Below are 144,179 nucleotides of genomic sequence, written 5' to 3' on the forward strand. Positions count from 1 at the left end.
GCAGTGGACACCCGAAGGGAGGAAGCGCCTAATTATCAACCCGGACAGAAGATGTGGCTCTCAACAAGAGACATCCAATTACGTCTCCCCTGCAGGAAGCTCAGCCCCAGATACATCGGCCTGTTCCTCATCTCCCATCTCATCAACCCGGTTACAGTGCAACTCCAACTCCCATCACACTACAAAATTCACCCCACATTCCATGTATCTTTACTAAAACCTTATGTCTCACCTGTCTCTCCTTCTCCCTCCACTGAGTCCAGTGATGCGGTAGATCCCCCTCTCCCTCCGGTGGTCGAGGACGACTCTGTCTATATGGTGAAGGAGATACTGAGGCCCCGGCGTCGTGGTGGTTGCCTCAAGTATTTAGTCGACTGGGAGGGGTATGGTCTGGAAGAAAGGTCGTGGGTCCCTTGTGATGACATCTTGGACCCCAACCTCCTCATGGACTTCCACACCCGTCACCCAGAACACTCCTCTCCGCGTGCTAGAGGCCGTCCGCTGCGACGCCAAAGACCTCTGTCCTCAGGAGCGGACCGTGGAGGGGATTGGTTCTGTCACAGGCACGCTGGACCGGACCCCTCACCAGCGCACTCACTCTCCCAAATACTGATTGAGTTCACCTGCACCTCATTAGTTTCTTTCCTCCACTCCCCTATTTAAGAGCACTCTCTCCACTTCTTCCCCGTCTGGTCTCGTTTTGACACCGACTCCTAGCTACGTTCATATACGTTAGCCTTAGCCTTCAAGCTACATTGATACCGCTATTCAGCCCCAACTGCTATCTTCCCTTCCTCATCACGCTTACTGATCTCCCCACCTCCACTCACCTCCGTGCACGGTGACTTCACCTCCATTCCGCTTCAGCTTCCAGATCCAATCTTCTACAGCTGAGTATTCTCCTCTCCCCTTTCTCCACCCATATTCCTCAATTAATAAACACACCCCTTCCGGGGTTTAATCCTGCCTTTGTCTGTTCATCTCTGGTGTTTTGTGACAATTACAAGCAATATTATTAATTTAATTCAACAATTGATAATTTATTGGTGCCGAAACCCGGGATCTTCTGGTGTGGGAAGACTGATGTGAGTCCGAAACCTGAGCTATGACCGCAGCTACTACGGACTACAGATTGCCGGCATCAAAAACAGACAGGTAAGCGCAGACACCTGTTATATTCAAAGTCTGTGTTAAATCTGGATCTGTGGTCTGAGTAGAGCGGCCCTGGGGAAGGCACAGGCAGTTGGTCTCATGCCAAGAACTAGAGGGTGGAAGTGAAAATAGAAGGGGAAAAAAAAGGACAGAAAAAAAGAGGCAGATGGGAATGGGCTTGAAGTTTTATGGTTAAATAAGTGAATAATTGTGTACAAGAAAATTCCTGCTGGATTAGGCAGGTGGTACAAGAGAAAATTCCTGCAGGTGGAAATATTTGTCCTTAGATACCACTGTTGTATATGGAAAACAGGTCTGCATGGTAGGGATGCTTGGTGAGTCACTGCGGAAAACAGTATATTTCATTTTCGGGAATGCAGGGTGGGACCCGACGTTGGAGAGTCACTGCAGGAAATAGTATATTTAGGTTTCAGGTGCAGGGTGGGACCCAACAAAATGTGTTAAAAGTGTTAATGTGTTATTAATGTGATTTGTGAATTGTTGAAATATGCCTTTGTTGAGAATGCGTTGTTAATGGAGGAAGAGTTGCTGTTAGCAGCGGTGGTTGTTGTGTGTTTGGGAATTAAATGTGTTAGGAGAAATAGAAGTAGAAGTAGTGGTGTGAATAATTAGATGGTTGATGTGAATACTGTGATGAGCAGAAACGGTGACAGAAAAAAAAGAGAGGTAAAAAGAAGAAAAAAAAGTAAAATTGGTAAGTACACTCACACACTCACACATAGACACACGTGCATATATATATATATATATATATATATATATATATATATATATATACAGTATATACAGGGGAAAACCCCATCACATAGCGGAGAGAGACTTGAGGTGAGAAGATTAAAGAAGGGAAAGGTTAGGGAGAGTAGCAGCGGTATGTGTCTGTGGTGGATTGTGTGTATGGGGTGTTTGGGATGGTGTTTGGGATTGAGTAGAGGTTCGGGGGAAAAAAAAAGTATTGTGTGCATATACAGGGGTTGGACAATGAAACTGAAACACTGGCCAATTTAGTGTTGGAGGTTTCATGGCTAAATTTGACCAGCCTGGTGGCCAATCTTCATTGATTGCACATTCCACCAGTAAGAGCAGAGTGTGAAGGTTTAATTAGCAGAGTAATAGCACAGTTTTGCTTAAAATATTGCAATGCACACAACATTATGGGAGACATATCAGAGTTCAAAAGAGGACAAATTGTTGGTGCACGTCTCGCTGGCGCATCTGTGACTAAGACAGCAAGTCTTTGTGATGTATCAAGAGCCAAGGTATCCAGGGTAATGTCAGCATACCACCAAGAAGGATGAACCACATCCAACAGGAGTAACTGTGGACGCAAGAGGAAGCTGTCTGAAAGGGATGTCCGGGTGCTAACCCGGATTGTATCCAAAAAACATAAAACCACAGCTGCCCAACTCACTGCAGAATTAAATGTGCACCTCAACTCTCCTGTTTCCACCAAAACTGTCCGTCGGGAGCTCCACAGGGTCAACGTACATGGCCGGGCAGCTATAGCCAAACCTTTGGTCACTCGTGCCAATGCCAAACGTCGGTTTCAATGGTGCCAGCAGCGAAAATCTTGGGCTGTGGACAATGTGAAACATGCATTGTTCTCTGATGAGTCCACCTTCACTGTCTTTCCCACATCCGGGAGAGTTACGGTGTGGAGAAGCCCCAAAGATGCGTACCACCCAGACTGTTGCATGCCCAGAGTGAAGCATGGGGGTGGATCAGTGATGGTTTGGGCTGCAATATCATGGCATTCCCTAGGCCCAATACTTGTGATAGATGGGCGTGTCACTTCCAAGGACTACTGAACCATTCTGGAGGACCATGTGCACCCAATGGTTCAAACATTGTATCCTGAAGGCGGTGCCATGTATCAGGATGATAATGCACCGATACACACAGCAAGACTGGTGACAGAGTGGTTTGATGAACATGAAAGTGAAGTTGAACATGTTTTGGAGGAGTGAGTCAGGAAACGTTTTCCTCCACCAGCAACACGTAGTGACCTGGCCACTATTCTGCAAGAAGAATGGCTCAAAATCTCTCTGGCCACTGTGCAGGACTTGTATCTGTCATTCCCAAGATGAATTGATGCTGTATTGGCCGCAAAAGGAGGCTCTACACCATACTAATGAATTATTGTGGTCTAAAACCAGGCGTTTCAGTTTCATTGTCCAACCCCTGTATATGATAGGTGTCGGAGTTATGAGTTGATGCATTTGTGTTGCATTTATTAATAATATAGTAATTTATGAGTTGATATAACTAATATATTTCAGTTTAGTTTAGTAACTAAGTGCAGACATGTTTTTCTGAGCTCCGTCAAGCTGACCTACAATTTCGCTAAGTTTTCTAGATTTCTATCCTAGAGCATAACTTTTATAATATCTTCATTAGCTGATAGTGTCACATAACATTCTCATTCCAAACGCTTTTTAAATCACTAGTTTTATTTGTTTTCCTGAACACCCGCTTACAGCTGGTTAGCCCACTAGCATGCTAACCTGTTAGCCCGGCTATTAGCACACTAACCCACTAGCCCGGCTATCTCGAGTCTGTTTAGATTTTACATTTTTCACCAATTATCTCTGTTATTCTACTTCATTTTAACACTATGTCGGTTGTGGGTTTGCCTTTGAGTGCAGGTGAGGATTCCTTCGAGCTGCACTCAGTGGATGTGGAGCTAGAGGTCATGGAGAAGCAGATCCGTGACCTTCAGGTGAAGCTAGCCCAGCTGTGACAGCGGAGAGCCACGCTGGAATCATCCCGGGCTGACACGCACCTGTCCCAGGTAAATCCGCGGTGTGATACGATCACTCCCACAACCTCAACACCACGTGTTTCTCTGCCCAGGCCCAGCGCAGCTAGGAGGCAGCCCGCCCAGGTTTCGTTCACTCCGGCGCCAGGGTACCACGGAGCCTGGATGCAGCAGCGAAAGACACGCGCCTTGCCCCGGCCGAGGACCTCTCCCCCTCCGCCGCCACCCATCTTCAAGATCTCAACCCGCAACCGCTTCGCTCCCCATCGCGAGGCAGCGTGCGACGCGGTGATCATCGGAGACTCCATCGTCCGGCACGTCCGTGCTACCACGGCTAAAGGTAAGGTGCGCACTCGTTGTTTTCCTGGTGCTCGTGTTCTTGATGTCACTGCACAGGTACCCGCGATCCTCACCAAGAGCATCAGAGCTGTGGTCCTCCATGCTGGCATGAACAACATCAGGCTGAGGCAGATGGAGATCCTGAAGAGGGACTTCAGGAACCTGGTGGAGAAGGTTTGCACCACATCACCCCCGACGAGGATCATCGTGTCAGGACCACTTCCCACGTTCCAGCGAGGAATCGAAAGGTTCAGGAGGCTATTTGCATTTAATGAATGGTTACAGTCTTGGTGTCAAGAACAGAATATACCATTTGTTGATAAATGGAATGTTTTCTGGGAGCGTCCTAGGCTCTACCGTTACGATGGCCTGCACCCAAGCAGAGCTGGAGCAGCAGTCCGCTCAGACAACATATCCAGGACACTGTGCACCATCTGACTGGTAAGTCATTCCTCAGATTACATCTGTAATAGCTACTGTTCAACTCGCCAGACTAATACAAATTCACACATAGCTCATCATATAGAAACTGTGTCTGTTCCCTGATTAGTGAGATTAAAGGATAAATTTGTTAATGACTCAAAATAATCTTATCACAGTTAAACCTGAAAAAGGCCAAATAAGTAAAGATAAACAATTTCTTAAGTTTGGGCTCCTCAACATTAGATCCCTTGCACCAAAAGCACTTTTTATTAATGAAATGATCTCAGATTATAGTTGACGCACTCTGTCTTACTGAAACCTGGCTTAGACCAAATGAATACATTGGCCTAAATGAGTCTACTCTATCAGGATATTCATATAAGCATGAGCCCCGTCAGATAGGTTGTGGTGGTGGTGTTGCAACCATCTATAATAATTCTCTTACCATTACTCAGAAAACAGGACCCAGGTTTAACTCATTTGAAGTGCTTGTCCTTAATGTTGCACTCTCAGACAGGCATAAAAAATCCCTACTCTATCTTGCCCTGGCCACCGTGTACAGACCCCCAGGGCCCTACGGTGATTTTCTTAATGAGTTTTCACATCTACTCTCAGATCTTTTGATCAGTTTTGACAAAGTGTTAATTGTAGGAGACTTTAACATTCATGTAGATGATGCTAACGATGCATTAGGACTTGCATTTATAGATTTACTAAATTCCTTTGGGGTTAAACAAAAGATTAATAGACCAACTCATCGTTTTAATCATACACTAGACCTAGTTATATCACATGGGACTGATGCATCTTGTCTAAGACACATTTTAAATGAAACAAGATAGTGATCTGAGATAGCTTCCGACTGTGGAAGAGTGACTATGTTTTCTATATTTAAGCTGAATGTAAAAATGAGATCCAGCGTGTGACCTCCATTATGAGTGGGTCCTATTACATTTTGATTAACACCTGATGAATCTAAGATGGATACAACTGCTGTTCTCAGAGGGTCTTCTGGCTCATCAAAATGAATATTGAAGTCTCCAACTATTAATGCTTTGTCTAAAGAAACAACAAAGTTTGAAATAAATTCACTGAGGAATTCAGAATATGGCCCTGGGGGTCTGTAAATAACAATTAGTGGAATTGACTCTGTGAACTTATTATTAGTACTTGCATACGTTAGGTTAGTATAAAGAACTTCAAATGTGTTGAACTGATGTCTGGGTTTTAGTTTGGCGCCTAGCTTATTATCATGGATAACTGCGACACCTCCTCCCCTGCCTGTTAGACGTGGTTGGTGCATATAGCTAAAACCAGGCGGACAAGCTTCATTTAATGCTATGTACTCGTTTTGTTTAATCCATGTTTCTGTTAAGCAAAGAACACTGAACTCCCGATCAGTAACAGTTCATTAATTATAAGTGTTTTAGTTGACAGAGGTCTTATATTTAACAGTCCTAACGTCAGATCAAAGGTGCTGGCTGTGCATTCACTATGATCTAGTTTTATGTTAATCATGTTACTAAAACAAATTTTCTGATTTCTGTTAAAACATTTTTGTTTGGCTTGGGGAATAGACACAGTCTCAATGTTATGAACCCTGAGTGACGACTCATTGCAGCTAGCAGACAGTCGGATTAACCTGCTTGTCTGCTCCCTGGCCCTGGCCCTGGATTGTCACCGATTAACTAGATCTGCTCTAAGACTATGTGCTATGCTGCAAGAAATGAGAGCAGCACCCTCCCGAGTGGGATGGACACTGTCCCGTCCTAACAGGCCAGCCTTGCCCTCAAAAGAGCTCCAATTATCTATGAAGCTCACATTGTTTTCGGAGCACCACCTGGACATCCAGCAGTTCAGCGACCATAACCTGCTGTAAGCTACATCGCCACGCCGCATTGGGATGGGGCCAGAGCATACTACAGCATCGGACATCGCTTTCGCTAATTTACACACCTCTACAACATTACTCTTAGTAACCTCAGACTGACAAAGGTGTATATCATTAGCTCCTACATGGAAAACTATCTTCGAGAACCTGTGCTTGCCTAGGACCCTAAGATTACCTGCAATGTCTGGTACCCTGGCTCCTGGAATACACCTAACCTGTGCTTCTGGAGCCCCTAAAGGCCTAGCTAATTTCACATGCCTTAAAATGGAGTCTCCTATACCCAGAGCTCTTTCAGGTTTCTCAGCGGGTTCTTCACTGAGGAGAGCAAACCTGTTGGACATGTGAAGCGGAGAGGAGTGGTGCTCCCATGGGCGAGCCTTAGCGTTAGCCTTGGCTTTGCGACTATGCCGCCGAGTCGTCACCCATTCGCCCCGCTGTGAGGGCTCTAATGCCGGAGTTGGGGGATTACTAACTCCACTATCACTTCTTAGTGTACACTCTACCTGTAGAACATATTAGACACGTCTCTCCATGTTATAAACTTGGTAGAACTATAACTCCGACCACTATAGACAGGTTTACAAACAATCTGCCAGATCTGTCTCAACTTCTTACTAGACCCCTAAATGCAGATGCACTAGATGAAGTAACCAACAGCATAGGCAATATTTTTACCAGCACACTAGACACTGTTGCCCCCATCCAACTAAAAAAGGTCAGAGATAAAACACCTGCACCATGGTACAATAGTCATACACATGCCCTCAAGAGAGTAACCCGTAACCTTGAGCGAAAGTGGAGAAAAAACAAATTAGAAGTTTTTAGAATTGCGTTTAAAGACAGTTTGTCCAGCTATAGACAGGCTCTAAAAGCTGCTAGGGCTGAGCATCTGAGCAAACTGATAGAAATAATCCAGAACAATCCCAGATTCTTATTCAGTACAGTGGCTAAACTAACAAAGGATCAGATTTCTAGAGAGAGTATTTCAACACAGTTTAGTAGTGAGGACTTTATGAATTTCTTCACTAAAAAAATTGATAGTATCAGGAACAAAATATTGGATGTTCAACCACTGATGGCATCCAGTGATTTAGACCAGCCTATAGCTCCACACTTAAAGCTACAATGCTTTACCAGTATAGGGCAGGAAGAGCTAGTTAAACTTATCACCACGGCTAAACCAACAACGTGTTTGCTAGATCCAATTCCAATACTAGATTGCTGAAAGAATTGATACATGCAGCTGGAGAGCCTCTTCTTAATATTATTAACTCCTCGTTATATCTAGGTCATGTCCCATATCTCTTAAGTTAGCAGTCATTAAGTCTCTTCTTAAGAAACCGAAACTAGACCCTGATGAAATATCAAATTACAGACAGATTTCAACCCTTCCATTTATATCAAAAATATTAGAAAAGGTAGTGTCAGCTCAATTACGCTCCTTCCTACAGGAAAACAATATCTTTGAAGAATTTCAGTCAGGTTTTAGGCCCCATCATAGTACAGAAACTGAACTAGTTAAAATCACAACTGACTTGCTTTTAGCTTCGGACCAAGGCCGCATCTCGATTTTAGTCCTGCTTGATCTTAGTGTATTCGACACTATAGATCATAACATTCTCACAGATCACTTACAAAATCACATGCAGGGACAGGCATTAAAATGGCTTAGATCCTACCTGTCTGATCGATACCACTTTGTAGATTTAAATGGAGAACTGTCCAGTGTAGTGCCAGTGAAATACGGGGTCCCACAAGGGTCAGTTTTAGGACCTCTGCTTTTCTCAGTATACATGCTTCCCTTGGGTAACATCATTAGAAGGCATGGGATTAGTTTCCATTGTTATGCCAATGATACTGTGGGAGATAATTTTGTAATGGAAGATATATGTATGAAATGTGTATTTGATGTTGTATGAAATAACCAGGGGACAGCAAGAGTGAGTTCTCAGGAAAGGTTTATTCGTTAGATCGTTTGAGCTTAAGAACAATATAGGGTTTAACACGGCATGTAGCTCGGTCATGGGCCTTGCATGTAGGCTGCAAGGGCCTCGGAGAACAAGCAACTGTATCAATGATGTCAGTCTGGCAAGCTTTCTCAGCAGTACCAGGTTTTCCAAATTTGGACCAATCAATGGCAGAGATGCACCCTAGATCATCATGGCCCATCTGCGCTCCACTGGTACCTTGAGAGGCAATGATCTCATTATGAAGTAAATGCAGTGCATGCTGGACGGCGATGGTGGTACCAGGTGAGATATCTAGATTACATATGTAGAAGACAACAGATAAATCAGAAAGCTGTGGAATGTAGAGCATAATGTGGAAAAAAAGTAAAGAAGGGTGTTGGCCCCTGAAGAACTGAGAACTTACCCATGCTGTCTCCTGAGAAAGAATGAGGTGTTGGAGAGAGTGAGGCTGGAGACAATCCCACTGGTGGGGACAGAAACGCCCAATTTTTTTAATATAATAATTCAGGAAAATTTAATTATAATGGTATTCGAGAAGTTGTAAATTCAAAGATAATGGTGTAAAAAAGAACCTAAAAGTTCCAAAAAGAAAAGTAGGTGGGATTGTCTCAGAGAAGAGCCAGTGACCTGTTACATTTGGAGAGATAAGGAAAATGTATATAAAGGCTGAGGCTGGAGTTCCCCCTCCAGAGGTTGTTGGGACGTTCATGCGTGAGCATCTCAATTCTTGTATCAGCGCTGATTGCAAAATAAAATCTCTTATCTGCATTCATCTAGTCTGCCTGATTGGCTTATTTAATTAGGAGTCCTAATTAGGTGAGAGTCTCACTCAGACTGAGCTGTCGGGTCAGTGTGGAGCAGGAGTCAGATCTTTGTAGTGAGTACAGTAGGATTTTTATTCCACATTGTTTTGGTGACCCCGACGTGATATCAAAGAAAACGTGATTGGCACAGAGAGAACAGCAGAGCCCCGGACCCGGGACCAGAGGCTGCGGCCGCCGCCCACGGACCAGACACGGGATCCATATAGGACAGAGGTAAGGCAGAAGCCTGTTTAATCGAATTTCTGCATTAGTTGTGTGTGGTCTGGGGAGGCGGAGGCGCTCGGCCCAGGGACAGATCAGCTCTGTATCAACCTGTTAAGGCAGAGTGAGTGTAAGTTGAAACTGTATGTAGAGTGATATGATAAATTGCATGCTTTGTACTGAAAAAAGACTAGATGATGCCAGATGTATGAATGTGTAAAGGCCTGTATGATCGAAAGTCCTGGTGGGTTCCAGGTTTACTTCAGTTGTATGGCCTTTCGCCGAGATTTAGAGATAGAAACAAGGGGAATACGCACACACTTTTGGGACGAGCGAACATACAAAGATAGAGAGGGAGTAGAGCACTGGCAGCCAGAAGATTTAATTAGGGATAAACTGTGGGCCCTGTCAAAGTTTGATGGATTGTATACCTTGCAGAGAACATTTCCTGACTTAGACTGGTACGAAGCCCTGAGGAGGATTTGGAGGCCCAAGTTATTAAGTCCTATATTGAGGGCACTAGTTGACTCCCCTGGGCCCAGCAGCATAGCCATCCCCATATTTGACTTTATCAGTGATCCATATAAGGAGGACAACGAACTCCTAGTGGAGTTGTCTCAGCCCAGACCAAGCCAGTCCAACTACTGTTCGGGATTGACAACCACTGTATCAGTAGAACCCCGACTCATACACTGGGAAAGAGGTTTTGCAACATCAGTGTTGATTGACAAGATCAACGCACTTGGTGAAAAGATAAGAAAGAACCCAGTGAGGCCGAGCTTGACAGTAAAACGAATCAACGTCGTGCTAACGTGGTCAGAAGGCAACAGGAATCCAGGAGAGAGAAGTAGCACATACAGGGCACAGCAGGGGTGCATCATGAGTGAAGGGAGAAGACAGCCTATACCAGTTGACATCATAATAGCACAACATAAACCTGATGAGAAGTATGTCAGGAAATGTATGAGAAAATGGCATGACAGGACCCAGGGGACATTGAAGTGGCCGGTGGAAGGAACATTCGATGAAAAAGCCTGCTCAGAAGTGAGAGAAATGTTGAGACACTGGAAACCAAGTAAAGACGATGACAAATCCAGGGGAAAGAAGTACAGGCGATTGGAGATTCTGGAATGGTTTATGAGAGAAGGAAAAAAGATCAGAGAAGTGGAAGAAGTGGTGAAACAAGCAATAAAGAAAGAAGAAGAACGGAGCAGAGAAGAGAGAGAAGCAGAAAGACCACCGCCAATCTACTGTCCACCACCCAACTTCGATGAGCAAGCCGCAGGCAGGGGACAAGTGGGAGTTTATCCAACCTTAACGGACTGCTATGTTGATTGGACAGGATGGGAAGACGTGGAAATATCAGTGGAAAACCCAATCAAAGGAAAAATCAGAAGGAACAGAGAGGCAGGGGGAGATCACAATGAAGAAGAAGAAGAAGAAGAAGGAGTGGTGGAGGACATACTGCAAAAGGCAAAGAAAGAGAGTGAAGAGTACTTGCAAAGAGGAAAGGAACTTAAATTCACACATTCAACACCAGTGGGGGACAGTGCTGAGAAATACACCCCAAAGTGTGCAAGTGGGCCTACAGCGCCCCCTACACTCCTGGAGGAATGGGAAAGAGATGAACCGGCGGATGAGAGACAGAGTGTATATAATCAACCGCGAACAGAAAAGGCAGCAGGGTCACCGGATAAACAACCATGTGTTGAACACTGGCAAGAAGATCCAGAGAGACAAGTTAGAGGAGTACTGTATATTGAGCCAAGAGAAGATGCATTAAAGAGACAGAGGGACATTAGAGAGCAGCAGGCGAAGGATAGTATTTGTAACTTCGCACAGCAGCTGGAAGACTTAGTAGAGCGATTACAAAACTCAGTCACAGCGTTGGAGGAGCAGCTGGAACGGGAACGCACACGAGCAAAAGCCTTAAGAGAAAAGAAGTCATTAAGAGCACCGCAGAGATATGGGTTTGAGGAAGAGGAAGAGGTTCAAATGAATCCACTAGTGACAAAAGGGAGAGATGTGCAATACGTCCCATGGACATTTATAGATATGGTAGGGTTAAGCTCACAGCTACCGGAGATGTGTAATGGAGGACAGAGGTGGATTACAAAGTTTGAAGAAAAGACAGCAGGACATACCTTGTCGATAGGAGATGTGAAAGCCATTTTGGCCCAAACAATAGGGAAAGCAAAGACAGCAGAAATACTGGATGAAGCAGGACTAAAAGGAGCAATGGATCTACCAGGCTGGGATGCTATAGCACTGGGGACATGGAGAAATAGGTTGTGGAATGAGATAAGGAAAACCTACCCCACAAAAATGGACCCAGGACAACTGGAACACATGATTCTTAAGGAAGAAGAAAATGTAGTAAAATTCATTCACGATTACCAGAATAAATGGAAGGAGGAGACAGGTGGAACATGGGACGAGACAGACACAAGCAAGGGACTGTTTAAATTAATGCTGAAGAAATGTCTGCCAGAACAAGTCCAAAAATACATTAGATGAGGTGGTTGGCCTAAACTCCATGCCTTGGGACACATACAAAGCACATGTGATACATTATGTGGAACAATACAGAAAGAAACAAAAGGATGAAAAAACAGCATCAGAAGCCCTACTGACACAGCTATACAAAACACAGCTTGGTGAGCTGACTAGAACCAGACAGAAAGAAAAGGAGAGAGAGAAAAGGTAGGAAAAATACAAGCTGCAGTAGTCATTCCAGCAGGCCAAGAACTTGTACAGAATAATGAAATGCTGCCACAACAAGGACAAACATCGCAGCAGCCACAGATGATGCAACAACCGCAGGTGATAGCACCAAGTTCGCAGCAACAACAGAGCAGTGAAATGTACCCAATGGCTCAACCCATCAATGTCCACATTGGTGGTGCTCAAGGAAGATTCAGAGGGCGACCAATGAGGGGTCGCTGGCAAGGGAGAAGACAGCCATGGGAAAGGTGGGGTTCACCACAGCAAGGTTATACACCGCAGAACCCTGGAGGGCCTCAAGGACTGAGTTACGCGCAGACACCCCCCAGTCCTCAATACCAGCAGCCTCAACAACCACTAGAGTGCTGGGGCTGCGGAGGGAGTGGGCACATGAGAAGAGACTGCCCACATATGTATCAGCCCCAGATAGGCTCGGGATTGGGGCCTGCACTGAATTGGAGTTGAAGCGGCCCTGAGAAGCCAGAGGGGGAGAATATGCAGTATGCCACCACACTGCACCCACAACAAGAACCAACTGTCATGGTAACACTTAATAATGAGCGTCCTTTTCCATTCATGATTGACACAGGTGCCACGTATTCATGCATAGGACGCGAAGGCTCGAATCTCCCTCTCGCTCGGAAGACCATCAAAACAACAGGCTTCTCAGGGATCTCACAGATCTTACATTTCACTGAGCCTCAGATATTAACATTAGAAGACACCACCATTGTGGCACCGCTTTTATACTCACCCGCTACACCAGTCAATCTATTGGGACAAGATCTCCTATGTAAGTTCAAGGCCAGAATTCAATGCAGTCCTACAGGTCTCTGGGTAACATTCCCAGACAGAACCATAGCAGAACAATACCTCGTGGTTGAGGTGCAGACAGATACAGAGTGTAGCACAGTGTATTGGAATGACAATCCTAAAACATCAGAGTTGCATGCAAGCTATTTACAGTGGAAACCATGGATACAGGCCATGTGGCCAGATTACACCGAACCCAAGAGCCCACTACACTGTACCATGTGTTTTGACCCAGACAGTACCAATGAAGAATATGCAACACTGTGGTCAGACATGTTGGAAGGAAAAATGTTTGACATAGTAAAGACAGACATCTTTGTGGGACCTCAAGGGGTGGCAGCACCAGTTCAGCTACCCAACAACTTGAAGAGCTGGTTCCAGATAACAAACTCAATACCCCATATCACACTGATGGTAGCGGGAGGCTATGAATCAAAGGACCTGGGACCAATGCTCAAAGAAACTAGCCAGGTGCCGGAATGGAAACCAACCATCAATCAGTACATGCACACCTCACCGGATGGAAAATTTATGCGCATTTCTCAAAAAGGCACAGACACTTTAAGAGCCACACAAACTTTGATAGAAAAGAAAGTGTCACTTATCCATCAGTTACCGCTATCAGAAAACAAAGACTCCACAACAGATAAACAGTCGGATACAGAGACTGAAGAGCTGTTAGCCACAATCCCAGGTGTGCTTTGGACACAGCATTCAACAGATGTAGGGCTCATTAAATCAGCAGGATAGGTTTTGATAAAACTTAAACCTAATGTCAGGTACCTGTATCAGAAACAATAAACCGCTAACACCACAGGCCCAGGCAGGGATAGGGCCCACACTTGAGGGATTACTGGAGGCAGGAGTTTTAATACCAACACATAGTCGCTGCAACACTCCGATATTCCCAGTCAGAAAACCTAACTCAGATAAATGGCGACTTGTACATGATTTACATGCTATTAATCACATAGTTGAGGCAGAAGCGCCAGTAGTCCCAGATCCACATACGCTGCTCTCCAACATTCCAGGCGATACCAAGTGGTACACGGTCATTGATTTGTGTTCAGCATTTTTCAGCATTCCACTGCATCCAGACTCACAACAATTGTTTGCGTTCATGTACAATGGCCAGCAGTACACATATACAAGGTTGCCTCAGGGTTATTGTGAAAGCCCATCAATCTTTAACTGAATAGTAGCTAGGGACCTAGCTTCATTGGATATTGACAGTCTTCTCCTGACATATGTTGATGACATTTTGATTTGTAGTCCAACCAAAGAACAGTGTCAGGCAGACTCCCTAAAAGTGTTGAGACTTCTGGCGGAAAACGGACACAAGGTGAGCAAGGAAAAGTTGCAGTTCTGCAAGCAGGAAGTGGAATATTTAGGAAGAGTCTTACATGGCACCAGTCGTAAGTTGTCACTTACACATGTAGAGGCAATCCGAAAAGCTCCTAAGCCGCAGACGGTTGGCCAGATGTTGTCATTCTTGGGTATGGTTGGCTACAGTAGACAGTGGATAGTAGATTTTGCATTAAAGGTGTCTCCACTCCGTGCGTTAATAAAAGCAGCTGATCAGAAGAAGGCGGCTTTGATTTGGACAACAGAGGCCGTCGCAGCCTTTGAAATGTTGAAAGAGGATCTCTGTACAGCACCAGCGCTAGCTAGTCCCAATTACAGTAAGCCATTCTTCTTGTACGTGTCAGAAAAACAGGGTTTCGCTAATGTTGTGCTATCTCAACAACATGGGCCAGGCAAGCAGCCTGTTGCTTACTTTAGTTGCAGATTAGACAACATTGAGAGCGGAATGCCGCCATGTTATCGCGGATTAGCAGCAGCAGCGTTTGCGTATCAAAAGGCGTCTACCATCACAATGGGCCATCCTACTACGTTGTACACTACACATGCGTTACACGCATTGTTAACCAGTCCAACGTTTGTTATAACTCATGCGTGGAAAACAGGTTATGATGTGATTCTTTCCTCACCGGAATTGACCATTCAAAGATGCCAGACAGTTAATCTAGCTGATAGAATGATGACCCCATTGGATGGTGAACCACACGATTGTCAGTTGACATCAGCTACTTACTCGAAAGCACATCAAGACCTTGAAAATCAGTCATTACCACATTCGGACATAACCTTTTTTGTTGATGGCTTGTGCTTTAGAGGCCCGGATGGGAATTTAGCAGGTTATGCCATAGTAGCGCCCAGTAATGATTTGACTAGCTTCGTTACCATTCAGTCTACTGTTGTTTCTCAACCATATTCTGCACAATTGGCTGAGTTAAAAGCACTCGGATTCACAATATGCTTATGGTGTGTCATTACTTCGGCCCTACATGGGCTCAGAGAGGGTTATTAAGAGCAGATGGCTCACCTGTCACGCATGGTATGGCCATAACTGATTTGTTGCATGCTATCACCCTGCCAGCTAAATTAGCCATCGTTAAATGTTCAGCGCGCAAAACAGACGGTTCCTTCGTCACTAGCGGAAACACTGCAGCAGATGAGGCGGCTAAATTAGCAGCTTTAGGACATACTAACATTATGCTAGTCACGGACTCTGAAGGTGATGACCACCCAGAAGCGGACTTAACCTCCTTAGCTGCAGCGCAAAATTCGGCCTCAGTGTACGAAATATCTAAGTGGATAAAAAGAGGGGTGGTTAAGAATGCGCATACAGGCGTATGGCGTGGTCCTCAGGGTCACTTTGTAGCTCCTCTCTCGGTGCTCACATCGTCGATTAATGATGCGCATGGCTTGAGCCATTGCGCAAGGGGGGAAGTGATCAAAAGAATTCAAAGAGCATGGTGGTCTCCGTATTTAGCCCAGATGGTTGATCATAGGTTAGCACATTGTGAAATATGCGCAGAATACAACAACAGGAAAAGGTTTACTGCCCCTATAGGCCACATACCAGAGCCAGATGGACCATTCAGGCATCTGATCATCGATTTCATGGACATGGCTGAGGTGAAGGAGAAGAAAAGGTATGTCCTGGTGGTAGAGGACAGGTTTAGTAGATGGGTGAAGGTGCACCCAACAGCTAAAGCAGATGCAGACTCAGTGGCTAGATTTCTGTGTAGAGAGGTGATTCCTAGGTTTGGTATTCCTGATAAGATCAACTCAGATAGTGGTACTCATTTTGTGAACAATGTGATTCGAAGAGTGTTCCAGTATTTAAGAATACGACACAAATTGGGTTGTGTCTATCATCTGTAGTCGCAGGGAATAGTGGAAAGAGCCAATGGAACACTGAAAGCAAAACTGGCGAAGATTTGTGAAGCTGGAAAACTAAATTGGGTGCAAGCCTTGCCATTAGCACTGATGAGCATGAGAATGCAAACTAACCGAATGACGCATCTAACCCCGCATGAAATGCTTACTGGACGACCTATGCCTGTGCCTTATCTACGAGGACCCTACAAGGGCCCTTTGCTAGAGCAGCTTGAAAGTGAGCTTGGCAACTATGCGAAGCATCTAACTGAAATACACCGAGCTATATTCCAACAGGTGAAAGGTGCTACTGAGGCAAGGACGTGTGAAATTGACGAGAAGCTGAGGACCGTGAAGCCAGGGGACTAGGTGTATGTCAAGGTCTTCAAGAGAAGGTGGAACGAGCCTAGAAGAGTTGGGCCACTGAAAGTCGTCTTAGCCACTCCCATAGCCGTAAAGATTGAAGGTAAGACCGCTTGGTTTCATCTGAATCACTGTTGCAGAGCTCCAGGTCCAGGAGCTGGAGAGAGACATGAGAGAGCACAGGAACAGGAGCAGGACCCACTAATAAGGGAATTCGAGACACGAAGGCATGATCCAGCTGTCCCTGCCTCACAATCCCCTTCAGTGTAAGCACCCCACCCGCAAAGCCGGGAACACCAACAGTGGGAGAGCCCAGCAGAACAAGAAGAAGAGGGCGACTCAGGGGAAGGGCCTTCACAGCACGATGTGGGGGATACAGGACCTGCCCATAGAACTAGAGCCCGTGCGCAGCGAGGACAATGAAAGAGAAGGGAGAGAGAGGAACGATGAGCAAGAGATAAATGAAGAGGAAGGAAACTGTGCTTGAGCCAATAGAACAGATTGGGGTTTATTGGCACTTGTAATAATAGCACTGCTGTGTATAGGACTATGGATATACACACTCGTATACGTCCTTGGTGACAATGAACAAATGAACGATGAGACTAGGAAAATGAACTATGGTAAGCACCCAACAACACTGCCCAGAGTACACAGAGACGCTGCGCAGTCAGAGAGTCTTGTGAGCAGACTGGACCAGGAATTGTGGACAAACTACTTGTTCTACCAGTGGCTGAGTTATATAGCGCATGAAGCAGGAAATACCTCATGCATAGTATGCCACGACAGGACATCACATGCTCCCAGAGTCATTCCGACTGTAAGAAAGATCGCGTTGATGATTGAACCTATGCGCAATTCCGACGCGGACTGACATGCTTTAATGCAACCTTATGCGCATAGACACACAAGAAAGAGAAGCGAGTGCAGGACTCGGGCTCGGCTGATGAGAGAGTTACACTGTTCAGGGATAAATATAAGTTATATTGTGTGCATTAATGCCATATAGTAAGTTTTTGATTCTTATTCTTTATTTAATAATTAAAATTAGTGTGTTTGTGTGTATTACTTGTATATTGCCAGTGTTAAGATGATGCACTGCTAGCTGTGTACAACTTCTTCTCATTAATAGTTTGCACACAGTGTTTATTAGGTTAAGAAGATATTTCAGTTGTATTGTACATTGTCTAGCTGCATACTTTAAATAATTCAAATAGTAATACTTACTATAATCAGTGATGCATTTTAGACTGGTCACGTTTTTGTACATGTGACAATACGTAGCATCGGTTATTATTACTTTGACCATGTTACTGTTTAGTTTAGTTATTGGTTGAATGTATAGATGCTAAGTCAATAATGCTGTTACTTATATTTATTATTTGTTTAATTGCAGAACCACACACACACACACATACCAACCTCAAACCCCCATATCCTGTAAGTTAAAGAAAGAATGTTTGCCCATGCCTACTGTTCATTAAACACACTTAATTCAGCTATTGGCCTGGTTCCTGTGTTCTGACCGACACCCGGGAGTGATAACCACACAAATTACGACTCAGCAATAGAACTTATATACAGTCCTGCTAAGTCTCCCTAACATTTGGTCCTTCGAGCCGGATACGTGGTAATTTCTCTCTAGAAGATGGATGATAGGGCCTCCACCAGACCTAAACGCCAGGTCCATCCTCCAAGTTATTATGATGAGTACGAAATGGGGTTTATACTGCCACAAAGACAGGTAGCTGAAGCAAGAATCCGTAGGCATGGGCAAGAAGAGGAGCTGCATTCTCAGATAGGAGGTGCTGCCACGATGAAACCCATCATGTTCACCCATCATCAGTCACCAAGGGATGCAGACTATACAGAGGTACAGCACATTGCAACAAGGGAATACAGCCAAGGACCAGGCTCTGGATTCCAGCTAGCCCATTCATACACAGAGAGCCCACAGGCTGAAAGAAGCAGAGTATCCACTCCACACAGCTGGTCTGCAGTTCAGTACATTCTACCTCCAGTTTCCCCAAAGGTCTCTCTGCAAAGTAGAGATGAGCACCTGGACGCTATGTTAGCTGAGATCCGAGAGACCAGATCTGAGCTAAGATCCCTTGCACAGGCAGTGCGCAACCTAAAGCAGACTCCTGAACCAGCCACAGTCTGCGCTCAGTCGAACCCATTCAACCCACGTAAGTCTGATCAATTCCCTGTACTCCCCTCAGAACTTGAGTTTTTGCCTCCTCTGTGTGAAGAGCTGGTCACTAATATGCAGGGTGATGAGTATGATGATGCGGACTGGCCTGATCCCCCTCCATGGCCCGAGAGAGAGGATCCACAACCACAGTTAGTTAGTGGTGAGCCCATTGTTGACCTTCTTGACAAGATGATGAGTGAGCTTCAGGTTCTAAAACAGGCGGCTGTTAGTCAGAGTAGACCACTCGTTACACATGCTCGAAGTCCTACTATTGGGCCTATCATTACACGTGGCCCACCGACAGCAAAGACAAGCAGGATGCTTCCAGGCCATTCGAGTCAACAACAAGGCTTCCATCATCAGACACCTCTTCAAGCCAATCCAGCATATAACTCGGAGCAGTACCACAGTCACCTTCAAGGTAAGCCTGCAGTAATCTCACACCCATCCCTGCCGATGAGGGCCCATCCAAGAACTGTAATCGATTCTCGGCACCAGATTCCTTCACCTTCTGAAGCAACATACCGAGGTCCGATGCCCTCAATCCCTTACTTCAGTCGTAGAGACCCCAGTGAGTTTGCTAGGATGAAGATAGCTTTGGAGAATCTGCTTCCCCCAGATGGGACAGAGCTTTTTAAATACCAAATCCTAGTGGATCACCTGAAGTTGGAAGAGGCAAGGCTAATAGCAGATTCATATCTGAACTCCCCCACACCTTACAGTCATACTATGGCAGCTCTTAATCTGAAGTTTGGCCAGCCCCATCAGATGGCGTTGAACAAAATAGCCAGAGCTATGGACTCACCTGATATTCGATGCGGAGATCAAGCTGCCTTCGAGAAATTTGCCCTACAGGTCCAAGCACTCGTGGGCATGCTTAAATCCCTTGGTCCCCCAGGAGAGATAGAGCTACAGTGTGGATCTCACGTAGCACGCTTGCTGAGCAAGTTACCGACAGAGATGAGAGCCAAGTTCCGGCGCCACACGTTCCATCATCCCGGAACAACCTATACTCTCACTGATCTCTCTGAATGGCTGCAATATGAGTCATGGTGCCAGGAATATGACGGTTCATCAACAGTGAAGAACACCAAGGAGAGGCAAGTGCCTAGGCAGGAGCCCCAGCAGAAGAGGTGGACCACTACAGTGCTACATGGATCTAGAGAGGAGATGGAGAGAGAAATTCCACCTGCACGAATGAATCCACCTGCCAAGAACAGAACTGCGCCTTACTGCCCATTTTGTAAAAATTCAGAGCACTACTTAAGTCAATGCACAGAGGTTGTGAAACTGACCACAGACCAGTTATCAGAATGGATCCGTAACCATCGAAGATGCTGGCGATGTGCTAGGAATCATCAAGCAGCCCAGTGCAAGTCAGCGAAAGAGGAGAGCTGTCTGGTGAATACGTCTTCTGAAGTGCTGTATGTGGACAAACTAGTAGATGGCACTCGTGTACTATTAAAGGTTATTAGAGTGCTACTCCACCATGGTAGGCGCACTCTGAACACCTATGCCATCCTGGATGATGGTTCAGAGCGGACTATGCTCTTACCTGCGGCAACACACCACCTGGGCCTCTGAGGAGAACCAGAAGACCTGGCCTTGCGGATGATACGTCAAGATATTCAAGTTCTACACGGGTCCAAAGTGTCATTCCGTATTTCCCCAGCCGATAAGCCTCAGAATAGCTTTCTCATTACTGGTGCCTTCACCACAGAACGTCTTGGTCTTGCATTTCATTCTTACCCCATGAACAAATTACAAAAAAGTTACAAACACCTTGTGGGCCTCCCAATACAGGCATTCGAGCAGGCACAACCCTTGCTATTAATTGGAGCAGACCACCCTCACTTGATTACTCCTGTTAAGCCAGTAAGGTTAGGACCCCCAGGAGGACCAGCAGCCCTAAAGACACGATTAGGGTGGACGTTACAAGGCCCCACTAGACTTGTTGAGCAATCCATTCTGCCACAGCAGTGTTTACTGACCTCAACCAGTCCCCAATTGGCAGAGCTCATCAAGAACGTCGAGAAACTGTGGCGAATGGACGTACTTCCCTTTAGGAATGAGAAAGAGGTCACCAGGTCACAACAAGACCAAGAGGCCATCACTATGCTTGAATCAAAGACCACCTGTGCTGAAGTGGACGGAGTCTTACGTTATGCCACCCCATTACTTAGGCACAAAGATATGCCCCTCTTCCAAGTCACTAAGGAAATGGTAATGCCCAACCTCCGTAACACCGAACGGTGCCTTGCTGAAGATCCAGAACAAGCTAAGGCATACAATGCTGAGATTCAGAAACTGACCCAGGCAGGAGTTGTTAAGAAGCTGAACTCCCATGAGGTGACGCAGTCAGTGGAATCGTGGTACATTCCACACCACATGGTGACTCACAATAATAAGAACTGCATAGTATTCAACTGTTCTTACCAGTACCGAGGTCTAAATCTAAATGAATGGCTGCTACCCGGACCCGCCTTAGGACCCTCACTCTTGGGAGTGCTGTTACGATTCCGAGTGTATAGTGTAGCCATAAGTGGTGACGTGAAGGCGATGTTCCACCAGGTACACCTCCTCCCTGAAGATCGTCCTCTTCTGAGATTTGTCTGGCGTGACATGGAAGCAGACCAAATCCCATCTGTGTTTGAATCTGGAACATTTACTTGCTCATGATCGAATAGACAACACTGAAACCGCTCTTGGCCTCAGCTGGCACTGCTCAACGGATACCCTGAGATATAAACTTCGCCCTGTAAAGTATGATGCTCCTACCATGCGGAACATCTACAAGGTATTGGCCAGTCAATACGACCCCCTTGGCTTTATCCTGCCCTACACCACCCACGCCAAAATACTAGTAAGACAACTCTGGGACAAACATAGAGACTGGGACGACCCACACCTGCCGCACGATTTGCTACAATCCTGGAGAGATTGGGAAGGAGAGTTAGAATTCTTGCCAAAGATCACCTTCCCTAGAGCATACGTACCTCCTGCCATGGATGAGAGAAGTGTCACTCGTGAGATACATGTGTTCTGCGATGCCTCAGAGAAATCCTATGGATCTGTTGCTTACCTGAGGACAGTTGACTCTCAGGGTCAGCCTTCTCTCTCCTTCATTTTAGCCCATTCAAGAATTGCACCTAAACGACTACACTCAATGCCCAGACTGGAGCTCTGTGCAGCCCTTACAGGAGCCCAAATCAGTAAATTGCTGGAGCGAGAGCTCACCCTGACAATCAGCAGAACTACCCTCTGGACCGACTCAACGACAGTCTTATCCTGGTTACAATCCGAGTCCTGCCGGTTTGAAGTTTTTGTGGCAGAAATTCAGGAGCTCACTGATCGACTTTCATGGCGATATGTTGAATCAGCGGAAAATCCTGCAGATGACCTCACCAGAGGTAAGAAGCTAGTGGAACTGGCTGAGCCTAACCGGTGGAGCCATGGGCCATACTTTCTTCTTCAGAGCCCAGACAAATGGCCAACCCCCCCGGTAACGGTAGTGGATAAGGATCACGCAGAACTTCGCAAGTCGATATTCTGTGGTGTAACGACGACCATCCCTGACAAGGAGCCTCACCTACCGGAAGCACATCAGTACACCACCTGGAAGGAACTAGTAGAGGCAACCGCACAAAGGCTTCAAGGGGCGGCAGGTAACAGCAGAGCCCTTAGCGCGGATGACTACCGTACAGCTGAGATTCTTATTCTGAAAAGGACCCAACAGGATAGCTTCACAGAAGAGTTCAGCCTACTGCGAAATGGGAAAGCAGTCCAACGAAATAGCCGTCTACTTACACTTCAAGGATTCAAGGATTCAAGGATTCAAGAAGCTTTTATTGTCATTTCAACCACATATAGCTGGCGCAGTACATAGTGAAATGAAACAACGTTTCTCCAGGACCTGGTGCTACATAAACATACAACTACTAGTACAATACAAAACAACAAACAACACCACAGAGCTAGGACAGAAGTTTGTCTTAGCCACGTAAAGTGCACAGTGTGCAGCTAGGTGCAAACAGAGCATAGACAAGACAGTGCAAAAGACAATAAATACAATAAAGACAACACAAAAGAACACAGGACACTTAGCGCTGAAAGGAAATAAAAGAACGTGTACTGGAATGTAAGTGAAATAAAATAGATAAAGTGAAATGATGTAGAAAAAAAAGTATTGTGCAAAAATACACAGCAGCAGTTGAGGTAGTGCAAATAGAATAAACATAAGTATAACTATAGCAGCGGATGACAGGTAGAGGTAGTGCAGTAAGTAATGAACAGTATAAATTATGTGTGTGTGTGTTTGTGTCCACACAGTCAAGAGAGAGTGTGTGTATCTGTGTGTGAGAGACAGAGAGTTAGTATACAGTTCAGTCCTGAGTGAGAGTGTGTGTGTGTGTGAGAGAGTGTAGAACAGTTCAGTCCTGAGTGAGAGTGTGTGTGTGTGTGTGTGTGTGAGAGAGTGTAGAACAGTTCAGTCCTGAGTGAGAGTGTGTGTGTGTGTGTGTGTGTGTGAGAGTGTAGAACAGTTCAGTCCCGGGTGTTGAGGAGCCTAATGGCTTGAGGAAAGAAACTGTTACACAGTCTGGTTGTGAGGGCCCGAATTCTCCGGTACCTCTTTCCAGATGGCAGGAGGGTGAAGAGTGTGTGTGAGGGGTGTGTGGGGTGTGTAAGAGTGTGTGTGAGGGGTGTGTGGGGTCAGCCACAATGCTGAAGGCTTTGCAGATGCAGCGTGCGGTGTAAATGTCTGTGATAGAGGGGAGAGAGACTCCGATGATCTTCTCAGCTGTCCTCACTATCCGCTGAATTGTCTTGCGATCTGAGACGGTGCAGTTCCCAAACCAGGCAGTGATGCAGCTGCTCAGGACGCTCTCGATGGTCCCTCTGTAGAACACAGACAGGATGGGGGGAAGGAGATGGGCTTTACTCAGCCTCCTCAGGAAGTAGAGGCGCTGCTGGGCTTTCTTGGTGATGGAGCTGGTGTTGAGTGACCAGGTGAAGTTCTCCGCCAGATGGACACCAAGGAATTTGGTGCTCTTGACGATCTCCACAGAGGAGCCATCGATGGACAGCGGAGAATGGTCACACTGTGCTCTCCTGAAGTCAACAACCATCTCTTTGGTCTTGTCGATGTTCAGGGAGAGGTTGTTGGCTCTGCACCAGGCTGTTAGATGTTGCACCTCCTCTCTGTATGCTGACTCGTCGTTCTTGCTGATGAGACCCACCACGGTCGTGTCATCAGCGAACTTGACGATGTGGTTGGAGCTGTGCATTGCTGCACAGTCGTGAGTCAGCAGAGTGAACAGCAATGGACTGAGCACACAGCCCTGAGGTGCTCCAGTGCTCAGTGTGGTGGTGCTGGAGATACTGCTCCCGATCCAGACTGACTGAGGTCTCCCAGTCAGGAAATCCAGGATCCAGTTGCAGAGAGAGGTGTTCAGGCCCAGGAGACTCAGCTTCTTAATCAGCTGCTGAGGGATGATTGTGTTGAATGCTGAACTGAAATCTATGAACAGCATTCGAACGTAGGCGTCTTTGCAGTCCAGGTGTGTGAGGGCCAGATGGAGGGTTGTGGTGATGGCTTCTTCCGTGGAACGGTTAGGACGATACGCAAACTGCAAGGGGTCCAGCAAGGGTGGTAGCTGTGACTTGATGTGCCTCATGACGAGCCTCTCGAAGCATTTCATCACGATTGGTGTGAGTGCAACGGGACGGTAGTCATTGAGGCAGGAAACCGTGGACTTCTTTGGCACAGGGACGATGGTCGTTGTCTTGAGGCACGTAGGGATGATGGAGCTGCTCAGCGAGATGTTGAAGATGTCAGTGAAGACATCTGCTAGCTGCTCCGCACACTCCCTGAGAACTCTGCCAGGAATGTTGGCAGACAGTTTGGCCCTTGCTGTTTTTAAGGCCGCCCTGTCCCCCGATCTGAAGGCAGAGTCTCTCGATTTCAGGAGAGCACGCACTTTCGCAGTCATCCACGGCTTCTGGTTGGAGTGTGTTGTGATGGTCTTGGAGATGGTCACGTCATCGATGCATTTCCCGATGTAGCTGGTCACTGATGCCGTGTATCACTGATGCCGTGTACACTGTCACCAGAGCTGGATGAGACAGGTGAACTCATTAGGGTTGGCGGTAGATTACGCCGATCTGAAGACTTAGACCCAGCTGCTATACATCCCATCATCCTGGATCATCGCCATCCCTCCACTAAGCTTCTGACGTGTATCGTATATACGTTCTGTATATCACAGAGATTCAAACATTTGCATACACTCCGAGACAGACAGCACAGTTACCCATCGTGGTAGAACATGCACACTACAGTGTAGAACAGATACTTAATCTTGCATACAGGAGGAAGAAGGAGGTTTGGAATATGGATAGGCGTACCTCTTAGAAAAAGGGTGGAGGTCATTACAGTCAAGTTAGGAGAGGATGTGTTGTGGACCAATGTTCCTAGACGTACAATGGAGCTGCTGAGATCCTTGCCAATTCAACCATCAGGCGGGGGCTAAGTGATATGCTAGTAACCTCTCCTTGGTCCCCCTACGGCCCCTCTGCGTGGCACAAAGTCACATGGGCAGAAGAACAACGGGGGACATCATATAAAGGACGCTGGTCATATTATATCTGTGTGTCATATTATATTCTATTCAAAAAAAAAAAAAAAAAAAAAAAAAAACAACAAAGAGAAAAAAGATCTAAGTCACCACTATTTATGCCTGCATCACTGTTATCAACTATGTGTGGTTAAAACTGCTAGAAAATATAATCAATCTCATATGTGAATCAATTCCTATGCTGAGTGCCAAATGTTTCAGATCACTGGAGAAGTCTTGTAATGACTACTGAATGATTGACTGTTTACTCATTCATACATCTCAACGACAACTGCTGATTTCTGGTTAAAGGGACCATAATAATAATAATAAGTCAGGTATTGGTTGTATGGGTACAAGTAGTGGAAATCACTGGACGTCTTGTAGTATAGAGTTAGTTAGTACTTAATGTGTGCATACTTGAAGCTCTCTGCAGGTGCAATGGTTGGTTAAGTAAGGTGATGAGATCTCCAGAGTGACTGAGTACAGAGTGACTGAGCTTTTAATTTGGCTCATGGCAGAGATCCCATTAATACCCTGCCGAAGATTTGAGAGGAGGCAGACCACCAAAACAAAGCCACACCAACGTCTGAAGGTGTTGGGCAAGGAAAAGCTGCTACCCAAAAATGCAGGGTGCAGCTGGTGACCAGAGAAGAAGGCCGGATAGCCAAAGATGGGTAAGATCCCACTGGGTGGGACAACCTAAGGCAGGCACGTTCGTGCTGCTGGTCACCGTGTGAGAAAATGGAAACAAACATGGATTGCATAACCAGGTGAACACCTGGGGTGTGGGGTTGGGGATCCAGGTAAGTATGAAATTGAATGGATGGAGTGTAAGGACAAATGGAATTGGTAAGAACAAGACAGAAAAAGAGCCAACGCAGTGTTACCTGCATGGAGCTTGGAGTACTTATTGCATTCATTTTATATTCAAGAGTACATAATCAAGATGCAATAGTTTACTAGCTCAATGATTGTAGTAAATCACTGAAAACGAATCATACGAGTATGTAATCCTTATGCTGAATTATTTACATATGCAATGCACGTACGCGTAGTGCCCGAACAAGTTGAGTGTGTTGGGACTTGAGTCACAAAAGGGAGGAATGTGGGAGATAATTTTGTAATGGAAGATATATGTATGAAATGTGTATGTGATGTTGTATGAAATAACCAGGGGACAGCAAGAGTGAGTTCTCAGGAAAGGTTTATTCGTTAGATCGTTTGAGCTTAAGAACAATATAGGGTTTAACACGGCATGTAGCTTGGTCACGGGCCTTGCATGTAGGTTGCAAGGGCCTCGGAGAACAAGCAACTGTATCAATGTTGTTGGTCTGGCAAGCTTTCTCAGTGGTACCAGGCTTTCCAAATTTGGACCAATCAATGGCAGAGATGCACCCTAGATCATCATGGCCCATCTGTGCTCCACTGGTACCTTGAGAGGCAATGATCTCATTATGAAGTAAACGCAGTGCGTGCTGAACGGCGATGGTGGTACCAGGCGAGATATCTAGATTACATATGTAGAAGACAACAGATAAATCAGAAAGCTGTGGAATGTAGAGCATACACAGCAAATTTTCCAGTGTTACATGGTGTCATTTTCTGGGTGTAGAGTGCTTTTGAGTTCACTAGTGTCAAACGGGGTGTAGTTTCTTCACTGAAAGTGTTGATTGGACTCTGAGGGGCGTGCCGTTTTTCGGAGTTGCCTCAGCTGCACTTGATCGGAGTTAATTGGATGTCCGCGCCATCTTGGATCAGCACGCAGACGGCAGTTTGAGGTTCGATAATGTGAGGTAAGGTTCTTTATTTTGCCTTTTTTTTTTATTTTATAAATAAAATCGGTGACCAAGTAATATTAACGAATACTGAGCAGACAAGAACATTAAAACTAGTTCTGCATTGTCATTATGTAAATATTACCGCGGCGAAAGCAAGCTAAAAACAGCTCACCTTTAGAAGTTAATGCTAGCTTAACTAACTGGTAGCATGTGATAAAATAGCCCTTGTCCCACCGTTAACGCTACAGAACTTGTAACGTTAAGAAAGAGCTCAGTATAGAGTCAAAAGGCATTCTGCTAACGTTACTATTAACTTTAGAGTTGGAAGGTTATGTTAGGTAGTTCACATGTGGTCGGCTAGGTGGCCAGGACTTATTTTTAATCGATAATATTCTGATTTGATAAAATCACAATAATTCATTGTCGTTGTCTTGGTGTTACCTTATGTGCCTGTATAGTGTTGATGTAACGTTAAACCGTAACGCCAAAACGAGGCTAAAAGAGAGTCGGTGTTGGCTAAGCTAATGTTAATTAGTGCTAGCTAGCAGGCCTATTGCATCAGAACTACAGAGGCGGTGAACTGTAGTCGGGTGTTAACTTTTGGCGGGAGTGGCGTGTTTTATTTGGTCAGCTCTCTAATGGACTTGGTCAGTAGCAGAGATATGGTGGAACTACATCAGCAAAATTATTTTTAAACTTTAATACAACTGACTGACTAGATTTAAACAACACTGGCTAGTTAAACTAACGTTACCAATCAGTACCACTGCCCAGTGGAGAAGAAACACTCGTGTTAATTTATGGCGGGATGTCATGTCTTTTACCTCGGTATACTGTGAACGTAGGACCTGACTGTCAAACTGACATTCCCACAATAGATTTATTAATAAATAAAATATTACTGTAGCTGATTGTGGATGTGGATTGTGATGTTGAAGCAATTGCTAACTTAACAGCTAGTACTGCCATAAAAGCAGAAGTCGGTTTGGAGTAATTTCATAATGACTAAAAAAAAGCAGTTAACCTGTGTATGATTTTAAATAATGCTTAAAAATATTTGAAAAAGTTTTAAAAAATACTTAATGCATTAACTTCTATTCTTTGTTCTCTCTCTTTGTTCCAGATTTAATTAAATGCAGATAGAAACATGCTGGTGAAAGTCAAGTATGACTGATGTAAGAAATACATCAGACTTCAGTCTGGATTCTCATACACTGATTTCATCACTGAAGGTGAGCAGTGTTTTATTAGCATGTAGAATCTTAAATGTAAGGGTCATTCTGAAAGTATAAACTTTTCAACTTTGTCATTCACTTTCATTCAAGTCTAAGATTTCAAATCAGTTTACTCATATTTTGTTATTCATCTCTATGCATCAAGAACATGGAACAGGAACATGGTAAATGGTCTGTTCACAAACAGGTAGTGATTTAATAGGGAGCTGTGTGCTCATGTAATTTTCATCTTGTCTAACTGTGCAAGAAAGTTTATATATCTTCAATTTGTCTTTGTGTTGAGGAAATTATTTATTTTGCAGTCAAATGCAAATTTGGACTGTCAGATGGAGCTCGACTCTCCATATTTGATGAGTCTTACACTGCAGTGGAAGATGATGTACTACTTGAGCTGGTTGAAGCCAATCCTGACTTGTCTTGAAATAGTTCAAGACAAAGATCAATCTGGTCTGTCTTTATAATTCAGTTGAAATAAGTGTGTATTTGTTTAATTTTAAAATACAAATCTTATGTTAAATAATATAATGCTTGATTGTGTGGTTTCCTGTTGTGATCATTTGTTCGTTTTTAGGCTATTTGAGTTCTAGTTCCCTTACAAATAGCCTCTCCCGCTCGTCAAGTGAAAGAGATAGGAACACCCCATTCAATGCAGCTATCATTGGAGAGAGGACAGAATCTGCTTGTCCTAGAACAAGCAAATCAGACTTGGAAGCTGCAAAGGAGGTACGAAGCATTTAAATTGTCCTTTTTTATTGAGATTCAGTGTTTGCAAATGAATATGGAAAAAAACACGGTAGCATTGAGTTTTTTCCATTTAACTAGCTTTTCATACGTACTGTACTACTTCTGGAGCCATCTCATTTCTTTTCTGTGATTAGATGGTCAGAGATGCTTTGCTGACAAAATCAGGTGGTCAGGATGTCTTGGAGGAATACACAGCAAACTCTTCACTGAAGCATAGCACCAGAAGACAGCTTGTCAATATACTAGTTGCTCACATGATTGAGAAGCATGGGTAGATTGAACAATATAAATTTGTTTTAACTGTTCTCTCTCTATACTGTACGCTGGCACTTTTGCATGGCTTTTTAAATTTTGTTCATGCCAGCTTTCGGATTGTCTTACAGGAGGATCCCAACCCGACGTCAGAGGGAAAAGTATGCTTTGGGGATTGTTACGTTGTTTCCCTCTCTGAAGGATCCCTTCTCTCCAAAGGGCTATGTGAGTAGTGATTAAAGACTCCATTAAGCATGAAGGTAATATTTTTCAGTTTTTTTGTTTTAAAAGAGGTACTGAATAAATCTTAAGGTAATTTTTGTCGTCTTTGTGCTGCTGTTGGACTGTAATGTGTTTTACTAAGAGGTGTAGTTCTGAATCTTTTCTAATTAGACAAATAGACAAAATATTAAAATCACTTCTTGTATTAATAAATACAAATCAAAAGTAAAAAATTAGTCACTAAAATGAATTTAATATATAAAATTTTTTTGGCCAAGTTTATTGTTGCCTGTTAGTGTGTATGTGACACATACATTACTGCATTTTAGACTCTAATGTTATGTGAAGATCAGTGACTTTTTTTCTCCTTCTTGTTGGCTGGTTTTCAATTGTTTTAAATGAAACATCACAGGAGCACTTCTTTCTATGATGCTAAAAAGGGTACAGGGTTTCTAGCTTGGCGGTTGAAGACCAGCACAAGAAACAGAGGTCTGCGACCTGCTAGTCTACCCTCAGCCTCAAGCCCTGAACAAGGACCAAAGCGCAGGAGACATGCAGCTGCTACAGTGACAGCTGGAGGGAGATGCCTGCAAGGAGGCTATAGCATTTCTTGTTCTTGCAAGTGATTAAGCAAGTGTCTTTCACAAGATGAAAGAGACATTCAAACATCGCCAAAACCTGGTGCATAACCCACAGAGAACTACTAATGTCCTCAGTCTTTCCTAGATTTTTAGATGTGAAAGGATTGGTAAGTTCACACTAAATATTAATATTTACTCTTTTTCAATATGAGTTTGGTATGCTGACAGTTTTTGTTTCTGATGTATTTATATGTACAGGTTAACCAAGACTTCTTGCTGATGTTTAATGCTGAAACATCCTCAAAGATGCTTGAAAGGTGGGATACATCCTTCAAGTCAGAGGTTATTGCAGAAGCAAAACACTTGACTTCATCAGCAGAACTCTGCTCCCTTGTGAAAGCAGCTGAACAGCTTGAAGATGCTGAAACTAGTAAGGATACATGTAATAGCTTGTGTAACATATGTAGCTTTAGACCTCAGAGGTGGCCTTTGTCACAGATGTTTCCTTTTTTGGTTAACTCTTATTTTCTGTCAGACTGGGACAGTGATATGGCCTCCCTTCTGTTGCTTCTCCATCTCCTGCCACCTGCAGCTGGATGCAGAAGGGTCAAAATAAGCCCCACTGATGCTGTGGACAAACTTGTGCATTTTCACAAGGTACACTAAAAATAGTTCTGCCTGTTTTGGCTTGAGCTATTGTTGAAACTGATTTGTTGATTTAACATAATGGACATTTTGTTGGCTGGAGTTTTTTTTTTTTTTTTTTTGGTGCTGAACCTAATTTTGTTATTAGAAGTGTTTCTGTACATACATAGTTTTAAATACATCTGTGGTTAATATATACTTGTCCTCCCAGTTCACATCAACGAGAATAGATGAAACATTAAAACATATGATATTACACAGTGCAGTTCAATGGCATTACAAAATACTGCTTCAAAAATTTACAACTACAGTAGTTCAAGCAGAAATTGGATTACTAACTTTATAGGTAGGATGTATTAGAGAACTATTCAATTGCAGTTACTTTTAGTTAGGTGTATATAATAAACTGGAAACTGAGTGAATGTTGGGTTTCCAAACACGTTTGCTTTTTAAATAAGCAATCATGACATGGTTTCATCAAAGGTTTTGGGTCACTCCTTTGAAAATGGTGCATTCACTGTCTTTTTGTGGTATTGTGTGCTTTGCAGTCTTGCTGCAGCATTGATGACCACCTGAAGGGAAGAGAAGGTCAGCAGCCATACCTGCTTGCTGATGGCAGAACCAAGAGTGCAACTGACAGGTTCTACATTGTTGTGGACAAACAGCTCATCCCTTGCCAAGGAATCAGCTCCCTAGCTGCATTTGATGAATTGTTTAAATCCCACTTTGTATTTAACCTGTCTTATGAAGAGTCCCTGGCCCAGACGTACACCTTTATCCAGACAACTATTTATAACATTGATGTTGGAACAACAAATGAGACCCCAAGAGTTTGAACTGTGGGCAAAGCTTCTCAACTAGTAAGCAATAAGAAACTTTTTCAAGTCTTGTTTGAGAAACTAATTGCTTGTACCTCAGTTAAGGTCTTGTAGTCTCTTGTTCAAAGTTGAGGTTTATCTGGGTACAAGTTTGCAGGGGTAAGGAGTTTAGAATTGTGACATACAGAATATTTAGGTGTTTCATCTGTCAAGATTTGCATGCAAGCAGCCAGTTTGTTAACTTGTTGTTAACTCACTTAAGAACTTATCATGGTTTCTATCCCAGTTTAAATTTCAGACTAATTTGTGCACAAGGTGGCTGTTGGCATCAGATTTCAACTGGCTTTTTTTTTTTTCTGAAACTTTTTTTTCTGGTTTCAGGAAACACTTAATAGTCACCAAAATAACTTAAATAGTAATACAGAGACTGTAACAGGCCATACATCTCCAGTGGAACCCCAGGATCAGTCCAACAGTCCATCTTTTCAGTTTAGTGGCATAGAAGCAGTGCCATGTCCACAGTTAGATGACGTAGATTGTCGTTCCTACTCTAAATGTTTAGAAAACAATGAATCAAGTGTGTCTCAAGTAGATACAAAGACCATTTGTGCCTCTATCATTGCAAAACTCCAGTCCAGTGGTGTTGCAAACAGTGTTTCAAATAGTGGGTGAACTGGAAGAACTTGCTGCAGGAATACACAGTCAAGTTAAGAATGATGTGGTGTTGGCTTTGCCCATTGATGACCCAATAAGATCTACGGTAGAGCACAGTCTAAATAAATTTGAGAATCCACTGACACATTTTAATACTGAAACAAAAAGAATAAAATATTTTAGCGAGAAGTGGGGAGTTATTGAGCCAAAAGAAATCGCGTTAGGTTTACGATATGACACGAGGAGAAACAAACAAACGGGCACTTATGACCAGGTACCAGTTAAAGACACACTTGTTTATATTCCCATTCTGGAAACATTAAACTTTGTGCCAGAATGCTGATATTTGTAGGCTTCTTACTACAATTAATGCATCAAAGTCTGATCTTATTGAAGACTTCTGTGAGGGAAATTATTTCAAGACACAGCCATTGTTTTCTAATCATCAAAATGCTCTTCAGATTCAGTTGTACTATGATGACTTTGAAACTGCAAACCCACTTGGTTCAAAACAAGGTGTTCACAAGATTGGTGCTCTCTACTTTGTCCTCAGAAATCTGCCACCAAAAATAAATTCAGCAGTAATGAACATTCATTTAGTAGCACTGTTTCATGCTCAAGATCTTAAAATATGGCTTTGATCCTGTTCTGCAGCCCTTAATTGATGATATTAAAATATTAGAGCATGATGGGCTTGACCTTCCAATCTCTACTGATTGGGTTTATGGAACCATATGTCAGGTGACGGGGGACAACTTAGGGATGCATTCAGTTCTAGGTTTCTCAGAGTCTTTCAGTGGTCGTTACTTCTGTCGCATATGTTTGATTGAAAAGGATGATGCACAGTGTGTTTACATTGAGGATGACCCAAAGATTGTCTTGCGTGGCAAGGAGGTCTTTGAGTTGCATTGCAAGGAATTGTCATCTGCTACTCATGGATCCACGGTCCTTGGTTTGAAACGAAATTCCACTCTTAACAGTTTAAAATTTTTTCATGTTTGTAACAATTTTGCATTTGATATTATGCATGATGATCTTGAAGGGGTGGCACAATATGAGAGAAAGTTACTTTTTGAACATCTATCAGAAATTTTTTTGTCAAAACATGAATTGCTCTCCAGAATTTATGCTTTTGACTATGGACACTTGGAACACAAGAACCATCCCACCAAGATTAATTTGGAGCACAGTGGCAACAGTATTGGACTAAATTCCATTCAAACACTGTCTTGTTAGAAACCTTCCTCTGATTTTTGGTGATGTGCCAGAGGGAAATCAAAATTGGCATTTATTGCTCCTCTTACTTCAAATACTCAACATAATTTTTTCTCCATCTATTACTCAAGGCATGACAGTGTATCTTAAATATTTAATAGCTGAACACCATGAATTGTTTAAACAGTTGTATCCACATAGAAATCTTATACCAAAACATCACTACATGATCCACTATCCTGCAAGTATTCGAAAAATAGGGCCCTTAATACATATGTGGAGTATGAGATTTGAGGCAAAGCACAGGGTATTCAAAAACACGCTAAAAAACTTTAAGAACATCACAAAATCACTTGCAAAAAAACATCAGCTGGCTATAGCCCATCACTAGGAGACATCACCATTAAAGCACACTGAATATGGACCAATAAAAACATTAATTTTGAGTGATATTGATGATGGTGAGATGCTGGCAAGGTTTCTAAATGTCAGAATACATAGACATTTTTTCAACTAACTGGATAAGGCTGAATGGAACAGAGTACAGGGAAGGCCTGGTCATCTGCAGTTCTATTCAGAGCGACATGCCAGTATTCTCTAAAATAACCGAGATACTTCTGTTAGACTTAGTTATCTATTTTGCCGTCAAGAAGCTTCAGATTGACTATTTTAGTGAACATTGTCATGCTTACAAAGTCTTAGGTGGCGAAGAGAAGGATGTTATTAAGGCTGATAGCCTGGAGATTAACAAACCTTTTGATTTACAAAGTGCATATGGTACAGATGAGGGCCTGTACATTGTGCCTTTATTCTCACTGGTCTAAATTTCCCTTTTGTTTGGGAAATTGTAACTACTGAATTTGTATTGTAACTCATTGTAACTATTGAATTTGATTACCAAAATGTACTGCATTATTTATTAATTTTTAGGAGAGCCAAAATGAATGGTGACTGACCCCTGACTGACCACCTTGTTTTAAAAAATAAAGTTCCTTTGCTACAGTTTTGGTCTTCAGAGTGATTTATTTTGGAAGTCAGCTTTAATTCCTTTTTGTAATTAATTGAATTCATCAGTATGTCAATGTAGTGTAAAAAAACACTAACTGGTGATATTTAATAACACTGGGGGTGTTTGATATTTAACACTAATGGTGAAAATACACTATATTGCCAAAAGTATTCGCTCACCTGCCTTGACTCGCATATGAACTTAAGTGACATCCCATTCCTAATCCATAGGGCTCAATATGACGTCGGTCCACCCTTTGCAGCTATAACAGCTTCAACTCTTCTGGGAAGGCTGTCCACAAGGTTTAGGAGTGTGTTTATGGGAATTTTTGACCATTCTTCCAGAAGCGCATTTGTGAGGTCACACACTGATGTTGGACGAGAAGGCCTGGCTCTCAGTCTCCGCTCTAATTCATCCCAAAGGTTCCATCGGGTTGAGGTCAGGACTCTGTGCAGGCCAGTCAACTTCATCCACACCAGACTCTGTCATCCATGTCTTTATGGACCTTGCTTTGTGCACTGGTGCACAGTCATGTTGGAAGAGGAAGGGGCCAGCTCCAAACTGTTCCCACAAAGTTGGGAGCATGGAATTGTCCAAAATGTCTTGGTATGCTGAAGCATTCAGAGTTCCTTTCACTGGAACTAAGGGGCCAAGCCCAGCTCCTGAAAAACAACCCCACACCATAATCCCCCTCCACCAAACTTTACACTTGGCACAATGCAGTCAGACAAGTACCGTTCTCCTGGCAACCGCCAAACCCAGACTCGTCCATCAGATTGCCAGATGGAGAAGCGCGATTTGTCACTCCAGAGAACGCGTCTCCACTGCTCTAGAGTCCAGTGGCGGCGTGCTTTACACCACTAGTTGGCGACCTCTTCGCACTATGCGCCTCAGCATCCGCTGACCCCGCTCCGTCAGTTTACGTGGCCTACCACTTCGTGGCTGAGTTGCTGTCGTTCCCAAACACTTCCACGTTCTTATAATACAGCTGACAGTTGACTGTGGAATATTTAGGAGCGAGGAAATTTCACGACTGGATTTGTTGCACAGGTGGCATCCTATCACAGTTCCACGCTGGAATTCACTGAGCTCCTGAGAGCGACCCATTCTTTCACAAATGTTTGTAAAAACAGTCTGCATGCCTAGGTGCTTGATTTTATACACCTGTGGCCATGGAAGTGATTGGAACACCTGATTATGATTATTTGAATGGGTGAGCGAATACTTTTGGCAATATAGTGTACATGTATCCATGTAGTGTAAAAACACACTTCATGGTGTTGCAAAACTACACTATGAGTGTTGGCATTCGAGAAGTTGTAAATTCAAAGATAATGGTGTAAAAAAAGAACCTAAAAATTCCAAAAAGAAAAGTAGGTGGGATTGTCTCAGAGAAGAGCCAGTGACGTGTTACATTTGGAGAGATAAGGAAAATGTATATAAAGGCTGAGGCTGGAGTTCCCCCTCCAGAAGTTGTTGGGACGTTCATGCGTGAGCATCTCAATTCTTGTATCAGCGCTGATTGCAAAATAAAATCTCTTATCTGCATTCATCTAGTCTGCCTGATTGGCTTATTTAATTAGGAGTCCTAATTAGGTGAGAGTCTCACTCAGACTGAGCTGTCGGGTCAGTGTGGAGCAGGAGTCAGATCTTTGTAGTGAGTACAGTAGGATTTTTATTCCACAATACCCAGTTATATATTTCATCAAAACCAGATGAAATATCTAATTTTGTGTTAGATATAGTGTGTTATAGATGTTAGAAACTGGATGACTTATAAGTTTCTATTATTAAATTCTGATAAGACAGAGATATTACTTATTGGCCCAAAAACCAGTACACAGAAGCTCTCGCAATTCAGGTTGCAACTAGAAGGATGCACTGTTACTACTAGCTCAACAGTGAAAGACCTGGGCGTAATTTTAGACAGCAACTTATCTTAACTTTGAAAATCATATTTCCAATATCACAAAAACAGCCTTCTTCCATCTTAGAAATATTGCCAAGCTTAGGAACATTTTATCTGTATCTGATGCAGAAAAACTAGTTCATGCATTCCTGACCTCCAGACTGGACTACTGTAATGCATTACTAGGTGTTTGTCCTGCATCTTCAATAAACAAGCTACAGTTAGTCCAGAATGCAGCCACCAGAGTTCTTACCAGATCAAGAAAATATGATCATATAACCCCAATATTATCATCCCTGTACTGGCTACCTGTTAAGTTTAGAATTGACTATAAATTAGCTCTACTCACGTACAAGGCTCTAAATGGTTTAGCTCCCACCTATCTCTCCAGTCTTCTAACACGTTACAATCCACCACGCTCTTTAAGATCGCAAAATTCCGGACTTCTAGTAATTCCCAGAATATCAAAGTCCACAAAAAGGGGTAGAGCGTTTTCGTATTTAGCTCCAAAACTTTGGAATAGTCTTCCTGACAGTGTTCGAGGCTCAGACACAGTCTCCCAGTTTAAATGTAGACTAAAGACTTATCTCTTTATCCTGGCATACATCTAACACATCCCATAACCTTGTGCTCCAGTACATCTGATTAAATGCACATTATCATCTAGTACTGCTAATATTATGAACAGCAGCTACGCTAATGCTGTTCCATTGTTTCCCTTCTTCTACCCATCCTGAGGCATACAGAGACTGTGCCGGCTCCAGTGGCATCCGGAGATGGACCAGCTCCAGCCGGGTTCTGCTTGTGAGGATTCGGATATTCAAGCAGCGCCATGGACAACAACCTCCTTATTGACTTACATAACATTATCAACATGCTGTATCTGCATCACACAATTGTCACCCAAATGAGGATGGGTTCCCTTTTGAGCCTGGTTCCTCTCAAGGTTTCTTCCTCTTACCATCTAAGGGAGTTTTTCCTTGCCACAGTAGCCTCAGTCACCTCAGGCTTGCTCACTTGGGATAACATTTAGAACTGTCTGTCTGTTTGTCTGTTTATATGTTTGTTGTTTCCTTATGTCATTTCTCATGTAAAGCTGCTTTGAGACAATGATCTCTGTTAAAAGCGCTATACAAAAAAATAAATAAATAAATAAATAAATTGATCTATGACGCGATCAGTTCATAGTGAGCATCTTGAACCTGAACGTTTTTAGGGCAGAGTTCAGAGCTCGCAGGCCCAAAATTGGATGCAGGCCCCCGTCTCTCCTAGGACTTCTGTAAAAACCAGAGTCTCGATCTGGAAGGGGCACATGTTCTATGGCCCCTTTTCTCAGTAGAGAGAGAAGTTCCTCTTGGAGGAACGTAGTTTGGTGGGTGCCAACAATTGTGGGCAACACTGCCTGAAATGGAAGAGGACGGGTGGCGGACTGGATCCTGTACCCTTACCCTATGGTATCTCGGACCCACTAAAAGACACCTGGCAAACGTTTCCATGTTGCCAGGCTGTCTGAAAGAGGTGTCAATCTTGTGTAGATTTATGAGGGGAAAACGGGAGGGTGGGCTCTACCAACCCCCAAAATGCTGGAGGTGGGAGAAAAAAGGTGTGCCGAATATGAGTACTTCCAGGACCTTGATACCTCAACATGGAGGTCCAAAAGAAAATGCCAGCTGTCTGCGTGAGGGGTACGTGCGGCCCGAAGAACAGGAAGTGGTCATCAAACTTAGAACGGACGGCACTAGCTTCCTGTTCCAGCCTGTTTAAATTTAAATTACATTTAAATTTTAACATTTAAATTTAACTTACCCAAATCAGCACAAGAAGCAGAAGGCCAGTCTGGTTGCTTGTGCCACTCCTCCTATTCACCATAGACACAGGGGGGCTGGGCAGTGCACTAAAACTCATCCGTCTAAATGGAGGTTAGATCTGAGGACCATGACCCCTTCCTCATGGGTGGCTACAAAGAAGCCCTAATGCTTGCAAGAGCAGGCCTTTGAGGGCAGGCCCCATTGGGGTACACCAATCCAACCTCTCTCTACAGTCTCAGATGGCATTTCTGCCAACCTTGCCACCTCTGGTGATTCGGGAAGTAAGAGTGCCCAATAACTGACTCATCCTAGCTCAGTAGAAAGAATTGGTGGCATGGCACGGAGATGCTTGCCCACATAAGGTGTTTGAAGCTTAGGTTGAATTTTTTTTTGATGCAGGGTCTCATTCCCTTTCTCAGGGAATCGGGTTACTTACATAACCAGAGACGTTATTTACCATTGATGCAGTCACACAGCCATGAATTCAAATGCACTTTTTTCAGGTTTTTTTAACCTTTGATTTTTTTTACCTTTGTTTGACAAAGTATTTCTGAACTTGTATTCTTTAATTGTGTATATGATTGTGTACCGTCTCTTTATTTTAATTAATCTAGACTAATTTTATAAACAGTTTATACCAGATGTAATTTTTAAATACAAGAATAAAAATCTGAGTCAGGGTCTTTCTCTCTATGTTCCACTCCTTGTAACATCTCACCCTATGCATCACCTATCCTACTACCAGAGGGAGTCCTCACCTGAATATTGATCACGCCTGGTATCATCTGTCACTTCTTGGCTTATGGATATTTAACTCACGCTCGCTTCTGCATGAAGAATGGTCAGTTTATGGTGCATATCAAGCTGTTGTATTCTTTGCCAATGCCCTAATGTGTTTCTGACTAACTTTTCTATTTCACAGTTTTCCCTGTTTGGTTTTGTCTGATTGTCTTCTCATGTATTCTCTTTTTGTACTCTGCCTCTCACCTCACACAGCAGATTTGTTCCACTCCTCTGATGAATAAATCAAGTCTTTCTGAAGCACAGAGACATAAAATATTTTACAATATTGTTTATTATTACAACCTCAAATTAAAACAAAGAAAATCTGATCATAATCAAACACATTCTAGGATTAATATTTTCACTGATATAATTTCATTTATTTTTAAATGTTGTCAGGAAGCAGAAAATGAACAAGATAAAACTGTGTGTATATAAAATGATTATTTTGTGTATATTTGTAATATATGTGTCCTGATAATATTTTATTTACTTCTGTTGTCTCTATTACAGACTGAGTTTCTCTATTTATAACTACTTCATGATTAAGTTGATGTTTCTTCAAGGTTCTGTTTAGAAGAGTTGTGTCTTTCATCAGATATATTCATCCAAACTCTCAATAGCTTGTGTTTTAGTGAACCTTCTCCAGTCTCTGGGGATCTCACCATAACCCTCAAATGTTTTCTTATAGTACTTTTCCAGCTCTGTCTTAAATCTGCACACAAACCATTTCCAGTACATGAGCGGTGAATTATCAGGAGTAATGCTCCAGGTCGCATAAATTCCTCCTGCTGTTCTGTATGATTTGTAAGGAACAGACACGTCTGTATCATGATGTGGGTAGAATGACTTATTACTTTGCACATTTGTTGTGCAGAAATCAGAGCAGAGATTTGTTGTACCTCTGTATTTCATCCCACTGACACCATTTACCCTGTGAAAGGGGACACTGTGATCTCCATCATGATTCTCTATTGTGTTGGTACAGATGGCTTTACAGAATGGACACTGAACCCAGCAGCATTTACAGAGCTGTTCAATCAGAATCTCATCTGGTTTCTTCCTGAACTTCTCCATTTTGATGTCTTTAACAAATTTAAAGCTTTTGTTTAGCTCTGACATCATGTCAGTAAGACCATCACTAACACACTGATGTAGAAAATCAAAGTCTTTAATGTCTTTATGATCAGTGAAGGATACTTTTTTTAAGCTCAGTTCCTCTGTTAATGATCTGGTGAAACTTCTCAGCCACATGTGAGCATCACCACAGCTGGTCTTGACCTCTTCAGTTACAGTGTGAACAGCATTTCTTACTGTCTGCTCTTTCTCTTTTAGATTTCCTTTAAAAAGGTTCAGAACCATGTTCTTCTGCTCAGTAATGTACTTATTAACCTTCTCTGTAATGAAGTGTTCAAAGTGCTGTCTGGGATTATGAATGTACTCTATGTACTTCTTAAAGTCCTCCACTTCTGCAAGACATTGCAGGATGTGTTTCTCAAGGTTTGATCTGTTACCATTAAACTCTGGCATGTTGGATCTGATCTGTGATGCCAAATCTATGGCAGTTTTATTATAAACTGCTTGCAGGATGGATTCTCTCAGGTTTCTGCAGATCAGTTCACCAAACACTTTTGTTGTTGTTGCTCCTCTGCAGTAGTTTTTAAAGACACTGTAATACTGTGGTTTCTTCTTGGACAGATAAACTCTTGGATCATTTGCATCCCTGAATTGTTTATGGCTGTCAGTAAATCTCTGATTCATACGTTCACACACATGAAGACAGAGATCCAGAGTGAACTCCTTGTTGAGCTTAATTTGCTGTTTCTCACTCTGATGATGTTCAACTCTCTTCTTGACCTGGTCTGTTATTTCCTGTATATAGCTTTCTTTGTACCCCAGTTTTGTGATTTTAGTACATATCTTCTTGATTAATCCCTCAGTTTCTCTGATCACATTTATGGCCAGAGTTCTTACAGAATCATTGTCTTTAAATGAATGTTTATTTATTCTGTTAAAAAAAATAAATTTAGTTTTACTGAGTTTTATAATGTAAGGGTAATAATCTGGCCGTCTGTCTATTTGTCTGTAGTCCTGCAGAGATTTCCGTTCAGACACAGAAGCTAGTTCATTACCCAAAGACAAGATCTTTACAGCATCATCCCAAAAATTAAAAGTTCTCTCTGGAGGTGTGTCTCGTGTCATCTCACTGACCCATCTGTCCCACAATTTGTCAAATTCATTTTTAAGGACTTCTTCATCAGTGGTTTTACTTTTGAGTTTCAGAGCAAGGTCTTTGCTCAGATTGAACAGTTTTGTCTCGTATTCTTTTTGTGTGGTTTGTAGCTCAAAAGTTTCTCGTGTCTGTTGCAGTTGTAGAACTTCATTCACATTTTGTTTGGTGTTATTGATGAGGTCTTTATAAAGTTCTGTGATTTTCATTTCACATCTCGCTCTCCACTGAATTAAAATGTCTTTGTCTTTGTCCTCTTCAAAGTATCTCTTCACTGATTTGTCCACTTCCTCTTTGGTCTTTTTCATGGTAGAATGAAGATAATTTTCTTCAATTTTTTTTAGCTTATCATTTTCAATTCGGTTGTAAAGATTTTCTTCAATTGTTAACATGGCACTTCTGAGGGTCCAGGTCCATTTTCCAAACTCATTCTCCAGTTTTCTGTACACTGCTATCTCCAGTGTGTTTTTGAAGCTAAACACAAAGTTCTCATTGATTAATGCATTCCAAAGGTCACTAAAGTGTGATTTAAACTGTGAGAGAGTGAGACCACTAGACAGAGTAGCTTTGTTGAAAATGGCTCTCTTTAGATCCTGGACATTTCTGCTATATGAAGGGTTTGGTGGTGCCATTGGTGGACTGCCCTCCCAGAACTGTGCAAAGTAATATACATCATCTTCTATGTTGAATTTAATAACATCACTGAAACACTCAGCTTCACTGTCTTCTTCTTTAGCTGCTAGCTTGGTCATTTCATCCAGTTTTTCCTGTAGACGTCTCCTTCCTTCCTTGTTTTTTTCTCCTGCAGTGATGTCTCCAACATTTTGATGGACAAACAAACAGCTGGGATTCAGTCTGACCTTCTTCATCCTCAGAAAGGCCTGAACAACAATCTGAAGGATGTCCTGCATCTCAGCAGGGTTCTCTCCAAAGATGTTGATCAAGGTCAGGTTTCCAAGACCAACAACGAATGTAGCGAGTTCATTGTCATGATGTTGAGTGGATTTTCCTGCTAGTTCAAGTGCTCGAAGTCCTTCAGTATCTACAACTAGAATGTAGTCAAACTTCAGCTCATCCTTCATTTCCTCTGACACTCTGACCAGCTGCATGAAGGCTCCTCTGGTGCACCTTCCAGCACTGACAGCAAACTGGAGTCCAAACATGGCATTGAGCATGGTGGATTTCCCAGAGCTCTGAATCCCCAAAACTGACAGAACAAACACTCTCTGATCTCCCAGTATCTTCACAAGTTCATCTACAACTGCTGAAACCCAGATCAGAGGAACATGAGCAGCATCTCCATCCATCAGCTCCAGTGGATGACCAGATGTCATGAGTTCTGCCGCAAGTTTGGGAAGAGAGGTCACGGTATTTGTTTTAGATCGTTCTTTGAGTGTTTGTACAGAAATAAAAGACTCGTATATTTGACCCATCTCTCTGAGGATGTGTTCCAAACCAAACGTTGCTGCATTCAGTTTTTCTGAAATTTCCTCCAGTTTTTTTTGTTCCTTCTTCATTTGATCTGATTTATCATGTTTCTTCTTCAGGTCTAAAACTGCATTCCACTTTTCATTGTACTTGTCATGAAGTTCTGAAAGATCATCTGAGGTGAGCTTGTCCAGGAGAATCCCAACCCACTTTAAATAGAATAATCTTTCATTTTCTCCTTGATGATCCAGTGAGGAGATGAACTGTTCCATAAGACCAGAGAGTCTGTGTTCATGCTGCTCTTCACGGATTTGCTTCATTTTTCGTTGTTTCTCAGACTTTTGTTTTTCTAAGTTGTCCCCATAAAGTCGATGCAGGTTTTTGTTCATCTCACACCAGTCGTGCCATAACTTCCCCTGACAGGGCAGAAATCTTTCCTTTAATTTGGAAACTTCATTTCCCTTTAACAGGCTCATGATCTTCACTGCAGCTTCTTTCCCTCTCTTACATTCAGGGTCATCTTCATCTTTTGTAATAGCTTCAGGTTTGTTCAGATCTTCAAGTCTGAAAGTTGATGATGACTTTGAAAGACACTCTTTAATGGTTGTTCTGAGGTTCTTGGCTACATCTGACTGATTTCTGTCTTTAAGACCAATTCTGTATTTATCATTTCTAGATACACTGACACCTGATTCATCATCAGAAAGTAGACAGATCAGTGGTTTGGAGTCTTTGTAGAGCTTCTGTAGTGTCTTATTATATGCTGCTTTTTCAGGATTAGATAAAAGTACAACATTCACTGAGGACATTTCAGTCAGGATTTCCAGTTGCTGTTTATTAGTTACTGCATCACCATGGAGATTACAGAATGCCACACAGTCAAAGAAATAATCAGTTTCTTTCCCTGATGGACAAAACCAAGCAATCTCTACCACTCCATCCATTAGGAGCCGGTTCTTGCTGCTTCCTGGACAATGTCTGTGGAAGAATGTGTGATGTTTCTCACTGATCATGCTGTTCATCAGCTGAGACTTGGATGAAGATACAGAGCCGAGTCTGAAGAAAGCCACCATTGGAGTTTCAGCTTCAGACATGGCCTGGGTTTGACTGGTCTGGGTTTGACTGTTCTGGGTTTGAAGAAGAACAGTGGTCTTCCAACTTTTTCTGATTTGGCGAAAAGTCCAGAGAGGAAACTCGATCTCTCCGGTGAAGGGATTGGGCACCAGCAGAGGCAGAGCGTACTGACACTGAGCTAGCTTAATCACTATTAGCTGCTTTAGGAAATTATCAGAGCAGTGGAACACCGCCATCTGGACATCCATGGGGTGAACAGGACATTTATCGGTTTCATTTTCAAAGGATGTTGTCTTCTTTGACAAAAAATCAGCAAAGTCATCATTGTCTCCTTCATATCCTGTGTTTAAGTGAATGTGTTCAGAACTTCTGGAGTCTTCCCCAGATGTAATGTACCTTGCTCTGTAGTCCATCATTAGTATCCTTTGTAAAAATGTTTCCACCAAGTCCTTCTCTGGACAAGGCTCCTTCCAGTGTAATGAGTGTGACATTATTTGAAGAACATCTGATGGGTTAATTTTTTGGTTGTACTTTTCATTAAGATTCATTCTGATCAACAGTTGCTCTGCTTTTGTCATTCGGAGCTTTTTCTTTTCTTCACAAGTTGATCCATCTTCTGCTAATTCACGCTCAGTTATTGTTTTCTGTAAAATAAACACAATTTTCTAGTTATAAATAATTGTAAAAATTAAAGTAGCAACATTTTCTTCAATACTTCAAATGACATTAAATGTTCATTTGTAACAAAGTAGTCTAAAGAATATATTAGATGTTGGAATAAAAACAAAAGCAATCAGCCATTTGCCAAGAACAGTGATTTCCACCCACATATGAAATATATTCACATTACATAGACTAACAACATGTTTTCTTTTCCACATACATATACTGCAAACTGTAAATCAGATTAGGAAAACCAACATATAACCAGTTTGTATCTATTTCTAAACTAATGAAGAACAAGGAGAGCTAAGTCACGAAAAGCAAGAGTCAAGAAACTATATATATATATATTATTTGACAATGTCTTGCAATACTTTAAGCAACATATCGCTTTTTTGCAATCATACACATTTCACTATTTATTATTAGTGTGATTGCTTTTGAAATCTTGTTATCATCACTATTTATTATTATTAGTGTGATTACATGTAACCCCGGAATTATGGGAAATCACAAAATTACTGCAACATACACGTGACATATCAAAACGCTCAGCACAATGAGGGGAAGTGCGTGTTATTGTCCTCCACAAGCTCGGAGACGAGTTTTGCATTGGCAAGCACCACTCACATTTTGCTTGCTATGCAAAGCATTACTATTACTATTCCTCATACTTATTATTAGTGGTGCTTGAAAAGCATCACTATTACTTGTGGGAGATAATTTCTGTAGCCAATACACTGTGCTACACTCTGTGTCTGCCTGCGTCCCAGCCAAGAGATATTGTTCTGCTGTGGTTCTGTCTGGGAATGTTACCCAGAGGCCTGTAGGACTGCACTGAATTCTGGCCTTAAATTTACACAAAAGATCTCGCCCCAATAAATTGACTGGTGTAGAGGGTGAGTACAAAAGCGGTGCCACAATAGTGGTGTCTTCTAATGTTAGTATCTGAGGCTCTGTGAAATGTAAGATCTGTGAGATCCCTGAGAAGCCTGTTGTTTTGATGGTCTTCCGAGCGAGAGGGAGATACGAGCCTTCGCGCCCTATGCATGAATATGTGGCACCTGTGTCGATCATGAATGGAAAAGGACGCTCATTATTGAGTGTTACCATGACAGTTGGTTCCTGTTGCGGATGCAGTGTAGTGGCATACTGCATATTCTCCCCCTCTGGCTTCTCAGGGCCGCTTCAACTCCAATTTGGTGCGGGCCCCAGTCCCAGACCTTTCTGGGGCTGATACATATGTGGGCAGTCTCTTCTCATGTGTCCACTCCCTCCACAGCCCCAGCACTCTAGTGGTTGTTGAGGCTGCTGGTACTGAGGATTGGGGGGTAACTCAGTCCTTGGGGCCCTCCAGGGCTCTGTGGCGCATATCCTTGCGGTGGTGATCCAAATCGTTCCCACGGCTGCCTTCTCCCTTGCCACCGACCTCTAATTGGGCGTCCTCTAAATCTTCCTTGAACACCGCCAATGTGGACATTGATGGGTTGGCCATTGGGTACACCTGGCTATTTTGTGGATGCTGTGAGTTTGGTGCTGCCACCTGCGGTTGTGGCATCATTTGCGGTTGTTGTGGTGTTTGTCCTTGTTGCGGCAGCATTTGGTTATTCTGTACAGGTTCTTGGCCTGCTGGGATAACCACTGCGGCTTGTATTTTTCCTGCTTTTTCTCTCTCCTTTTCTTTCTGTCTAGCTCTTGTCAACTCGCCAAGCTGTGTTTTGTATAGCTGTGTCAGTAGGGCCTCTGAGGCTGTTTTCTCATCCTTTTGTTTCTTTCTGTATTGTTCCACATAATGTATCACATGTGCTTTGTATGTATCCCAAGGCATGGAGTTTAGACCAACCACCTCATCCAATGAGGTTTGGACTTGTTCTGGTAGACATTTCTTCAGCATTAATTTAAACAGTCCCTTACTTGTGTCCGTCTCATCCCATGTTCCACCCGTCTCTTTCTTCCATTTATTCTGATAATCATGAATGAATTTTACCACATTTTCATCTTCCTTCAGAATCATGTGTTCCAGTTGTCCTGGGTCCATTTTCGTGGGGTAGGTTTTCCTTATTTCATTCCACAACCTATTTCTCCATGTCCCCAGTGCTACAGCATCCCAGCCTGGTAGGTCCATTACTCCTTTTAGTCCAGCTTCATCCAGTATTTCAGCTGTCTTTGCTTTCCCTATTGTTTGGGCTAATATGGCCTTCACATCTCCTATCGACAAGGTATGTCCTGCTGTCTTTTCTTCAAACTTTGTAATCCACCTCTGTCCTCCATTACACATCTCCGGTAGCTGTGAGCTTAATCCTACCATATCCATAAATGTCCATGGAACATATTGCACATCTCTTCCTTTTGTCACCAGGGGATTCATTTGAACCTCTTCCTCGTCATCAAACCCATATCTCTGCGGTGCTTTTAGTGACTTCTTGTCCCTTAAGGTTCTTGGTCGCGTGCGCTCCCGTTCCAGCTGCTCCTCCAACGCTGTAACTGAATTTTGTAGACGCTCTTCTAAGTCTTCCAGCTGCTGCGTGAAATTACGAACACTATCCCTCACCTTCTGCTCTCTGGTGTCCCTCTGTCTCTTTATTGCATCTTCCCTTGGCTCTATGTACAGTATTCCTCTAACCTGTCTCTCTGGATCTTCTTGCCAGTATTCAGCACATGGTTGTTTTTCCGGTGGCCCTGTTGTCTTTTCCATTCGGGATTGATTATATACACCTTGTTTCTCACTCATTGGTTCATCTTTTTCCCATTCTCCCAGGAGTGTAGGGGGCGCTGTAGGCCCACTCGCACACGTTGAGGTATATCTCTCAGCACTGTCCCCCACTGGTGTTGAGTGTGTGAATTCTTTTCCCTTTTGCAAATACTCTTCACTCTCTTTCTTTGCTCTTTGCAGTATCTCCTCTGCCTCCCCTTCTTCCTCATTTTCACTGTGATTTCCCCCTGTTTCTTTGCTCCTTCTAATTTTTCCTTTAATTGGGTTTTCTACTGATATCTCCACATCTTCCCATCCTGTCCAGTCTGTATAGCAGTCCGTTAAGGTTGGATACACTCCCACTTGTTCCCTGCCCACCACTGGCTCGTTGTAGTTAGGTGGTGGACAGTAGATCGGCGGTGGTCTTTCTATTTCTTTCTCCTCTCTACTCCGCTCTTCTTCCTTCTTTATCGCTTGTTTCACCGCTTCTTCCACTTCTCTGACCTTCTTCCCTTCTCTCATGAACCATTCCAGAATCTCTAATCGCCTATACTTCTTTCCTCTGGATTTCTCATCATCTTTGCTTGGCTTCCAGTGTCTCAGCATTTCTCTCACTTCTGAGCAGGCCTTTTCATCAAATGTTCCTTCCACCGGCCACTGCCATGTCCCCAGAGTCCTGTCATGCCATTTTCTCATACACTTCCTGACATACTTCTCGTCAGGTTTGTGTTGCGCTATTATAATGTCAACTGGTGTAGGCTGTCTCCTCCCTTCACTCATGATGCACCCCTGCTGTGCCCTGTATGCGCTACTTCTCTCTCCTGGATTCCTGTTGCCTTCTGACCACGTCAGTGCGACGCTGATTTGTTTCACTGTCAAGCTCGGCCTTACTGGATTCTTTCTTATCTTCTCACCGAGCGCATTGATCTTATCAATCAGCACTGTTGCAAAACCTTTTTCCCAATGTACGAGTCGCGGTTCTACTGTCACAGTTGCTGTCAATCCCGAACAATAATTGTACTGGCCTGGTCTGGGCTGGAATAACTCTGCCAGGGGTTTGTCATCCTCCTTATATGGGTCACTGATAAAGTCAAATATGGGGATGGCTACACTGCTGGGCTCAGGAGCGTCAACTAGTGCTCTCAATATAGGACTCAACAACTTGGGCCTCCAAATCTTCCTCAAGGCTTCGTACCAGTCTAAGTCAGGGAAAGTTCTTTGTAAAGTGTACAGCCCGTCAAACTTTGTCAGGGCCCACAATTTATCCCTAATCAAATCCTCTGGCTGCCAGTGCTCTACTCCTTCTCTATCTTTATATGTTCGCTCATCCCAGAAGTGTGTGCGTATTCCCCTTGTTCTCTAAGTCTTGGCGAAAGGCCATACAGCTGAAGAAAACAGTAGTGTGCATGCAGTATATGGTGTCAGTATAATAGTTCAATACTTCAATAAAGGTAATGTTGTATTATCTGGGTCACACTTTTTACAATTCACTGAGTGGCCCAATAAACTGCAGAACCAAGTTTTAGGTGGATTTTTTCTGAGTATTCCCTTCTGCTGATTGCACAATATCCATCCCTCTCTAAACCTGCTTTCAGCCACTTTTGATTTCGTCCCAAATCCACAAACCATGTCTCTAGCCGCTGAACTCCTCAGCCTGTTCATATGTACAACTCTTTTCCCTCACTTGTTCTGTGTGAAATTCCTCCTTCTAGCGGGGAGGTCTCCGCTCTTACTCACTCTTTCTTGGCACAATGCCCCCCCCCATACACACACCTCTCCACCACTCCAGAAAGCACTCAATCTTTTTCCACACACACACCCCCTTGTTCTTTTTAATTCTTCATCATCACCTGAGGGTCTACTGTTAAACTTCCTGCAATGAAACACTTCCACAACCTACGATCCTGCCCCAACTTCCACATGCTAATCCAAACTTCCGTGTATTGAGGACCTCTTGGGGTCATAGGCCACATTAAATTGACCCTAACCAGGAGTTTCCCTGCTTCCTTCCTCAACAACTCTAGTGCTGCCTCCACGAACTCCCTTTCAAACCTATTTGGAAACCTATAGCCAATTCGCTTGAATGGTAGTGGACTGCTAAGACTTAGCTCTAATCCGTGAGTTTTTGCTCTTTCTGTGATAATATTGGGAATTTCCTCACTTAGTTCCTCCGGAACGGTGAAGTAAGCACTCACACGGTGTCGTCCCGTGTAGGCGGATACAAACACTTCCACCATTCAGGAGCAGTAGTTTCCTACAGTGTGCTACATCTTCACATGGACCCCATGGATGTCAAACCACACTTTCACGTCAGTAGAGGGTGGAACAATTATACTTGCGACAGATACACGTATTCTTCCAATTCAATGAGCGCACAACAAATCGAGGTGAAACATTAGCTCACACTTGGCACTAGGTCCTCACTTACGGTATGTGGACGCCCGCTTCACTATAAGATTTATTCTAAAGGCTATTCTAGTCCACACCATCACTACCCTTACTTTCCCTTCATTTCTCACGTAGTGCACCTCTAAAACATATATATCAAACCTTAGTATAATTACATCCATGCACAGTGATTCCTTTACTCTCACAAAGACTTCTGCCTTATTTTCCCACTCTGTTGCAGTTTCTTTTCGACTTCAGCTCTATCATCCCCACCTGTTTCATATATCACACCCCATATCAATGTGCATGCATGTACACACTGGTTTTCCTATACTCTCACAGTAATAGTGTTAGTAGACAAAAGGTTAATACAGTGCTATTTACAGTGCGCACATCCAATCGCCATTTATTTTCCTCATGCACTCACACTCACACAGCCCCTCGCACTCAACACACCCACACACTGCATGCAATACAATCAGGACAGACAACAGACTAAGGCCGACAGCAGGCCTCTCTCCTTATTCTTTGTTTTTCTTTATTTTCCTACCGCCTGGATCCAGGACTTTTCTATTCAGCACTTTTTCTCTTTATATTCTCTTTATCTCTTATTTCTCTTACACCTAGATCCAGGATTTTTCACTATATTTCTCTTTTCCTCTCTTATTTCCTTTCACTACCACCCGGATCCAGGAATTTTACTCTTCTCTTTTATCACCTGCTACTTGGCACTTATTTTTCTTTTTCCAGTGACGGTGTTCACGTTCACAGAACTTACTATTCTGCTACTAAACGCTCCATTTGCGTCCAAATAAGGTCTTTTTCACAGGAATTTCTCTCATACCACCTGGAACCCACCAGGACTTTTGATCATACAGGCCTTTACACATTCAGGCCTTTACACATCTGACATCATCTAGTCTTTTCAACACAAAACATGCAATTTATCATGTCACTATGTGATTTTAACTTACACTCACTCTGCCTCTCTGCCTCAATAGGTTGGAGCAGAGCTGATCCGACCCTGGGCCGAGCGCCTCCGCCTCCCCAGACCACACACAACTAATGCAGAAATTCGGTTAAACAGGCTTCTGCCTTACCTCTGTCCTAGTTGGATCCCGTGTCTGGTCCGTGGGCGGTGGCCGCAGCCTCAGGTCCCGGGTCTGGGGCTCTGCTGTTCTCTCTGCGCCAATCTCGTTTTCTTTGATATCACGTCGGGGTCACCAAAACAATGTGGAATAAAAATTCTACTGTACTCACTACTAAAATCTGACTCCAGCTCCACACTGACCTGACAGCTCAATCTCTCTCCACCTATCCCTATCTTCTGCATCCTCAACACTTGCACCCACTAGCTTCATATCCTCATTTATTACATCCATGTACCTCCTCTTTGGCCTTCCTCTTTGCCTCCTGCCTGGCAGCTCCATGTCCAACATTCTGCTACCAATATCCTCACTCTCCCTCCTCTGGACATGTCCAAAACATCTTAACCTGTCCTCTCTAACTTTGTCCCCCAAACGTCCAACATGAGCTGTCCCTCTGATGTACTCGTTCCTAATCCTGTCCAACCGTGTCACTCCCAAAGAGAACCTCAACATCTTCAGCTCTGCTACCTCCAGCTCTGACTCCTGTCTCTGTCTCAGTGATACTGTCTGTAAATCATACAGCATGGCTGGTCTCACCACTGTCCTGTATCACCTTCCCCTTGATTCTCGCTGAAATTTTTCTATCACACAGAACTCCCGACACCTTTCTCCACCCATTCCAACCTGCCTGCACTCGCTTCTTTACCTCTTTCCCACACTCTCCATTACTCTGGACTGTTGACCCCAAGTACTTAAACTCCTGTACCTTCTTCACCTCTTCACCCTGTAATCTTACTGTTCCACTTCCCTCCCTGTCATTCACACACATGTACTCAGTCTTACTACGACTGACTTTCATTCCTCTTCTCTCCAGCACAAACCTCCACCTCTCCAGGTCTTCCTCCACCTGCTTCCTGCTCTCACTACAGATCACAATGTCATCTGCAAACATCATTGTCCAAGGAGACTCCTGTCTGACCTCCTCTGATAACTGGTCCATCACCATAGCAAACAGGAAGGGGCTCAGAGCCGATCCCTGATGCAGTCCCACCTCCACTCTGAACTCCTCTGTCTGACCTACAGCACACCTCACCACTGTCCTGCTCCTCTCATACATGTCCTGCACCACTCTGACATACTTCTCTGCTACTCCTGACTTCCTCATACAGTACCACAGCTCTTCTCTTGGCACCCTGTCAAACGCTTTCTCCAAGTCTACAAACACACAGTGCAGCTCTCTCTGACCAAATTGCATCTGTTGTGCTCTTTCTGGGCATGAAGCCATACTGCTGCTCACAAATTTCCACTACCTTCCTTAACCTAGCTTCCACTACTCTTTCCCATAGCTTCATTGTGTGGCTCATCAACTTTATCCCCCTATAGTTGCTGCAACTCTGCACATCACCCTTATTCTTAAAGATCAGCACTAATACACTTCTTCTCCATTCCTCAGACATCTTCTCACTCTCTAAAACCCTGTTAAACAAACTAGTTAAAAATTCCACTGCCGCCTCTCCTAGACACTTCCAGACCTCCACCGGGATGTCGTCAGGACCAACTGCCTTTCCACTTTTCATCCTCTTCAAAGCCTTCCTGACTTTATCCTTTCTAATCTTATCTACTTCCTGTTCCACAGAGTTCACCCCTTCTACTCTTTCTTCCCTCTCATTTTTCTCATTCATCAGCTCTTCAAAGTTCTCCTTCCATCTCCTCTGTACACTCTCCTCACTTGTGAGCACCTTTCCATTTCCATCCTTAATAACTCTAACTTGCCGCACATCCTTCCCATCTCGATCCCTCTGCCTAGCTAACCTGTACAAGTCCTTCTCTCCATCTCTAGTGTCTAACCTAGTGTACAACTCATCATACGCCTTCTGCTTGGCCTTAGACACTCCCTCTTCACTCTGTGCTGTAATTCCTTGTATTCCTGTCTATTCTCTTCAGTCCTGTCCATGTCCCACTTCTTCTTGGCTAACCTCTTCCTTTGAATACTATCCTGAACTTCCTCATTCCACCACCAAGTCTCCTTATCTTCTTTCCTCCTTCCAGATGACATAGCCAGCACCATTCTTCCTGTCTCCCTGATCACTTCTGCTGTAGTTTCCCAGTTATCTGGCAGCACTACCTGACCACCCAGAGCCTGCCTCAACTTCTGTCCAAATTCCTCACAACATTCCTCCTTTTTCAGCTTCCACCACTTGGTTTTCTTCTCTATCCCTATCTTGGACCTCTGCTTACAGACCATCAAATTCATCCTACACACCATCATCCTATGCTGACTGGCTACACTCTCTCCCACTACCACTTTACAGGCACTAATCTCTTTCAGATTGCCTCTTCTACATAGGATGTAGTCTACCTGTGTGCTCCTACCTCCACTCTTGTAAGTCACTCTATGCTCCACCCTCTTCTGAAAATAAGTGTTAATCACAGCCATGTCCATCTGCTTAGCAAAGTCCACTTACCATCTGTCCTTCAAGGTTCCTTTCCTTAACTTGCCCATCACCTCCTCATCACCTGTGTTCCCCTCACCAACATGTCCATTAAAATCTGCTCCTATCACCACTCTCTCCCCCGTGGGAATACTCTCTATCACCTCATCTAATTCACAACCTACCTGTGGGACATAACCACTAACAACAATCAACATCACCCCTTCAACCTCTAACTTCAGACTCATCACCCTGTCTGACACTCTCATCACCTCCAGAACATTCCTCACAAACGTTTCCTTCAGGACCACACCTACCCCATTTCTCTTACTATCCACACCATAATAAAACAGCTTGAATCCTGCTCCTATACTACGAGCCTTGCTCCCCTTCCACCTGGTCTCCTGTACACACAGTATATCCACCTTCCTTCTCTCCATCATATCAGCCAGCTCTCTACCTTTCCCTGTCATAGTACCAACATTCAGAGTTCCTATTCTCAGTCCTACACTCTTACCTTTCCTCTTCTTTCTCTGTCTGCACACTCTCCTTCCTCCTCTACTTCTTCGACCAACAGTAGCCCAATTTCCACCAGCGCCCTGTAGGTCAACGGTGCCAATGGTGGTCGTTGTTAACCCGGGCCTCGACCGATCCAGTATGAAATTTAGAGTACTGACGATTTGCATGGTTATATTTGGCAATGTTTTACATCGGATGCCCTTCCTGATGCAACCCTCTCTATTTATCTGGGCTTGGGACTGGCACAGAAGTCACTGGACTGTGGACTGTCACTATTTATTAGTGTGCTACCTTAAACTTTAGCTACGCTTCACTTCCTGGGCTTCGTACAGACATTTAGGCATAGCGCACAAGCTAGTTCGTTTAGACTAGATATTTTAACTGTAACTTTAGTGTGTGTTTATTATTTGAGAATGTTTTGCAATCATTTAAGCATGTATAACTTTTATGTATGTAACGGAGGCTAGTGGTGGTGCAGGCAAAGCGGTGTTGGTAAATACTACTTACACAGACTACATTAAACTTTAGCTATGCTTCACTTCCTGGGTTTCATACAGACTTATGCTTAAATGCAAAGTGCACTCGCTAATTCGTTTAGACTTCATATTTTAACTGTGACATTAGATTGTATTTATTATTTGAAGATTTCTTGCAATAGTTTGTGTATAGCTTTTATATTTGTAATGTTCATTGCTTGTGGCACTTTGTTAGTGTGCCCACCTCCCGTATTAGTACAAATATTAGTACATTATAAACATACTTCCAACGCTAAAATGCTGCTTAGGTGTGCTATTACTTTTCATGCTGATAAGTATTATAGTTTTTATATGGATTTTTAAATGTATTTTCTACGGACTTTCAGACCACTAGTGTCTGTGTGTGTGTGTGTGTGACGTCAGCTAGAGTGAGTGAAGAGGTTTTTTTTTTTTTTTTTAAGTCGTATCATCTTTAAACTGACATTTAAGCAGAGTGCGGACGCTGGTTCATTTAGACTTCATATTTTAACTGTAACTTTAGTCTGTGTTTATTATTCGATCATTTTTTTTGCAAAAGTTAAGGCATATATAGCTTTTATATTTGTAACAGAGCGTAATGCTATGTGCTGTCTTATAAATATTATCTTAATAGGTTGACTTGATGGTAACCATTGCTTGTGGCACTTTGTTAGTGTCCTTGCCTCCCATGCAGGAGACCTGGGGTTTGAGACCTGCTCATGGTTGTATTTATTTATTATTTCAGAATTTCTTGCAGTAGTTTAAGCAACATATCACTTAAACAATAATAGCTAGAAACATGGTTCCAACGCTAAAATGCTGCTTAGGTGTGCTATTACTTTTAATGCTGATAAGTATTATAGTTTATTTTATATGGATTTTTAAATGTATTCTTCACAAACTTCAGACCGCTACTGTGTGTGTGTGTGTGTGACGTCAGCTAGAGTGAGGGAAGAGGTTTTTTTATGGACGCATCATCTTTAAACTGTTCCTACAGCTTGAATTCTTACTCTACAGCTACATAAACTACCTTAAACTTTTTAAACTGTGACTTTAGCTTGTATATATTATTTGACAATGTATTGCAATAGTTTAAGCAACATATTGCTTTGCTTTTCGCAATCACACGCATTTTCTTCGGGAAATGCAAAATTCTAGTTATTATGTCAGCATGAAAAAGCCAACATTCTGTTTTTCTTCTCAGGATTATTTTTCTTAGACAATTAATTATCAAGAGTAACTCCTCCTACTGCATCAGAGCGACATACACGCAGAAGTGGGTAGTGCCGAATTACATTTACTTTGTTACATTTACTTGAGTAATTTTTTTGGGTAATTGTACTTTTAGAGTATTTTTAAAGATGTGTACTTTTACTCTTACTCAAGTACATTTTTAGTGAAAAAACTTTTACTTGTACTTCACTACATTTGGTGGGGTTCCTCCATTACTGTCAAATGTTAATAATTATTATGAGATTTTTAAAATAATTAGTTAATATGGCTTGTTCGCAAGTTTTGCGAGACGTTGGAGAGGCTGCTTCGCGAGAGGCTGTTACGGATCTCCTGCTTACATTTAGTGCGTTTAGAGGAAGATGATGAAGCTGAGGCAGAGGAAGACCTGTGTGAGTTAATGGAGGCAGATCACCTATGGCCTCAAGTTCAGTCTGTTTTCACTCCAAGATGTCAAAAAGAATAGTTTCATAATGCGATGCTGTGTTCACCAAAACCAACTGACATTGCAGCGTACAAGAATTCCAGCTCCAACCTGAAAAAACATGGAGCAGTAAGGGTCACAGTTAGGACTATTTCAACACTATTAATGGTCATTTGGTAACTATGAGCACATTGACCTTATTTTAATACCAGATTTCTCACACTGGCCGAATGTTTTTCCTCATATGCCGTCTCGTGCAAGCAATATATTGTGAACCCTACAAACAACACAGGTTCATGAGCAAACGTTCATTCTAAACGTCTGGACAATTTCACACCCATTTTCCACAAAACTACATAAATTTTTCAGCATACTGTGACATCATGCATTTATACACAAATACGGACACCTCAACAAAATGTAGAACATACATAGAAATAAAAACTGGATTGTTTTTGATTTTATCCTACCTAAAGAATGCATGTATTTATAAAATGTGCATATATGCATATATTATTATTTCATCAGAGGATTCACCAAACCAGTGAACAAGTTTTATGCAGAACTGATCAAGTTAGAAAATCAGTCACAGTAAAATTCTGTAAAACTGATTGTTCAAGAAAGAACATATGACAAAATAAACACTCACATACTGAAGGACAAACACACACAAGTTCATACACAAACATAATAACAATCACACTCTCTGCACACACTTTCTGCACACACACACACACACACACACCTTCTCTTTTGTTCTCTGTTAGCTTGTTTAAATACAGATGCTGACAAGTTTGTGTTGTGAATGTGAAAATAAAGACAGAGTTAACTGTTAGAAAAACACCTGGGTGAGTTTGAGATTTTATTGCAAATGACAGGTCATGTAATGTTAATGTGACCATCACTGGACTGAGATGTGACCATCACTGGACTGAGATAGGCTTCTTCACTTCAACCTATGTTATATAAAAGCAGAACAAAGAGACTTTTAAGGAGAGGTGTGTGAAAGCTCTCCACTAGTTTGAAATTCTGGGTTTTCACTTCATATCAATCAGATCAGAAGTAACTAGTAACTAGCCACTTGAGTAGTTTTTTTCATCCGATACTTTTTTACTCTTACTCAAGTAACTATTAAGATTGTTACTTTTACTTTAGTAAATATTTCTATAAGTAATTGTACTTTTACTTAAGTACAGATTTTGGATACTCTACCCACCTCTGCATACATGTGACATATCAAAACGCTCAGCATAATGTGAGAAACTGCGTGACGTGTCCTGGTGACTTATACACTTGCCTCCAAAAGTATTGGCACCCTATCTCTCCACTTGCCTCCAGACGGATCAGCACCCTATCTATCTCCACCTAATATTATTGGCACCCAATCTCTCTACTCACCTCCAAAATCCATCGGACATTACGACTACTTGCTTCGTCAAGCCAACATCAAAGCTTGTCGTGACAAACTTTACAAATCTAGTTATGTTGGCTTGAAAGAGCCAACATACTGTTTTTCTTCATAAGCTTATTAGGTTTTTTCTTATTAGTTCTTATTATTTCTTATTTTTATTAGTTTTCTTCATAAGCTTACACTCTTGTTATCGTCACTCTTTTTTAGTGCGATTGCATAAGCAATCGCACTCTTGTTATCGTCACTATTTATTATGTTGGCTTGAAAAAGCCAACATACTGTTTTCCTATTTAAGCTTATTATTATTATGTTGGTTTGAAAAAGCCAACATTCTGTTTTCTTATATAAACTTATTATTATTCTTCTTGATTAATGATTTTATCAAGAGTAACTCCTCCTAGAGCTTTCGAGTGACATGCACCAAACTTGGCATGTTTTAAAGCAGTGGCGGACCGTGCATTTCACACCTAGGCCTTCACTGGTGTCCTTCCTGAATTAATCCACCTCTATAGCATCATTATGACCCCCTGACATTTTCTACTCAGCCCTCCTAAAATTCTGTGATTCTCCATAAACTCCACACAAATTGGTGATCCCCAGTCCCCTTTAAATTTCAGATGAAAACGGCAGCTCTTTGGCTCCTCCCCGTCTTTCAACGCGTTCTTCAATCAATTAGATACTAATCAACCATTAAATAACAAAGTAAAGAAGAAATTAGTCTACAGTATTTCACACCTCACAAGGAATAGTCCATTTTATTATGGTTACTTTTATCAAAAAGACATTCTTGATGCCGTATGCAACAAACTGCAATCTCCAGAGGACGCAGCATCCGAAATGAGACGCAGTGAATATAGAAACACTGTATATGGGCGGGTCACTGCCTCTGACTACTCCAATTATCCAATCAAAGGACGGGAAATTGCTGACGTAATCATATGCCTGCTAGATGGCCCCAGTGACGCCAACTTGAAATCTGATTGGTTAATGGAACAGTTTCATTGCCACTTATTTTAATCTATGGGCGCCTGCTCTTTTAATTCTGCAGGCCTTACGGCCACGCAAACCATGATGTCAGCCACTAGCTGAAATATGATTGGATAAATAGTCTTATCATAATATACACTACTGGAAGCAGCGCAACCAAGAGAAAAGCTATGAAATGTAGAGAAAAGACTATTGGAATAATTTAATACACATTGATAGAAATATATTAAATATATTAAAATGCAGGTCAGTGATTCAGATCACTGCTGTTTAGGCCAGCAGAGAAGGCCTTGCTGACACAGCTACATGCTAACGTTACAAATCTAGTTATTATTATTATTATTATAGTGTATATATATTTAACTGAGGCTATCCATAGGTGCTGTGCATGTAAAACATTACTCCGGACATTTAAGCAGAGCACACACTAATTCGTTTAGACTTCATATTTTAACATGTATAGCTTGTATATAAGTCATGTTGCTGTGTGGTACTTTGTTAGCGCTCGGAGATGTATATATATTATTTGACAATTTCTTGCAATAATTTAAGCAACATATTGCTTAAACGGTAATAGCTAGAAACATGGTTCCAACGCTAAAATGTTGCTTATGTTATGCCCAAGTGTGCCATTACTTTTCATGCTGATAAGTATTATAGTTTATTATTATCATAGGACTTCAGACCGCTACTGTCTGTGAAGTCAGCTAGAGTGAGGGAAGAGGTTTTTTTAAGGACATCCTTAAACTGTTCCTACAGCTTGAATTCCTACTCTACAGCCACATAAACTACCTTAAACTTTTATTTATTATTTGACAATGTATTGCAATAGTTTAAGCAACATATTTCTTTGCTTTTCGTAATCACACGAATTTTCTTCTGGAAATGCAACATTCTAGTTATTATTATTATTATTATTATTATTATTATTATTATTATTATTATTATTATTCCGTTTTCTGTGTACACTACCACTCCTAAACAATAATAGATGAAAAAGGGAAAACTAAGCAGTATAATTTAAATGCAGACACAGGCAGGAACCTCGCATACAGATGACTCAGCAATAGGAACTACATCAGGTTATGTATGTAACCCGGTTCCCTGAGAAGGGAACGAGATGCTGTGTCATGGCTAATGCTGTGGGGATTCTTCTATGTGGAAGTTGTGTCTAAAGCTCTGTGTGAGATCATGCCGAGGGTAGGTCATGTGATGAAGTGGAGCACACTCTTTGTGGCAATCTGTGTGGCATGAGAGACAGGCCATGGGCAGGGTGGCCATATAGAGTTCACTCCTCAGCCCGAAAGGGGGCATCTGTCGAAAGAGTCCTGCAACAAGGACACACCCTAAAAGTGGGACCCAAGGTGGAAAATCAGGGTCTGTTCACATAAGAAGGGTACGAAGCTTATGATGCATAACCCTTGTGACCCTGAAAAGGGTGTCTGCAGGGGTGAAAACCTGCTCCTGAGCCAGTTGAAATAGTCTCGTGTAGCAGACCCAAAGGAATAGCTTTGGCTGCTACAATCATGAGCTGAGCATCCTCTAAGCCTGAGAGGCAGAGAGGCACTGGCCTAGTCAGATTTTAAAGTCAGACCTTTACAGCAGAAAGGGTGGAATTCCCCTGAGTGGGAGATAGACATACCCGCTGTAATGACTTGCCGGATGCAACGGGGTCTGAATCCATATGCGGTTATTTATTTAGAAAAACAGTAAGCAGAAATCATAGTCAGGAATACAGGCAGAGAAGTCAAAAACCGGAAAAGCAAACACAGTGCGATCAAAACCAGAACTGAAACTGAGAATCAAAGAGAAACGAGAAAAACAGGCAAGGGTCACACACATCAAGGCAAAATAGCATATAGGAACAAGGCTTGGTACAAGATACTATGGAATGATGCTTCGCAATGGGCCAGAGGGAGAGAACTGCTTAAAAGAGCTGAAAAACCTGTGTGTGCTGTGACACCCGCATTGTGACTGAATCACAAACTATCCCCCAGAAGGTGGTTCTCAAAGAGAGAAAAAGCACACACTTCACTGGGTTGAGGCCTAGGTACCTCATGTGGGCAATGGTGGCATCTCAATGCCTGTCTGCCACTTCCCTCGATTGAGCCAAGATGAGCAAGAATTATCATCTGGATAATTGAGTACATGGATACCCTGGGGTGCAATGATACCAGAGCAGCCTCCATGCACTCTGTGAGGGAGAGCAATAAGACGTAACCTGGCACTGGTACGCTTCACCCTGAAAGCGAACCAGGGGAGTTTCTTGTGCTCTGGCGAGATGCAGGGGTGAAGATATACACCCTTCAGGATTATCATCAGTCCCTGGACCTAATCTGCAACACAATGACCTTGAGTGTTAACATCCTGGACTTGTATGTTTCAGCATACAATTCGGAGCACATGGGTCTAAAATCAGGTGTAGCCCCCATCCTTCTTGTTAACCAAGACATGTAGGCTCGATCTGGGAGGAAATGCACTCTACAGTTCCTTTCTCAGATGCAAGAGAGGTTCCTCATGGAGGAACGAGTTTTGGTCTGTGTAAACAACAGTAGGCAGTACACCCTGAAAGAAGGAGAATGGGAAGCAAACTGAATTCTGTAGCCTTTTCCCACATAACCCATTGTGATGCACCTGGCAGAAGCTTCCACACTGCCAGATGCTCTGAGAGAGGTGTTAGCCTCTTGCTGTTCTTACCTCGCATAGTGCCCTGAAACAGCAAGATGGCAGGGGCTAGCCCAGGAGGTGGCAACACATGAAGAGCAGGAGCATGGGTGGTCATTGCTGAACCTGAAACACTAGAGGTGGTGAAGTAGGCAGCAGTGGAAATGGCCCTAAAGGGTCATCCCTGAGAACCCTAGCCCTCAGGTGTTAGGATTCCTTTCTGGCCCACATGGTGGAGATGGTTGTCTCTCGCCTGTGGGACCTGCCCCTAAGTGCTGGCCAGCCACTCAGATTTTACATTGGGTGGCTCAGGCTGTAACGCTAGCCTTCTTTTCCTGCCTCAACAGGCCAGGCTAGGGCTGGTTGGTAGTGGCCTAGCCCTAGCTCCTCACTGCGGTGAAGGAATTACAGGCCCTTAGAAGACATCAGGACATCTAAAAGAAAGGTTTTGTCCCTTTCTTTTATCTCTGTTAAATTGTCTCTCTGTGGCAACTAAATGCAGTCATGAAATGGCTGATGGCATGAGCCATGTGCTTAGTGGCACCAAGGGCTAAATCTGTGGCCTGGTGGAATTCAGACCTCATTGATGAGCCCCTTCCTGCAGATGAGCTCCTTTAGCAGACTGCAAACCTTCAAAAAAGTGCTTCTTTAACCCTAGGCATCGTTCACAATGGCTAAGGAGAACAGTCAGGCAGAATAATTATTCCACAGTCTTGAAGGTGGCGTGAAGTTAGTCAGAGATTGTTAAGCTCTTGATTGTCTAGCAGACAACACTAAATTTTCATCATGGCAAACTAAGCTAAGCTTAGCAACAGCATGTGTGATCACCTCCAGGAGCTTTTCGAACACCACAGAATATGGTGGCAATTCAAATTCTGTTTGCTCCTTGTTGCCCTCATCGAGATCCTCAGAGTCCAATGCAGATAGCATTATATCCTCATTTAGGTTGGGAGAAATCACAAAGCGAGCTCCCGGAGCTGAGGTGGAGGTATTACAGTCAGTTGACAGGACGGAAGGGATTCATGAAGCCATGAAACAATGACTGAATCCGGCACGCTGCCTCGACAGATGTGGGACTTGCAAGTGCTTGTAAGGTGCAAGGTGCAAGCGCTTGGCTGGAAATGCAAGCAAGCGAAGGTGGAATGAGCTTAGCGACAGCACTCAAAACTCACCATCAGCAGGCATGGGACCCGAGTCATGAGGCGCAGGTGCATGGCTGGAGAAAACAGCATATGCAGCCGTCTCCCTCAAGAGCTGAGAGTGCATGGTCCACTATCAAACAAACAATGCAGAAAAAGTGCGATTCATCCCCGAAATGTAGTGGGGCATAGATGCAAGCACTTTCTGAAGGTGCCATCTTTCCTGATTTTTATATATACACTATATTGCCAAAAGTATTCGCTCACCTGCCTTGACTCACATATGAACTTAAGTAACATCCCATTCCTAATCCATAGGGTTCAATATGACGTTGGTCTACCCTTTGCAGCTATAACAGCTTCAACTCTTCTGGGAAGGCTGTCCACAAGGTTTAGTCCCAAAGGTGTTCTATCGGGTTGAGGTCAGGACTCTGTGCAGGCCAGTCAAGTTCATCCACACCAGACTCTGTCATCCATGTCTTTATGGACCTTGCTTTGTGCACTGGTGCACAGTCATGTTGGAAGAGGAAGGGGCCAGCTCCAAACTGTTCCCACAAAGTTGGGAGCATGGAATTGTCCAAAATGTCTTGGTATGCTGAAGCATTCAGAGTTCCTTTCACTGGAACTAAGGGGCCAAGCCCAGCTCCTGAAAAACAACCCCACACCATAATCCCCCCTCCACCAAACTTTACACTTGGCACAATGCAGTCAGACAAGTACCGTTCTCCTGGCAACCGCCAAACCCAGACTCGTCCATCAGATTGCCAGATGGAGAAGCGTGATTCGTCACTCCAGAGAACGCGTCTCCACTGCTCTAGAGTCCAGTGGCGGCGTGCTTTACACCACTGCATCCGACGCTTTGCATTGCACTTGGTGATGTATGGCTTGGATGCAGCTGCTCGGCCATGGAAACCCATTCCATGAAGCTCTCTGTGCACTGTTCTTGAGGTAATCTGAAGGCCACATGAAGTTTGGAGGTCTGTAGCGATTGACTCTGCAGAAAGTTGGCGACCTCTTCGCACTATGCGCCTCAGCATCCGCTGACCCCGCTCCGTCAGTTTACGTGGCCTACCACTTCGTGGCTGAGTTGCTGTCGTTCCCAAACACTTCCACGTTCTTATAATACAGCTGACAGTTGACTGTGGAATATTTAGGAGCGAGGAAATTTCACGACTGGATTTGTTGCACAGGTGGCATCCTATCACAGTTCCACGCTGGAATTCACTGAGCTCCTGAGAGCGACCCATTCTTTCACAAATGTTTGTAAAAACAGTCTGCAGGCCTAGGTGCTTGATTTTATACACCTGTAGCCATGGAAGTGATTGGAACACCTGATTCTGATTATTTGGATGGGTGAGCGAATACTTTTGACAATATAGTGTATATAGATATATATATATATATATATATATATATATATATATATATATATATATATATATATATATATATATATTAGTCTATATATCTTATTTATCCCTAGTCTAGACAGACTAGACAAACAATTGACACAAACATACACAGAGCGTGTCGCATGATTTACCAGAAATGATAAGCCGGCGTGATTTCACAAAGAGCTTCAGACACAACTTCCACATAGAAGCATTCCCATAATGTGATGCAGCGTCAAGTTCCCTCGAAAAGGGAAACACAGTCCAGTTTCTTGTCTAGGGACAAAACATTTGACAAATTTATGGATGGATCAGCCAGTCTAACTGCCTATCAACTTAAGCCTAACCAGTTCATTTGCTCTCACTGATTGCTGTGTATCCTCACCCATGTAATTTCTCAAGGCAAGGTGGTGGTCTCTAGTCCTAGTTCCCATAGCAAGTTCGAACACTGTCTATTAATCATAAGGGAGTTGATATCTACTTTGGATGCAAATTTGCCTCAAAGACCACATTCATGAAAATATACAAGCAACAAAAATAGCAATTATATATTATGTAATTATATGTATCTGTACCCTTCCAACATATAATTAGAGAAATTGTAACTGTTGTGTTGTATTTATGAGAGAAAGAGAAGAAAATTCAAGTATAAATTCAACTGTCTCTCAGTTGTTTTGCTTTCTTACATACACACCCATGAAACTATATCTGTAAACAGAACTACTCCATAAAACCCAGTTTCATATAACACCTGAACAGCTGAACAACTTTTTATCCCCAACTGTGGCTACTCTTTTCAACAAGCCATCTAGAACAGGTAGAACTGGCCTGCCTTATCCAGATATTGTGTTGTGGTTTCTGTAATGTATTTGTGTTAATGAATTGTAGGTACACTTAGATTTGTATTTATTGTTCATTATTGTTTTTGCACTTTTCTAGGTTTGTATGTCTGCGTGTTCACAAACAGTACATATTGTTTTTGCCAAGGTAAACTTCTGTGTACTTGTTCATTTGGCAAATGAATGATTGACATGATTCTGATGTCAATTCAGTATTAAAAACAATTTCTGGGCGATTTTAATCTTTCAGAGGTTTTGATTTTATGCTGTTGCAAATACTTATTAAATTAGAACAGTAAAACACTAAAATTAGAACAGCAAAACACTGAAATCATTAAAACACACAAATTTCTTTCAGCACATTTGATAAGAATTCATCTACTTACGTGTCCCTCTTCTGCTGGCTCTTGTTTTTGGCAGGTGGTATAGTCTGTGAATAAAATTTTACAATGTTAAAGACTACATTCTGTCTAAGACAAATATATGTATATTTACCAAATATACACATAAATAACAATCCTTCATATTTTGCTGAAAATGAATTAGGATTAAAACCCACAGAAAATTGGACACCATTGTGTTCCTTTGACTTGTAGCTCCTCTTTATGAATTGTTTACTGCGAGTTTCTTGACTGTTTTGGTGTTTAAACTATACCATTTAATTTTTTCCTTTTACGTCAATAACATTTTTTACCTTATCTTTTCAGAGGGCGCATTTGTTTACTGTCTAAAGACAGCAAGCAAAGGATTTTATCCAGCTCACATTCAGTCAAAGGTGCATAACCAAGTATGGCAAACTCTCAGCTTGTCCAGTGTCTGAGCTGCAGGATGTTCAGTTATTCTTTCTTTGTTGTTAGTGTTAATTTTACATGTGATCAATGTACTTTAGTTAGCTCACTGATGGAGATTGGTAACTTATTAGTAACCCCCCAATTCCAGCATTAGAGCCTTCACAGTGGGGTGAATGGGTAACGACTTGGTGGCATAGTCACAAAAGCCAAAGCTAATGCTAAGTCTAACCCATGGGAGCAGCACTCTGCTCCGCTTCACATGTCTAACATTTTTCCTTTCCTCAGTGAAGCACCTGCTGAGAAACCTGAAAAATCTCTGGTACTAAACTCTCACAGAAAAATGGATTAAAACAAATGAGAACAAAACCCAACAATCAGCCTGGTGATGCTTGAGCTTGTGCAGCTTTTGACACCACTGATCATAATATTCAACTTGATATGCTAGTAAATGTTGTTGGTGTTAAGGACACAAACACAGCAAAGAATAATCAAACAATAAAGTATTCAAAATAAATCCAAAAGATAGACATATGACTAAAACAGGAAACATAACTAAACTGTCTAAATATAACTGGAACTATGATAACAATCATACAGTATGTGGTTACTATACCATAATTGTATTTTTAAAAAGTATAATTTTATTTTTATTTATTCTTGATCAATTGCAGTGTGTGTGCAAACTGAAATGCTATTCAACTGAACTGTATTAGATTAAAGCTCCATTATATTAAAAATTCCTCATGTTTTTAGATGCTCAGCATTACAATGTTCTCAGGTAATGTAAGCCTAGTTTCTCACAGTAGGCAATACAGGAACAGCTTAATGTATTTACAGCCATCCCTTTTGGATAAGATATAATAAGCAAAGCTGACAAATATATCTTGTGTAAAAAATGGTTAAATAATTATGTATATTCAATTCATGTTGGCACAACAATTACTTACTCTTTGTGTCCTGTTTTTTCTCTTCTGGTAATGTGGTTGCACCATCTTAGAAATGAATTAATAAGCAAAAGAAAACATTAGTAGCATCACATTCTAATAATGTAATTTTTAATTATTTTTATATTGTATTATATTATATAAATATTTTTTTTATTATTTTCTTATGAGCTTGATGTCAATTACTTGATGCCAAGTGCTTAGTGGAGCCCAGTGTTATTGAGTTTGAGCACAAGATAATGGGTAAGATTGATGGGTCAGAGAATTTATTACAATTTATTACTGTTCTTGGAATTTGGAAAAACCTGTCTATTGGGAAATGTGCAATAAAATGGTCATTAAGTTCAGAATTCCAGCTGGGAACTTTTCAACTACTTTACCCATGTTTACTGACATTACAACAGTTTGGCAGTACAAAGGCAATGGTATCTTAATACATGAAATGTATCAGTTCCCTTTTGAGGGAACTCGACACTGCGTGATGGCTGATGCTATGGGAATGCTTCGCTGCAGAAGTTGTGTGAGAAATCATTTATCAGCTTGGCTAGGTCATGTGATGAAATGAAGCATGCCAGCAAGACCATAAAAGGGCATATATGTGAAATTACGGGAGATGTCTTGCACTTTTCTGAGTTGTTTGTTTGTTAGAGCAGTATGTACAAGTCGCTCTTGAGGGAGCCAGCTGCATGCACTAGGAAACTTTTCCTCTCTATGAGCTCTGCTCCTGCTTGGCTGTTTTCTCCAGCCAAGCACCTGTGCCTAATGGTTTGGGTCCCATGTCAGCTGAGGCAGCATGCTGAATTAGATCATGGGTCTCGCAGGTCGAGTGATGGAACAAGAGACATGTGATCCCCTTTCTCTTGTCCTCTCTCCTGTCTTGGATTTCTCCACTTCAGCTCCAGGAGTTTGTGATTCCTCCTGACTCAAACTAGGAATTGTTATTGTCTTCATTCGACTGTGAGGAGCTCAGTGTGGGTGTTGATGAGTGGTATGCCATTAAAATGCTTTGTGCTGATAAAGCCTGTTTTACATAATGTCGCTAAGCTCATTGCGCACTTGCTTGGCTGTATTTCCAGCCAAGTGCCTGCGCCATGTGGTAGATCAAGCTGGTGCGGTACTGCACACAATAGCATTTTTGCAGGTATATCCAGCTGGATTGCTAAAGGAGCTCATCTGTGATGAGGGGCTCACCATTCTGGTCTTAACTCCCATCAAGCCACAGATTTAGCCCTCCATGCCACAAAGCAGACAAGAGGAAATCTGATTGAGATAAAAGAAAAGGACAAAACCTTTTTTTAGATGCCCCAATTCCTGGGGCCTGTTCTTCCATTGCCTCAGTGAGGAGCTAGGGCTATCAACCAGTAGCCACTAGCTTTGCAGCCCAAAGTGGGTAGTGGGTTCTGTATACAGAATCCAGTTCACCTTATGTCCTTCTTCTTTCAAGGTGTGCTGCACACTATTGTTGGCACAGGCCAAACATCATTCCTCCAAGAGGAACGGCTTTCACATCTGAAAAATGGGCCATAGAGCATACAACCATTTCAGGGCTAGAAGGGTTATAGGTCATAGCTTCGTACCCTTCTTGTGTGGACAGACCCTGGTTTCTCACCTTGGGTCCCATGCTATGAGCATGTAATTGTCGCAAGATGGATGCCCCACTCTCAGGTTGGGGAGCTGTCATAGATGGCTGCCCCACACATATCATTTGGGAGGGTTCCTGTCTCTCCTGGCACACAAATTGCCTAAAGATGGGGGCTGTGTTTCTAGTGCTGAGACACTTCCTCCTGAATGTCAGGGGCTACCTTTGGTGGTCCTCTGCATCAATCATTAGGGCAATCTGTGTTTGCCCCCACATGTCTTCACTGACATCTTCAACATCTTGCTGAGCACCTCCATTGTCCTAACGTACCTCAAGACAACAACCATCGTCCCTGTGCCTAAGAAGTCTACAGTTTCCTGCCTCAATAACTACGACCCGTCGCACTCACACCAATTGTGATGAAATTCTTCGAGAGGCATCCCAACAATGGACTCTTCTCTCTGTTGTGGTCAGGGAAATGTTTCCGTTCCTTGAAGGCAAACACAGAGAGAATGAGGAGGAGTTTCTTCCCACAGGCCATTTGGGCTCTCAACCAGAACACCTAGAACCTGTACTTTCTGGACTTACCCCACACATGAACATTACATTCTACCTCAGCTGATTGTTGCACACACAAATTGCACTACTGGTATACCCTGCACTACTCTGCACACACAATAACCACACTCACTGGACATCTTTGTGTGCATACTGCACCAACACTTTACATACCGTATTATTTATATTTGACCTTTTTTTTTTATCTACATACAGTATCTCACAAAAGTGAGTACACCCCTCACATTTTTGTAAATATTTTATTATATCTTTTCATGTGACAACACTGAAGAAATGACACTCTGCTACAGTCTGTATAACAGTGTAAATTTACTGTCCCCTCAAAATAACTCAACACACAGACATTAATGTCTAAACAGTACAACAAAAGTGAGTACACTAAGTGGAAATGTCCAAATTGGGCCCAATTAGCCATTTCCCCTCCCCGGTGTCATGTGACTCGTTAGTGTTACAAGGTCTCAGGTGTGAATGGGGAGCAGGTGTGTTAAATTTGGTGTTATCGCTCTCACACTCTCTCATACTGGTCACTGGAAGTTCAACATGGCCCCTCATGGCAAAGAACTCTCTGAGGACCTGAAAAAAGAATTGTTGCTCTACATAAAGATGGCCTAGGCTATATGAACATTGCCAAGACCCTGAAACTGAGCTGCAGCACGGTGGGCAAGACCATACAGCGGTTTTACAGGACAGGTTCCACTCAGAACAGGCCTCGCCATGGTCCACCAAAGAAGTTGAGTGCACGTGCTCAGCGTCATATCCAGAGGTCGTCTTTGGGAAATAGACGTATGAGTGCTGCCAGCATTGCTACAGAGGTTGAAGGGGTGGGGGGTCAGCCTGTCAGTGCTCAGACCATACACTGCACACTGCATCAAATTGATCTGCATGGCTGTCGTCCGAGAAGGAAGCCTCTACTAAAGATGATGCACAAGAAAGCCCAGGTACAGTTTGCTGAAGACAAGCAGACTAAGGACATGGATTACTGGAACCATGTCCTGTGGTCCGATGAGACCAAGATAAACTTATTTGGTTCAGATGGTGTCAAGCGTGTGTGGTGGCAACCAGGTGAGGAGTACAAAGACAAGTGTGTCTTGCCTACAGTCAAGCATGGTAGTGGGAGTGTCATGGTCTGGGCCTGCATGAGTCCTGCCGGCACTGGGGAGCTACAGTTCATTGAGGGAACCTTGAATGCCAACATGTACTGTGACATACTGAAGTAGAGCATGATCCCCTCCCTTCAGAGACTGGGCCGCAGGGCAGTATTCCAACATGATAATGACCCCAAACATACCTCCAAGACGACCACTGCCATGCTAAAGTAGCTGAGGGTAAAGGTGATGGCCTGGCCAAGCATGTCTCCAGACCTAAACCCTATTGAGCATCTGTGGGGCATCCTCAAACGAAAGGTGGGGGAGCACAAGGTCTCTAACATCCACCAGGTCTGTGATGTCATCATGGAGGAGTGGAAGAGGACTTCAGTGGCATCCTGTGAAGCTCTGATGAAGGCATTGCTGGAAAATAATGGTGGCCACACAAAATATTGACACTTTGGGCCCAGTTTGGACATTTCCACTTAGGGGTGTACTCACTTTTGTTGCCAGTGGTTTAGACATTAATGGCTGTGTGTTGAGTTATTTTGAGGGGACAGCAAATTTACACTGTTATACAGGCTGGACACTCACTACTTTACATTGGAGCAGAGTGTCATTTCTTCAGTGTTGTCACATGAAAAGATATAATAAAACATTTACAAAAATGTGAGGGGTGCACTCATTTTTGTGAGATACTATACATGTATATACTATATATTACAGATGTTTATATGTATATATTATTTATGTTTTGATAAATATTTGTAAATATTATATTACATTACATAATTATATTATAGATATTATATTATTATATTATATAAAATATATTGTATTATATTATTATTATTTATTATGTTTATTTATATACATATATATATATATATATATATATATATATATATATATATATACACTATATTGCCAAAAGTATTCGCTCACCCATCCAAATAATCAGAATCAGGTGTTCCAATCACTTCCATGGCCACAGGTGTATAAAATCAAGCACCTAGGCATGCAGACTGTTTTTACAAACATTTGTGAAAGAATGGGTCGCTCTCAGGAAGTCCAGCGTGGAACTGTGATAGGATGCCACCTGTGCAACAAATCTAGTCGTGAAATTTCCTCGCTCCTAAATATTCCACAGTCAACTGTCAGCTGTATTATAAGAACGTGGAAGTGTTTGGGAACGACAGCAACTCAACCACGAAGTGGTAGGCCACGTAAACTGACGGAGCGGGGTCAGCGGATGCTGAGGCGCATAGTGCGAAGAGGTCGCCAACTTTCTGCAGAGTCAATCGCTACAGACCTCCAAACTTCATGTGGCCTTCAGATTAGCTCAAGAACAGTGCGCAGAGAGCTTCATGGAATGGGTTTCCATGGCTGAGCAGCTGCATCCAAGCCATACATCACCAAGTGCAATGCAAAGCATTGGATGCAGTGGTGTAAAGCACGCCGCCACTGGACTCTAGAGCAGTGGAGACGCGTTCTCTGGAGTGACGAATCACGCTTCTCCATCTGGCAATCTGATGGATGAGTCTGGGTTTGGCGGTTGCCAGGAGAACGGTACTTGTCTGACTGCATTGTGCCAAGTGTAAAGTTTGGTGGAGGGGGGATTATGGTGTGGGGCTGTTTTTCAGGAGCTGGGCTTGGCCCCTTAGTTCCAGTGAAAGGAACTCTGAATGCTTCAGCATACCAAGACATTTTGGACAATTCCATGCTCCCAACTTTGTGGGAACAGTTTGGAGCTGGCCCCTTCCTCTTCCAACATGACTGTGCACCAGTGCACAAAGCAAGGTCCATAAAGACATGGATGACAGAGTCTGGTGTGGATGAACTTGACTGGCCTGCACAGAGTCCTGACCTCAACCCGATAGAACACCTTTGGGATGAATTAGAGCGGAGACTGAGAGCCAGACCTTCTCGTCCAACATCAGTGTGTGACCTCACAAATGCGCTTCTGGAAGAATGGTCAAAAATGCCCATAAACACACTCCTAAACCTTGTGGACAGCCTTCCCAGAAGAGTTGAAGCTGTTATAGCTGTAAAGGGTGGAGTGACGTCATACTGAACCCTATGGATTAGGAATGGGATGTCACTTAAGTTCATATGCGAGTCAAGGCAAGTGAGCGAATACTTTTGGCAGTATAGTATATATATATATATATATATATATATATATATATATATATATATATATATATATATATATATATATATATATATTTATTATGTATTTTTATATACACATATATTTGTATATGTATATCCGATACACAATTGGCTTTACATAACTATTGGTGTTTTTCATAATTTATCATGTCTTTAATTTCTACTAAGATAGTATTTATTCTTCCTATTTTTCCATTTATATTTTTATTACCTATATCCCTATACTTTTCTTGTCCACACACTTTACTTTATACTTTATACTCTTCTTCAAATGTAGGACAGTCGTAAAAAGCATTTCACTACGTCATACTGTGTATGATTTTGTATGTGACAAATAAAATTTGAATTTGAGGCTCATTATGAGGCACATCAAGTCACAGCTACCACCCTCACTGGACCCCTTGCAGTTTGCTTATTGTCCTAACCTCTCCACGGATGATGCCATCACCACAACCCTCCATGTGGCCCTCTCACACCTGGACTGTAAGGACTCATATGTATGAATGCTGTTCATAGATTTCAGTTCAGCATTCAACACAATCATCCCTCTGCAGCTGATTGAGAAGCTGAGCCTGCTGGGCCTGAACACCTCTCTCTGCAACTGGATCCTGAATTTCCTGTCTGGGAGACCCCAGTCAGTCAGATCAGGAACAGCATCTCCAGCACCACCACACTGAGCACTGGAGCTCCTCAGGGCTGTGTGCTCAGTCCACTGCTGTTCACTTTGCTGACTCACGACTGTGCAGCTCCAACCATATCATTAAGTTTCGACCGCAGTGGGTCTCATCAGCAAGAACGACGAGTTAGCATACAGAGACGAGGTGCAACAACTAACAGCCTGGTGTAGAGCAAACATCCTCTCCCTGAACGTCGACAAGACTAAAGAGATGATTGTTGACTTCAGAGGAGCACAGGGTGACCATTCTCCGCTGTTAATCAACGGATCCTCTGTGGAGATCGTCAAGAGCACCAAATTCCACTCTTCTTGAAGGGTGGCCCTCAGGTCATGGGGTGCAGGGTTCCGTGCATCATTCCGTTCCCTAATGATGCAACCTCGATGAGCTGGAGCATTGTCATCCATGAAGATGAAATTAGGCCTGTGTTGTTCATGCAGGGGCACAATGACTGGATTAATGATGTTATTCAGGTAGTATTGGCTTGTCACTGTACCATTCACAAGATATAGGGCAGTTCTGTATTGAGTAGACACACCTGCCCAGACTGTAACACCACTGCAACAGTGGCTGATGCATAGCGCTCTCCTTGACGTCTCCAACATCGTTGGCGGACATCATTTCTGCTCAACGTGAATTGACTTTCATCAGAGAACAGCACTGAGGCCCACCGGTCCCTCGTCCAGCATAAATGCTCCCTGGCCCGACGCCTGTGCCTGGTGGTGTGGTCAGGTACCCGTGCAGGTCGTCTAGCATGCAGACCACACTGATGTAAACGTTTTCGAATGGTCTGACGTGACACTTGGGTGCCTCTAACCTGCCTTAAATGTGCCTGGAGTTGAGTGACATTCATCATCCAGTTCCGCAGGGCACTGTTCACAATGAAGCAGTCGTCAACATAAGATGTGGCCAAAGGACATCCACTTCTATGCCTTTCTGTGACTCTTCCAGTCTCTCTGTATCTCTGTCGCAACCTGCTGATGACACTCTGTGACACTGTAAGCTCAGTGACCACTTCCCTCTGAGAACATCCTGGTTGAAGCCTCACAATGGCGAGGTACTGTTGATCAATTGTTAGGTGTGGTCTTGGTCTCATGATGTCAAAATGTGAACAGCATGATGAAGAGGACTGTTTAAATACCAATTCTAACTGAACCAGAAAATTTATTGGTGGATTCATGGAACACCAGTTGTGAATTTTGCCGTTAAGCACCTTGTTAGAGAACAGCAAGTTCTGCAAAAAGTACTGAAACACTGAACAGTTGGACATGTGCATTCAAAAGTGTAGAGAAGGTCAAATTAAGTTCACCTGGAAAGGTTATAGTGCATTTTAGGTGCATCCTGAAATTTCACCCCAAAGCCCAATATCCTTAACTTTTTGTGAGTAGTGTATAATCATACAATCATATATGTTATTAGTTACCTGTTTTTTCTACAGTTTGTCAAAGTTGTACATCATTTCATTTTATTAACATTTCATTCATTTCATTCATTTTATTAACTTCAGTCCTAGCTCTGTGTTCTTGTTTTTGTGTTTGAACTTTGAACCACTTATGGAGAGAGATGCCATTCCCCGGCCTCAGCCACTGCCTCAGCTGGCGGCCGGGGAATGGCATCTCCCTCCATAAGTGGTGGAATGCATATGGCAATTTTTGCCCCAATGAAAGTCGCTTTGTTCACCACTGAAGTGTTGACCCACTGTCCCCTGTGGCTTTATCTAATGCCATGGTGCAAATATAGCTGAGGCTCCATAGCTCTGTTTATGGAGGTCCTAGCCAGCGTATACCATGCCTGAATCTGCCAGTTATTGGTGGCTCTTTATTGGCCCTAATTTACTTTCTGGATGGTGTTCTTTGGGAGTTTCCCATCTAGAGGAAGACTCTTCTCAGTTCTCCAACCCCATCCTGAGATTTGGAACCTCTTGGACTCTTAAATGAGGTTGTAGAGACTATGTAGAAATTTCACCTCTAGTGTAAATGCCATTGTCAGGATCTTGTTCACTGCCCTTTTAGTACAGTCAGTTCCTACACACATGCATCGTTGAGGACCATTCACCTTCTTATTAGGTTCTATAACTTGGACCTGGACCCCACATCTCCTGGCCCTGGCATGAGGCAGGGTTAGTATTGGAGTTCCCATAGTATCAGCCATGACGCAGCATTGAGGTGCCTCAAAAGAGAACTATACCAGGGTACATATGCAACCCAGTTCACTGAGAAAGGAATGAGATGCTCTGGGCATCCACTTGTATTGCCTGCAGACAAGCCAAAGCACTGGAATGCTTTTAGGTTTTAGTTTTTCACAAACCTTTGAAACAACTGTTTTTACTTATGTTTAAATGAACACTTGTTTTTTTAAAATAAAATTTTGATTTTACATTTAAGTAGTATGTCTTGATTTTGTAGTTCATTTCTTTCCCTCTGTTCAGGGCAGGTAAACTTTAAGATTGCTCTGCTTCACTTAAAATCTCATTCTAAAAGTATTCTCTAATAGTATTTCATCTAAAAGAATTCTCATTAGTCTCACCATCTACTGTTACCACAATGGAGTACTTTATTGCTTGATCACCAAAGTTGTTCAGGATATATCTCAGTTGGTTTCTGTCCTCTTCAGTAAAGTCATAAGGGTGCACCACAAGTAAAAACACATGAGGTCCAGGTTCAGAAAATGAAATACATTCGTTTATTCTTTGACTCAGTTCCTCCTGAGAGAGCTGTGAGTCAAATAGATGAGGTACATTGATGATGGTGATGTCTCTTCCCTCTATGTGCCCACTCTTACATTGAAGCTTTACTGAATGTGGAGAATCTTCAGTCTCAAACACAGAATTGCACAGGATAAAGTTTCCCACACTGCTGGTATGTAAGAGACTTTTCCCCAACAGAACAATCCTCAGCTCTGATACTGAAAATATAAAAGTAAAAAATACATAATTTACAAATCAAAAACTGGTACACCCAGGTACACCACAGAGAAATATGATTTTCCTTGATAACCATGCATCAAATTACACTCGAATTAATTTTACCCTTTAAATAGGAACAATTATTGTTATTGTTAAATATGTTGTTCTGTGCAAGATTATCCACATCTACTGATTAGTGAAATGTATCTTGATCTCTTTAACTTTCACAGGACCAGAGATGATGTATTATAGATATGCACAAATCTGAAAAGACTACAAAAGCATTTCTAAACACCTCGTTGGTCATTAATCCAGAGCATAATAAACTGTTTGCTAATAGAGGAATTTCAGGACTGTCGCTACTTTCTCTAGGAGTGGGTGTCCTGCACAGTTCACGCAAAGAACACCACAAGCAATTCTGAAGGAAGTGAAGAAGAATCCAAGTGTAACAGTGAAAGAAATGCAGAAAAATAAAATCTGTTTTAAATCTTCATGTTAGGTCTTCATGTATTTACTATCAGGAAAAAAAGAACAAGAATGCTGTTGATCTAAATACACCACCAGAAAGGAAACCACTGCAGTCCAAAAAATATCTTATATCTCAAAAAATGTCATATCTCAAGTTTGCCAAAAACAATCTGCTCTGTTGACAGAGGAGAGCTGAACTAAGAACACCATGTTTTTAGCAACTATAAAGACTACAAAACTGTAAAAGACCATACCACAGAATATAAAAGCAACAGTCCATGTCCTCATGGTTAGAAGAGGTTGATTCATGCAATATGACAATGACCAAAACCATACAAGGGAAGATTGGCTGAAAATGAAAACAATTTATGTTTTGGAATGGACAAATCAGCAAATCAAGATAGCTTGAAAGTCTTGATGAAATGCAACAGTATTGTTAGAAGGAATGATCCAAAATAGATTTTCAATGGATTTTGAAGATGTTCTCCGGTCATTTTGATCTCATTGCGCGGTGATATTGGTTGGCCCGACTGATCACCTGATTTGAACCCGTGCGATTTTTTTCTCTGGGGATATTTGAAAGCAAAAGTATACACTCATCGCCCTCGATCTATTGAACAATTAACAGATGCCATTCGTCAAGAAATTGCTGCCATTCCACATGAAATGACCCGTCGACTTATGGACAACTTTCGTGAATGCCTTCGACAGTCTGTGTGTCATGATCTTTCCCTGCACTCTCTCCGTCTCGCCTCATGCTTCCGGGGCGGTGGGACCTGGGATCACCCGCTTCCGGGTGACCTCCATTTTTATACTAACCTGCGCTATTTAAGGACGTGGTTTTCACGCTCTCCCTGCCGGATGATCTCTCCAGTTTGCCTCGCGCTCGGCGATACGGCTGGCTATCGCCTGCCCTTCCTACTTCCGTCTTCCTCGCATTTTTTGTTCCTGTTTTTCGCAGTGAGTTTTCTGTTCGTTTTTTTTCCGGCTCTTTTTGGTTTCGTTTTGCCGGCTCCTCCGCCTCACTGTTTTCCGTGGCGTTTTGTGTTTCCTGTTTTTGCTTCGGTGGTTTGTCCCTCCGTTCTTTTCATGTGGATTATTCCTAGCGGATTTTTTGGTTTTCCTTCTCTCTAGAGGCGGCCCCTTTTTCCCCCTGTGGATTATTTTTGTGTATTTTCTTATATTTATATTGTGGATTCGGACGTTTTCCCGGGGACTTATTTTGTGGTTTATTGTTTTTGCCGTCGCTGATTACTGACTGTTTCCTCAGGAAGTCTGGATGCCTTAGGTGGAGTTAGTAACCCCCCAACTCCAGCATTAGAGCCCTCACAGTGGGGCAGGTTTGCTCTCCTCAGTGAAGCACCCACTGAGAAACCGGAAGGATGTTTATATGAGATTAAATCTTAAGGCATGTAAAATTAGTTAGGCCTTTAAGGGCTCCAGCAGCACAGGTTAGTTGTATTCTGGGAGCCATGGCACCATATATGCCTTCGTCAGTCTCAGGTTACTAAGGGTAATATTGTAGAGGTGTGTAAGTGAAGACGATGTCTGATGCTGTAGTATGCTCTGGCCCCATCCCAATGTGTGGCGATGTAGCTTATAGCAAGTTATGGTCGCTGAACTGCTGGATGTCCAGGTCATGCTCCAAAAACAATGTGGGCTTCATAGATAATTGGAGCTCTTTTGAGGGCAAGGCTGGCCTGTTAGGTGACTAATTACCTGGAGTCAATGTTTTTTCAATACCCTAGATACTGTAGCTCCACTTAAAAGGGAAAAAAAATAAAAATAAGAAACTAGCACCCTGTTATAATGACCACACACAAGCTTTAAAACAATCAGCTAGGAAACTAGAATGTAAATGGCGTCAAACTAAATTGGCAGTATTTTGGCTAGTGTGAAAGGAAAACCTATTGAGCTACAAAAATTCTCTTAGTACTGCTAGATCATCGTATCTCTCTGCCCTAACTGAAGATCACAAAAATCATGAATTTTTATTTAGTATTGTAGCAAAACTAACTAGGAGTAAAACCACTGTAGAAAAGCACGCAGCAGCAATGACTCCATGAATTATTTCAATTAAAATATTGATATCGGGCAGGTGGGTAGCACATTCACCTCAGACCTCCAGCATCCTGGGTTTGAGTCTTGCTCCTGCTCACTGTGTGTGTGGAGTTTGCATTTTCTCCCCATGCTTGGTGGGTTTCCTCTGGGTGCTCCGGTTTCCTCCCACAGTTCAAAGACGTGCTTCTAGACTGATTGGAGTTTCTAAAATGCCTGTGGGGTGTGTGTGTGTGTGAAATTAAATGAAAAATTGAAAATGGTTATCAAATAACCAAATTATTTGATATATATTAGTCCTTTAGATAATATAACTATTTCTGATCAGAATGCTTTACTCCCCTTCAAGAGCCTCATCTACTTTCACTAATTAAACTTTCAACCTGCATCCTAGATCCTTTACCCACATCTTTCCTTAAACAGATATTACCAGTAGCTACCGAACCCCTTCTAAAAATTATAAATTCTTCCCTTAGCACTGGCTATGTGTCTAAATCTTTTAAGCTAGCGGTTATCAAACCCCTGATTAAAAAACCGGACCTCGACCCCTGTCAGCTGTCTAACTATAGGCCAATATCAATCCTGCCCTTTATCACCAAGATCCTAGAAAATGCTGTAGCACAGCAGTTATGTTCATACCTGCATAGAAATAACATTTATGAAATGTATCAGTCAGGATTTAGACCTCATCATAACACAGACAGCACTGGTTAAAGTGGTCAATGACCTGTTACTGGCTTCTGATCAGGGCATAAAGTGTTTGGTGTACTGGGATGTTTGGATGCTGTCATCTTACCACCCTTGCAAGTCACTCAGGTTTGCTGATTGTGAAGTGGTTGGACGCTTTATGTCCCAGGAAGCCTTCATGTCTATCACCTTCTGGCACTCCCTTTTAGTTATGATGTCAAAGCTAGTATTGCCAGAGTCCCTGCCTGCACTTTACACATAATCTACACTGTCTTTAAACATCACATGATCACAAGCATACCTAAAATCTTTTTTTCTCTGTTTTTGTTTGTCGGGCTGTATACATCCCACTCCCAAGCTCCCAGTGTTGAGTTTCCGGTTTGACCACTGGCTCCACCCCTGGGTCTCCTTGCTTGGTGGTGCCCACTGATGCTGTGGATGGATCTAAGTGGACAGCCTGTGACCAGGAGACAGGCATGGGCAGAGCCACTTGGAGACTATCACACCGTCACAGATCTGCCATTACATATGTCAGCTTGTGACAGAAAATAATTAATGCAAATAATGAACTTAGAAACTATACTGACCTAATAGTTTTTCATGAGCCCTTGGTTGCTGTTGTAGAAAGGACATTAATTAGTTAAGTTTACATTATTTACTGTTCCGTGTCACCCAATTGAGGATGGGTTCCCTTCTGAGCCTGGTTCCTCTCAAGGTTTCTTCCTCATATCGTCACAGGGAGGTTTTCCTTGCCACCGTCGGCACAGGATTACTCATTAGGGAAAAATAAAATAAATGAAATCGTAACTTGAATTTAAACTTTTTTATATACACCTCAGTACACTGCACCCCCCACCCTCACTTCTGCTTTCAATCTACCCTCTGAGAACAACTGTGGCACAAAGGAGGAGAATATCCCTCCACCCATGATCACAGCAGCCCAGGTGTGCGGAGAGCTGAGGAGGCTCCGTCCCAGCAAAGCTGCAGGCCCAGATGGAGTATCTCCACGACAACTGAAGGCCTGCGCAATGGCGCTAGGAGACCCTTTACAGCGCATCTTTAACCTGAGCCTGGAGAGGGTACTTCGGCCGTGGAAAACATCCTGCATCATCCCATTCCCAAAGAAACCACATCCTGGAGAGCTGATTGACTTCAGGCCAGTCTCACATAATGAAGACCATGGAGCGGGTGCTGCTACACATTAGGCCACAGGTCTGCCACACCCTCGACCCGCTGCAGTTTGCATACCAGGAGAAGGTGGGAGTGGAGGATGCCATTACCTACATGCTTCTCAGATCCCTCTCTCACCTGGACAGCAGCAGCGGGGCTGTGAGTAACATTTTTGGACTTCTCCAGTGCATTCAACACCATCTAGCCACTTCTCCTCAGAGATAAACTAATAGAGATGGGAGTAAGCTCACACCTGATCGCATGGATCACAGACTACCTGACTGGTAGACCTCAGTATGTTAGACTGGGGGATTGCAGGTCTGACACTGGTCAGCAGTACTAGAGCACCACAAGGGACTGTTCTCTCTCCAGTCCTGTTCACCATGTACAGCTCGGACTTTCAGTATAACTCAGAGCTCTGCCACACGCAAAAGTTTGCGGACAATACTGCTATCGTTGTCTGTATCAGGAAGGGACAGGAGAAGTAGTACAGAAAACTGATACAGGATTTCGTTGCATGGTGTGACATTAACCATCTGCACCTAAACACCACAAAGACAACCTCAACCTGAGCCTGTGACTATCAATGGTGACTGTGTGGAGTTTGTCAAGACCTACAAATACCTTGGAGTACACATGAATGGAAAAACTGGACTGGACTGCCAACATAGACGCTCTGTGCAGGAAAGGACAGAGCTGGCTGTACTTCCTAAGAAGGCTGGCTTCGTTTAACATCTGCAAAAAGCTGCTGCAGATGTTCTCAGACTGTTGTGGCGAGTGCCCTATTCTATGCGGCAGTGTGCTGGGGAGGCAGCATAAAGGTCTCCTCATGTCTGGACAAGCTGGTGAGGAAGGCGGTCTCGATTGTGGGCTCAGAACTGGACAGCCTGACATCAGTGGCATTGAGGAGGGTGCTGAGCAGGCTCCTGTCCATCATGGACAATCCATTTCATCCACTGTTCAGCATCATCTCCAGACAGGAGCAGCTTTAGTGACAGGTTGCTGTCACTGCCCTGCTCCACTGACAGACTGAGGAGGTCGTTCCTCCCCTATTCCATGTGACTCTTTAATTCGACACGATGTGGGAGAAGTCAGTGCTGACACTACTCTCTACACACACACACACACACACAGATACTTTTATATATGTGTGTGTGTGCTAAATCAGCATCTCTCCGATTTATGACAAGCAGGCTTCGTCAAATTTCTACACAAGCACACCTCGTTCTGATTAATGAAGTACTGATTTGGTGATCACCTGAATCCAATCCTATTTAATGGGTAAAAGTATAAAAACAAAAAAACACTGCTGTAAACAGCACTCTCCTCTTGCAATGTGACTAGTTGGATGGTAAGAAAAAAAAGTGCTAGAAGTCTTTCAAAGGTAATTGGAAATTTTAAAAATAACCACTGAACATGCCAAGACTTTGTTTCACTGTTTTTAAGTGAAGAAAAAAAAGGCTCAATCCTAGCTTTACTGGCACAAGGACTCAGTGAGCATCAAGTTGCTTCTATCCTTAATATTTCAAAGATGGCAGTTCACAAAAACAAGATCAAGCAACAGACACTAGAAACAACAAAGCTACAGCTTGGAAGAGGCCGAAAACGGGACAGTAACAAGCGAGATGACCGCAAACTTATTCGAATGTCAATAAAGAACCATAGTCTAACCTCAAGTGACCTTCAACAACAGTGGCAAACTGAGACTGGGGTGAAGTGCATGGCAAGAACAGTTCGAAACAGGCTTCTACACACAGGGCTAAAGTCGTACAAAGCCAGAAAAAAGCCCTTCATCAGTGAGAAGCAAAGAAGAGCCAGGCTGAAGTTTGCAAAAGACCAAAGGAATTGGATTGTAGCAGACTGGAGTAAGGTCATCTTTTCTGATGAGTCCAATTTCAGCTTTGCCCAACATGTTATGGTTAGACAGAGACCTGGAGAGGCCTACAACCCACAGTGTCTTGCACCAACTGTAAAACGTGGAGCAGGATCAGTGATGATCTGGGGGTGCTTCAGCAAGGCTGGAATTGGACAGATTTGTCTTTGTGAAGGGTGCATGAATCAAGCCAAGTACAGGGTTGTTCTAGAACATTTGCCTCCTTCTGGTAAGACAATGTTCCTCAACTCAGGATTGGATTTTCCAACAGTCTGGATCACCAGATCAAGACCCTGTCATGGCCAGCCCAATCTCCAGATTTGAACCCTATGGAAAACCTTTGGAATGTAATCAAGAGGAAGATGGGTGGTCGCAAAGATGAGCTGTTTGCTTTTTTGCAAAAAGAGTGGTATGAAGTTACCCAACAGCAATGTGAAAAACTGGTGGAGAGCAAAATGCATGAAAGCTGTAATTGCAAATTAGGGGTATTCTGCCAAATACTGATATCTTAATGTTATTTAGCCAAAGCATTAACACAATTTGTTTACAAATTATTTACATTGTTTTATTTGAGTTATTAAAGCTCTGCAAATGCTGTATGATTTTGGGTTATTGTGATGTGTTATTTCCTTTAAATATACACTCTAAATAACAATAGTTATATTTTGAACAACAAAATGCTTTATTTTTTGTGCTAATTGTCTTTTTTTTTTATATATATATTGAGCTGTACTCAAGTCATTGTTTTTTTTTTTTAAACCATGGTATTGCAAAATCTGTTAAAATTAAGAAAATGCTTTATTTTGTGCTTATTTTTTGTTTATTTTAAAATACTCTTTGTTTGGGAGCAGTGCAGTAAGCAGAAGAGTTGTATTCAGTATCTAGGTATAAGTAAAAAAAAAAATGTTAAGTTATGAAAATGTTGAGTTACTAAGATGCATAGGTGCCATGCATCAGCGCTGATTACCTGTTTTGGACTGAGGTTCTTTAACTGTGCAGGTGGCAGTGGATTTCCCTGGGAAGGCTCCCATGATGTTACATTACCCCTCCCGCAAGAATAGCATCAGATATTGCTAAGCCCACAGCTCGGTTCCTGAAATAGTTTCTTGTAGCCCTGGGTACAGGATGTGTCATCCTGGGACCAATGAGTGCTCCTCTGGACTGTTCTCCTCCAAGTCAACTAAATAGTGGCAGTTAATACTCCACCATCAGTGAGAATCTAAGATACAACAAAGGCAGAAGAGCCATCTATGATACAGGGAGGGAGTGGAGGCTCAGTGGGAGGCACAGAGGGGCTAAAGTCTGGAAATATAGGAATTGCGGCAGATCTTCATAGTGCAGTGGAGTTCTAAGTGGTACCCCTCAGGATTTACCCTCCTCAGGATATTAAAGGGCCCAGTATAACTAGGTACCACTTTCTTGGGCTCCACCCACAATGATTGGTCTTTAGTTGCTAGCCACAACCGTTGGTTGGGGTAGAACGTGTGACCCAAACACGGCTTGCTTCCCTCAATGAACTGCAGCTCCCCAGTGCCGGCAGCACTCATGCAGGCCCAGGCTATGACACTCTCACCACCATGCTTGACTGTAGGCAAGACACACTTGTCTTTGTACTCCTCACCTGGTTGCCGCCACACACGCTTGACACCATCTGAACCAAATAAGTATCTTGGTCTCATCGGACCACAGGACATGGTTCCAGTAATCCATGTCCTTAGTCTGCTTGTCTTCAGCAAACTGTCTGCGGGCTTTCTTGTGCATCATCTTTAGTAGAGACTTCTTTCTGATAACTGCTCTCATTTCACCAGCAACCTTTAGTGGTATTTTGAAGATGTAGAGGATGTACAGGTTGTGTAATTGACATGCCTCAGCTTCCAGGTGACCTGTTGGGTCCTTTCTCCATGGGATTCAACTTGCCCACCTTTTGCCAGTATTGCTTTTTCTTTCCAGTATCCCATGCCCAGGAGCCAACCTTGACCAGCTATTTGACAGTGGTTACTGTTCCTTCCTCACTGGTAGGCAACCTTGGGGTTGATGTTGCTCAGGATGTGGCTTACTAACTCCCCATGGTTGATGTCTGCCTTTCATTTTATGCAGGGAGTGCAGTAATTGTAGTCAAAATCCTGAACCCTGTACATGGCTGAGCACCCTCTCCCATGTCGGGTTAACAAAAATGATGCAGAGTTCTTATTAAGCTTTGCAAAATCGCAAGCACAGTACACACACAGGAATGATGTTGACAAGATATAACTAATTGACATGCTATAAAATAATTAAACATACAGCTACATACAGTATACAGGTGAACATTATGTGGCAGTGCTACACTGCCTGTACTTTGCACACAATGTACATTGTGCTTTACTATTACATGATCACAAGCATACCTATTATTCTCTCTCTGTCTCTCTCTTTTTCTGTCAAGATACACATGCTACTTCTGAGTTCCCAGTGTCCCTGACTGCTTCTTCTCTCGTACCTGCCATTTTGATCCCGTATTTGACTCTTGGCATTTGGAGGTGCTTACTTATGCTGAGAATGACCAACATGGAGTACCTGGAGACAGAGGAGACTGCTGTTGATAGTAACACTTGGAGATAATGGTGGTGGCTACCATGGTCAGTTTTGCACTTGGTTCTTCATCATTAAACATTTGATGGCAGGAGGGAATTTATGTTAAATCTATAATTAATTTAGGAATCATGTTGCTACTCATACATATATATTGCTCATAAGCTACTGGACATTATTTATAATCACACTTATTCAATGTCACCCAGATGAGAATTGGAATCCTCTCATTGTTTTTATCTTATCATATCCTATCATTTAGAGATGGTGGCACAAGTTGAGCAGTGCTTGGAGATCTGAGAAAGTGAGGTGCAGGTGTGAAAGTTTTGAGGTAGAAAGGTGCCATTCCATTCTTGGCTTTGTAGACAAACATTAGTGTTTTGAATCTGATGCAGCTACAGGAAGCGCAGCAGTGGGGCGGTGTGGAAGAACTTAGGCAGGTTAAACAAGAAGTCGCACAGCTGTATTTTGGATCATTTCCAGTGGACGAATTGGATTCAGAGGAAGAGAGTTGCAGTAGTCCAGTCTCAAAATGACTAGAGAGTGAACAAGCACTTGAGTAGCCTGTGTGGATAAAAATGGCTGAATCCTTCTGAGGTTGTAAAGAAGAAACTGACATGAGCGTGTCACATAGGAGAAAAAAGACAATTGACTACAGAATGGCACCCTGACAAATCTAGAGGGATGAGGTCAGGCCCCTCCTACTGGATGGGTGATCAAAGTTGATCAAAGCAGGTGTGGGAATATTTTTTGAAACATTTGCTTTCCATACACCTTTTGCTTTTCATTATAAGGGAAAAAATTATAAAATCACAGAAAAGAGAAATGAGCTAAACTGGCTGAGTCATCGTTAGAATTATTCTCCAACTTTCTGGCGTCTATGGTCTGGCTTTGGCGTAAACAACACAAGGGCATAAGCTAGCATAATATAAAAAATATTATGGAGCTGGCTCCACTAAGACCGAAAAAACATGTTGATGATTCAGAATCCTTGGGCTTAGAGACGAGAACACCATAACAGGTTTATCTAGCACGTTCAAGAGAGAGCGTAAGGTCAATTTCAACGTACTTAAAGTACATATAATGTACAGAAATTATATAGAATAAGAAGTAGCTTACCCAAGTAAGAGGAAGAATAGTAAAATTCCTGGTGGTAAAGTGGTAACAGGTGCCGAGACGTAAGTGTGTTTGGAGAAGATGTTTTTGAAATGCCAGGGGAAGTAAGCAAAATATTATTGCAGTGGTTGATGTTAATGTAGACATAGGGAAAAAACGCTGAATAAGTGTAAATGGAAAAATACAGACAAATACATGGATTGGAAAATTAAATTAAAATAGATTAAAATAAACTGACTAATCCTAAACACACATACTGTATATATATAGAATAGAATAAAGTAAATAATTAAATAAATAACCTAGGTTAGTGGGCCTAACTTAAAACACCAGACTAAGATCACTGAACCATTTTACCCCCATACCTTTACCATATTATCAGTATCACCTCACAACGAGTGAAAGCTGAAGTAAAACAAGGGTAGCACCCTTTCCTTAAATAGTGTTATTAATGGTAATAATTATTTCTCAGGATTCTAAATAATTGCCAGGCCATCACCATGCACCACACCAGAACAAGTGCACAAACATATGGAAGTCAGAAATCATAAATCACATAATAGAACACCTATGATAATATAAAAATATAAGGGGTCAAAACAAATGTGTTTTTTTGTTTAAATAAGTTCTGAAGTCCAGACAGATCAACAACTTGTACTTGTGACACATAGATTGTATGAAGGCCATAGAAAGGTGGGGTTGTTTTTGAGGGGACAAAAAGTAGTGTACATCAAAACAATCCATAGGAAAATCAGTAGGTACATATACTGGGGGATTTTGGAAGGGGGGCTGTTCTTGACTGCATCGATTCATGAATCTGTGTATTTGAGTGCCATTTTTCGGTGATATTTTTCTAAATAAAACGGGTTGCTCTTTGTCAGCCACGCCTGGAGGAGTACTTTATTTCTTTGTTTCTCCTGCATATTTAATTTTTTTTTGACTTGAACTGTAAGACTTTTGATAATATTGGTAATTGAGAAAAGCTCCAAGACCACCCTGAAGTGTCCACCCAGAGAGGGGCTCTGGGTTCCGAAACAGGCAGTGCTACCAGACTGCTGTAGCTTAGGTAGAAGAGTTTTACCAGTTAGTACGGCAATCATATATGCTATCTTGGCTCTCTTTGAATGGAACTGCAAGAGCTACATCTCTCACACAATGGAGCTTTCACAGCAATCTGCAATCCACTGAATGCTGACCCCGACAGTCTGTTTATTATCGCTGGAGATTTCAATCATTTGAATCTCAAAACAGTACTCCCTAAATTCAATCAGCATGTGGACTTTGTGATGAGAGGGGGCTACTCCGATCACATCTTTGTTATGCTAATTCCAGCATACAGACCACTCATCAGACGCTCAAAATCAGTTGTGAAACAGGTTATAACCTGGCCAGCAGGAGCCACCTCTGTTTTAAGTGCCCTAACTGGAACATGTTCAGGGAGACTGCAACTAATGGCAACTCTGTTAACTTGGAGGACTACACGGCTTCAGAGACCAGCTACATCGGCAAGTGAAGGATGATGTGATGTCCACCAAGACCATAACCACATGCTCCAACCAGAAGCCATGGATGACTACAAAAGGGTGTGCTCTGCTGATTGTGAGGCTCCGCCTTCAGAGCAGGGGAGATATATATATATATATATATATATAGATAGATAGATAGATAGATAGATAGATATAGATATATATATATATATATACACTATATTGCCAAAAGTATTCGCTCACCTGCCTTGACTCGCATATGAAATTAAGTGACATCCCATTCCTAATCCATAGGGTTCAATATGACGTCGGTCCACCCTTTGCAGCTATAACAGCTTCAACTCTTCTGGGAAGGCTGTCCACAAGGTTTAGGAGTGTGTTTATGGGAATTTTTGACCATTCTTCCAGAAGCACATTTGTGAGGTCACACACTGATGTTGGACGAGAAGGCCTGGTTCTCAGTCTCCGCTCTAATTCATCCCAAAGGTGTTCTATCGGGTTGAGGTCAGGACTCTGTGCAGGCCAGTCAAGTTCATCCACACCAGACTCTGTCATCCATGTCTTTATGGACCTTGCTTTGTGCACTGGTGCACAGTCATGTTGGAAGAGGAAGGGGCCAGCTCCAAACTGTTCCCACAAAGTTGGGAGCATGGAATTGTCCAAAATGTCTTGGTATGCTGAAGCATTCAGAGTTCCTTTCACTGGAACTAAGGGGCCAAGCCCAGCTCCTGAAAAACAACCCCACACTATAATCCCCCCTCCACCAAACTTTACACTTGGCACAATGCAGTCAGACAAGTACCGTTCTCCTGGCAACCGCCAAACCCAGACTCGTCCATCAGATTGCCAGATGGAGAAGCGCGATTCGTCACTCCAGAGATCGTGTCTCCACTGCTCTAGAGTCCAGTGGCGGCATGCTTTACACCACTGCATCCGACGCTTTGCATTGCACTTGGTGATGTATGGCTTGGATGCAGCTGCTCGGCCATGGAAACCCATTCCATGAAGCTCTCTGCGCACTGTTCTTGAGCTAATCTGAAGGCCACATGAAGTTTGGAGGTCTGTAGCGATTGACTCTGCAGAAAGTTGGCGACCTCTTCGCACTATGTGCCTCAGCATCCGCTGACCCCGCTCCGTCAGTTTACGTGGCCTACCACTTCGTGGCTGAGTTGCTGTCGTTCCCAAACACTTCCACGTTCTTATAATACAGCTGACAGTTGACTGTGGAATATTTAGGAGCGAGGAAATTTCACGACTGGATTTGTTGCACAGGTGGCATCCTATCACAGTTTCACGCTGGAATTCACTGAGCTCCTGAGAGCGACCCATTCTTTCATAAATGTTTGTAAAAACAGTCTGCATGCCTAGGTGCTTGATTTTATACACCTATAGCCATGGAAGTGATTGGAACACCTGATTATGATTATTTGGATGGGTGAGCGAATACTTTTGGCAATATATATATACATACACAGGAGTTGGACAATGAAACTGAAACACTGGCCAATTTAGTGTTGGAGGTTTCTTGGCTAAATTTGACCAGCCTGGTGGCCAATCTTCATTGATTGCACATTCCACCAGTACGAGCAGAGTGTGAAGGTTTAATTAGCAGAGTAATAGCACAGTTTTGCTTAAAATATTGCAATGCACACAACATTATGGGAGACATATCAGAGTTCAAAAGAGGACAAATTGTTGGTGCACGTCTTTCTGGCACATCTGTGACTAAGACAGCAAGTCTTTGTGATGTATCAAGAGCCACAGTATCCAGGGTAATGTCAGCATACTACCAAGAAGGACGAACCACCTCCAACTGTGGACGCAAGAGGAAGCTGTCTGAAAGGGATGTCCGGGTGCTAACCCGGATTGTATCCAAAAAACAAAACCACAGCTGCCCAACTCACTTCAGAATTAAATGTGCACCTCAACTCTCCTGTTTCCACCAAAACTGTCCGTCGGGAGCTCCACAGGGTCAATGTACATGGCCGGGCTGCTATAGCCAAACCTTTGGTCACTCGTGCCAATGCCAAACGTCTGTGGACAATGTGAAACATGTATTGTTCTCTGATGAGTCCACCTTCACTGTCTTTCCCACATCCGGGAGAGTTACGGTGTGGAGAAGCCCCAAAGAAGCGTACCACCCAGACTGTTGCATGCCCAGAGTGAAGCATGGGGGTGGATCAGTGATGGTTTGGGCTGCAATATCATGGCATTCCCTAGGCCCAATACTTGTGCTAGATGGGCGCGTCACTGCCAAGGACTACTGAACCATTCTGGAGGACCATGTGCACCCAATGGTTCAAACATTGTATCCTGAAGGCGGTGCCGTGTATCAGGAAGATAATGCACCAATACACACAGCAAGACTGGTGACAGAGTGGTTTGATGAACATGAAAGTGAAGTTGAACATCTCCCATGGCCTGCACAGTCACCAGATCTAAATATTATTGAGCCACTTTGGGGTATTTTGGAGGAATATTCAGGAGTTCCTCCACCAGCATCATGTAGTGACCTGGTCACTATTCTGCAAGAAGAATGGCTCAAAATCCCTCTGGCCACTGTGCAGGACTTGTATCTGTCATTCCCAAGACGAATTGATGTTGTATTGGCCGCAAAAGGAGGCCCTACACCGTACTAATGAATTATTGTGGTCTAAAACCAGGCGTTTCAGTTTCATTGTCCATTAATTTGTCATTGTCCATAATTTGTCAATATCGTCAAGAGCACCAAATTCCTTGGTGTTCATCAGGCAGAGAACTTCACCTGGTCACTCAACACCAGCTCCATCACCAAGAAAGCCCAGCAGCACCTCTACTTCCTGTGGAGAGTTCTACAGAGAGACTGTCAAAGTACGAGTATCTGAGTATCTTTTTCACTGCCTGGTTTGCGACTTGCACCATCTCAGATTGCAAGACCCTACAGCGGATAGTGAGGACAGCTTATAAGATCATTGGAGTCTCTCTCCCCTCTATCACAAACATTTACACCACGCACTGCATCTGCAAAGCCAACAGCATTGTGGATAGAATAGAATAGAATAGATGAATAGATATTTATTGTCATTGTACCATTTGCATGTACAACGAAATTAAAAAAAGTGTCAACCAGTCAAAAGTGCAGCAGTCATACATACATTCAAACCTTCAACAATTAAAAAAAGTACTAATTAGTATATGAAAAATAAATAAATAGGTATGAAATTGTACACAGTCACATTCATCATCTATTCATCATCGTCTATTGCACATCTAATGTAAACAGTGTTTTTTGATTATTGAGTGCAGTAATGGCTGTTGGATAAAAACTGTCTTTTAGTCCGTTTGTCCTGGCTCTGATTGTCCTGTGTCACCTCCCTGATGGTAACAGTTCAAACAGATCATGTCCGGGGTGTGATGTGTCTTTGAGGATGCTTTGGGCTTTCTTAATACAGTGTGAACTGTGTAGATCTTCCAGTGTTGGGAGAGGGCAGCCGACAATCTTCTGGACCATGTTTATGACCCTCTGGAGCTCTTTCCTCTGAGCCACTGTGCAGCTGGTGAACCATGCCAATGCAGTAGGTTATGATGCTCTCTATGGAGCACCGATAGAAGGACACCAGTAGTCTCTGAGTGACATTGTTCTTTCTCAGCGCCCTAAGGAAGTAGTCTCTGCTGGGCCTTTTTCAGCAGCTCAGAGGTGTTTGTGCTCCAAGTCAGGCCCTCTTCTATCTGGAATCCCAGGAACCGGAAGTCAGCTACCCTCTCTACACAGTCCCCACTGATGGAAAGTGGAGTAATGTGTTTTCTTCCTCCTGCAGTCAATGATCAGCTCCTTGGTCTTTGTGGTGTTGAGGCACAGGTTGTTCTTCTTACACCACCATAAGAGCTGCTCCACCTCGTCCCTATAAGTTGACTCACACCCCCCCCCATATGAGTCCCACCACCATAGTGTCATCTGCAAACTTCACAATGGTGTTGCTATGGTGAGCGGGGGTGCAGTCGTGCGTGTAAAGAGTGTAGAGCAGGGGGCTCAGCACACAGCCCTGTGGGGAGCTGGTGCTGAGGCTGAGGGCCGTAGATGTGTGTTGGCCCACTCTGACCCTCTGACTGCGATCCCACAGAAAGCTGTTAATCTACATGCAGGTGGAGTGTGGAAGCCCCAAGTCCTCAAGTTTGTCCACCAGTTTTTTGTCGGGAAGAATGGTGTTAAACACCAAGCTATAATCCACAAAGAGCATCCGGACATAGCTCCCCTGCTTCTCCATGTGTGAAAACCACTGTAGGCAAACTGGTGAGTGTCAAAACTTGGTGGCCGGAGTGATGTAATGTGACTCTGGACCAGTTTTTTCGAAGCACTTCATCACCACTGATGAGTGCAACTGGCCGGTAGTCACTCAGGCTTGAGATTTGAGATTTCTTTGGCAGTGGGACTATGGTGGAGGATTTCAGACATGGTGGGACAGTGGACAGGGCCAATGACTGGTTGAAGATCTTGGTGAAGATTCCAGCCAGCTGATCCGCACAGTCTTTCAGCATCCGGCCAGGGATGCCATCCGGTCCAGCAGCCTTCCTTGGGTTCACAGACCTCAGCGTACGCCTAACCTCACTCTCTTCGACTATGAGGGTTAAGCTGCTGAGGGCCTTGAGGTGTGACATGGCTGTCTTTGGTGGCTCCACCTCAAAACATGCAAAGAAGAGGTTTAGCTCCTCTGCCAGTGTGGTGTCACCATCAGCAGCTCCAGGGTTGGTCCTGAAATTGACAAGATGCTGGACTCCCTGCCACACCTGCCTGCTGTTGTTGCTGTCCAGATGGTCCTCAATCTTCCTCCTATAATCCAGCTTGGCCTTTCTGATGCTTCTCTTCAAGTTAGCTCGGGCAGCGATGTATTGCTCCCGATTTCCAGACCTGAAAGCAGTGTTTCTCTCTCTGAGCAGCTGCTTGACCTCCCGGGTCATCCAGGGCTTCTGGTTGGAATAAACCTGGATGCGTTTGTCCACTGTGACAGTGTCTATACAGTTCTTTATGTAGCACAGCACACTGTCTGTGGACACTCCCAGGTCCTGATGTTCAAACACGTCCCAGTTGGTCCTGTTGAAGCAGTCCTGCAGCTGCTGAGAGGCACCATCAGGCCAAGTTTTGATGTCTTTTTTGGTGGTAAGAGCAATTTTGCAGAGGCATATGCGGGGATCAGAATCAGGGACATGTGGTCAGACTGGGCCAAGTGTGGAAGTGGTCTCGCCCTGCAACCCATCTTGACGTTGGAGTAGACCTTGTCCAGAGTGTTAGCTCCTCTAGTAGCACACTTAACATGCTGGTGGAATCTAGAGAGTGCTGCTTTCAGGTCCGCGTGATTAAACTCCCCTGCAATGATGAGCACAATGTCAGGATGGATGCTCTGCTTTTTACTAATACTCCTATGTAAAAGTCCAATAGCCGAGCAAGCATTAGCGTCCGGTGGAATGTAAACAGCTGTTATTATGACTACGGTAAACTCCCTCGGAAGATAAATGGGCCTGCATTTAACAGTTACATACTCCAAGTCCGTGGAGTAGTGTCTGTCTACAGTCACTGTGTTTGTACACCAGCTGTTATAGATGTACACACAGAGCCCCCCTCCTCAGCTCTTACTGGAGTCCGCTGTCCTGTCCTGACACTGTGTAGTGTAGCCTGCTAACTCAATAGCCAAGTCCAGAATAGATGGTTGAAGCCAAGATTCCGTGATTAACAGTATGCAACTATCTCTCACCGCGTTGTTGGTAGCAATCTGTAGCCTGAGTTCATACATCTTATTTGCAAGGGATCTGGCATTCGCGAGAAATAGGCTGGGAAGCGGTGGTTTGTATGGCTGCCTCCTTAGCCTAGCCAGTGAGCCGGTTCTGATGCCCCGCTTCTGCTTCCTGTCTCTGCGCTGCCTCACTGCTGGGATGGTAATCCATGGTGAGCCAGGGGTTCTCGCTATGTCCACTGGGATATTATGCGAGTGGATAAACCCGGCTGTAACACTGCCCTAGGAGCAAATTCCAATCCTTAGGAGCTCACTCCGGCTGAAGATGGTGTTCACCGAACAGAATGTGCATGAGATAAAATAAAACGCGTACACACAAAGCCAAACAAAGCACCGACTGGTAGAGCACTGAGCTGCAGAAACTGTGTGCACTGCCATCTTTCACCATCTGCTCACAGATAGCTCACCCAACCCCCCCCCCCCCCCCAACCTATGGTTCCTCAACACCCATAACTAAAACTGCTGTTTTTGCACTGCCTTGTCTTGCACTGTTTGCATCTGGTTGCACTTCTGTCCTAGCTCTGTGTTGTTGTTTCTGTTCTGTAGCTATATGTTTTATGTTGTGTATATATATCACCAGGGTCCTGGAGAAACGTTGACCCATTCCACTATATACTTTATCAGCTATATGCGGTTGAAGTGACAACAGCTTCTTGACTTCACTTGATGTGAGATTTGCAAAAGTGACCTCAATAATGATGTCAAGAGCAGTGCACAAATCAAAGCTCATGCACATGCTCTAACTGCTACGTTATCTGCTGGGACAAGAAATTGCAGGAAAATGCCTGTAGAAACAGTGCAGTGAGCCACCTAGGAGCTTTAGCCCACGCTCATGGTAATGGGACAGAATAATATCTGTGTAAGCTGAATCTCCAGCCAAAAATACATGCTTAAAAGACAAAGTTTGAGGGGCAGACTTGTCATGGTTAATTTATTGGTCCAGCAAGGAAAGTCACTCTCTCAACCAAGGCAAAATGTATTCTAGGCATAAATCTCCATAAAATCCTATGCTAAAAATTTTAGAAATACGCAGGGTCTGGAAAAATATATGGAAATTAGTTCTCAGAGATAATACCACTTTAATACATAGCACAGACTATGCTCCTACATAGACTGACAAAACCCTGAGGTTTAAATAGCATATGCCAGTGCTGCAAAGGGGACTCCAGGGAGGGGTCCCCCCTCCAGGGGAATAACGTGCTAGAAAAGACTGTGCAGATGGCTGCAAATTTTCCTGAGAAGGCACCACTGGCAACACCTCTGGCTTGCTTATCAGGGGTAAGTATAAATACATTTTTTTTTCATATTTTTTGTTCTTGTAAAGTTGCTTTGTGACATTATCTACTGTTGGAAGTGCCTTACAGATAAAATAAAATTAAATTAAGTCATATGTCACTGAGCACTTCTGAATGTGGGATCAGACCACAATGTGTCTTTGAGACACATTTGGCCCTATTCATACCTGTACTTTGCAGCAACCACTTGTGATCACATTATACTAGATGTATGTTAATGCCTGTTGAACAGGGGCAGTGACTTAGTGGCCATTGTGGAATGAGACAGCACCCAGAAATACTTGACTTCTTGGGTATGTGATCAAGTCTTTGCTAGATAAAATATCTGAGGCAAAGTGTTTTTTTTGTTTGTTATAACTGTTAATTTAGGCTACATTCACAACACATGTTGCCACTGTACTAACACTACCCCTTAGCATGTATACCAGTCACTGCACCTAGACTGTGTGCGTAAGTGTGGGTGTGTGAGAGAGAAAAATGTTCATCAACCACTTTCCATGAGTTTGTGTAAGATGATGTTTTCTGTTTCAAGATTATTCACTAGATTAGTGTTTATTTTTGAAGATCAAAACAATGAACATTGAAGCCTGTGAATTTAAACATAAATGTGTAATTGCTAGTATATGCCATGATTTCTATATTATCTGCTCACATTCATCCAATTGGATCAAACTGGATGAATAAGTTGCACTTCTCCCTTCCCAATTCCCTGAAGGGCAGGTGCCAAGTAGTAAGAATCAGCAACTCCATTGTCAAATGTCTACTCTTCTCCCCTCCTGTACTCCCTGATGATGCATGACTGTGTTGCCAAGAACAGCTCAAACATAATTTTACTCAATTTGCTGATAATACAACCATCCTGGGCCTCATCACAAATGCATTGCATCCAAAGGTCTAAATACTAGTAACTTGTATGGTGAAAAAAAGAATAGAAAACTATTTGGTCTCATGTAATTTCTAAACTGTACAAATGGTTGTTGCTCTATGAAATAATATTATTCTAATTTATGATTGTGTGGGTAGCTGTCATGTGTTCTTCAAGTAATACAAACATGACAATCAACATCTCTTCACTCTCCTGCCTTCTGGAAAGAGGTACCGGAGCATTCAGGCCCTCACAACCAGACTGTGTAACAGTTTCTTTCCTCGAGTCATCAGGCTCCTCACCACCCAGAACTGAACTGTACATAACTCTCTCACACACAAACACACACACACACTGGACTGAACTGTACAAATCTCTCTCTCTCTCTCTCTCTCTCTCTCTCACATACACACACACACACACTCAGGACTGAACTGTATAAAACTCACTGTCTCAGACCTAGGCCTTCACTGGTGTCCTTCCTGAATTAATCCACCTCTATAGCTTCATTATGACCCCCTGACATTTTCTACTCAGCCCTCCTAAAATTCTGCGGTTCTCCATAAACTCTACACAAATTGGTGATCTCCTCAGTCCCCTTTAAATTTCAAATGTCATAGACTGCGGCGTCGCAGAGCGAGGATCAGAGGACAAGTGTGTGTGTGTGTGTGAGTGAGTGTGTGTGTGTGTGAGATCAGGAAGACTCGTATTTGGCTTGTTCAGTACTCAAATGTTAGATACATCTGTGCAATACAGTGGAATGCTGCAATAAGTTTACCATCCTACCCTGTTAGTCAAACCTTTATTTTATTTATTTATTTATTTATTTTACTATTATACCCTCATTGGGGGCTGAGCCCCACTTAAATGAAAATTCCAGAATCGCCCCTGGAAGCCTCAGCAATAGATACTAATCAACCGTTAAATAACAAAGTAAAAAAGAAATTATTCTACAGTATTTCACACCTCACAAGGAATAGTCTGTTTTATTACAGTTACTTTTCTCAAAAAGACATTCTTCATGCCGTATGCAGCAAACTGCAATCTCCGGAGGACGCAGCATCCGAAATGAGATGGAATGAATACAGAAACACTGTATGTGGGCGGGTCGCTGCCTCTGACTCCAATACTCCAATTATGCAATCAAAGTAGATGGCTCCAGTGATGCCAACTTGAAATCTGATTGGTTAATGGATCAGTTTCATTGCCGTTTATTTTAATCTATGGGTGCCTGCACTTTTAATTCTGCAGGCCTCTGGGCGACACATGATGTCAGCCACTGTCTGAAATATGATTGGATAAATACTCATCATAAATATACACTACTGGAAGCAGCACAACCAAGAGAAAAGCTATGAAATGTAGAGAATAGACTATTGGGAATAATTTAATACTCATTCATGGAAAAATATATTAAATATATTAAAATGCAAGTCAGTGATTCAGATCACTGCTGTTTAGGCCAGCAGAGAAGGACTTACTGACCCTGACGGTCCGCCACTGGTTAAGACAAACTCCTGCCCTAGCTCTGTGTTCTTGTTTTTTGTGTTTGAACTCTATGTTGTATGTTTATGTAGCACCAGGTCCTGGAGAAACGGTGTTTCATTTCACTATGTACTGCGTCAGCTATATGTGGTTGAAATGACAATAAAGCTTCTTGAATCTTGAATCTTGAACATGTGCCCATATTTATAATTGATCCTGAGCTTTAGAGACACCGTTGTTTTGTAGACTATGTAAACCAAAAATAAATTTACTGTCCACTTCCAAGACTTTAAGCATGTGCCTTAAAAGAGCATAGATTTTTAGTTCAATATGGTGTTATAATGTTAGTCTCAAAGTATGCCAGCAGGTGGCGGCAGTGTTGCGTGGAGTGGTTATGGCACCATGCTCTCTTGGTGAGTTTGAGAGAGAGATTTCCTCATGAATAATGGTGTGTGATGTCTTGCGATAACCGCGAGAGCCACAACTACAACTTTTATTTACTGTTTTGCAGAATAAACACTTTAAATGTGCACCCCATTGTTGTGAATTCTTCACTGCACACTGGGAAGTGTTACACGTGCATTACATAACACATAGAGGATGGCACTAATGATAATTGCTAGCATTATTATTCGCAGTGAAACAAAATCACAATCACAGATGTACTTAATTATCTAGCTAGATATTTTAAGGAATCAAATGACCCAATGATAGTGAAGTGAAATCTCTATATAGTTTTCTCATCTTTTTATATAATTATTGTTGTTTTACAAGCCAATAACCTGAATAGTTTCTTACTAAGAATTTGTTGACATACAAATAATGTATTTTTGTAAATTATTGTAATATGTTAAATAAATAATACAATTCAAATGTTGTTTACGTCACAGACTGGAAAAGACCTAAATCTTTATTTGTTTTTATTTTTCTGTTTGTCCTCTTACTATTGCATTGCTATACTATCCATGTCCTCTAGGCGGTACTGTGTTGTATACATGTTCATCTGACATAAAATTTCTGAAAGGAAGGACTGGGTTAATTAAAGTAGGAAATGCTATATGATGACTCATGTTCTGCTTGTTATCCATTCCTTTTCCAACATAACAATTCCATACAGATTGTAATGGTCTGGATTTACGATAATTTAAGTTTAGAGTTTCCCAGGCCTAGTGTGATTATGAGCAAGATGTGTTAAGCTGAGCCTTTTTGTTTGTGTTTCTAAAATATACACTGCTTGGCCAAGAAAAAAGTCTCCACCTGGATTTAACTAAGCAAATAGGTAAGAGCCTTCCACTGAATAATTATTGCAGTAGTTAATATGTATTAGCTGGTAAGAAGTTATTTAATCCTAACTGATGCAAAGAAATGAGTCTCATTTCTTAAACAAATATGTAAGAAGACATATCCTGTGGTTGTGGAAAAGATGTTACAGCTAAGTAGTTTTCAAAGCTAAATACGAATTAATAAAGTGCCACTGGAGAGTGTAGATTTATCTGTTAATGATAACCTGTGTCATGTGAATCATTATTATTAAAAATATGAAATATGAAAATGTGTTTTGGCTCACTGACGGATAAAAACTTGATTTATTTCCATGCTTCCATGATGTATTTCCGTAAACTTACCCCTTCTTAAAATTTTCTAAAAATTTTAAAAGGTTATTTACACGCAAACTAGAAAAGGTCCGTAATTCAACACAAATAACTTATTTAATACGAACAAACAACTTATTTAATACAGACATACTTGTTTGTTATTTTATTTTATTTTCCTTACCTTCTCCCGACTCCATTTCGTGTCTCTGCTGGAGAAATCTAAAGTGAAAGTAAAATTTTACCGGAATAATATGGAACTTCATAACACACGCCTATGTCGCCATTTAGTCACCTCTGGTATTTTCCTGATTCGTTTCCCCAGGCACAAGTATCTACGTGATATCTCGGTTTTCATCTAGAATACATGTTACTCAGGGCGTTTGCTGATCTTCAATATGTCTCTGATACATCTCCGGTGGATCTTTCAGCGATGTCCAGTTACTGCGGTTCAGCCAGCTGCTCTTTCAGACACGGTAATAGAGCTGAAAGTGGAAAGCGAGCGTCGCTGAGCTCCTAATCAAACAAAGAAAACGACCATTTTAAATAAATAATTAACAACATGAACACACAATTCACAGTGTTTATGAGCATGCAAACTGTTTTAGATTTTTTTTAAATGGTAAAATGGAACAGGTTCAATAAGACACTATATATTATTAAGCCAAATAAACATCAGTTAATTTTACTTAATACATAATCTTGCATTAGTTGCTCTAATCAAAGACTTTTTTGTTTTCTTTAGTTTGTTGAAAAGTTTGGTTCAAATTTTTGGCTTTGTTTTATGATTAAAACATATACTTTTCATTATGTACCTGTAAAGATTTATTTATTTGTTTGTTTGTTTGTTTTACTTTACTCAGTGCTAGAATACCTAGTTATACATTATCCTTTCACTTTTTTACCTATACCTGTAAGTACCTTGAGGGTAAGTACACACAGAAAAATCAAGGTGCAGGACTGTACCTAAAAGAGTACAAATGCTTTGTCGCTCAAGCTGTACCCTAGCAGGGTACGTTTGGTACGTTTTTGTACATTCTTGTTTGTACCTCTAAAAAACATTTATTCACCCCTAGTGATAGAAATTGTACCTTTATGTCCTAGTTAATTTAAAACTACATCCATAGCATATGGAGGACATTTTTCCATAGCATTTCACTGATGTGCTGCTGAACTGATTTCTAAAAAGCATAATAAAAAGTGCACTTGCATAGTGCTATTTAATTCCTATAGAAGCATTAGTTTTTGTTAGCATTTTATTAACCAGTTTTAAATACAAACCACAGAGGCAGTGTATGTTTCACAATTTAATCATAAACATGAAATTCTGAATATAAAATGACTTGAGTATTCTCAATTCTCAAAACTCATATACTGGATATTCTGCACCCAACATTAACGAAATTCAATTAACATGTAGAATGTTTCAATTCCTTCTGAACTTAAAAAAAAAACTAGAAGCATAATGCCCAATAACAGTAGTTAGTCAGTTCACAATGCAAAATGCATAAGCGGTGCTTAACAAGTGTTTATAAAAACAGGTACCACTTCTAGGAGTGTAAAATACAGAACATTACCAACTCATTTTAACTATTCGTTATAAAATAAAATTTCATATATAATTCTTAATTATATAATTATATATATAATTCTTATATATATAATTCTTATATATATATATATATATATATACACTATATTGCCAAAAGTATTCGCTCACCCATCCAAATAATCAGAATCAGGTGTTCCAATCACTTCCATGGCCACAGGTGTATAAAATCAAGCACCTAGGCATGCAGACTGTTTTTACAAACATTTGTGAAAGAATGGGTCGCTCTCAGGAGCTCAGTGAATTCCAGCGTGGAACTGTGATAGGATGCCACCTGTGCAACAAATCCAGTCGTGAAATTTCCTCGCTCCTAAATATTCCACAGTCAACTGTCAGCTGTATTATAAGAACGTGGAAGTGTTTGGGAACGACAGCAACTCAGCCACGAAGTGGTAGGCCACGTAAACTGACGGAGCGGGGTCAGTGGATGCTGAGGCACATAGTGCGAAGAGGTCGCCAACTTTCTGCAGAGTCAATCGCTACAGATCTCCAAACTTCATGTGGCCTTCAGATTAGCTCAAGAACAGTGCGCAGAGAGCTTCATGGAATGGGTTTCCATGGCCGAGCAGCTGCATCCAAGCCATACATCACCAAGTGCAATGCAAAGCGTCGGATGCAGTGGTGTAAAGCACGCCGCCACTGGACTCTAGAGCAGTGGAGACGCGTTCTCTGGAGTGACGAATCGCGCTTCTCCATCTGGCAATCTGATGGACGAGTCTGGGTTTGGCGGTTGCCAGGAGAACGGTACTTGTCTGACTGCATTGTGCCAAGTGTAAAGTTTGGTGGAGGGGGGATTATGGTGTGGGGTTGGTTTTCAGGAGCTGGGCTTGGCCCCTTAGTTCCAGTGAAAGGAACTCTGAATGCTTCAGCATACCAAGACATTTTGGACAATTCCATGCTCCCAACTTTGTGGGAACAGTTTGGAGCTGGCCCCTTCCTCTTCCAACATGACTGTGCACCAGTGCACATAGCAAGGTCCATAAAGACATGGATGACAGAGTCTGGTGTGGATGAACTTGACTGGCCTGCACAGAGTCCTGACCTCAACCCGATAGAACACCTTTGGGATGAATTAGAGCGGAGACTGAGAGCCAGGCCTTCTCGTCCAACATCAGTGTGTGACCTCACAAATGCGCTTCTGGAAGAATGGTCAAAAATTCCCATAAACACACTCCTAAACCTTGTGGACAGCCTTCCCAGAAGAGTTGAAGCTGTTATAGCTGCAAAGGGTGGACCGACGTCATATTGAACCCTATGGATTAGGAATGGGATGTCACTTAAGTTCATATGCGAGTCAAGGCAGGTGAGCGAATACTTTTGGCAATATAGTGTATATTTATATATATATGTGCAGTCAGACAAGTACCGTTCTCCTGGCAACCGCCAAACCCAGACTCGTCCATCAGATTGCCAGATGGAGAAGTGCGATTCGTCACTCCAGAGAACGTGTCTCCACTGCTCTAGAGTCCAGTGGCGGCGTGCTTTACACCACTGCATCCGATGCTTTGCATTGCACTTGGTGATGTATGGCTTGGATGCAGCTGCTCGGCCATGGAAACCCATTCCATGAAGCTCTCTGCGCACTGTTCTTGAGCTAATCTGAAGGCCACATGAAGTTTGGAGGTCTGTAGCGATTGACTCTGCAGAAAGTTGGCGACCTCTTCACACTATGCGCCTCAGCATCCGCTGACCCCGCTCCATCAGTTTACGTGGCCTACCACTTCGTGGCTCAGTTGCTGTCATTCCCAAACACTTCCATGTTCTTATAATACAGCTGACAGTTGACTGTGGAATATTTAGGAGTTTTTACGAGTATGTAGCATTAAATGAAGCTTGTCCGCCTGGCTATAGCTATATACATCAACTGCGTCTAACAGGCAGGGGAGGGGGTGTCGCAGTTATCCATGATAATAAGCTAAGCGCCACACTAAAATCCAGACATCAGTTCAACACATTTGAATTTCTTTATACTAACCTAACGTATGCAAGTACTAATAATAAATTCACAGAGTCAATTCCACTAATTGTTATTTACAGACCCCCAGGGCCATACTCTGAATTCATCAGTGAATTTGGAGATTTTACTTCAAACCTTGTTGTTTCTTTAGACAAAGCATTAATAGTTGGAGACTTCAACATTCATTTTGAAAAACCGGAAGACCCTCTGAGAACAGCAGTTGTACCCATCTTAGATTCATTAGGTGTTAATCAAAATGTAATAGGACCCACTCATAATGGAGGTCACACGCTGGATCTCATTTTTACATTCGGATTAAGTATAGAAAACATAGTCACTCTTCCACAGTCGGAAGCTATCTCAGATCATTATCTAGTTTCATTTAGAATGCATCTTAGTCACAAGATGTCCAACTTGCCAAGTTACCGTATGAAGCGTATATTTACGTCTGCTACTGCAGAGAGATTTACCGATAGTCTCCCAGAATTATCACACATGATTGGTTCACCTTCTCACCCTACAGAACTTGACCAGGCGATGGACTGCTTGGAGTCATTATTTCGGAACACCCTAGACACTGTAGCTCCACTTAAATGGAAAAAAATTAAAGAGAAGAAACTAGCACCCTGGTACAACGACCACACACGAGCTTTAAAACAATCAGCTAGGAAACTAGAGCATAAATGACGTCAAACTAAATTAGCAGTATTCCAGATTGCGTGGAAGGAAAGCCTTCTGAGATACAAAAATTCTCTTAGTGCTGCTAGATCAGCGTATCTCTCTGCCCTAATCGAAGATAACAAAAACAATCCAAAATTTTTATTTAGTACTGTAGTAAAACTAACTAGGAGTAAAACCACTGTAGAAAAGCATGAAATGTATCAGTCAGGATTTAGACCTCATCATAGCACAGAGACAGCACTGGTTAAAGTGGTAAATGACCTGTTACTGGCTTCTGATCAGGGTTGTGTCTCCTTACTGGTGCTACTGGATCTTAGTGCAGCTTTTGACACCATTGACCACACTGTTCTACTTGATAGACTAGAACATGTTGTTATTGTGTTAAAGGAACAGCCCTCTCCTGGCTCAGATCTTATTTGACTGACCGTTATCAGTTTGTAGATCTAGATGGTGACTTCTCTATGCATACCAAGGTTATGTTCGGCGTTCCACAAGGTTCTGTTTTAGGCCCACTGCTTTTCTCCCTATATATGTTACCCCTTGGTGCAATTATTCATAAACATGGTATTAGCTTCCACTGTTATGCAGATGACACACAGCTATATGTTTCAGCTAAATCAGATGAGAGACACCAGCTTATTAAGATAGAAGAATGTGTAAAGGACATTAGACATTGGATGGCCACTAACTTCCTCCTGCTTAATTCGGACAAGACAGAGGTGCTTGTACTAGGACCACAGACAGTTCGAAGGGAGCTCTCTGATTACAGAGTAATGGTGGATGGTCTTTTGGTTTCATCTTGTCCAGCAGTAAAAGATCTTGCTGTGATTATTGATTCTGGTCTTTCATTCGAAGCTCATGTAGATAATATCACTCGGGTAGCCTTCTTCCATCTTAGGAATATCGCTAAGATAAGAAATATGTTGTCGCTTCATGACGCAGAGAAACTAGTTCATGCTTTTGTTACCTCTAGGTTGGATTATTGTAATGCCTTACTGTCTGGATGTTCCAGTAGGAGCATACACAAGCTCCAGTTAGTCCAGAATGCAGCAGCTAGAGTCCTAACTAGAACCAGAAGATATGAACACATCACTCCTATTTTAGCCACACTACATTGGCTCCCAGTCAAATTTCGCATTGATTATAAAATACTGTTACTGACCTATAAAGCACTAAATGGTCTCGCGCCGCAGTATTTGAGCGATCTTTTAGTCTTTTATGATCCGCCACGCCTACTCAGATCAAAGGGTGCTGGTTACTTGGTAGTACCTCAAGTAGCAAAGGCTACAGCAGGGGGCAGAGCTTTCTCTTTCAAAGCCCCAAAGTTATGGAACAGCCTTCCAATTAGTGTTTGGGATTCAGACACAGTCTCAATGTTTAAGTCTAGGCTGAAGACACATTTGTTTAGTCAAGTTTTTCATGTATAGTTTTCTTATGTAAAGGAGCAGATCTGGAAGGTTCATGGTCATAGAGTGTTTGGTGACTGGGATGTTTGGATGCTGTCATCTTACCACCCTCGCAAGTCGCTCAGGTTTGCTGACTGTGACGTAGTTGGATGCCTTATGTCTCAGGAAGCCTTCATGTCTGTGACCTTCTGGCTCTCCCTTTTAGTTATGATGTCATAGCTAGTCTTGCCGGAGTCCCTGCCTGCACTTTACACATAATTCTACATTCTCTTTAAGCATCACATGATCAGAAACTTAATATCTTTCTCTTTCTCTCTCTGCCTTCTCTGTTGAGCTATACACCCCACTCCTGAGCTCCCAGTGTTTGCCAGTTTCCAGTGTGACCACTGCCCTACCCCTGGCCAGAGTCTCGCTGCTTGATGGTGCCCACTGATGCTGTGGATGGATCTGTGTGGACCAGGAGACATGGACAGAGCCACTTGGGGACTTTCACACCATCACAGATCTGCCATTTCATCTGTCAGCCCGTGACAGCAAAGAACTAGTGTTTTTATAATGACCTTAGAAACTACACTGACCTAATAGTTCATCATGGGTCATTGATTGCTGTTGTAGAAAGGACATTAATCAGCTACAGTTACATTATTTTCTGTTTAGTGTCACCCAAATGAGGATGGGTTCCCTTCTGAGCCTGGTTCCTCTCAAGGTTTCTTCCTTTCCATCCCAGGGAGTTTTTCCTTGGCACCATTGCCACAGGCTTGCTCATTAGGGATAAAATAGGATAAAATAGTCTAATTATAAAATTTAATAATTTATTTTTTATTTCTAGTTAATTAATTATTTTTTATTTTTATTTTTCCCCTCCTCTTTCTCTGTTTTCTTCTTTTGTAAAGCTGCTTTGAGACAATGTTCATTGTAAAAGGCGCTATACAAAATAAATTGAATTGAATTTAATTTCTTATTAATTTCTTATATCTCAGGAAAGGGTATTTCACAATCAGTGCCTTGGCAACTTGAATATACTCTGCAGTAGTTGGATACCTAGCACAAAGGCAGAAACAAACTCTAAATCAATCTCTTGGTTTTGTCTAATGGTCTTCATAGATTGTGAATTAATAGTAGTGCAACTGTAGTAGCAGAGATGGTAATAACTGTTATACTTACAGGGTGTTTTCTGCCATAATTTCATACAGCATTCTGATTATTTTGTTGAGTACTTTTGGCACTGTGTGACATGGTTCCTTGGTGCCAAGTCTTCCCTGGACATCTTTGGGAAAGGTTGGAATGACAGTCACAACAGGTAGTCCCCTGTAAGCTGCTTCACCACTGCTATACAACATAAATATATCATTAACCAATTGTGGGTGGATCCTATTGCAAAAAGAGACATAAAATTCAATTTTTTTTATTAAATTCAGGAAAAACCAGAACCACATACACATATAAGACAATACTCTCATAATAATGTTACAAATTTATTCATTTTTATGTTGTTTACCAAAACAGCATCCTCATAATATTGTCCTTACTTTGGATCAGTTAAAGGATAAGGCCGGAGTTCTGCCGTAGACTGAGCGACTTTAACTGGTACTGGCTCTAATACAACAATGGTCTCATTTTCCTTGTATTAAATGTACAAACTGTTGAAACTTTAGTTGCTTTCTGAAGGAACCATCAAACAGGAAAGCAACCATGGCTTCAGTGAGTCCACAATCCACTGTTTCTCCATCCACTTCATTTTCTGAACACAGACCAATCAGCGTATGACAAAGATTTTGAACCAAACCACCTACCCTGCCTTTGAACAACACATATGGGACAGGTCATGTCAGATTTCATTGCTAATTTGAAAAATTTTAATTGTTAAATAGTTTTTGAAATTTCAGGATTCCCTCATTCCCTGAGGTAAATCTACAGCAGACAACACCAGGAATGGAGACCAGAGCAGCAGATGAGTCAGAAGAATGTGTCTTTTATTTGTAAAGCAAGAAGCAGAGTCAAAAAGGTGCAGAGAATGAAAAATAACTTAAATAGTTCTTATCTGATTCTCCTGAAGATGAACACAGTCCTTATATTCCACTTGGAAGAGCATGGCGGGAATAGCACAGAGTAATCCAATCGAGGACGGGACCAAAGGGCATGCATCGCATTCGCAATGTATCTAGTCATAATACTCGCCATTGATTCTGGTGAGTGAGGGGTTTAAATAGGAACTGGGTAATTGGGTGCAGGTGATATGGTTAGTATGCCAGTGATTGGAGGCGTGGTAGCATGGCTGAGGTAGGCATGCCCATAACAGTACCCCCCACGGGTGTCTGTCCGGCCGGCGCTGATGAAATTCGACGAGTAGCGAGGAATCGAGGATGTCATCTCGGCCCACCCATGATCTCTCTTCTGGGCCATACCCTTCCCAGTTGACCATATACTGCAGGCAGCCACCCCATCGCCTGGAGTTCAGGATGTCCCAGACCTGGTAGACGGTGTCGTCTGCGTCAACCTCGGGCGGCAGCGACACTTCAAGCTCTATGGAAGGAGGGAGAACAGGGTTAGTGTAAGGTTTCAGGAAGGAAACATGAAAGGTCGGTGAGATGCGGCAGTGATCTGGGAGGTTGAGCTCATAGGTCACTTCATTGATTGGTCTTCAGATGGTTAAGGGAACTATAGCTTTCCACAGGGGAGTTTGAGGCAGATGTCCCATGTAGAGAGCCAGACTTGGTCGCCCAGATGGTACAGGGGCATGTCCCTTCGGCAGGTGTCTGCCTGGCTTTTCTGGTGGTGCACCGCATGGCACCCTCTCACTCTCTCTGAACCAGTGGTCGACTGCTGGTACCTCGGATGGTTCACCCGACCAGACAGGCTCACTGATACATCCAGCTATTTGAAGAAGCCCCACCACACTCTAGAGATGAACTGGGGCCCTCTGTCAGACACGATGTCTTCGGAGATGGCAAAGTGCCTGAATACATGGTTAAAGAGGGCCTCTGCCATTTCCAGAGTGGTGGGTAGGCCTCTGAGAGGTATCAGCTTGCAGGCTTTGGAGAACCGATCTACCACGACGAGGATGGTTGTGAAGCCATCGGAGGTGGCCAAGTCCGTGGCGAAGTCGATCCCCAAGTGGGACCAGGGTCGGTGCGGAATTGGGAGAGACAAGAGCTTACCTTCCAGCAGACGGTGTGGCGTGGAGATCATGGCACAGACTGAGCATCCCTGCACGAAACAAGCCACATCTCTGGCCATGTTGGGCCACCAATACCGGCCCCAGAGGAGTGAAAGGGTTCTTTGCCTGTCCAGAGCCCGGAGATGAGTGTACTGAGTCCAGAAGGTTATGCTGTTGGGAGGTTGGCACATAGGTCTTCTCTTCTGGACCTCCCGGTGGAGCGGGTTTTGCGGTAGTGGTGGCACAGATTTCTTCATCAAGAGACCAGATGAGAGGACAGACAAGGAGGTCTGGAGGAGGTAATGGGCTCGGACTCATCCGGTTTGGGATCTGGTGAGTGGATTCGGAAAAGAGTGTCGGCTTTTGAATTTTTGTGCCCAGGACGATAGGTAACTGTGAACTGGAATCTGGTGAAGAAGAGCGCCCAGTGCGCTTGTCAGGGATTCAGACGTTTAGCCTCTCTGAGGTATTGGAGGTTTTTGTGGTCCGTAATTACCTTAAAGGGGTGATTAGCTCCCTCCAGCCAGTGCCACCACTCCTCGAGAGCCAACTTAATGGCTAACAGTTCCTGGTTGCCGATGTCATAATTTTGCTCCGCCAGGGACAGCTTTTTAGAAAAAAAGACGCACGGATGGAGGACGGTGGGTTCACCTCCCCTTTGGGATAGTATTGCTCCTACTCCTAGGGCTGAGGCATCTATCTCTACCACGAAGGGCCGGCTTGGATCGGGATGTAGTAGGGTAGGTGAGGAGCAGCATGCGGCTTTCAGCTTCCGGAAGGCTTCGACCATGTTGGTTGTCCAGCTGAGCGTTTTGGGCTTATGACATAGGAGGGAGGTGAGAGGAGCAGTGTGCTCACTGTAGTTAGCGACGAAGCGACGGTAAAACTTGGTGAACACCAGGAAGCGTTGAAGGTCTTTGAGTGTTAGGGGTTGAGGCCAGTTCTTCACAGCTTTGACTTTGGACCAGTCCATCTGGATGCCCTCAGAGGAGATGATGTAGTCCAAGAAGTGAGTGACGGGTTGGTGGAACTCACATTTTTCTAGTTTGAGGTAGAGGTGGTGACGGCGGAGACATGCGAGTACCTGCCAGACATGGTGGATGTGGTCAGCTCGGTTGGCAAAATAAATGAAGATATCATCAATATATACTATAACAAACCTGTGGAGCATGTCTCGGAAGATCTCGTCCATGAAGTTTTGAAAGACCGATGGGGCATTGGAGTCTCTCCGTAAGGCACGACCCGGTACTCGTAATGGCCGGAGGGTGTGATGAAGGCCGTCTTCCACTCGTCACCTCGTTGAGTGCGGATTAGATTGTAAGCACTCCGCAAATCGAGCTTGGTAAAGGTGTGAGCTCCACGTAATTCCTCGAGGGCCGCAGGGACCAGAGGTAGGGGTTAAGCAAACTTTACCATCTGTGAATTGAGGTTCCGGTAGTCAATACACGGCCAAAGCCCTCCATCCTTTTTGGCCACAAAAAAGAAGCTGGAAGCCGCCGGGGAGGTGGATGGGCATATGAATCCCTGGCGAAATGCCTCCTGAATATACTCCTCCATGACCTCCTGCTGCAAGGATGAACAGCAGATAGATATGCCCTTTGGGCATTTTGGCGTCGGGCAGGAGGTCAATCGCGTAGTCCCATGGCCATTGTGGTGGGAGCTTTGTCGCGGCAGCTTTCCTGAAAACGTCCCAGAAATCCATATATTCCTCAGAGAGGTCCACCTGGATGAGGCTTTGAGAGCTCTCAATGGTGGTTGCTCCCAGAATTGCTGTTTTGGGTACCAGGACTGGGACTCTTCTCCACGTGATGTGGGGCTGATGTAGGGCTAGCCAGGGATGTCCCAGCACAATATCAACTCTAGATTCCTCCAGCACCAAGAGGGATAGAGTCTCCTCGTGCAGGCAGCCTCATGCAAACATACCCCATGTTGGAAATGGTGCTGGCGTTTGCTGCTGGATAAGTGGTACTCATCCATCCGTATGGATTCATGTGCTGGGGAGTCCTCGCAAGGTGAAGTAACTGAGCTTTTCTCCTTGACGGCGATAGCAGCAAGGTGTTGTGACACGTGCTGAGCTTTCAACATGAACGTCTCCAATCCATCAGAGTCATCATTTAGTGCCATCTGGCATCGGATCGTGGGCCGTAAACCCCGCCAGTAAGCCGAGAGTAGCGCCACCTCATTCCAACCGCTAGCCACTAGCATGAGGAAATGAAGGGTGTACTCATGGATGGTCTGATCGGCTTGCCGTAGGTTGAACAGCTCCTCGTGCATGGAGAGGGTGGAAGTGCACGTGCCGAAGACTGCCTTGAAGTGGGCTATGAAGGTGTCCAGGGAGTCAAGTGCTGGGCTCTTGGAGGGCCATAGTGCCTCGGCCCAGCGTCGATCTTCTCCGGACAACAGCGACAGGATGAAGGCGATCTTCGTGCGGTCGTCATGGAACCGGTGGGGGAGCGCATCAAAGTATAACTGACACTGCATTATGAAGCCTGGACATTCAGACATTCAACATTCAGCTACCTCACCCGCCGGTACTGAGCTACCTCACACCGCCGGTACTGCTATGGGACATGCCAAGGTGGATGCGGACTGCACGGCCTCCCGCAGGGAAGTCACCAGCTCAGAAACCAGGTCCAGTGTGGGAGGTGTTCCATCTTCCATCTTGGAGGTTTGTCTTTTTTGGGGCAAGTATTTCTGTCACACAACACCAGGAATGGAGACGACAGCAGCAGGTGAGTCAGGAGAATGTGTCTTTTATTTGTAAAGCAAGAAGCAGAGTCAAAAAGGTGAAGAGAATGAAACGTAACTTAAATAGTTCTTATCTGATTCTGCTGAAGATGAACACAGTCCTTATATTCTGGCAAGTGAGGGGTGTAAATAGGAACCGGGTAATTGGGTGCAGGTGATATGGTTAGTATTCCGGTGATTGGAGGCATGATAGCATGGCTGAGGTAGGCATGCACGTGACAGTGACGCAGGAAAAAACGGGTTGCACTGCCCAAGTCTGCATTTTTCTTTTTGTGTCCAGCATTGAATAATTATTTGACCGTGAATGTCTGGAATGTGGTTGTGAATTTATGACTGAAATAAAGCTGCTCATATCGGTGCGTACTTTCACTTGCAAAAGGCAGCGTTTATTTAGCGAGTATATATTTGTGCTACGTTGTTTTGCTAAGCAGAAGAAATGTAAAATCAAAAATAGTACCACAGAAAAACAACATAACAGAAATATATACACGCTAAATAAATGCTAAATAAAAGTGAAAGCTTGCGCCGATGTGAGCAGCTGTATTCCAGTTATCATATACTCAGATCACCCAAAAAAATAGCACGATATGAACAGCTTTACTTCACTCATAAACAGTGGCAACTTTTGCTAAGCAGACAAAATGTAAAAAGTAATATAATAATACCCCAGAAAAACAACATAGCACAATGCATGTTGTCTGTGAATGGCTGGAATGTGGTTGTGAATATGCCTTTTAGCAAATGTTCTAAAAGAATTGCATTTCAATGACAATATCAGAAACCATGCTTTATTTCTTTGTTTCTCTCAACAAAACCTGGCCTCAGTGTACCCTGTTTTTGTAGGAGGAATCTGAATGTATAGGTGCAAACAGCTGAGACATCAATAGGATTCCTGGGGAAACCTGGTGTCACCTGAGCCAGGTGTCAATAGGTCTTACATATTCATGAATAGACATGGATTATTCAGTGAAACAGAGGCTCTGCTGAAAAAAGTTAGAAAAGGTCTTTCTGAGTTCAAAAGACTTTCGTGAACTTAGTCTTGCGTTCAAAAGTCTGCCAGGTTTGTTTATTCTCCATTTTCTCTGTTTTTCTGCTAGAGTTAGATTTTTGTGTATGTGTATTTGACATAAGCTTAAAAGTCACACATAAATCTAACATATTAACATCAGCCACATTGTGAAAGCCTAGTTTGTGCTCTATGTAAATAAGTTGAAATGTATTAGCTACTACATTGGTAAAGATTTGAAATTTACACAAATTTAAGAAGAGACCCGATTCACTGCAGGTCTTCAGAAAGGCCTCAGACCCCAGAGGGTTAAAGGCCACGAGTTTACCATGTGGATGAATAACAATCCACTTACATACGTCATGACCAAGCCGAAATTGGACCCATGTGAGCAGCGCTGGGTCTCAAAATTGCTCCATATCCTTTTCAAATATCCGAGATCGAATATGTTCTTGGGAAACTCAACATGGAGGCAGACACATTTAGTAGGGATCCATTTGTCAGGCCAGTGAGTCAGTCTGTTAAGGTCAACTGTTCAGGCAAATGCACAGTGTTGAGGATGGAAGTGTGCAAGAGGTGTTCTGACTACAGGTGTGCCAACTGCAACCTAGATATATTAGTGGCAACCTATGACATATCATCCATTCTGCCCTCCTGTGATGAATGGGAAACAGGAACTGAATGTAGACCAACATTATTCACTGAACATCTTAACCCTTTAGTCAGCAGTGACAAAGAAGATTTACAGGAACATCAGCACAAGGACCCTGTCATTGCCAGAGTGTGTTATTATCTTAACAGAAAGAGCAGACCATCAAGGCATGAACATGCCAATGAAAACCTATGTGTTGTGGACCCTGAAGCAGTGTGACAAACTTTCAGTGCACAATGAAATCCTATACAGAGCTATTAAAGATCTGCTTACCAAGCACAAGCGATTCCAAGAGGTTCATCTAACCTGAATCCTTAAAGCATCAAGCACTTTCTGGTGTTCATGACCTGGCTGGTCACCAAGGGCAGCCACGCACTTTGACTATGGCCCATCAGAGGTTTTTCTGGCTTGATATGGTGCATGATGTGCAAGATTATGTAAAGAAATGTCTCAGGTGTGTCTTCAGCAAAACTCCAGAGCCTGCAGCGAGAGCTGCCTTGGAGAATTTAAAAACCACAGCCCTGCTGGAGCTCGTTTGCATCGACTTCTGGTCTGCTGAGAATCGGCACAACAAATTCGTGGATGTTTTAGGGATCACAGACAACTTCACAAATTTGGCACATGCATTTCCATGTCAGGACCAAACAGCAAAAACTGTGGTCAAGAAACTATGGGATGGCTTCTATGTCTATGGATTTTCCCAAAACATCTATTCTGACCAGGGGGTTACATTTGAGAGTGAGCCAATCGCCAAGCTGGCTCGTATCGACAAGTCTAGAACCACTCCCTACCACCCAAAGGGGAATGGAAGTACCGAAAGATTTAACAGGACATTAGTTAACATGCTGAGGTCCCTCCCACCTAGGCCTAATCAGAAATGGCCACAGTTGGTGCAGACCATGATATTTGTATACAACTTCACAGCACACGAAACAACAGGTTTTGCTCCTTTTTACTTAATGTTTGGCCATGAGTGCCATGGTTGCCAGTTGACCTTATGTTCCAGAGTGTTCTGCAGGAGAAGTCAGTTTGTGACTATGATCAGTATGTTAAGTCGCTCATCAGTGACCTTCAGACTGATATGTCAGTGGAGCAGAAGAATTCTGTTCAAAAACAAAAACACCAGTCTAGACAGTACAACAAAAGAGTTAAAGGCATTCCTCTGACCATTGGTGACCAGGTGCTTGTGGCTAACAAGGATTGTAGAGGAAAACGAAAATTTGCTGACAGATGGGAGCCTGTTGTATACACTGTCGTTGCCTCAAAGCCTTCTATACATGTCTGTAGTATCCTATAGGATGGTTCTGTTCGAGTGGATGCTGGATCACCTACCTGCAATGTCCTTCCACAGTTTGATCCAACATGCTCTGGTGGTCTACCTGCCCAGACCCACACTGATGCTTGCTCTTACATTACTGAGATTGAGCCTGCAGAGGGTGCAGATGATGACCGGAATGAGGCTCAGGACCTCTCACAAGTAGACTCTATGTCTAACATCTCCAATGTAGCTACGTGTGATGACCACACCACTTCATGAGTGCATTTTCAGTCACAGAGCCAACAGGAGCCAAATTCATGAGTTGCTGTGCCACTGGCCGATGACAATACTGTGGCTGGTGCTGGTGCTGACCCTTCCCCTCAAAATCCTGTCTCTGACAGTGTACCTGTTATGCAAGATTCTGTAGCTGATTTAAATGCAGCTGATCGTTACTCTACCAGGTTTGGGAGAATTATCAAACCAGTATGTAGACTTATTGAATCTATGAGACAACTTGAAAACCTGTTAGATTAGGATTCTGGATCTGCAGTAATTCATGTTTGAATTTAAAATTTTGACTCTAAGTACATGCAGTTTTTGTAACTTTATTAATTTGTTTTTTCCCTTTTGCTAATGAAACTTTTCTTACTTGACTGTGTGGTCTAAGTGTACAAGGTGTAATGGGCACCTTGAGGATGTCTAAAGAATGTGTTGAAATTTGGCCAATTTCAAAACATTTTTGTCCTTTAATTGGGTAGCTTTTAATGCTGAATGTCTTCACTGATTTTTTGGTGTGTGGACCATGTAATTCTTATGACCAGTTTACAGAGGGTTTTTTTCCATGTTCTCAGAATTTTGTGTAATTCTAGGGTTTGAGTGTAACAGGTATGGAAAGATCTTAATCTAGCCATGGGGTCACAGTCCAGTGACTTCTGTGCTGGTCCCAAGCCCGGATAAATAGAGAGGGTTGCATCAGGAAGGGCATCCGGCATAAAACATTTTTTTTGTTTCATTTTTGCCAAATTTAACCATGCGAATCATCAGTACTCTAAATTTCATACTGGATCAGTCGAGGCCCGGGTTAACAATGACTACCATTGGCGCCGTTGACCTACAGGGTGCTGGTGGAAATTGGGCTACTGTTGGTCGAAGATGTAGAGGAGGAAGGAGAGTGCGTAGACAGAGAGAAGAGGAAAGGTAAGAGTGTAGGACTGAGAATAGGAACAAACTGAATGTTGGTACTATGACAGGGAAAGGTAGAGAGCTGGCTGATATGATGGAGAGAAGGAAGGTGGCTATACTGTGTGTACAGGAGACCAGGTGGAAGAGTAGTGAGGCTCGTAGTATAGGAGCAGGATTCAAGCTGTTTTATTATGGTGTGGATAGTAAGAGAAATGGGGTAGGTGTGGTCCTGAAGGAGGAGTTTGTGAGGAATGTTCTGGAGGTGATGAGAGTGTCAGACAAGGTGATGAGTCTGAAGTTAGAGGTTGAAGGGGTGATGGTGAATGTTGTTAGTGGTTTTGCCCCACAGGTAGGTTGTGAGTTAGAGGAGAAAGAGAGATTCTGGAGTGAATTAGATGAGGTGATAGAGAGTATTCCCACGGGGGAGAGAGTGGTGATAGGAGCAGATTTTAATGGACATGTTGGTGAGGGGAACACAGGTGATGAGGAGGTGATGGGGAAGTTTGGAGTTAAGGAAAGGAACCTTGAAGGACGGATGGTAGTGGACTTTGCTAAGAGGATGGACATGGCTGTGGTTAACACTTATTTTCAGAAGCGGGAGAAGCATAGAGTCTTAAATTTTTCTGTGGAAAAAGTCTACAGAATCCAGTTTGCCTCCTGTTATCCTTCTTTTAGTGTGTGCTGCTTTACAGCCAACATTTTTCTTGGTTCCCAAGAAGGATGGGGGATATACCCAATTTTAGACCTGCATGCTCCGAACAGTACGCTGAAACATACAAGTTTGAGATGTTAACACTGATGGTCATTGTGTCACAGATCAGGTCCTGAAGGGTACCAATTTTTGCATATTTTTGCACACTTCTCAGGGGCAAAGTGTACCTGTGTTGGGTTCTCCCTTTAGGCCTAGTCTTATTGCTCACCCTGACAAAGGGCATGGAGGCTTCTCAGGCATCATTGCACCCTGGGGCATCCATGTCCTCAATTATCCAGGTGACTGGCTCATGTTGGCTCAGTCGAGGGAAGTGTCAGCCAGCCATTGAGATGCCATGCCTGCCCTAATAAGGTCCCAGCCCAACAAAGTGTGTGCTTTCTCCCTCCCTCAGGACCACCATCTAGGGGATAGTTTCTGGTGATGGTAACCTGTCACTGGCTCAGGCCACTGTTTCCACATTTCTGAAGACTACAACTATTATACCAGTGCTCAAGCATTCTTCTGCAGAGTGTCTGAACGATTTCCGCCCTGTTTCACTTGCCCCCATTGTTATGAAGTGCTTTGAGAACCTGGTTCTAAGTCACCTCATAGCAAGCCTCCCATCTACACTGGCCCCATACCTGTTTGCCTACCATCTGAAAGGTCAACAGAGGATGCCATTTCCACTGCTCTTCATCTAGCTCTCACCCACCAGGATAATAACAATACATACATCAGTTGCTCACTGACAGCTCTGCATTTAATACAGTCATCCCTTGATCACTCAGCATGGTGTTCCATGAACAACCTCACCCTCAATGCCACAAAGACCAAAGAACTCATTGTTGACTTCCAGAAATGTAACAGCATCAGACACTCTCCTATCTACATTAAAGGATCTGGGCCTGTATTCACAAAGCTTCTTAGAATTCTCTTAGAGAGCTCCTATCTTAGCCTAAAAAGTCCTAGCTGGGAGTCCTAGACTAAAAGTGATTTAGGAAACTTCTCAGAGCAACTCTGAGTAAGGAAAGTACAAAAACCTTTATCTTAGTGAGGAGGTGTGGTTGACCCCATTTATATGGATGATGCAGCAATTCAAGGACTGTGATTGGTTGATAAAAAAAATATGTAAAGCTCTTAAAATGCACTGTTTGTGATAATAGAATGGACATTGTAATCATAATGTTTGTATATAAAGAAATTGTATAATCATGAATACAGGCTCCTTTATGCAAAGTTTCTGTTATAGGCTAAATATTTTAAAGTTAATTAAAACAGCCAAATGTTGAAAATGTGCCTACTGTTGAAGCATTACATTTCTTACATTTATTTACCATACTGATTTTATTACTAATCCATTTCAGATTGATGGGAGCAAAATGGCTCACCTTTCACCAATTTACATAATTGCAGGACAGTCTATTTAAGTTGCACTTTTGGATGGTATGTAGCCAACAATCAAGAACAAGGAAAAAAACCCAAATTGGACAGAAGAGGAGTGTTTACTTTTAGCTCAGTTAGTTGAAGAAAAGAAAACAAATTTTAAAAGGTAAATTTGGCTCCGGCGTCACAGCTTAAGGAAAGAGACAGACTTGGGAGAAAATATCTCAGCAGATAAACTCCTCATTCAGTTCAGCATTCAACACAATCATCCCTCAGCAGCTGATTGAGAAGCTGAGCCTTCTGGGCCTGAACACCTCTCTCTGCAATTGGATCCTGGATTTCCTGACTGGGAGACCCCAGTCAGTCCGGATCGGGAACAGCTGTTCACTCTGCTGACTCACGACTGTGCAGCAATGCACAGATCCAACCACATCGTCAAGTTCGCCAATGACACGACCATGGTGGGTTTCATCAGCAAGAACGACGAGTCAGTTTACAGAGAGGAGGTGCAGCGGCTAACAGCATGGTGTAGAGCAAACAACCTCTCCTTGAATGTCGACAAGACTAAAGAGATGGTTGTTGACTTCAGGAGAGCACTCTCCTGTGTGACCATTCTCCGCTGTTCATCGATGGATCCTCTGTGGAGATTGTCAAGAGCACCAAATTCCTTGGTGTTCATCTGGCAGAGAACTTCACCTGGTCACTCAACACCAGCTCCATCACCAAGAAAGCCCAGCAGCGTCTCTACTTCCTGAGGTGGCTGAAGAAAAAGCCCATCTCCCTCCCCCCATCCTGACTGTGTTCTACAGAGAGACCATCGAGAGCGTCCTGAGCAGCTGCATCTCTGCCTGGTTTGGGAACTGCACCGTCTAGGTTTGCAAGACGCTTCAGCGGACAGTAATGACAGCTGAGAAGATCATCGGAGTCTCTCTCCCCTCTGTCATGGACATTTACACTACACGCTGTTTTCCCCGTCTTTCAACTTAATCATGCTGTCTCCTGGTTATTTTACACAAGTCCAAACAAGAATCCATTTATATACACTCTAAACTATAAAATTATTTCCCACATCACACACACACACTCAGGACTGAACTGTACAAAACTCTCTGTCTCTCTCACACACACACTCTCTCTCTCTCTCTCTCTCTCTCTCTCTCTCTCTCTCACCTGTGTGGACACACACACATTACTTATACTGTCCATTACTTATTGCACTACCTCAACCCTTGTGTTTATTTCATCTGCTGCTATATTTATATTTATGTTTATTTCTATTTGCACTACCTCAACCGCTGCTACTGTATTTTTGCACAATACGTTGTCAGGCCGCTATATATAAACTGTATGTTACAATCATATATGTTATTACTTATATGTTGTTTTCTACAGTTTCTCACAGTAGTACATCATTTCATTTTATTTCATTTCATTTATATTTCATTGCACATGTTCTTTTTCTTTTTTCAGTGCTAAGAGTCCTGTGTTTTTGTGTTGTCTTTTTGTACTTATTGTTTTTGTCTTGCCATTGCTCTGTTTGCACCTAGCTGCACACTTTGCACTTTATGTGGCTTGGACAAAGTTCTGTCCTAGCTCTGTGTTGTTGTATTTGTATTTGATCTTTATGTTGTATGTTTATGTAGCACCAGGTCCTGGAGAAACGTTGTTTCATTTCACTATGTACTGTGTCAGATACAGTGTTGAGGAGTAACTAGTTACATGTAACGGCGTTACGTAACTTAATTACAAAATAAATGTAACAGTAACTCGTTACAGTGACTTAGAAAAATATGTAATTAAAATTACAGTTACTTATGAAAATGTTAAAGATTACAAATAGAGTTACATCTGAATATTTTCTTTAAAAAAACTAGTATATGTTGAATAAATATTAATTTGTTGTTCGAGTTTGTTAAAGCGGTGCTATTCTGATGATTTTGATTGGTTCTCTGGTTTGAATTTGCGGAGCGTCTGCCAATTACGTTTATCCACATTGCCATTGATAGCTTTAGGCTAATACACTGTCTGAGAGTTACCACTATGGCGAGTGATAAAAATGCATTTCAGTCCTGGAAATTTAAAAATAATTTCATCCTAAAATCCAATAAGGGGCAAATATAACAGTTCAGGGGGAAATTTGTTTGCTAGATGTTAAAATGCTTTCGGCATCAAAGGCTTCAATGTTGAACCTGAGGAAGCATCTGCAGGTATGGAACCTAGCCTTTCTTTATTTTATAATATATTTAAAATGTAAAATCTTTGTCATTATTGTGAGTGTACAGAAATAAAAACAGACCCTTTAGTTTGATATATTGATATATGATATAATGATATATTACTCGTTTCTGTATAATAAAAAGTGACGGAGTGGTCAGTCGATTTACTGTAGCTGCTATGTGGAAAAAAATCCACTTCATCGAGCCCATAGTGTACTCAAGACCTGTATTCATAACATTCAGAACAAATTAGCTAGTCTGCCAGACATGGGCGTCGCTAGACCATTTTAAAGCCCCCCTAAAATTCTGCGATTGTCCATAAACTGTACATGAATAAGTGATCTCCTCAGTCCCCTTTAAATTTCATATGAAAACGGCGACAGACTTCAGCTCCTCCCTGTCTCTCAGCACGTTCTTCAATCCGCAGACCGCGGCATCACAGAGCGAGGATCAGAGGACAAGTGTGTGTGTGTGTGAGTGTGTGTATGTATGTGAGTGTGTGTGAGTGTGTGTGTGATCAGGAAGACTCGTATTTGTCTTGTTCAGTACTCAAATGTTATACACATCTATCCAATACAGTGGAAATGCTGCATTAAGTTTACCATCCTACCCTGTTAGTCAAACCTTTATTTTATTTTATTTTATTTTATTTTATTATTTATTTATTTATTTATTTATTTATTATTTATTTTTACTATTATACCCTCATTGGGGGCTGAGCCCCCCCTTAAATGAAAATCCTAAAATCGTCCCTGCTGCCTTTACCTACTACCTTTACCAGACACACTTCTATTTATGAACCCTTTGACAGAAAATATATAGCTCACACTTTTCCTCCTTGAAAATGTGTTGGTAATGTCAGATCTAATATAACTTAGTTATTTTATCACTGTAGCAGACATTATGATGACTCTTTTCAGATTATGTTTTTTTTCCCCAAGACATTGTTACTTGCTAGTGTGTCCTGTCATAGCTAGGCAAAGATTTGACTCCTAAAACAGTATTAAACAATTTTTGTTATGAAGTCTGGTTTTGTGGTGGCTGTGCATAAAATTAAATTAATATAATCTTAATTCAAGTGATGAAAAGATTTAAAATTCTAACAGTAAACAGAGTTGAGTTCTACTGTAAGGTTAACCCTGCCTGGTATAAATGTTTGGAAATGATTTAGTTGAAAATATCCATTAGAAACCTAAAAGTAATCAAAAAGTAATCAAATGTAATCAGTTACTTTACTTTTATAAAGTAATTGAAAAGTTACACTACTTATTATATTTTAAACAGAGTAGCTTGTAATCTGTAACCTATTACATTTCCAAAGTAACCTACCCAACACTGGTCAGATATATGTGGTTGAGAGGACAATAAAGCTTCTTGTATCCTTGAATCTCTTGATACCCTCACACAGCACAAAAACAGTTCTCTGTTTACAGGAGGAGTATTATAAGCTAAAATTGAGCTGCTAAAATATATGAATGACAAATATAAAGTGTATGGTCACATGGTCTTTATAACAGCATTTGTGTTCAACTACAGTTGTATGGAATGTTTGTTCAATAAGCTATAGACACCAGTTTGGATATTACATCAACTGTTACTTACCTAAAATGCAAATTTGTAAATTGAGGTCTGTGACAAATCCCACTCTGGGACATGTCTCTCCCCTGGGTAAACTGAATGTCTCCATCATCATCATCACTGTTACCATGGCTGCTTTCGAGAGGTTCTAGGATTTGTCATGCTTTGCAGATGTTGTGAAGCACTGGACAGGCCATAATGACTTTGCAGACCTTAGCTGGTGACCAGTGCACTTCTCCATGCAACACATGAAACCTCCTCTTCAGCTGGCCAATACCCCACTCAACTACTGAATGTATTTTCTTGTGGGCTCTAAAATTCAGTGCAAAACACATCACAAGTTAATGTGGCCTAATAGACTCAACAGTACTGTGAATATGTTTGATTAAATAGCCTATCTCTTGTTTGTAGTATATTCAAGCACATTTGTAACTACATTTTATTTTCATACACAATGATTCACTGTTAGTCTACTGTTTAGGTACCTGTTGTAGTTTAGCTGTGGTCCTGGGTCTGGGTGGAAGTTGTGAGGAGCCATGGTTTGCATGGAGAGCCACTGTCCCCTAACAAATGACAATTAACTGGACACATATTGTCCTTTGAAAAGCTGTCTCAGGCCACTCTCGGACAGTATTTTGGCATCGTGTGTTGATCCTGGCCATTTTATAACAATGCAACAATATTGTAATCTGCACTGAAAACAAGTTGCACAGTGATGCTGTGATACCTCTTTCTGTTGACAAAACGTCTTCTTTTTCTGATGATGCGATTATGCAGATGTGCGTCCCATCAATTACACCAACACTGGGGAACCCCACTATGTCCATGAATGCCCTTTTGTGAGCCTGCAGAGTGTGAACGTCCAGTGGAAATTAAATGAACTGTGTCACTATATGAGACTGTGAAAGTGCTTCAGTAGTTTGTGTGATCACTCTGCTGATGGAAGGTTGTGACAGGCACAAAGTCATCACTACTGCACTGTTGCATTTTTCCAGTTGCCAAATACCTCAGTGTTGTAATCACTTTAATTTCTGGGGTCATGGCATTACTACGTTGGGTGGGAGATGTGAGTGCATCTCAACCACAAACATTATCCCATCGTTATCTAATCTTTTCCGTTTAATTAACTCAAGATCGAAATTAGAATTTCGTCACTTTTAGGCTTAAGAAGCTTCGTGAATATGGGCCCTAAAGTAGATCGTGTCTCCAGCTTTAACTTCCTGGGCATGCACATATCTGAGGATCTGTCTTGGCATCAGAACACCTCGACTCTGGTTAGGAAGGCACAACAGGGTCCATAACCCGAACCTGGGGAACGTGTTGCCTGCTGGTTTGACACAGGTGAGGATTGTCAAATTTGATGGGGTACCAATCAATCACCACAGACAACAGAAAGATTGTTTGAACAGTCAGTCTAACAGGGTATGCATTGGCCACAAAAACACGTAGGTAAAGTGATTAAAGCTCTGTTAATCGGAAGGTCAGAGCTCAAGCCCCAGCACTGCTAAGCTGGCCCTAACCCTTAATCTGCTTCTGCTGGATCATGGCTGACAATGTGATCTGACCCCCAACTTTCAAAGATGGGATATATGAAGAAAGAATTTCACTGAGCTGTAATTTATATGTGACAGGTAAATGATTTAATTCAAAGATCCAATATCTGTTGTATCACTTGAAAAATGTGTGGATTCAAACAGAAAGGTATTATGTTCTAAGTTCTTTAACAAATCTTGACATAACTATCAGGGAATGAAAGTTGAAATTCTCAAACCTAAATGTCTTTAGTAAATAGCAAAAAACATTGAATTGGCCTTGCTGTTCCAATACTCAGAGGTGAATGTACATTGCACCAACCAGTTTGTTTACATACTTTGCATGCAGGAAGAAATCAGTGACTTTTCAAACAGAAACTCTTTTTGTATTCAAATGAGCTGAACACATGATTCACATAACTCACACATACTGTTCATTCCATTGCCTGCTATTTTTTATGACTGCAGAATTCAATTGTGTTAATGTGATTACTGTTTGCTGCAGTATGTACCTTTCCTGATTTGTGGCTGCTCCAAAACATACAGTGATGGATGTGCAAAGGACAAATTCAATTTTAATTCAAATCAATATCAAAGTAATATTATATAATGTTAATAATGTTAGGAATGTCAGGAAGCTGGTAATCCACTGACAGAAGGCAGGAGGTACAAAGCAACTTTACAGAAGTATAGAAACATAGAAAAACAATTATAAACTGTAAAGTTAAGTTACTGTTTATCCCTGTTTCAATTCAATTCAATTTATTTTGTATAGCGCCTTTTACAATGAACATTGTAAGCAGCTTTATAAAAGAAGAAAAACAGAAAAAGGGGAGGGGAAAATGAAAATAAAAATAACTAAACAACTAAACAACTAGAAAAAAGAATAAATTATTAAATATAATTATTAAACTATTTCATCCCTATGTTATCCCAAATGAGCAAGCCTGTGGTGATGGTGGCAAGGAAAAACTCCCTGGAATGGAATAAGGAAGAAACCTTGAAAGGAACCAGGCTCAGAAAGGAACATTTGGGTGACACTAAACAGTAAATAACATAACTGTAGCTGATTAATGTCCTTTCTAACAGCAATCAATGGCCCATGAGGAACTATTAGGTCATTGTAGTTCTGAGGTCATTATAGACACTAATTTTTTGCTGTCACAAGCTGAAAGGTGTAATGGCAGATCTGTGATGGTGTGAAAGTCCCCAAGTGGCTCTGTCCATGGCTGTCTCCTGGTCCACACAGATCTATCCACAGCATCAGTGGGCACCACCAGGCGATGAGACTCCAACCAGGGGTAGGGCAGTGGCCACAATGGAACTGGCAAACACTGGGAGCTCAGGAGTGGGGTGTATAGCTCGACAGAGAAGGCAGAGAGAGAAAGAGAAAGATATTAAGTATGATTCTGATCGTGTGATGTTTAAAGACAATGTAAGATTATGTATAAAGTGCAGACAGGGACTTCGGCAAGACTAGCTATGACAGCATAACTAAAAGGGAGAGCCAGAAGGTGACAGACATGAAGGCTTCCCGGGACATAAGGCATCCAACCACTTCACAGTCAGTGACCTGAGTGACTTGTGAGGGTGGTAAGATGACAGCATCCAAACATCCCAGTCACCAAACACTCTATGACCATGAACCTTCCAGATCTGCTCCTTTACCTAAGAAAACTATACATTAAAAGCTCGACTAAACAAATGTGTCTTCAGCCTAGACTTAAACATTGAGACTGTGTCTGAATCCCAAACACTAATTGGAAGGCTGTTCCATAACTGTGGGACTTTGAAAGAGAAAGCTCCGCCCCCTGCTGTAGCCTTTGCTACTTGAGGTACTACCAAGTAACCAGCACCCTTTGATCGGAGTAGGCGTGGCGGATCATAAAAGACTAAAAGATTGCTCAAGTACAGAGGCGCGAGACTATTTAGTCCATTATAATTCAGTACCAGTATTTTATAATCAATGCAAAATTTGACTGGGAGCCAGTGTAGTGTGGCTAAAATAGGAGTGATGTGTTCATATCTTCTGGTTCTAGTTAGGACTCTAGCTGCTGCGTTCTGGACTAACTGGAGCTTGTTTATGCTCCTACTGGAACATCCAGACAGTAAGGCATTACAAAAATCCAACCTAGAGGTAACACAAGCATGAACTAGTTTCTCTGCATCATGAAGTGACATCATATTTCTTATCTTAGAAATATTTCTGAGATGGAAGAAGGCTACCCGAGTGATATTATCTACATGAGCTTTGAATGAAAGAGTCAATAATCACACCAAGATCTTTTACTGCTGGACAAGATGAAACCAAAAGACCATCCACCATTACTCTGTAATCAGAAAGCTCACTTCTAGCTTCATTCAATTCAATTCAGTTTATTTTGTATAGCGCCTTTTACAATGAACATTGTCTCAAAGCAGCTTTACAAAAGAAGAAAACAGAAAAAGGAGGGGAAAATGAAAAATAATAATAAAAAATAAAAAATAAAAATAACTAATTAACTAGAAATAAGAATAAATTATTAAATTCTATAATTAGACTATTTTATCCCTGATGAGCAAGCCTGTGGCGATGGCGACGGTGGCAAGGAAAAACTCCCTGGGATGGAAAGGAAGAAACCTTGAGAGGAACCAGGCTCAGACGGGAACCCATCCTCATTTGGGTGACACTAAAGAGTAAATAATGTAACTGTAGCTGATTAATGTCCTTTCTACAACAGCAATCAATGACCCATGAGGAACTATTAGGACAGTGTAGTTTCTAAGGTCATTATAAACACTAGTTCTTTGCTGTCACAGGCTGACAGATGAAACGAAAGACCAGAGTCAATAATCACAGCAAGATCTTTTACTGCTGGACAAGATGAAACCAAAAGACCATCCACCATTACTCTGTAATCAGAAAGCTCCCTTCTAGCTGCATGTGGTCCTAGTACAAGCACCTCTGTCTTGTCCGAATTAAGCAGGAGGAAGTTAGTGGCCATCCAATGTCTAATGTCCTTTACACATTCTTCTATCTTAATAAGCTGGTGTCTCTCATCTGATTTAGCTGAAACATATAGCTGTGTGTCATCGACATAACAGTGGAAGCTAATACCATGTTTACGAATAATTGCACCAAGGGGTAGAATATATACAGAGAAAAGCAGTGGGCCTAAAACAGAACCTTGTGGAACACCGAACATAACCTTGGTATGCATGGAGAAGTCACCATCTATATCTACAAACTGATGTCAATCAGTCAAATAAGACCTGAGCCAGGAGAGGGCTGTTCCTTTAACACCAACAACATGTTCTAGCCTATCAAGTAGATCAGTGTGGTCAGTGGTGTCAAAAGCTGCACTAAGATCCAGTAACACCAGTAAAGAGACACAACCCTGATCAGAAGCCAGTAACAGGTCATTGACCACTTTAACCAGTGCTGTCTCTGTGCTATGATGAGGTCTAAATCCTGACTGATACATTTCATAAATGTTATTTCTATGCAGGTATGAACATAACTGCTGTGCTACAGCATTTTCTAGAATATTGGAGATAAAGGGCAGGTTTGATATCGGTCTATAGTTAGACAGCTGACAGGGGTCGAGGTCCGGTTTTTTAATCAAGGGTTTGATAACTGCTAGCTTAAAAGATTTAGGCACATAGCCAGTGCTTAGAGAAGAATTAATTACTTTTAGAAGGGGTTCAGTAGCTACTGGTAATATCTGTTTAAGGAAAGATGTGGGTAAAGGATTTAGGATGCAGGTAGAAGATTATGAAGAAGAAATTAGTGAAATTAGATCAGGCTCTTGAAGTGGAGTGAAGCACTCTAAACTCTGATCAGAAATAGCTATATTATCTAAAGGATTATCTATCAAATAATATGGTTTTAAATTAATAGTCTGAATTTTTTGCCTGATATTGTCAATTTTTTCATTGAAAAAATCCATGAATCCATTGCTACTGAATGTAGATGGTGTGCACTTTTCTACAGTGGTTTTACTCCTAGTTAGTTTTGCTACAGTACTAAATAAAAATTTAGGATTGTTTTTGTTATTTTCAATTAGGGCAGAGAGATACGCTGATCTAGCAGTACTAAGAGAATTTTTGTATATCAGAAGGCTTTCCTTCCACGCAATCTGGAATACTGCTAATTTATTTTGATGCCATTTACGTTCTAGTTTCCTAGCTGATTGTTTTAAAGCTCGTGTGTGGTTGTTGTACCAGGGTGCTAGTTTCTTCTCTTTAATTATTTTCCTTTTAAGTGGCGCTACAGTGTCTAGAGTGTTCCGAAACAATGACTCCAATCAGTCGCCTGGTCAAGTTCTGTGGGGTCAGACGGCGAACCAATCATTCGTGATAGTTCTGGGAGACTATTGGTAAATCTCTCTGCAGTAGCAGACGTAAATGTACGCTTCATACAGTAATGTGGCAAATCGAGCATTTCGTGTCTAAGACACATTTTAAATGAAACCCTAAGATTACCTGCAATGTCCAGCACCCTGGCTCCTGGAATACATCTAACCTGTGCTGCTGGAGCCCCTAAAGGCCTAGCTAATTTCACATGCCTTAAAATGGAGTCTCCTATAACCAGAGCTCTTTCAGGTTTCTCAGCGGGTGCTTCACTGAGGAGAGCAAACCTGTTGGTCTGAAGCGGAGAGGAGTGGTGCTCCCGTGGGCGAGCCTTAGCGTTAGCCTTGGCTATGCAACTATGCCGCCTAATCATCACTCATTCGCCCCTCTGTGACGGCTCTAATGCCGGAGTTGGGGGGTTACTAACTCCACCTAAGGCATCCAGACTTCCCCCTACAGACACTACACTGCTCTCACTGTCACTAACCCTCTCTAGGGTCTGGATGCGCACCTCTAAAGCTAATACCTTCTCCGTCAGAGATCTAACTAGTGTACACTTATCACAGGTAAAATTAACATTAACGACGGAGGAAGAATAACTAAACGTCCTGCAGCTCACACTCTGTACAAACTGAAAGTTAGTCATACTGTATGATCACGTACCTTTGAGTGAATTTATCCTGATAATAAAGAGATCCGGAGAGGGTTTTCCTCCAAATGCTGTGTGAAAACCGGAAAAAAAGGCTTCTCCCGAGAGAAAACAAAAGAACAATTAACTGTGATATGCAAGTAAAAACTTAGAAAACGAAACCTGACAGCGTAAACGAGAAAAAATTAGACTATATAAACTTCGAATAAAATACACCGAAACAGGCAAGAACTCGCGGTAAGCGCTTCAAACATAGGAAGTGACATCACAGTAAGATTCGCTAGATTAGCTATTTATTGCTACTGCAGTGCAGAACCGTATCAGCAGCTCCTGAGGTAGACCATACATCCCCAATTGGTGCAGAAAGTACATCTGCTGCTGGGTCTTTTTGAAGATGGGCTTTATGCTGGAATCCCATTTTAGGTCTTGGGAAATGGTAGCTTACAAAAATCTGAAATTCTCCACGTATGACACAGGGCTGTTGGATGTTGTGAAGGGGAGTGGTGTTGAGGGGTGTCTTCTAAAGTCCACCATTATCTTTACAGTTTGGAGTGTGTTCAGCTCCAGGTTGTTCTGACTGCACCATAGTACCAGCAGCTCCACCTCCTGCCAATCTGCAGGACTCATCACTATCTTGGACGAGTCCAGTGTCTAAGTCTTAGTATAAAGAGAGCATAGCAGTGGGAAGAGGAAACATCCTTTGGGAGCACCAGTGCTGACTGTTTGAATACTGGAGGTAATTCGCCTGCTGTTACCTGCCTTTCAGGAAGCTGGTGAGCCACAGAAGGCAGGTGGTGCAGTAAGTAGTAGGAGTTTGGAAGAGAGGATTTCCAGGATCATTGTATTAAATGTCAAATTGAAGTTGACAAAATGTGAATATATGTCAGTAGGGCAGTCAAGGTGTTGCAGGATGTAGTGCAGCCCCATGTTGATTGCATCATCCACTGATCTGTTTGATTGATAGGCAATACCAGCTGCTCAAAGGACTTCATGAGGACAGATGTTAAGTAGTTCTTCTCTAGTGTATATAATTGGGTTAGGGTAACCAAACACAGACAATAAAAAAAAATGGTACTATAGTGTGGCCATCTCTGGCACCATCTTGCTAATTCTTATAAAATGTGATGCAGGGGTTAAATATAGTATAAAATAAAGCAGAAGGCTTGGGAGGTCTAAAAATTGGTACAATGGTAGTAGTGGGTCCCTTAAGTGTGACGACTAGTATTTCAAGGGATGATAGCTCTGACTCCGTTTTCTGTCTCTAGAAGAGTCGATTTGTATCCTCTTCATGAATTGTGAGATCGAGTTGTTATGGGATTACCAGAGGTGTGATGAGGACAGATAGACAGTGGGCTGTGGTGGATGAGAGGTGTGAAGTTATCCTTTTCAAACCTGCAGTAGAAGGTATTGAGGTCATCAGCTATGCATTTGTTTGCCTCAGTTTGGAGGGTTGGTCTTCTGTAGTTTGTGATGTCTTACAGGCCTCTCCATACTGATGTATCTTCATTATCAGAAATCTTTACATAGCTTCTATTAGCCACTTGAATCTCCTTAGTCAGTCGGTTCTTGGCCTCTTTATACAGGACTCTGGTCTCACTTCTTTAGGCATCCTCTTTGGCCTGGCAAAGTTGTTTCAATCTGGTTGTGAACCACGGCTTGTTGTTGCTATATATGCAGAATGTTTTATTTGGCACACACAGATCTTCACAAAATCATCCACTTTGTCAGTTGCAGCTTCAAAAACACTCCAGTCAGTGCAGTCAAAGTAGTTTAGTAGTTCCTGATTTGCATTTACCCCTTGTGTGTGTGTGTGTGTGTATGTGTGTGTCACTCTGTCTCTCTTGTTACTGGATTTACAGAAAGCACAAATAGACCTGAATAAGAAAACATGTAGCAATGAAACACAGATGAGGATTATCACATGTTGCCTGCTGGTTTGATACAGGCGAGAACTGTGAAAGTTGATAGGGGGACCAAACAATCACAGCAGACAACAGATTAATTGTTTAAACAATCAGTCTAGCAAGGTAGGCTTGGGCAACAAGAAACAGGTGTAAGAAACAGAGAGGAGATAGAGATAGAAAGAATGAAGGAAATGGAAAGAAGAGAAAAAGAAAACAGAGTCAGAAAAGAAATAGAAGCCCACAAATATGAAACTGAGGCTAGAAGACAAGCTGAACCATTTAAAGACATAAAATAAGACCTGATTAAACAACAGTTTGAGGTGGACTTGATTGTGGCCCTGGCTAGAATGTCTAGGAGCAAAGCTACCAGGGGAAAGGTGTCTATGCAGAGCCTCAGCCATGTCTGTACTAGAGCATTCAAGTGCAGGGGCACCAGGTGAGAAAGGGAAAACCCATAGCAGACAGTGGGTTGACTCTTCAGAGCTTACACTTCTAGCTGGCCGAAGATCTGCAAAATGTGCTCCACCACAGGCAGGTGAAGTCTGCATTCTGATTTGCATGCCCAGAGCAGAATGTGCTGCACCAACCTCAACAGACGGCACAAATGTAGACCGCCCTGATATAGGAAACTACTGTAGAACAAGAAGGTGGTTCTTTGAAAAGGAGAAAGCACACACTTCTCTGAGCCTAGAGACCTCTTATGGGCAAGCACTACATCTCAATGACTGGCTGCCATAGCCTTTGACTGTGTCAGAATGAGCCAGTCATCCAGGTAATTCAGTACACACATGCCCTGGAGATGAAATAGCACCAGGGCACCATCCAGGCATCTTTGAGGTCTATTGTCACAAACCAGTCCTTGGTCCTTGGACCAGATACAAATAAGTTTGTGAAAGAGCATCTTTAAATTGAACATCTTCAGTGAACAGCTCGCAGATTCAAAATTGGATGCAGCCCATCATCTATCTTATGAACATCAGCGAAAGAAGTTCCTCTTGAAGTTCCTCTTGACATTTGCTGGGAGTGGCTGGAAGATTGCCTGGGTTGCTCACTGCAGCAGCAAATAAATTCCTTGAATGACACTGATTGGCACTGCGCCTCCTGGTACCAATCGTTGACTGTACTTACTGCATTGCCAAACAGGCCCATAGGTGAGATACGGGTTTCCAGGAGAAAGGACTTATCTCTGTCCTTATTCCCTGTTAAATTAAACCACAGCTGTGGCAGATAATGCATCCATTGAATAGCCTATGGCACAGGCTGTCTGTTTCGTGGCATGAGGCATAAGATCTCTGGCTTAGCGAAGATTGCCTTAGGGTTATACCCCTTACCTCAGTCAGGTTCTTTTAGCAGGTCAGTCTCGTAGGTCTGCAAGGCCCCCATAGTGTGCAAGGCCACACCAGCTTGACCTGTTGCTGTGCAGGCCTTCCCCACAAGGGCTGAGGTGGCTCTACATGGCTTAGAAGTAGGGCTGCACAATTAATTGATTTTCTAATCGTGATTACGATTACAGATGCCACAATTACATAATCGTTCAAAGCTGTGATTACAAAAAAACTACTTCCATTACTCTGCATACTTAAGGGGTGTTTATTGCATGTTATGTTGTGAGGGGTGAATAAGGACTTTTAATTGGCCTAATAGTCTGTAGGCGTGTCCTTATCAACGCCCCAATTATCTCGTCACGTTAATTTCGTGAACATATGCACTGATAAACAAACATCAACTAGTTTTCAGTGTTGCTGAGAATAATCAATAATTAGAACCGAAAAGACATGACTTTTGACTATCTCTCTGTGCACACACACACACCCACACACACACCCACACATGCACGCATGTGCATGCCAAAATAGCCTGAGAAAGTGCTCTCGAATATACTCTAGAACCTAGTAAAGTATGCTCTCACGATACTGTAATGTCCTACACCTATTGGTCTGCACAGAGCCTCTTTCACACCACGTGACTAAAATACCATACATCCCTTGAGTGGGACAGCAATAAAAAAATGATCAGAAAACACAACAATGTTATTATTGAGATTATAGCCTAACTTTTAATTTTTAACATTAACACCGTTGATAAAAGTCGGCTAACAAATGTATGGTGTGTCAAAAAGGAGGCTCACTGTCTCTGATTCTGAAAACCCCTGACATATAGGACCCTTTTGAATATTATTCCATACCCAAGATGTACAAAAGCCTTAAAGTAAATTAGCCTAAACATAGATCTAAATAAAATATAAACTGTTAGAGCACTAAGACATTGCAGTCTGAACATCATGACCTTCTATTATACAACTAATGCAGTATTTAAGTTAAAATACAGACGTGGCTTAGGTGAACAATGGACCAGAACAGACTCCATTATTAGGCTGTTCTATCTATTGGAAAAGAAATTCTCAGCACTATAAATACTAGTAAATACTAGACCATCAAGTAAATACTAGACCACCAAGTCTCTGAGATACTCTCTAATGATTCTACCTTCAAAGAAATAGGATAGAAAAGTCACCAAGATAAAAAAATATTTATGTTATACAATATGGCAAACAATGGTATAAAGCTATTCAAAACACCATTTAATGTAAATTGTGATAATCGTAATTAATAATTGCAATTACAATTTCAAGGGAATAATCGGCAATTATGATTTTTGTCATAATCGTGCAGCCCTACTTAGAAGGGAGCAAAGGCTTCCTCCATGTGGCAGATGTAGGGGAGAGATAGCTCGCAAGCATCACTTCAACCTTAGGCATGCCCACATACCCATATTCTTCAAGCCCTACAGTGGCCAAATAATTAGAGGTAGCTGGAGAAAAACAAATGAACAAAATAGAGATTTCCCCAGGAACTTGACACCTTGGCATGGAGATAAAATGGCAGTTGCCTGCATGGGGGTGTCACGCAGACTAAAGTTAGAAAGTGGTTGTTAAATGACGCTAACTTTCTCTTCAGGCCAAATTAAACTTAGCAATGGCATGCAATACTACCTCAATGAGCTGCATTGCACCAACCAGTTTGGTTACATACTTTGCATGCAGGAAGAAATCAGTGACTATTCAAACAGAAACTATTCTTATATTCAACTGAGCTGAACACATGTAGAATGCAGCTGAACACATACAGTTTGCGGAAGACAAGCAGACTAAGGACATGGATTACTGGAACCATGTCCTGTGGTCCGATGAGACCAAGATAAACTTATTTGGTTCAGATTGTGTCAAGCGTGTGTGGCGGCAACCAGGTGAGGAGTACAAAGACAAGTGTGTCTTGCCTACAGTCAAGAATGGTAGTGGGAGTGTCATGGTCTGGGCCTGCATGAGTGCTGCCTGCACTGGGGAGCTACAGTTCATTGAGGGAACCATGAATGCCAACATGTACTGTGACATACTGAAGCAGAGCATGATCCCCTCCCTTCAGAGACTGGGCTGTACTGAGTTATCACATGGAAAGATATAATAAAATATTTACAAAAATGTGAGGGGTGTACTCACTTTTGTGAGATACTGTATATTGTTCTGTGCAAGACAATTCCCAGCTACTGATTAGTGTAAACTTTGTCTTGATTTATTCAACTTTCACAGGACCAGAGAAGATGTATTATAGATATGCACAAAACTGAAAAGACTACAAAATTAAACACCTTGTTGGTCATTAATCCACAGCATGATAAACTGTCTCCTAATAGGGGAAATTCAGGACTGTTCAGAATCAGCTTTATTCGTCAGTGTGTGCAGGCACACAAGGACAAAATTTGTTGTGGTTTTTAAAGTGCTCTTGGTACATACATACATACATACATACATACATACATTCATATCTGGAATGAGAAAAGTAAACATTAAAATAGACTTAATAATAATATGTGTATGAATCTGGAACAGAGGATTTATGTGCAGATTTGTACATTATACACTCTATATACAGCTGTATAAATAAAGATATATGTTTATGTATTTACATGGTACTTGAGAAAGAGGCACTAATTAGAGATGGAGAATGAATTACAGAAATAAATTACAGAACACAGTTAATAATTCCTGTGTTAGCTGTTCAAGCTGGAGAAGGCATGGGGGCAGGATGTTTTTGTGCCTAGATGTTCTAGTGCACAGAGATCTGTAGCATCTTCCTGAAGGGAGAAGTGCAAGCAGATAGTGGCCAGGATGAGAGGGGTCTGTGATGATGTTGGATGTGAGTTTCCCCAGCCTCACTAGCTGCTGCCTATCTGTCAGGAAGCTGGTGATCCACTGACAGATGGAGGTGGGTACAGAGAGCTGTGTCAGTTTATCCAGGAGGGTATCTGGGATGATCATGTTGAAAGCGGAGCTGAAGTCCACAAACAGGATCCTTACATAAGTCCCTGGTTTGTCCAGATGTTGGAGGATGTAGTGAAGTCCCATGTTGACTGCATCATACACAGACCTGTTTGCTCGATAAGCAAAATGCAGGGGGTCCAGCAAGGGTCCAGTGATGTCCTTCAAGTAAGCCAACACCGGCCTCTCAAATGACTTCATGACCACAGACGTTAAAGCAACAGGTCTGTGGTCATTTAGGCCCTTGATTTTTGGTTTCTTGGGTGCAGGGATGATGGAGGAGTGTTTGAAGCAGGAAGGGACCATTAGTTCCAGTGATCTGTTGAAAATCAATGTAAAAATGGATGATAGCTGGACAGCACAGGTTTTCGAGGCAGGCTGGAGAGACATAATCTAGTTTGTATCGAGTTTGTATACATCATCTTCACAGATCTTAAGTACAGGAACACTAGGGGGAGGGTGTTGATGGCCATGTTGTAAGATGGTCGGAGATGCCATTAGTGGATTAAAGCTCAGCATTCAGTACCATCATACCCATTAAGCTTGACATAAAACTCCGGGCTCTGGGTATAAACAGCTCTCTGTACAGCTGAATGATGGACTTTCTAACAGGCAGGTGTCAAGTGGTCAGAATAGGCAGCAATTTCTTGGTATACACATCACTAAAGTCCTCACATGGACTGTTCGCCTGAGGAAGTTTGGTATAAATTCCAACATACTCAGCTGGTTGTATTGCCACCCAGTATGGCAACAGCACCACTCTTTATCACAGAGCACTGCAGAGTTTGGTAAGAACAGCTGTTGTATCATATATCATTACCATACTGCTTATCCAAAGAATATTGCAATTAAACTGTATAGGTTGATTACTGACTGTATTTAAATTTGTACATTCCATATTCTACTGCAATGTCTGGAGCTGCACCCAAGAATTTCACTCACTTCTACAAGTGTATCGATGGTGATGTAAAAATAAAGTAATTTGATTTTGATATGATGTAATAAAATGCGCTGGTGGATAAAATGTATATAATATTATATACATATTAATATATTAATATAACTTCGGGGGACATAGCACACAAGCATGTTAAAATAGCAGTAAGTTTAATATAAAATAAAACAGAAGGTTTAGCAGGTCTATAAACCAGTACACAGTAGGAGTGGGTCCCTTAAATTTCAAGGGAGGATAGCTTTGACACTGAAGGCATAGTAATATTATGATTCTTGTGATTAAAAAAGTGCAGAGGTGTTCCCTATACCATGAAGTCAGGTATCAATGCACAATTTTTAGCGCACCTCCACAAAACTCAACAAAACTAAAACAATCAAGCAGACATGGAGCTTTTGCTCTGTCAACTCCCATGTTCATACATTGTGTGTTGCAACACACAATCTACCCATTCAGTGGGTGCCAGTCTCTTTCTTCTTACTGAAGTTACAGAAAGCACAAAGAGACACGAATAAGAAAACTTGCAGTAATGAGACACAGGTAAGATTGTTGAGTGGGTACCAAACAATCACAGCAGACAACAGATTATTTGTTTGAACAATCAAACAGTGTAGGCCTGGGCAACAGGAAACACATGTAAATTATTTCTGATCACCTGGAAAATGGGTGGGTTCTAAAAAAAAAAGTTTATAAGACATCTTGACGTAACTATCTGGGAATGAAAGCTGATATTCTGATCTATCTTTTCGATATATTTTTTTTATTTCAAACCCAAATGTCTTCAGTAAATTAAAAAAAATTTAATTGGCCTTGTTGTTCCAGTTCTTTTGGAGGGCAATGTACATTGCACCAACCAGTTTTGTTAAATACTTTGCATGCAGGAAGAATTCAGTAACTACTCAAACAGAAACACTTCTTGTATTGAAATGAGCTGATCACATGACTTGCAGAACTCACAAGTTCTGTTCTTACTATTGCCTGCTGTTTTTTGTGATTGTGTTAATGCAAGACATACACTATATTGCCAAAAGTATTCGCTCACCCATCCAAATAATCAGAATCAGGTGTTCCAATCACTTCCATGGCCACAGGTGTATAAAATCAAGCACCTAGGCATGCAGACTGTTTTTACAAACATTTGTGAAAGAATGGGTCGCTCTCAGGAGCTCAGTGAATTCCAGTGTGGAACTGTGATAGGATGCCACCTGTGCAACAAATCCAGTCGTGAAATTTCCTCGCTCCTAAATATTCCACAGTCAACTGTCAGCTGTATTATAAGAACGTGGAAGTGTTTGGGAACGACAGCAACTCAGCCACGAAGTGGTAGGCCATGTAAACTGACGGAGCGGGGTCAGCGGATGCTGAGGCACATAGTGCGAAGAGGTCGCCAACTTTCTGCAGAGTCAATTGCTACAGACCTCCAAACTTCATGTGGCCTTCAGATTAGCTCAAGAACAGTGTGCAGAGAGCTTCATGGAATGGGTTTCCATGGCCGAGCAGCTGCATCCAAGCCATACATCACCAAGTGCATAGCAAAGCGTTGGATGCAGTGGTGTAAAGCACGCCGCCACTGGACTCTAGAGCAGTGGAGACGCGTTCTCTGGAGTGACGAATCGCGCTTCTCCATCTGGCAATCTGATGGACGAGTCTGGGTTTGGCGGTTGCCAGGAGAACAGTACTTGTCTGACTGCATTGTGCCAAGTGTAAAGTTTGGTGGAGGGGGGATTATAGTGTGGGGTTGTTTTTCAGGAGCTGGGCTTGGCCCCTTAGTTCCAATGAAAGGAACTCTGAATACTTCAGCGTACCAAGACATTTTGGACAATTCCATGCTCCCAACTTTGTGGGAACAGTTTGGAGCTGGCCCCTTCCTCTTCCAACATGACTGTGCACCAGTGACCAAAGCAAGGTCCATAAAAACATGGATGACAGAGTCTGGTGTGGATGAACTTGACTGGCCTGCACACAGTCCTGACCTCAACCCGATAGAACACCTTTGGGATGAATTAGAGCGGAGACTGAGAGCCAGGCCTTCCCGTCCAACATCAGTGTGTGACCTCACAAATGTGCTTCTGGAAGAATGGTCAAAAATTCCTATAAACACACTCCTAAACCTTGTGGACAGCCTTCCCAGAAGAGTTGAAGCTGTTATAGCTGCAAAGGGTGGACCGACGTCATATTGAACCCTATGGATTAGGAATGGGATGTCACTTAAGTTCATATGCGAGTCAAGGCAGGTAAGCGAACACTTCTTAACTTTTTGTAAGTAGTGTATATATATATATATATATATATATATATATATATATATATATATATATATATATATATATATATATAGTGTATATATATATATATATATATATATATACACTACTTACAAAAAGTTAAGGATATTTGGCTTTTGGGTGAAATTTATGGAAAATGTAAAAAGTTCACACTACAGTGATATTATATCATGAAAGTAGGGCATTTAAGTAGAAGCATGCAATGGTGATTTCCAATTTATTGAAACAAAAGCCAACAACAGTGGTGGGTATACCACAACAAAAAATGTCAATGTCTCAATAATTTGTCATGTGCCCTTGACCATCAATTACAGCTTGACAACGACGTCTCATGCTGTTCACAAGTCGACTGTTTGTCTGCTGAGGCATGGCATTCCACTTTTCTTGAAGGGCGGCCCTCAGGTCATTGAGGTTCTGGGGTGCAGGGTTACTAGCCTCTACACGGCGACTCGGCTGATCCCATAGGTTTTCTATGGGATTCGTGTCTGGAGAAAGTGCAGGCCACTCCATTTGAGGTACCCCAGCCTTCAGCAGCCGTTCCCTAATGATGCGACCTCGATGAGCTGGAGCATTGTCGTCCATGAAGATGAAATTAGGCCTGTGTTGTTCATGCAGGGGCACAATGACTGGATTATATATATTATATAATATATATTGGTTTTTTTTTATTTATATATATATGAGACCAGTATATATTTATAAAACATTAACACAATCACAAAAAACAAAATGCAATAGTAAGAACTTAGAACTTAGAACATGAGCCCTGCGAATCATGTATTCAGTTCAACATACATTGTTGGTGCAATGTATGTTGCCACCCAAAAGTATTGGAACAGCAAGGCCAATTCTATTTTTTCTTTTCACCTGAAAGACATTCAGGTTTCCGATCAAAAAATAAATGAAAAGTGCGCTAAAAATCATTCATGGTAATCTTTCATGGTCAGACTTCATGGTATAGGGAACATCGCTGCACTTTTTTAAACAAGAGAATCATAAAATTACTATGCCCTTAGTGTCAGAGCAATCCTCCTTTGATATGGAATGTACAAATTTAAATACAGTCAGTAATCAACCAATACAGTTTAATTGCAATCTAAATATATTCTTTGGATAAGCAGTATGGTAATGACATATGATATATATGATATGTCATTGTACAGTATACACAGTAGAATAAGTAGTAAATAAGCAGTATGTTAATGACCATGATGACATATGATTCATATTATACATTATTGTACAGTAGACAGTAGGCACTCTTTTCTTACACATCGTATAATACAGATGTTGTGAAGGGAGGGAAGCTCACCTGTGACATTGTGGTGGGCTGTTCCTACCACCCTCTGCAGTGCTCTGTGATAAAGAGTGGTGCTGTTGCCATACTGGGTGGTAATGCAACCAGTCAGCTCTCCACAGTACAGGGGTAGAATGACCTGAGTATGTTGGAATTTGTAACACACTTCCTCAGGTGCCTGAGGAAGAAGAGGCGCTGGTGAGCCTTCTTCACCACTGCATTTGTGTGAACAGTCCATGTGAGCTCTTCAGTGATGTGTATACCAAGAAACTTTATACCATTGACTTTATACTGTTAATGGAGGTGGGGGTTTGCTCTCTCTCCTGTATCCTGAAGTCCACTATTAGCTCCTTGGTATTTTTAATGTTGAGAGAGATTGCTCTCGTGACACCAGTGTGTCAGAGTGCTCACCTCTTCTCTGTAGACTGTCTCAGGCCTGTGAAGGAGATGGTATCATCAGTAGAGCGGTTGGTGCAGTATCCAAACTGAACTCTAGTGAGGCAGGCAGCACAGAACATATCTGTCTAGAAACAGGCACAATGGAGGATTTTTTTAAGCATTTAGGAACCACTGATAGAGAAAGGGTGAAGTTGAAAATGTCAGTGAAAACACAGCTCGGAATGGCCTCTGGACCTCTGTGTCTCTGGAATTTAAAGTACATTATCATACTTCTAAGGCTGTATGATCCACAGTTTTTGTTTATGGTTAAATTTGAATTTCAGCAGGAGCAGCATGAAAGATTGATCCAATTTGCCGAAAGGTGGTTGGAGGAGGGATTTGTAGCCATCCTGGAAGGGAGAATAACAATGGGCCAAATCTCAGTTCCCCAGTGAATTCAATGTGATGTGTTGAAAGTATTTTGGAGTTTTTGTCCTTAAGTTGGTTTTGTTGAAGTACCCAGGTACAATAAACGGCCTCAGGTTCTACAGTTTACTGCTTGCTAATATGTCCATACAGTTCTTTGAGTGCCTGCTCTGTGTCAGCCTTTGGAGGAATGTACACAGCTGTAACAACAACTCCTGTGAATTCCTTTAGTAGCTAGAATCAGTGATACAGGACGGTGAGGTATTCCGGGTCGGGCGAGCAAAAGGACTTGATCTTGTGTATGTTCCTCTGATTACACCACATGTTATTTATCAAAAAACATACACCTTCTCCTTGATTTTCCTTGACAGGTTTGGCTGAGTCTGGTATCTCCGCAGGCATCCACATTTCTGTAAGGCTGATAATGGAACACATCTTTGTCTTTCACTGGTATGAGATATGTGCCCTACGTTTGCAGAGTTTGTTGTCCAGTGACTGAACCATAGCCAACATAATGGTAGGGAGTGGGGGTCGAAAGGCATGGCATCTCAGCCTGACAAGGACTCTGGCTCTTCTTCCTCTTTTTTGGTTGTTTGATTTATGATTTGAATTAATGTATTTCACTAATGATCCCTCCTTTCAACTTTCATGTATTTATTTTGTGTAAATTTGTTCACGGTAATGTTACAATTTAGTTTTGTACTTCATCTATGTTATTTGGGGAAAAGAGTTTTATATTAATTTGACGTTGTGACATCATTTCCAATAAGCCAGTGCTGTGTCTTCAGACAGCATTGAGCGTGCTGAGAAAAGGGATGCAATTAGCAGTGCTCCTTCAAAATAAGTTATAAAAATTATCAGAAGTTTTGTTAAGTATTTGACATGGAAAGATGTTGTTAGGAGTGATACAAATGTACTAGGAAGCATTTTATGTGTCAATGGGTGAGATTAATAGTGTTTTTACTGAGTACAGTGGGTTGAGTGTATGTATGTGCGTTAGCAGAACACAGTGATTTTATGTATGTAATTTGTTCAGGTGGAAAAAAAGTCACAGAACAAAGTCATTTGTTGTACTCTTTCTCTACTCCATCCAGGTGTAGTTCTCTGTTCATTTGTTTTTTTATTCATTTATATCAATTTGTTTCTAATTCAAATTCAGGGTTGATCTAAAGTTAGTTACGGAAGAATAAATCATATGATAGGAAAAATAGTTGTAACAATTTATTTTGCATTGTTGTTTGTGACATGTTTACATTGTTTTATTATGAAATGTTGTCATTGAGCACACTGAGGAGAGGTGTAAAAAAATCACAGAAGGATATCAGTTCTCATTGTTGTCCTCTTTTTCTACTCCATCCAGTACTGGCATTTCCATGCCAATAAACCCTCCATCAGCAAGTCCAATGGTCTGTCTCTTCATTGTACACAATGCAGATCGTAACAGTAATAGTTGGAGACTGGTTACAGTTGCATTTCCAAGGTTATGGCCTGGTATCCAGAGTAAGGTCTCTGTTGCTGTGTTTGTAAACAAAGCACTGGCATTGATGAACTTAAAGTCTGATTTGTGAGTGACCAGGGATCCAATTTCCAGAAGTGTTAGACTAACAACTTCCACTGTGAAAGAAAAAAAAGTAGAAATAGAAGTAAAATAAATGAAAAGCTGCAGGGACTCATAGGTTTATAAGGATTATAAGGATTAACAAGATGGTGCCAGGGATGGCCTCTCTCTAGTAATTTTTTTTTTATTGTCTGTGTGGTTGGTTACCCTAACCCGATTACATAAACTAGATAAGAACTGCTTAACATCTGTCCTCATGAAGTCTTTTCAGCAGCTGGTATCGGCCCACCTAAAGGAACAGCACATGACACTTGTTAAGTCCCCTGCAGTTTGCCTACCAGGAAAACAGGTCAGTGGAAGATGCAATCAACATGGGGCTGCACTACATCCTGCAACACTTCGACTGCCCTATTGACATATATTCACATTTTGTTTGTCAACTTCAGTTTGACATTTAATATAGTGACCCTGGAAATCCTCTTTTCCATACTCCTACTACTTAGTGTACCCCCTGCCATCTGTCAGTGGATCACCAGCTTCCTGATATGCAGGAAACAGCAGGTGAATTACCACCAGTATTCGACAACAGTCGGTGCTGGCGCTCCCCATGGATGTGTCCTCTTCCCACTGCAGTTCTTCCTTTATACTAATGACTGCACATTCATGGACCCAGGCGTTAAACTCCTGAGGTTTACAGATGAAACTATGTTCACTGGACCCATCCAAGATGGTGATGAGTCTGCATAGAGTCTGAGTCAGCAGGAGGTGGAGTGGCTGATTCTATGGTGCAGTCAAAACTGTGAAGAATGGTGGACTTTAGAAGACACCCCTCAACACCACTCTCCCTCACAACATCCAACAGCCCTGTGTTATACGTAGAGACTTTCAGGTTTTTGGGAGCTACCATTTCCAAAGACCTGAAATGGGATTCCAACATAAAGCCCATCCTCAGAAAGACCCAGCAGTGGATGTACTTTCTGCAACAATTGGGGATGTATGGTCTACCTCAGGAGCTGTTGATACAGTTGTGCACTGAATTAACGATAAATAGGGATAAACAGTAACTTAACTTTACACTTTATAATTGTTTTTTTCTGTTTCTATACTTCTGTAAAGCTGTTTTGAGACAATGTTATAAGCATTATATAAATAAATTGAACTGAATTGATAGGGATTTGAATTAAAATTGAATTTGCCCTGTGCACATCCATCACTGTCTGTTTTGGAGCAACCACAAATCAGGAAAAGCACATAATGCAGCAAACAGTAATTACATTAACACAATTGAATTCTGCAGTCATAAAAAAACAGCAGGCAATGGAATGAACAGTATGTATGAGTTATGTGAATCATGTGTTCAGATCATTTGAATATAAGAAGAGTTTCTGTTTGAAAAGTCACTGATTTCTTCCTGCATGCAAAGTATGTAACCAAACTGGTTGGTGCAATGTACATTCAGCTCTAAGTATCGGAACAGCAAGGCCAATTCAATGTTTTTTGCTATTTACTAAAGACATTTGGGTTTGAGATAAAAAAAAAATTAACAGGAAGATAGATCATAATTTCAGCTTTCATTCCCTAAGAGTTACATCACAGAGTGTTAAAGAACTTACATAACACCTTTTGTCAGAACCCGCTTATTTTCCAATTGATCATAAATATTGGAATATGTGTCTTACATGTGTTTCAAACAATTTATCTGTTGTCTGCTGTGTTTTTTTGGTAACCAATCAACTACCACAATTTTCACTTGTGTCAAACTTTACACTTTCTAATTTTTTTCTATGTTTCTATACTTCTGTAAAGCTGCTTTGAGACAATGTTGTAATGGTTATATAAACAAATTAAACTGAATTGATATGATTTGTATTAAAGTTGAATTTTACCACTTTTGCATGTGGCAGAGCTCTAAGTTCTACTGAAAGTCCAATGTGTACAGAGTGAACAGGACTGGAGAGAGCACAGTCCTTTTTGGTGCTCCCGTACTACTGACCACAGTGTCAAATCTGCAATCCCCAGTCACATGTACTGAGGTCTGTATGTCAGGTAGTCTGTGATCTACATGAGCAGGTGTGAGCTCACCCCCATATCTGTTAATTTATCTTTGAAGAACAGCGGCTGGATGGTGTTGAATGCATTGGAGAAGTTCAAACATTTAATTCTCACAGCCCCTCTGCCGCTGTCCAGGTCAAAGAGGGATATGTGTAGCAGGTGGGTAATGGCATTCTCCACTCCCACCTTCTCCTGGTATGCAAATTGCAGAGGGTCAAGGGCATGGCAGACCTGTGGCCTAATGTGATGTAGCAGCACCTGCTCCATGGTCTTCATTATGTGAGACATCAAGGTAACTGGCCTGAAGTCATTCAGCTCTCCAGGGCATGGTTTCTGTGGGACTGGGATGATGTAGGACGTTTTCCACCACCAAGGTACCCTCTTCTGCTCCAGGCTCAGGTTAAAGATGCACTGTAGAGGGTCTCCCAGCTCCAATGTGCAGGCCTTCAGTAGTCATGGAGATATTACATCTGGGCCAGCCTCTTTGCTGGGATGAAGCCTCCTCAGCTTTCTGCACACCTGGGCTGCTGTGATTGTGGGTGGAGGGATATTCTCTTCCTCTTTGCTACAGTTGGTTTCAGGGGGTATATTAAAAGCAGAAGTGTGTGTGGGGGAGTTCAGTCTATTGAGGTGTGAATGAGTTGGGGTCATTAATCCTGTTGAAAAAATTGTTCAGCTGCTTCGCTATTCCCACAACTCCTTCAATGGTGTCACCCTACTTTGAGCTGCATCTGGTTATTTTCTTCATCTCATTCCACACTTCCTTCATGCTGTAACTGCAACATCTGTTCCAGCTTCCTCCTGTACTTCTCTTTTACCTCCCTGAGCTGGATATTTAGTTCCCTCTGCACATACTTAAGATCCTGCTGATCACCGTCCCTAAAGGCCCTGTTCTTATGGTTCAGAAGTCCCTTGATGTCACTTGTGATTCAGGGATTGTTGTTTGCGTGGCATCGTACAGTTTTTACTGGAACAACAACATCCATCCAGAAGTTGATGTAGTCAGTAGTGCAGTCTACAACCTCCTCAATGTTCCCACTGTGCGACCCCTGCAATACATCCCAGTCTGTGTCTCTCTCAGTATCTGCTCTGTCTCTGGAGACCATTCCTGAATGTGGTTGAGGGTAGTCTCCTCACTCTTGGTTTATAGTGAGGCTGAAGCAGAATAAGGTTGTGGTCTGCTTTCCCCAGTGCAGGCAGCGGGGTGGCCCTGTATGTGTCCTTTATGTTGGCATACAGTAAATCGATAGTCCTTTTTCCCCTGGTGTTACAGTCCACATATTGGGAGAAAGCAGGTAGTGTTGTGTCCAGAGTAACATGATTAAAGTCCCCACAGATTTACACCATCACCTCGTGGTGTTGTGTTGGTAGCCTTGCAACAGTGGAGTGGATGACGTCACACATTATCTCCACGGCAGCGTGTGGGGGATGTAAACAATGAGAACAATGGTGTGTTCAAACACTCTGGGCAAGTAATAGGGATGCAAACTTACAGCCAGAAGTTTGATGTTGGAGATTGGAGATTTTTATTCTCACATGCCCAGGATTACACCACCTCATGTTCACATAAATGGCGAGTCCTCCTCCTTTCCACTTTTGACAGGCTTTGGTTTCTCTGTCCGCCCTGATCATGCTGAAGCTGGGTAGCTCCATGTTAGCACCTGGAATGCTAGACGTGAGCCATGTTTCGCAGAAGCAAAATAAACTGCGCTCCCTCTCTCTCTCTTTGGGTCTGTTTCAGGGGTGTGGGTGGGCTTTCATCCCCTCAGGCATCCCCTCATAAGGTTTACATGCCACAGGCTTCATACCCTTCTTATGTGGAAAAGACCCCGGTCATGGATGGCCATCCCAGCCAGCGACCCTGGAGGGCCCTTATCTCTCATAGCACATACATTGCCTGGAGATGAGGCATGTGTTTCTAGTATTAAAAAACTTTCTATCATTTTCAAAAATTTCACTATCATCCCGGTCCCCAAGAAACCCTCCATCATTGGAATAAATGACAACAGGCCTGTCACTCTGACATGACATAAGGATTAGCAAGATGGTGACAAAGATGGCCTCTCTCTAGTGGTGGTGTTTTTTTCCATTGTCTGTGAGGTTGGTTAACCTAAACCAATTGCATACATTAGAGAAGAGCTGCTTAACATCTGTCATCATGATTTCTTTGAGCAGCTGGTATCAGACCACCTGAAGAACATCACAGGACACTCGTTGGATCCCCTGCAGTTTGTCTACCTTCTATAACATCTCAACTGCCCACCCAGTGGGCAATTTGATGTCGAAACAACATCAAATTGATGCCAAAAAATTATGTCAAAAATATGTCAAAAAACAAGTCAAAAATGCAAATCAAATTGACATCAAAAACTTGATGTCAATTTGACATCCACATATTGAGGCGTTATTTTGAACACCAAAATAATTACACAAAAGTAATTAAAGTAAGAAATATTTTATTTATCAGGTGTTTGGCCCTTTTCTTAGTCCAAACACATCCATTGTCTATACCAGCTTTATTCCTAATTAGGGTCACAAGGGTCTGTACAGATAAGGCGAAAGGCAGGTACACCCTGCCAGTCCATCACAGGGTCACACATATAGACAGACAACCACACTCACACTCACTTCTATGGCCAATTTAGAATTACCAACCAACCAACCTAATGAACCTTGAACCTAGGACCTTCTTGCTGTGAGGCAACAGTGCTAACCACTAAGCCACCGAGCTGCCCATTAGGCCGAACACAAAAGGTAAAATTAAAATAACCCCAAAATTAGCATTACTCTTTTGACATTACAAAACCAGCTTAACAATGAGAATTCCTCTGTTCACATAAGCCACAGCAAGCTAAACTAATACAGGATATAAAAATGTGGGAAAATAGCATAGACAAAAAGTACCAAACGTCCTTGCACAGAGTCATACTTCATTAAAACGTTTTCTTCTAAGTGTTAAAAGTTGCCCAAAATAATTTATATACTACATTTTTATGAGTTGTCAACACAATTACCTACATGATAAAAAAGACACAGCGCAAGTCAGTGAGCCTGACAAAAGTTCATGTTAATGTGAAAGGGAAGGGTTAGGATTGATTCTGGAGTCTTCAGTTGAATCTCGTCACCCCTCCCTCATTGCAATGTGCCATCTACAGGTGTGGCGGTGAACAGCAGAGAAAGCGTTTGTCAATGCGAAAAGGAATAATTTCAGGGAATAATAAAAATAAATAAATATTAGATTAATTTCAAATTTGGAGGGGGTGCGTGTTATTGTTATTCAGACAAAAAATGTCAAGGTTTTTTCACTGTGAAAAATTAGGCCTACTGTAAATTAATTAACTGGCAATACATTATTACAAAAAATATACTAATTTCAGTATTGTAATTACACAGCATTATGGTATCATTAAAAAATAATAATAATAATAACCAGTCTGAAATATTTTTTGTTGTTGTTTTTTAAATTACTGAGATTAAAAGGAAAGTCAGCAGATGCCAATGATGAGGCCTTAAGAAAAAGTGCTAAATAGCTGCATTATTGATGTCAATGTGA

At 42.4% G+C, this 144,179-nt stretch overlaps 2 protein-coding genes across 2 annotated transcripts; both read right to left on the reverse strand.

Moving 5' to 3' along the window:
- Positions 1 to 6,418: 6,418 nt before the first annotated feature.
- Positions 6,419 to 11,747, reverse strand: LOC131362631 (uncharacterized; the record flags this gene model as incomplete). Its single annotated transcript, XM_058404785.1, has 4 exons — positions 11,721 to 11,747; positions 11,417 to 11,504; positions 8,690 to 8,842; positions 6,419 to 7,026 (listed from the first exon to the last, which is right to left on the reverse strand). Coding segments are annotated over exons 1-4 (876 nt in total), but the record flags the coding sequence as incomplete, so codon positions are not given.
- Positions 11,748 to 39,545: 27,798 nt separating this feature from the next.
- Positions 39,546 to 97,745, reverse strand: LOC131362584 (interferon-induced very large GTPase 1-like). Its single transcript, XM_058404699.1, has 5 exons — positions 97,607 to 97,745; positions 74,612 to 74,989; positions 65,997 to 66,041; positions 64,645 to 64,688; positions 39,546 to 44,541 (listed from the first exon to the last, which is right to left on the reverse strand). The coding sequence occupies exons 1-5, from the start codon at positions 97,686 to 97,688 to the stop codon at positions 39,760 to 39,762; spliced, it is 5,331 nt and encodes a 1,776-aa protein (XP_058260682.1). The 5' UTR covers positions 97,689 to 97,745; the 3' UTR covers positions 39,546 to 39,759.
- Between the last annotated feature and the right edge of the window lie 46,434 nt (positions 97,746 to 144,179).

Source organism: Hemibagrus wyckioides, linkage group LG12 (genome assembly GCF_019097595.1).
Source record: "Hemibagrus wyckioides isolate EC202008001 linkage group LG12, SWU_Hwy_1.0, whole genome shotgun sequence".
NCBI lineage: Eukaryota > Metazoa > Chordata > Actinopteri > Siluriformes > Bagridae > Hemibagrus > Hemibagrus wyckioides.

What these genes read in the sequence shown, in the direction of transcription:
- LOC131362584 (XM_058404699.1), bottom strand. Translation starts at nt 97,688, where the DNA reads ATGAAGTTCCATATTATTCCGGTAAAATTTTACTTTCACTTTAGATTT. An exon ending in CGAAATGGAGTCGGGAGAAG is followed by an intron (nt 74,990 to 97,606) that starts GTAAGGAAAATA and finishes TTATATTTTCAG; the next exon opens with TATCAGAGCTGAGGATTGTT. An exon ending in CATTGTGGTAACAGTAGATG is followed by an intron (nt 66,042 to 74,611) that starts GTGAGACTAATG and finishes TTCATTTCTAAG; the next exon opens with ATGGTGCAACCACATTACCA.